We start from the raw sequence: 133,788 nt of genomic DNA, 5'->3' as shown, positions 1-133,788 counted from the left end.
CAGGGAAGCGTTTAGTGATTTATTATTAAGGACATTACAAAGGCTACAGATGAAGAGGATGAGGTAAGGGGGAAGGGGCCAGGAACTTCTGTGCCCTGTCCTGGCCTGCCACCTTCAGGAACCTCCATGTGTTCAGCTATCTGAAAGTTCCCCAACCTTCCCTTCCTTTGAATTTGATGGAAACTTCTTTGCATAGGCAAAGTGATTAAGTCACTGGGCACCAGTCATCAATTAACATCCAGTTCATCTTCCCTTCCTGGAGGTTGGGGAGTGGAGCTAAAAGTCCCAACCCTCTAATCATGCCTCGGGCTTTCTGCGGAAGCCATCTAGGGGCTGCCCACCATCAGCTGTCTCACTGAAGTAGGCAAAAAAGAAACTAATGCTTTGAATATTCCAAGGGCTTTAGGAGAAAATGGGGACAAAGACCAAATATGTATTTCACAGAATTACATTCTCTAGTTCAACCTCCAGATATAACACTATGAATCGTTTGACAAATATTTTCCTGGAAATTTCTATATAAAAGCAGAAATATATATATATATATAAGTTAAAAATAGGAACAAAACCATTTTGTAGTCTTATATGACTTGCTTCTGTTAAAATACATATATTTTTTTCATTACCTGGTTTCCTTTAACAGTATGTCTTAGAAGTCTTTCCCATTGACTTGCTCCCCTTAACAGTGTATTAGAGGTATTTCTATGTTGAAGTAGCCACGATATAAATGAAACATTTTTAAGTCGCATTAAAAATGCATGAAATTGAAATTTAAAACCATTGTATTAAAACAGGACCATAAGGCTTTGCATAGAATGAAGCAGGGGCCAGAAGCCTTACTGATTTTCTAGCCCAACTGAGCAGTTTTCAGTGGAGCTACAGGTACCAATCGACTCGAGTATTCTTTCTCTAAATTCCCTTTGAATAGGACTGAAGAACTTAATTATAGGCTATCAATAATTAATAGCCTTTCAAATAGACAGTTAAGCTGACATGGGGGTCTTCGTGGGTGTGGCAGAATTAGACTTTCTGGAAGATGTAGGCGATTCCTTTTCCTGGAACTCTAAGGCTGATGGAGGGGGAGCAGGGCAGCACAGTTGTGTTTCTCCGGCTCTTCAGGAAGCCTCTGACCAGCCAGCAGTGCTGACCAGGCTGGGTGCCCTAGAGAGTTAAAACACAACCACAAATAGACAGCAGAAACAGCTGGGCTCTACTTGGAAGTCCTGGCTTTACTAGCATAGAGGCCAGCACAGAGGCTGGCCTGGACACCAGCTCCCTCCCAATGCTCAAGGCCACTGAACTGAATGTTTGGATTGTGTTGGTGGCTCTCAGGAGCCAGCTCAGATGAGTAATAAGAGCTTCTGCTTAAGAGGAACCAGCTGAATTCATCAGCATGGCTGGTCAGGCCTTCCTGGATTCTGACACCCAACTGCCAGCTAAGACTGGCCTCCATGAGGAAGAGGTGTGGCTGGGAAAAGCGCTTTACTTACACTATTCCATTTAATCTTTGCAGTAGACCTTCCAGATAGAATATTTGCTGGTGCATATCAATGAACACTAAAACACAATGAGGTGATGGCAGTAGTGGATTTAAGTCTAAGTGGTTAGAATTATTCCAATTCTGCATGAAGCCACCTGTGGCTTGCTGATTTTGTTAAGAACTACATAATGTAAAAACTTACCTTGGCAGTGGTGTTATATTCTTCTCAACCACTAGGGGGCAGAATCAAAGACCGGTTTTGTTTTCAGGGCCCTTTTGCCTCTGCAAAGGCCGTTTGGGGATGTGTTGTAATAAATAGGTTGGCCAGCTGTCCCCATTTGCCCCACTGAGGAGTTTGCACAAATGCAAGGCTTTCAGTGCTAACACCTGAAAAAGTCCAAAGCAATCTAGAACAAGCTGACGACTCTAGTGTTATATGTTGAGACAAGAGTCAGGTACTACTGTAGGGCTGGGATTGTGGCTCAATGGCACAGCACTTGCCTAGCATGTACTAGGCACTGGGTTTGATCCTCAGCATCACATAAAAATAAACAAAATAAAGGTGTGCTGTCCATCTACAACTACCCAAAAAAAAATTTTTTTTTTAAGAGGTACTACTATGATTTCCACAGTATAGAAAAGGGAAGCATGATGGAGTCTCTAGTCTGAGGTGCCACATAGGCAGCAGAGGTGAGGACTCAAGCTGTGTCCTCTTAACTTGAAGGATCATATTCCTAAGCAGGATGTATGATATGTCTCTCTGAACCATTAGGGTCTGTTTGGTTACATGCAACAGAGACACCTAAATACAGTGGCTTAAACAAATAAAGCCTTTCATTTCCTCCCATGTCTCCATGACACCATCAGAAACCCAAATTTCCCAAGGACATCTCACAGCTCAGAATGGGGGTCCCTTGGCAAAGAAGTCTTGCGAAGTATTAACACTACTTATTAATGCTGTTCCAAATTAAATCAGCTCCACTTACTAAGGAAGAAAGGGAAAGCAAGTTCTGGGTAGAGAATTGGCAGTGAATGCCTCTCTTAAAAGCCACCCAGGACAGCTGGAGGTGTGGTAGATGCTGTCCCACCCAGACCCCCACTTCAGGACTTCTCGCCTCAGTTGCTGGCAGTGTGCAGCTGCCAGCCTTTCAGGAAATTGCCCTGGTGAAGAGAGCCATGGGCGGAAGGAGGCGTGCAGGGATTTAAAGGCCTGGAGACAACCTGAAGCCCTCCCAGCATCAGAGTTCTCTGGGGTGGGCTGAGGCTTCTGCCTCACGGTGCTTCCTCTACAGTGGTGGCTCCGAGCACTCCTGGTAAACTTCCTGCACACACACCTGGGAACTGACCTGCACGGAGGGTAAGCAAATCCTAGGAGACACACCTCTGCTCGCCTGGCAGGAAACTGGAGTATGGCAGGGAAAGGGCTAATGTACCTATTGATGACAAATTCCTCCTTTTCTCACTGCCTTTAAGAGGTCTACCATTTTATTGTCTAAGCTAAGTACAGCCGACCTCTACAGCCACAGATTCTGCCAACCTCAGCTTCCATCAGCTGTGGATCAAAACTATTGGGGGGAAAATGTCCTGAACATGTGTAGGATTTTTCTTGTCACTGTTCCTTAAACAATGCAGTATAACAACTGCTCACATTGTAGTAGATACTATAAATGATCCAGAGATAACTTACAGTGTGTTGGGGGATATGCATATTTTATATGCAAATGCTACACCATTTTATATGAGAGACTCAAGTACCTGCAGATTTCGTATCTGGGGGTGGAGGAGGTCCAATCCCCTGTGGATACTGAGAGGTGACCATCTGCACATGTGAAGCAGTAGGAGATATTTTGTTCTGGCCAGTTCTCAGCTAACGACAGAGGCTTTTATACCAAGACTTACCAATAATTGAACACACACCATGGACTGGACACTGGGCTAAGCCTTCAACTGATACAGCTTGCATCTCACAGTATGAGTGACCATTGGAAGTAGGCCTTTATTATCCTCATCTTACAACTGGAAACTGAGGCCCAGAGGTAGATGGGTACCCAGGATCACATAGTCAGTAGGAATTGGAAGACCCAGGGCCAGAACCCGATCATCCCAGACTATCAAGCTCTCCCAGGCCCCTCTAGCACACACTTCCTGTCTCCCATGACTCCATGGCCCCTGCCCCACAAGTGAATAAATGAAAATTGACACTGAGGCTACAGTCAAGGGTCCATTCCACTCTAGAGAAAGGTCCCTTTCCTGCAGCTTTTGTTATGGATGTTCATATTTATGGCTCCTCCATTACTTTTCCCACTTTTCCCCCTCTAATACAACATTTCCAAGAAAGTAGGATCATCTTAACGATGGATTATCTTAATCTGGGCTCCCCTAAAAGTAGAGTCTGAGGGAAAAAAAAAGCTTAAGTGTGGGTGATCCTCTAAGGAATATGATCCCAGAGAGCAGGAATGAAGGACGGGGTGAAGAAGAGTTGGAGGGAATGCCACTGAGTTGACCACCCCATGGGTGACTGGCTGCTTCAGCCCCAGGACCTCCTGAGGAGCTCCTGAAGTATGTCTCAGAACTATTCACTGGGGGAAGAAAGGGGAAAACATTTGCCTACTGGCTCTATCCACAGCATATCAGAGAAGCCTCTGGGCAGGAAGCAGGAGACTCCAGATTCTATCAGATTAAGGTCTGTGTGGAACTGGTCACCCATAGCAGTGGCTGGAAAGAGAGAGGACTGGAAGTGGAGCAGAGATATGTTTGACATGCAGGGTGAACCAGCATTTGCTGAGTTTTAATGTGCTGGCTCATGAGAGGGATTAAAAAGGCAGTTGGGGTGAGACCAACTGGACCCAGTGTGTGTGTGTGTGTGTGTGTGTGTGTGTGTGTGTGTGTCCTTGCTAAGCTTGAAGATCATGTACATGGGTGGAGATAAGAACTCACTCCTTCTGGCCACCAGAGGGAGCTTCAGTTTGCTGGGAAAGAAGCTGCTTTTTGAGTGGTAAACAAGAACAGAGAAAGTAGAGGGTATTTGGCGACAGCCTGAATGGAGCTAAGACAGATGGCAACCAAGAAAGGGACATTTTCATCTACTTCAAGTGAGGTTCTTAACCAGGGCCCCACAGATGGGCCTCAATTTTGCTTTCATTATAATGTGGCTTTAAAGATGATTGCTTGCCTAGGAAGAGTTAATAGCTTTCACTGGATTCTCAAAAAGAATCCAGCACACAAAAATGTGTTAAGAACAAATGCTCTGGGAAGAATCTCAGCAAACACATTCAGATAGGCAAAGCCTCATCTGGATTCAAGCCTCATTTCTCCATCCTTCCCATCAAGCCAGGGTGGCAGGAAGGTGGCTAAGAGAGAGAAAAGATTAAATGGCTGTTTTGTGTGTGAAATTTCTAGACAGGCCTAAGGAAATTAACCTAGGTTTTTCTTGCCTGGAAGCTGCACTTAGCCCAAGATGGCACAAAATCTCTAAGCTGAAATGGACTCATTTATCAGGACCTTTGTTTGGGGCAGGAAGTATGTGTATGTGATCACAAATAGCTATGTGGTTGTGTATATTCACACACCAGTGTGTTCACCAGGTGTCTTAGTCTGTTTCCCGCTGTTATTACAGAATGCAGAGACTGGGTGATTTACAAGAAAATTATTTGATTTGTGGTCCTGGAGGCTGAAAATCCAAGATCGAGGGACCACATCTGATGAGGGCTGTTCCTGCATCCTAGCATGGTGGCAGGCATCACATGGTGAGAAGGCATGTGCAAGTGAGCAAGAGGTCAAACTCACTTTTGTAACAAATCCACTGGAGATAACCTGCTTCACAGAAAACGACATTCATTCTAATCACCAGTGATTAGTCCCACTTCCCGAAAGCATTGCATTAGGGGTTAAATTTCCAACACACGAAATTTGGAGGACACAAGCAATAGCATAAGTGTAGGTATGTGAGCTGTGGGCTGTGAAGGAACGGCCTTTGTTTGGGTCAGTATGTGTGCACCTCAATGTTTTGTGAATGATCTGCACATGTGTGCTCACCCATGAGTCCTTCAGGTCTTTTAATGAATTGAGACAGACTATGAATAAGAATTTCACTGGATAAGAATATCCGCAGACATGCCGCTCACACCAGAAATCTGGGAATTCTCCACGCCTCTCTCTCCCTGATCCCTTATCATCCGCTCAGTCCATACCACCCCAGCATCACCTTTCCATCACTGCTCCCTGGACTACTGCTCAGTCCTAATGGCCTCCCCTCAACCCTTCTGGGAAGCCAAAGTGGTGGTCAAATGAAGTTTGGGTCACAAGCTGCCTTCCCGACACCAACAATGGCTTTCCTCGGCCTGGGGATACCGCGCATCTGCTCCTGCGACTCGCGGGCTCTTTCAAGGTCGCAGTGGTGCTCACTGAGGCCTGAGCCCTGCTCCTCGGGGCTCCCAAGGCCCCGGCCCTGGACGCGTCAGTCCCTCCGTCTGGTCCTATCCTACGCCTCAGGTTTGGCCTCAGAGGCCTCGCGCCCTCGGGGACCTACCGCCCTGCCCCTAAGTCCCCATCGCTGGGATTAGCACAGGATGCGGTAATGGCCACATCATGGGCAAAAACTGTCCGTCAAGTCCCACTCGGTAACCCCTTCCCACCCAACCAGGAGCCAGAGAGACCACGGTTCCGAGTCGGGCACGTCTCTCGCCCACGCAGCAAGGCCAGGGGAACGCGCCTGCGCGCGGGGAACAGTAGGAACTACGACTCCCAGGATCATCTTGAGCAGGACTCCATTTCCCAGAAGACTGCGCGGGGCGTCAGCCCCAGAACGGCCTGCGTTTTCGTAGACGGAAGGTGGAGCGAACCTGGCGGTTTCTGGAGGGTTGCAACCGTACGGGCTTCTGCGGAGTGTCTACCTCCAGGGGTCGCTCGTGAGTCAGAGAAACCCGGACTTTGGAAGGAAGGGACTGGCCGCTTCCGATCCTAGTTGCGAGGTGTCGCGGTGCCTTGTGGCGCACGAGGCTTGCCCCAGTGTCACCCCGCGGCGGGTGCATGCTCCCTGCGCACCCCTAGGCGTCTCCCGCGGGTAGAGGTCGATGGCCGGATGGCTTCGGGCCTCCCTAAGCCCCAACGCATTTCCTGTTGTCTTCCTAACTCAGGCGCCCACATCCCACGGCATTTTTTCCCACTTGTGGTGGCTGCAGGCAGAGGGGACTTGTGTGGAGAGTAACTGGGAGGAGGCAGATCTGGTTCCTGTCTCCAAGAACCCAGATTTCCTGTGTCCTCGGTCCACTCAGGTCATATTCTCAAATGCCCGGGTTCTAGAGGTTGTCAGCCTTTTTCCAAGACCTCCAGACCCAGTTTCACAGTCTCATTCCTCAGACTCCAGCCTATGTAGGCCCCTGGGCTATTTTCACTTTTCTCCTTGTTCAAAGCCTCTGGCAAGGAAGGAAGGAAGGAAGGGAGGGAGGGAGAAGAAAGGTACTGGATTGTGAAATAGGAAAGTTGAGGTACAGGGGTGAGAGAGTGAGAGGGAATGAGACCTGTCTTCTCCATCACTGTATCTCAAAAGGAAGAAATACATGTGTCACTAAGCAGGAGGGTGAAGACCATATTTTTCAGAACTATGTTTCTTTATGAGAAAGACAACCTATAGTATTTTAGTGTCTATCTAAATATTTTAAACTGTGCACTTACCCAATCCCTCCTAAAGAGTGACAACCACTAGCAAGATTGTACTCTATCAGACAGGTACATGAGGTACAGACTTTCCAGAGGTATCTATACTTCCTCTGTTAGCAACAACAACATGGCTTTTCCTCCAGTATACAGTGGACTTGCTTTATGAATATTTCCTCTTTTGTCACATAGAATATTAAAGGACATATAGTCAAGGATCAACATTGAGTAAAACAAATACTCTTCATTAAGGATGTTCTTAAGTGAAACTGACTTCCCCACCCCCCATCCTTGCAAATATACCATCCCTCCCTGAGTGGAGATCCCTAAGACTTTTCTAGGGCATCTATGATGTCAAAATCATTTCCACAATAATATTAGTTATTTGCATTTTTCACTGTATTGACATTCAAAGTGGTGGTAAAATTACAACTGCTGGCACCTTATCAGGAATCAATCAGTACAGTGGCACCTAACAATGATGTGACTGTATTTTTCACTGATATACTTTTAAGGGTGGGGAATAGGGAAGCCAGTTTCACTTAAGAACATCTTTAATGAAACTGTAAAGAGTATTCACTTTATTCAATTTTGAACCGAGTACATGTCTTTTTAATAATCTGTATGACAAGATGGGAAATATTCATAAAGCAATTTCATTGCATACCAAGGTCCTATGTCTTGAGGTAAAGTAATTCTGTTGTTTTGAGTTGCTAGCTAAACTGGACCCTTTGACTTAAAAAACTGGCAAGAGATGTCTTGGATGTGAGTATTTAGTAGAATTTTTCTAAAAAGTGAACAAAGTGAGGACATTGCTAGAAGGAAACCAACTGACATGATATAATGCCAAAGACAAAATTTGGACTTGCAAGAAAAAAATTAGAATTTTGAAAAGTATCTGCCACTATGACCTTGACAGCTTCTTAAAATTAAGACTTTTTGCAAATGAGTTTAGTGAGTTGAAAACTGAATAATGAAACATGCAAGTATTTAGAGGATCTGCATAATTCATTGTGTTAGATATCTTTTGTTGCATAACAAATTACCTTAAAACAATCAAGGTTTATTATCTGACAGTTTCTCTGGGTCAGGAATGTGTGAGCATTTACCTAGTAGTTTCTAACACAGTTAACAGTCAAGATGTCTGCTGGACTGTCATCCTCTGATGGCTTGACTGGTGCTTACCTGGCTATTGGTAGGAGGCCTCATTTCTTATTGGCTGTTGGTAGGAGGCTTTAGTTTCTCACCATATGGACCTTTGTATAAAGTTTTGAGAATCTTCACAACATGAAATCTGTTTACCCCAGAGCATGTGATCCAGAGAGAAGGAGCGAGATGGAACTCTCAGTGTCTTTTTATGATCTCAGAAGTCACACTCAGTAATTTCCACCACATAATCTTTTTATTAGAAGCATGTCACCGTGTGCAGCCCACTATCAAGGAGAGGGGGAATTGGGCTCCACCTCTTAAAGGGAGGAATATCAAAGGATCTCTGGACATATTTTAAAACACTACACTTAGGGAATCAGAATTTTCCAAATGATTTATGCATCATGTTACAAAACCATAATGCATGGGTAACAAAATCTATTCTAAAATCCAGTCCTGTGGATTTTTAATTCGCTGGAATACAAAAAGTTCATTGATGTAGTTCTAGATTTCACATTACCACTAACCTTTAAAAAGCTATCATTTGTTGAATTTTAGTGTAGTATCAAAAGAGAATGCCCACAATTACATTAAAAAGGCTATTAAAATACTCCTTCCTTTTCTTTTCTTTATGTATTTTAAAACATCAGAATGGACTGGAATCCAGCTGTCTTGTGTTAAGCTAAACAGTTAAAAGAGATTTACAAAAAACATCTGGTACCTTGGGCCTGCATGTGCATTGTTTGGCTCTGAATAATTTTGTGCACATTTCACACTTCTCTGAGTCTGTCTCTGTAATATATTTGCCTTGTAACCTGAGAGTCCCCAGACATCTAGCCACATATGCAGTCTCATCACATTGCAAATGCACTCAGTTGGAAGCACACAAAGTTCCTGTTGTGGTTTGGAAATGAGGTGCCCCCCCCACAAAAGCTCCTGTGTTGATGCAGGAATATTCAGAGGTGAAATGATTAGATTATGACAGTAGTGACCTAATCAGTCCATCTTAGTCTGAATGGACTAAACTGTAGGCAGGTGGGTTGTGGTTGGAGGAGGTAGGTCATGGGTTTTCTCTAAAAGCGTTCATCTTCCCTGTGGCTTCTTCCCTTCTATCTGTTTGCTTCCCAGCTACCATGAGGCAAGAAGCTTTTCTCTGCTGCTGCCCTTCTGCCGTGATGTTTTTCCTCACCTCAAGCCAAAGCAATGGAGTCTGCTAACCCTGGCCGGAACCTCTGAAACTGTGAACTTTTCTCTAAGCTGTTCTTCTTGGGTATTTTCGTCTCTGATGAAATGCTGAGTAATATAGTCACTCATGAAAAGACCTCTGCATCTGTCTTAGAATCAGGCAAGATGTCTATCTATGTCTTTGTCTACCAGATTCTCACCTAAATCCCTCATAAGAGTAGATGTCTAGTAGGGGTTGTCTACCAGTTCTGCAAAAGTCTTACTCGGAATCCACTTAAAACCATTTTTTGGGACCTCATACAAGCATTTTCTAAATGGCACCCCACAACAAGTGCAAAGGCAGCCCTCACACACCAGGCTGAGTGAGGGGACCCTCTCCCAGCGTGGTCACCCAGTGTGACTCCAAAGTCCCCCTCTCTGTGAAGGTCCTGGGCCTATAAGAGCAGGGTTGCCTGATTTCTCTTTCCTCTTCTCTTAGTGGAATTTTCTTTGAAAAGAACAAATGGAGTAGCCAAATTACAAAGGAGTCCAATGAACAGGCTTAAGAGGATATTTGAACAAAACCTAGTCTTTGACAACATGGAAGACGGGGGAATGATCATTGGGTAGTCATACACAAAAATATCTGCCTCAGTTGTCTCTCTAAATGTGTATTTAAAATTTTTCCATATAAATAAAACACTGTCAGTGTGATTAAAAAAGAAAAATAATGACTACAAGGGGGAAATTGACATATAAAACTAAGAAAGGTTGTCACACCTTGAGGTATTTTAGGCAGATATGCTGATAAAAGAAGCAGACCTATTTCCTCATCAACCCACCATATTCACATGTCTTGCATATTTATAAAGTTTATACCTTTGTTGCTGAATGCTTTTCTTTTAACAATTTTTAAAAATATTTCTGCAAAGTTTTAGTTGGCTAATATGTCTGCGTAATATTTTAAAGAATATTCAGTCTGTCTCAATATTCTGTCTCAACCCTTCTAATATTCAGTTAAGAGACAAGGGACACCTAGAAGAAAAATATTCACAATATTTATAAAAGATTAAAAGAGTCTTATTAATTAAATATGAACAAAGAACATCAAATCAAAATCAGAAATATAATTAACCAATAAGCATGCATGGAAAGATTTCCAGCATTACTAATAACTAAGAAAGTACAAAATAAAGCAACAGTAAGATGTTTATTTTTCACAAAGCATATTGTCTGATAGTGAAAAAGAGAAATAGTATTAGTGAACATGTATCTGAGATCAGCTATTTCGTAGAGTTTAAAGTCAGGGTGAATGTTAAGTTGGTACATTGTTTGTGACAGGCAGTTTGGCTGTATTTATCGACATTAAAATGCATTTGTCACCTCTGAGGTAGTTGGGAGCTGGGGAAAAGGGGGAAGGCCTGTGGGAATGGGAGGTACACTGGAATGTAAAGAGGAATCATGGGGTTGGGAAGGATTTGGAATTGATGGAGAGTGAGGGAGAGGAACCAAGAAGCAATTGGTAGGTTTGGGAGAAATGAGAACGAATGAGACAGATTAACAACAACTATAGAAACTTGACGAGACAACCAGGAAGGGATGGGTTGGGACTGGCAAAGACTACAAATGTAAAATGGAAGCAATTGGCTTTCAGTGAATGGACCTAGGGCCACTGGCACACAGGACCCATTAAGATTGAGCAAAGTAGGGGCTGGGAATGTGGCTCAAGCTGTAGCGCGCTCGCCTGGCATGCATGTGGCCCGGGTTCGATCCACAGCACCACATACAAACAAAGATGTTGTGTCCACTGAAGACTAAAAAATAAACATTTTAAAAAATTATTTCTCTCTCTCTCTCTCTCTCTTAAAAAAAAAAAAAAAAAAAAGATTGAGCAAAGTACCTGGAGAAGAATGAGGTTTGTTAGCAACAGGAAACACTGATTTTCAAAGTCATACTGACTGTGCCTTGCAGAGTTCTTTTACTTCCTCTCAAGGAGGCTCCGTTATTACATTGTATCTTACTTCTGAAAGGCAGTCCAAGAGCTTTGAAGGCTCCTTAGTTTCAAGCCTCATGGCCTACTGGTTTCACATTCCCCATGAATGATTTTTTTTCTCCTTTGATGCTGGGGATTGAACCCAGGACCTTGCACACGTGAGGCAAGCATTCTACCAACTGAGCTATAGCCCTAGCCCTTCCCATGGGATCTTAAGGTACAAATAAACCTTCAGCTGTCAACTTCCTTTCTCTCAAAACTCAGTAAGCCTTCCCACATTCTGGGAGGGTGGTAAAGGAGGCTGTCTGTGTAGCAGAGTGCAGATATGCTTAAGGCGTACAGGTCCTGAGACTCTTGGTTTCAAGTAGGTATTCCTTTAGAAGGCAGAGTACCCTCTAGTCCTCAGCTCTCTCTGCTTCATACAGTTTCCCACACAGTGAATCACAGGGCAACCAGAAAGCAGGAATATGCAGAGGGCATGCTATTATGCATTGAACTGTGTCTCCCCAAAATTCAAATGTTGAAGCCCTAACTGCCAGTGTTTCAGAACGTGAGTGTATTTGGAAGTAGAAACTTCAAAGAGGTGATTAAATTCAAATGAGGTCATTAGGGTAGGCCCTAATCCAATATGACTGGTCTCCTTAAAAGGAAAGTTGGGGTCTGGGGTTGTAGCTTACCAGTAGAGTGCTTGCCTAGCACGCGTGAGGCCCTGGGTTCTATCCTCAGCACCACATAAAAATAAATAAATAAACTTATTGTGAGGTATTCTGTCCAACTACAACTAAAAAATAAATATTAAAAAATAAAGGAAAGTTGGACACACATGAGATGTGCTAAGGATGTGGACACAAAGGAAAAGACCATATAAAGAGGCTGCAAGAAGATGGCCATCTTCGAGCCAAGAAGAGAGGTCTCAGAAGGAAGTGAACCCTGCCAACACCCTGATCTTGGATTCCAACCTCCGGAAATATAAGAAGATAAACTTTTGTTGTGTGAGCCACCCAGTGTGTGGTATTTTGTTTTGACAGCCCTAGAAAACTGATGCAAGCCCTCAAGTCTGAAGGCTGGGGCCTTGGGAAAATAGATATTAATTCACGTCTTCTGGTTAACTCTCACTAGGATTGTTTGGAAATATTCCCTTGTTGTGCGGGGGCTCTGACCCAGGAAACAGATTTGGGATCCTGGCAGGTGGAAGAAGATGCAAGATACAGTTATGCTTTATTCAGAAGTGGCATCAGCTTCCAGCTTCAGTGCTAGCCCCCAGCCAGTTCCATTTTGCCCCCCAACAGCATCAATTCCATATTTTCCCCTTTTTATATACTGTCCAAACAAAGAAACACTGCCAATAGACTATAGAGCCAGTTACCAGTAGTGAATTGGTTTATAAAGCACATGCTCACAAATGTTTATGGCCTCAAGTATGTGCACTGAATCAGAGTGTGTCTGAGCTTGACTACACACTAACCATAACATAGCCAATTCATGGCCTTGGCTACATACTGAAAACATAACATAGCCCGCCAGAAGCCTCTGTGAGGGAACCTAACTAGAGCCATTTGGACCTTCCCCAACACTCCATAAGTGTGGAAGAGTCTCTGTTACACCCCCATATTCATTTTTAATTGAGTATGAAATGGGAAGTTTCATTTTCTACCCCTCTAAAAAGTTCCTGGGTTGAGCCAGTTACCAGTAGTGAATTGGTTTATAAAGCGAATGATGCCCGGCTAATTAGGCTGGGTCCCTCAGTTACTGAGTCTTCTGTGTTCAAGGATTTGGTCCTTGGCTTTGTGAATTCAAAACTTTTTAAATTCAGATCCAAGCAAATAATTTCCACACTGATTCTAAGTAATTTGTTGAGATTCACTGGTTAACAATAAGAAGACTGAAATACTCACGGTAGACTAGTCCTCAACAAAGTTTTTCCATCAGGAAGAGCTAAGTGAAGACCAAAAAATAACGCTACCTTGGAAAGATTCTTGTTCTTTAGGACTCACTGAAAGGTTGCATTCCACGGAGCCCTTTCTTTTGCTTTTCTGGGAAGCCATGGATTTACTGTGCTCTAAGGTCCCAAGGAACCTTATATCAGAAACCCTGAACTGAAGTATTCTGATTAGTTGTTTATATACCTACATTTCCCATTAGACTAGGAGCTCCAAGAAGGAAGGGATGTGTCTTACCTATTGATTTACCTTCTGTAGTATCTAGGCTACATACAGCATGTGTTTAAAAACTAAACAAAACTAGGAAAACAAATGAATGAATGAAATTATGATGTCATATGTCTTTTCAAAGGGACATTAATTCTCATCACTAAACTATCTCCAAACCATAAGCCAGGAAGAATTATCCCTGGGAGAGTTTACTAGAAGCAACGTGTTTCCTATAGACCAAGATGCCTATCAACTAATCCTCCTGACCTGGGCTCCAGATAATCAACACACATTACTTTGGGGTTTGCTCACCTGTGTTCACAGACACTCTAAACAGACTATCTCAGCTGGCGGCCTGACCCAGTTCTCCGGAACAAGGTTGGGGATTTGAATGGGGTCATGTAGACTGATAGTAAATATCCAGCTGGATAATCCAGGGACATGAACCCAATATTTAGAGGCCAGAAGCCATGAAAAAAATTAAAAATTCAAGAAGCTGATTCCTAGGTAAGTCTAAACAGCAGAGGGTCTGTGCTCCTTGTGAGGGAAAAATGGGAGGAAGTACAGATGGCCTGAACCTCAAATGTAGATGCTTACATGGTCTTACAGACTAGGCAAAGGATGAAGGAGCAGGTGACAGCTTGTTGTCCCATTGGAAGTTTCTTTGGGCCCTTGTATTCTAAAGAAACTCGCCACATTCAGCAGACCCAAGCTTCACGATTGCGTCTTTCTTTGCAGAATCCCTGCCTACATTCCAGTTGGTTGTTCAACATGTCTCCTGCGTACTGCTGAATTCTAAGCTCCATGAAGGCAAGCTCACTGCTCTATCCCCAGTCCATCACCTAGGACAGTGGGACTCAGCAAGTATTTGGTGAATGGATCAGCAAATAAATGCATGAGCTGATGCATGTGTGGTTAGACAGGTGAATGAACAAATCTGTATTGATCCATTTTACAGCGGGCTTTCCTCGTTCCCTCAGCGTTTTGTCGTGCTCTTTGTGATAGGTTTCTTTGCCCAGCCACCTGCTCCTTGATAGCCCTGAAAGCCCTTAGTCATTTGCCTCAAATACCTTACCTTTGGAGACTAGCTTCTTATTAACTAAACCGTTGCACCATTCGCTCCTGTAGCCTTAAATTAATTTGGGTTAATTCTTAACTGTTTCCCTTCTGTACATGTGTCATTTAATGGTTTGCCTTTATCTGATTTTCCCCAATTTCCTGTGCATTGTGGTTTTCTAACAGGAGCTCTCTAGCCGAGGCCTCAGGCAGCCACGCCAGATGAGTGTGGGCACTTGAGCTTTCTAGGAGGCCTGTCCTGCTGCCCTGGGTCTCACCCAACTGGTGTCCATCAAACACTCCACCCAGGGTTGTTTATGTTGCAGAAGGAAGAATGACCTCCCCAGAACCAGTTTTTGAGGAAAAGAAGGACTATTGATATAGCCAGAGTCCCAGAAGAAGATCACTCTGCAACAGCTACAGGTGGGTGATAGATTTTTCCTCCAACTAGTAAAGCTGTCCACCTTAGCTTTCTTTTCCATGGATTCTATTAGTGTATTTTTATAAATGTCTTTTGGGACAGGCAAGAAGGAAAGAGTTTAAATCAATAGGCCAAGCTTCATGGAGACCAAGTTTATCTGTCACTGACTCCATAGCATATAACAGAGTGTCTTACTTGTTGATGCTCAATAAATGTTTGTTGTAGGAAGAAAAGAGGGAGGGAAGAAGGGTGGAAGAGAAAGAAAAAAGTATTTGCCATTGGGTGTGAATGGAAGGAGCATTGATGTATTATCCAGAAATAACATGATGATAACGGTCTTGTTTTCAAAGTTAATTAGGCACCTTATCGCTAACACCTAGATTCAGTATGCAATTTAAGGCACTTTGCAAAATGAAGAGTGTGTTTATAAAGATAAAATGATAGTAGACAAGCAGAATAACAACAACAACAAAATGTACTCTTTAGAACAGGAGTGGTTATATTTCAGGAAAAACTCAAACCTCTGTAACCTTACCAGTCATTTGTTCTGCATCTATGCTACTTGTCAAAAGCAAATTAAAACAACCAAAAAGAACTCAACTTTTAGTTGGCAAACAGATGTTTTACAGAAAAATGCAAGCTGATCACGGAGGTGATAGAATTGACTGCAACTGGTCCGTTTGGTAGGAAAGGTCAACTAATCAGAAATGGTGTGCTGAGGAAATTTACAAATATCTAAGCTTCCTGCTGTTGAGAGAGATTAACCGCACAGTAATTCAGCAAACGCTCAGAAATATTTAATCATGTGTCAAGGAAAAACATCTCAGTGCAGGAAGAAACGATTAAGGGAATTAGTGTGTTTTTTTAGCATCAGTTTTTCATTTATTTGAGGTGGTGCAGCTACACAATTCAGGTCCAGCAAGCTGACTTTGAAGAACACACACATTGCAAAAGAACATGCTACCACAGCGGAGGAAGAAGAAAGCAATCAAGATGTATAATTTTTACACAAACTCTTAAGACTAAGAGATTACTTCTTCAGCAACCCAGATAGCAACATATATTAAAGCCGTCAATGCTGGGAAAATTCACCATAAATTTATAGGACCTTAATTTGAGGAACATAAAATGTAGCCTAGGAGAAAATCTAAAAATATCTCCAAAGCAAATTCAGACAAACCTCCCCTTTGGCTCCAGCTTTGCAGAGATTACACTAAGGAAGCATGGGGCTCAGCGAGCTGAAGGTTTTGCCAGAGCAGTTCACACTGTCACCATCAGCACAACTGTGCTGGTGACACAGGTGGACCATGGCTGGCGACTAGTGTAACGGAACACGTGTGCTCTCTTAGCTGCTGTGGGTGTTGAAATCAGATGACTGAGGCTTCTCATGAGCTGTCAGTCTCACCTGGGAAATTGGTGCAGGCAAGCGGTTGGTTAATGGGTCCCAGATGTCACCAGCAAATGATCATTTTGGCCCTGTCTTTGACCACTTGGACTGCTTACTATTAGAAATGATTTTTATTTAAATCAAACGTTTTTAGACTTAAAATATTTAAAAGGAAATGGCGGGTAGCGATACCTAAAATCATCTTTAGTAGGCTTTTTAAATTTTGGGGGGAAAACACTTCAATAACCAAATAATAAGACTATTTTGAAACTGATTCTATGAGATAGAGACATTCTGGTAGAGAAGAAGTCAGGCTCCTTAGAGCTCATGGGAAAATGTTGGAGTAAATCATATGCTCAGAGGACAGTTTGCTCTTTGTGGCTTTGTTTAAGAAGCAAGTTAATGTTTATATGACATTAGGCTTCAAAGTCCAGGCAATAAGAAGGAAGAGAGAGTGAGAGAGAAAGCAGTCTGTGTGTTTTCTCCTTGCTCCTCCCAGGGAGAGGAGGGTGGCGACACAGCCACTGGAAGGAGGTGCTTATCTTATCAGGATACAATAATTTTTTATTAAATTATAAAAATTTATTATGCTAAGACACAAGTGCTATGTTTCCTAATTCATGGAGCAGTTATTCTTCCTGGAGTTCAGGCCTGTTTTTAAAGATAATCCTCTTTTCCACAATCTTGAGTGTGAAACTCAGGGCCACACTTTTTTAGGTAGCACTTAAAAACTTTCGAGTGTGTTGTGTGTTACAGTCACACTCTTTTGATTTATAGGCATGAGTGCTGTTTGGGAAACAAACTAGGACTTTATTTATCTATGTTAAACAACACAGCATTACTCTTTCAGATACTTTCTTTCTGATTCTTTCCTCTTGTGGGAGGCAAGGGTCACTTCTTCCTGACTTCATGGGTAAGCCGGTCTCATTTATAAAGTCAGTAAGGTAGATAAGGCATGAGGCTCTGCCAGATGAGCCCTGGACAAGGCATTCTTCCAGGTTTGTTTCAACCTGCATTTTAGTCTTAAGATGTTGTGTCTTGAGGTATTGCATATTTAGGGTAAATTTAAACATGTTGTATACCATGAAAGATAAGATCCCTTTAAAGTCAGGATCCATGGTTGACAGGCCTGTGTGTTCTTAAATAGTTCTCCTTCTGCTGGAAGTCTGCAGAAGGAGCTGGAGAGAAGCTTTATCCTGTGGAGGCAGGGCGAGACTCAAAATGCTCTGCCTCCCCTCAAGGAGGTCAAGCAGAACCCCCACTGCTTTGGTGTAGGCAGTGCATAGTGGCTGCCTTCCTAAGGGGACAGTGTGGACAAGGAGTGGGGGGAATAACTTTACTAGGAGAAACCTGACAAACACTACACCAGCCTGGTAGTCAAGGTCAATGTCAACAGATAACTCAGATTGACAGTCTGGACCCTGATAGGATGTGACAAGACGGCACCTCTGTGATCTCTCTTCCAAACCCATAACCCCTGTGTGACCTTGGGGAAAGCATCAAACCCCGATAAAAAAGCAATTCTGTAAAGACTTGATCATTACTCCTCAAAACTGTCTAGGTCATCAAGAATGAGGAAAATGTGAGAAACTGCCAAACCAGAGGAGGCTTAGGAGACATGACAGCTAAGTTCAACTCTAAGGTGATAACCAAGATGGTTTCCTAGAACAGACAAACTGGTTTAAGACCAAGGTTTAAGGCTGAAGCCCAGGCTTCAGCTAATAATAATGCATTGTATTGGTATTTGTTCATTAGTTATAACAAATGTCCCATGCTAATGTAAGACGTCATCATCGGGGAATGGGGGTCAAGTACAAGGGAATTCGTTATACTATCTTCTCAATTGTTTTTCTAAATCTAAAACTAGTCTAAAACAAAAACATTATTTCAAAAAAATAAAAACACTAACAGCTAAGGAAACCATGGATTAAAAAACTACCAAGACTCTGCCACTTTTAAGATTTCCTGAAAACCCTTGAGAAACTTCATAACCACTTCCAGAACTGGGTTGTGCCCCGAGTGGCCATCACCCAGAGTTAATGGGGACAATTCTAGTTGTGCAGCCTAGTTCTTGAAGCCACTTCAAGAAGGGAAAGCCAGAAAGAAGAGGAAGGTCATTAAGCTTTCAGTACATATATCTACCATTTGTTCACATACCTCTGCATCAAGACAGCAATCTCCTCTCACCCAGGTAACTGCCCCTGTCTCCTTCCTGGACTACTCTGTGTCTGTCCACCCTGAGGGGGTCTCTCACACACTTTCCGCACATCACACCTTACATTGTTCTGCCCTTGCCTTCCTCTATTGCTTGGTTGCCAACAGTTCTCTCATCTATAAGTAGAGCCACCTGACATGTCCACCGGGCTCTCCTGCATGCACAGCAAATCTGCAGAGGTGCTCAGTCCCCCTCCAACCTTGCTAAACCCACTGCTCTTTTTTGGGGAGGGAGTGAAAATTGAACCCAAGGCTTTAAGCATGTTTAACACATGGTTTTCCAGTAAACTACACATCCAGCCCCATACTCTTTTTTATTCAATTCCTCTCTCTCTCTCTCTCTCTCTCTCTCTCTCTCTCTCTCTCTCTCTCTCTCTCTTAATGGATTGAACCTACAGCACTGAGATACATCCTTGAATTTTTCTTTATTTTTTCACTTTAGGACAGGGTCTTGCTAATTTTTATATGGCCTCATTAAAATGCTGAAGCTGGCCTCAAACTTGCATCCTCCTGCCTCAGCCTCCCAAGTCAGTGGGATCACAGGTGTGCACCACCACACTGATCTCACCACTCCCTCATCTACTCAGATCAGGGACTTACCCTGGGCTAACTGTCCATTCCACAAAGCTTCTCAACCACCATACTATATAAATTCTAAGTCTTAAGTGTTTCTGGGCCTTGCCCTCCAACCTCAGTCCGTTAATCAGTGTCATGTGTTTCACCACAGAGACAGCCTCAGCCCCCTAGTGGGACCCCCTTGTTCCGCTCACGCTGCCCATACAGGGCTGTCTCTACAACACAGGCCTGACCAGGCTACTCCTGGGCTGGCAACCCCCAGACACCTCTGGGACAAATCTGGGCTTCTCAGCCTGGCACACTGAGTTACCCCTTCTTGTCATTCTTATCACTGACAAGAAGATGTCATTCCACACCTGCTGCCATGTTCCCAAACTCACTTCTGCTTCCTCCCAAGTACTGGGAATTCCCTGCCCAGTTTCTCACCCCTCATCCCACCCCAATACTGGGACTTGAACCCAAGAGGCTCTTTGCTACTGTGCCACATCCATAGCCCTTTTCAATTTATTTTCTTTTATTCTGAGACAGGGTCTCACTAAGTTGCTGAGGCTGACCTCGAACTTGCTATCCTCCTGCCTCAGCCTCCCGAGTGACTGGGATTACAGGTGTGCTTTTCCCAATTTCTTCCCACGTTCTCCTCCTCTTTGGTCTTCCACAGTCAACCCAAACTCTCTTTAGGGATTCTCTGAGGCAGTGCCCATTGAACTTCTCCTTAGTGTTTGTTCTTTGAGGGGCCACACCCAGCCTCTGCCCACCCTCCCTCCACCCTGTTCAGTGCTGGCTTTGCACTCATTCTTTCCTTCAGTTATAAGCTCATCTCAATGCCATAAATGCAATTGTGAGCAAAAGAGGGGAAAAAAATCCCTGCCTTTTGGGAGCATCCACTCTTCACACACCATCTGATCTTCTGGCCTCCTCCCTTGGAAGGCCAGAACGTTCTCATGAATCGTAAGTACTACCAAAGCGCTCGGTATTCAGTCGCTGCTCAGAAAATATGGCTAGACACAGGAAAGAAGGTCCTGGTTTTGTTCTCCTGTCCTTCATGCCACTCAGTCATGGGAATTAGAGAAATGCCTTCAAAATGCTGAGGAAAAGTGATTCATATGCACTACATCCCCTCAAGACCTCCTACCAATTTAAGCTTTTCTTTTGTTGTTTTGTTTTTGATTTTTGTTTTGGGGGGTTTTGTGTGTGTGCTGTGGGTGGAACTCAGTGGCTAGGCAAACACTGAAGGGGTGATGGCATGTTTACTTTGGAGAGAGGGGACACAGGCCCAGGAGAGGCTGTAAGAGTTCCATCCTCTGGTGAACGGATCCTGTGGATGGCAGCCAGTGGCCCCAGAGGGGATGTCTGGCCTTCCCATCAGAGCTGAGTCACTGGCTGCAACTGTGGCTGACAAGCACCGCTGACTGGCAGGCACCACAGGTCGCCCCTGCCTTGGCCCCAATGTTTCAGGGATGAACTCTGGGAAATTCTGAAGCAGGTCCTGGGAAGTCCAGCCCAGCCTTCCTCCACTGATGGGGACATGCAGTGGCTGTCCTCACCCCTATCCGTGCCCTTTTCTGATGATGTCTTTCTCACCTGCCCTGTGGAGTCATTGGGAAGAACAGTCTCTGGAACTCAAGGACCAGGGTGAGAGGGCCACGCTCCATCTTGTCCAGGGATCTTGTGCCTTTATACCCCTGTTCCTGCCACCACCACCCCTCCCCATGTCTTGGATTCCTATGAGGAAGGAAAGAGAGGACATGTGTGAAGTGCCCTGCTAGCTACAGCAGTCTCTTGGTGACTGCATCTCTTGAACTTTTGCTCATGATCCCTCCCATTCCAACCCCATGCATATGAGTGGCGTCAAACCTGACGTCTAATTTGCTTCTGTATTGGCGTGTACATCCAAGCAATGGCGACAGAGGGGAATGTGTGCCTTGCAGAACCAGATGGCTTACAGCCCGGCCTGCAGCTGAGAGGTGAGCAATTGGGCAAAGGCCTCAGTCGGGCACACCTGGAGAATCTAGTTCTCTCCAGGCCACCACTGGACAAAGTCAGGCCACTGATCATGTAAGACAAAGAAAGGAAACAGGGACAGAGCTGGGGAGCCCAAATGTGTCACCATGTGGTTGTGTCTGATGAGGGAGCCTGTCGTAGGCTATCTTTCCCCTGGAAGCTGGCAGCACGGGTGTCTCCCAGCAGGATGCTCACCAGCTGCCCTCACTTTCACAGGCCCAGCTCAGCCCAGCACCTCACAGCTGCTTCAGGAATGACTGTCTGCACATGTGCATGGGGGCTAGGAGGGGTTTGAAGGTCAATCCATCCCACTCTGGAGCCCTTGCGGGTGCGAGTGGCCCAGCAGGCCGAGCTGGGGAGAGCTCGAGGTGCCCTTCCTGGGTTTGGGCGGAAGGAGAAAGGCCCCAGAAGAAGCCCCCATCTGCTTGGGACGCTGCCCTCACTGGCCGCTGAGCCAGTGTCTGCTGATGGATCATGTGTCCCTGCTCGGAGAGGATTCTTCTGGGAAGGCCAGTGAGTCAGGGCCCCAGGGAGTCCTCAGCTGGGTGACTTCAGATGAGTCACGGACTTCTCGAGGCTCCCAGTAAATGGAAGATAATGCCGCTTGCCTTCACCAGCGGGAAAGCTCGTGACCGTCCTGGTGAGGGAGGGGCAGCCTGGAGCAGTGTGTCACCCACATCCACTCAGCCCGCCCCTCGCCTTTCCAGAAAGTCCACGTCACCAGCATATGTGAGCGGCGTGGTGTCTCGTTTTTGCTTTTGTTTTCCTTTCTCTTCCTGCTGGAATTTTTTTTCTCTCCCAAGTTGAATCATTCAGGGCTCTTGATGGTCTCTGAAATGTGCTCAATTTTCGTAGCCTGTCAATTCAGACTTTGGCTCTATCCCATTTTCTGATTTGAAATGCCGGGCAACTCCAACCAAACCTGGAGTGTTCCTGAGGACACTGGGACATTCCCACCCTTGCTGCAGTCTCTCTTCTTGTCTGGGTGCACCTACCTCTTCCACCCCTCAGATTTGACTTCCTCTTACTGTGAAGTCCTGCTCAAGTCCCCCCTCCTCAGTGGCCCTTCCTGAAGTACCAGGCCCAGGCCATTCCTCCTGTCTCTGCGCCCTGCAGCCCTGGCTGGCCCTTATGGCACCTTCCCAGCTGGCACAGGCTCTGGTTCATGCTTGTTTTCGTCTTATCTGGCCTGCCTGTTCTTTTATTGGGAAGTCTTTTATACTTTGCTGTATTTCCAGGGCTTGGGTCAGGCTGTAATCATGCGTGCTCTGTGATGTTTGCTCTTGTTAAGGATAAAAGATCTGCCGCCCTGAGCCGTGCCCTATATGCTTGTTCCAAGGGCCCCAGGCTTTTAGAGGGAGCAGGTGGCTCTAGGGAATGCAGAGAGAAAAAAGCCAGAGGTCCCCTCAGTCTGTCTCTTCTGTATCAAGGTTTTGAGAAATGCTAATTTAATTTCTTTTTTAAAAAAAGGATGCTGTGCCCAAAATTTGAAAACCACTGGACACCACTGTTGTTTCTATGTCCAACATAATAGCAGAGGAAATTCATACCCATCACTGACAAGTGCACCTTGTAGCACAGAGAAATCATCAGGAAAGGAAGAATTTGGACCAAGTGTGGGCATTTATGCAGAATACAAAAAAAAAAAAAAACACCTGTCGTGTGGAAAGAGTTTTCCCGCAATGAGCTTGCCCAGACCACTTGAATTCCCGCGGCGATATCTCACCCACAGAACCCCCTGGCTCTACAGCGAGCAGGGTTTTGCACCCACATCTGCGTGGCACCACGATGCTGCAGTGGATACGGTCACAGTTTCCACTGACAATTGTAAGGCTTTCGTTTCCTCCCAGAGCCACAGTTGAGAGTTTCTTCCCCACCGCGTGAATTTGCTGCATAGATTAGAGTCTGGTTGGCAGGCTTCTCGGCTTTGGCGAGAGGAAGCCAGGAAACATGAGGCCTCATGCACTGCACACTTGCATCTGCCATCAAGCATAGTCAGCACGTTCGGCGAGATGCGTGTAATCAAAATGTGTCCTGAAAACGCTCTAAATACTCACGGACACCCGTCTCTCTCAGTAAGGCTAACACAGCATTTTCTCAGCACCAGGACAGAACATATTTTGGTTGAAAACTAAGCGATGTGGTCGTTTTGTTCTCAGGAGCATGTTTTATGAAAACTAAGTATTAGGTCCCTTGTCGGCTACAGAGAGCCACATGCCACAAAGGCCCATGGTAACTGAGTGCCCTGGGAAAATGCGGGTGCCCTCTGACATCTCCTCAGGGAATGTGGGAAAGATGCCTACAACATTAAATCCCTGCCTCCCTCCCCTCCTCCGTTCCTTCTTTTCTCTCTTCCTTCCTTTCTGCCAATGATACAGGGTGAAATTGATGTTAGTTGTATGTGGAACTAGATGCCACAGTAAAAAGATGGCACCCCCATCTGTCCCCCTCCTTTTTAGTGCTTATACATCTTCCTCTATATGAGGATAAGATACTCTTTCAGGTAGGGACAATGTCTTGTGGTCTGCAGTGTCCCCAACCCAGCCACCACCATCCCAGCCCTTTGCATGCCCTGCATCCTGCTCCAATGAGTGGATTAGGTTCTGTGGCTGATCCTAACTCTGCCGAGCTTGCTTCCTCACCTGAAGCGGACTTTAACTGAGGAGGGGAAAGGGTGCGTATGGCTAGAACTCTCCCTCATCTTGTACAATAGCTAGGTAGAGAAGCCTAATCTTTCAGATTATCCCTCCAAACACGAAAAATGGACTAGCTCAAAGGTGTTCAAACACGACTGTCAGTGCTGGGCGCAATGGCACATTTCTGTAATTCCAGTGACTCTGGAGGATAAGGCAGGAGGATGGAAAGTTTGAGACCAGCCTTAGCAATTTAGTGAGACTCTGTCTCTAGATAAAAAAGTAGCTCAGTGGTTAAGTGCCCCTGGTTTTAACCTCCAGAATAAATAAATAAATACAAAATTTTTTAAAAAGACTGTCCATGAGAGGACTGTTTCTGATTCAGTAGCTCGAGTCAGGTCACAAGTCTGCATTTCTGTTGCTGCCAAGGCCACCATGGCTGTGTTCTCCTCACCTAGTGCTGACAGTGCCTGTAGGCCAGCACCATGCTGCAGACCACTGGGTCAGTGCTTTGGGAAGGCCTTGAAACAGCCCCAGCACCGTCGTGCACAAACTGAGGGTAATAGTGACGGCCATGTTGTGTGGATCTTTTGTGAGCAGTAAAGGACTTTATATTTATAGTGTTTCAAACTATGCCTGATACAAAGTAATCATAAGTGTTTTTAGTAACAAAAGTGTTAGAAACCCTAGGCCTGGTACCTTCTAATCTGCTACCTTGGAAACAAATGAAGCAACTTCCTCAGTAAAATGCTGGGCTGAGATGCAACTGAACACCTGGGCTAAGAGACAAAATAAGAAGTGCGGCTGTTACTTGTGATCATTTCTCCCTGCCCAGGAGCCCAGCCAGCCTACAGGATCTGGAGCACACATGCTGTTTCAGATGGCTGCCACCATTGCTCCCAGCTGCACATTCTCCTCCTCCAATGACCTCTCCAGGGGTCTCTGCCAAATGCTGTCACATGCTGGTGTCAGGCGTCTCTATCAATCATGTTACATCCGTTGTTTCATCATGGCAGTTATCACTATTTAAAATGATTCAATCTCTGTACATCTGTTCGAGATGTCTTTCCCCTAGAATGCCAGCATGTGTCTCCTTCCCTGTTATACCCCAGCTCCCGACACAGTGCCTGTCACAAAGTAGATGCTCAATAAATATTTGGTGACAGCATCAAACACCATGGGGTTGAACGGGAAAATAGGATTCATTCTTTCTGTTTTAACGATCAGTACCATTCTATCTCTCGCAGCTGGGAGCTGCCCCTAAGAGGTGCTGATCTTCAGGCAGACTGTGCTGTGTGGGACTCGATAACCATGGAAAAGGGACCCTCCCCACTTCCCATGAAGGCTCTCTGTCTTGCCTGACAGCTGGCCAGGGGGACATTTATCTTCATCCTGTGGAAAGCAGCAGGGCTAAGTACAGAGGTGTGGGGTTTGTGCCTGGATAAGCCTTATTCTCAGAAATAGCCATATATTCTAGGATATGTGATAACATAGGAGGCACCACACTCATGCCAATAGCTCTCTTCAAACTCAGGAACCCCCAGCAAGAGCAACTGGCAGAGTTTTCAGTTTATTTCTCTTGACCATCAATTCTAAAATTAACGATTTTTAATTTTATATGTTCAGATGGAACATAGGCTGGGTATCTCAAAGTTCAAACCTAGGACAGGAAAACAATTCTTATTTGTGAGCCAGAGATGAATTTATAAATTCAACCAACCTAAGCTGGGCATGATGGTGCATGCCTATAAGCTTAGGAACTCAAGGGGCCGAGGCAGGAGGATTGCAAGTTCAAGGCCAGCCTGGGCAACTTAGTAAGACCCTATCACAAAATTTTGAAAAGGAGGTGGGGTGCTGAGGATGTAGCTTAGTCATAGAGCACTTGCACAAAGCCCAGGGTTCAGTCCCCAGTACCTTAAAAAGACAAAGGATTTATGCAGTTTCCCAAAAGGGCCTTTGTTAGCATCTGGGCTAGGACACTGGGACGCTGTCTCGTAGTGTGGGACTTTGCCACAAGAAAGGACATTTAACCTTCCCTATTCCTGTGGGATTAAATGCCAGTAGCTCCCTGTCCCAACAGCAACAAAAAGCCCCCTGGCATTCTAAACACCTGAGGGATAAGATAATCATCTGAGAACCTCTAGCTGGGGAGGGAGGTAAATTGCTTCCCTTTACCTCAAATGTGGTATGTTCTAGCATCTCACTTGAGTAGTTGAAAAAATTAATTTAATTACATGAGTAATACATTCTTTTGCAAACAAATATTATAAGTAAATCTAAGTGTCCTTTGATGCCCATTTTCAGTTTCTATTGCTCCCCACATCAGAATATAATGATGCAGTTTCAAGCCCTCCCACCCCTTTTCTATATGTTTACACAGGGGGAAAATCCTGTCTGCAGGTATAATGGAGTACAGTGGATATGTGTATACTATGCATTTTATCTGCAACTTGAGTTTTTCACCCCCCAAATATGTGTCAAAGATTTTTCCATGTCAGAACACATAGATATGCCTCTTTCTCTGTAAAAAGTATATTTTAGGGCTGAGGCTGGCTCAGTGGTAGAGCACCCACCTTGCATGTGTGAAGCACAGGGTTCAATCCTCAGCACCACATAAAAATAAAATAAAGTTTAAAAAAAAGATTTACCACGTCAATGGGTATCTTAGTAGAGAACTACAAAGGAAACTACTACTCTAGACGAGGCGCTGCCTGTGGTCTGGTCACAGGACCAGATTAGAGAAACGCTGAGCTCATTTCTGAATCATCCCCTGTAGCCCTGCTGCTTTCCACAGGACAAAGCAGGGTCTGGGCTTGAGTTAAAATGCTGTGTCCCTAGGCCTGGGTATTCCAGCCGGTATATGAGCCCACTCTCTGGGTCTGCCACACTGCAGTGAATTCATTTCCTTCCGTAGCCTCTAGCATGGTGTTTTAAGTCAAGAACTGTAGTTCTAAGAGTAGATTTGATGCCTGTCTTAGTCTATTTTCTGCTGGCTGTAACAAAATACCTGAGACTGGGTGTGGTAGTCAATTTTCTGTTACTACCACCCATACATGAGATAATCAACTTATTTTAGAAAAAAGGTTTTATTTTGGTTCACATTTTGGAAGGTTCCAATCTATAACTGATTGACATGTCGCTTTGGGTCCTGTAGCAAGGCAACACATTCATGGCCGGGAGCACATGTTGGGGTGAAATCACTCCCCTCATGGCCTGCATGCAATAGGAGGAAAAGAAAGAGGCCGGCTACCAGGATCCCCATAGGGCATGCCCTTAAAGAGTTAAAGACCCCTGTTAGGTCCTACTTCTCAGAGGTCACCACCCCAAACAGCGCCTTTCAGGGGACCGAGCCTTTACCAGGTGGGCCATGGGGTACACATGCCCTGGGCGAATTGATTTTGCTAGTCTTGGTTCTGGAGGCTGGGAAGTCCAAGTGCATGGTGACAGCATCTGTCAAAAGCCTCAGTGCTGCCTCATGACAGTGTGGAAAGACAAGCCAGCACACGGGGGGACACAGAGAGTGCTCACTTTTATAATAAAACCACCCCTGTGATAACAGCTTTAATCCATTCATGACCTCATCACCTCTTGAAGGTTCCACCTCCCAATACTGTCATGGTGGCAATTAAATTTTAGGATAACTTTTGAAAGAGACACTCAAGCTATAGCAATGATCCCTTTTTTCCTTCAACTGAGTAAATCATAAAGGAAGATATTTTCTCTTACGTGGGATCCTAGGTCTATGAATTGAGCACCTAGGGTCAGGAGCCCTCATCCCTTATTTCCAAATCCTCCTGACTGTCATTGACAGTGGCTCTAGCTAGGATTTTTATAGGTGAGAAAACTGAGACCTGGAGAGATTACCCTGGGTAAGCCATACAAATCCAGGGCTTGCTCTCTGATGATAACCTGTGATGCCAGCAATTAATTTATTCACTCAACAGTATTCATGGAGTGTCTATAATGTTCTGGGAATGGCACCCAGCATTAGAAGTACAGCAGTAAACCAAGGTGAGATCTCTGCCTTTACAGAGCTGGCGTTTTAGTTGGGGAGACAGTTAAAAAGCAAACAAACAAATACTACAATTTAGGGGACATTAACTGAACAGAAACAATAGGTCAATGAGTAGCAGGAGGGGCTTTTGCTTGTCCCCCAAGTGTGACATTCAAGCAGACACCTGAATGAAGTAAGGGAGTAAGCCAGTGAAATCCCAGGTGAACCAATGTGGCAGAGATCAGAAAAGGCAAAGGCACCATGGAAGGTCATGCTGGTACCTTCAAGGAACATGGGAGGCCCGCAAGGCCAGAATGGAGTCATCCAGCAGAGAGCAAATTGCTAAGATCAGAGAGGCGCCAGACGCAGTCACTTGTGCTTTTCGAGCCCATGTTTAGGACTGTGTGCTGGTTCTGAGTGTGGTGGGAAGTATTTGGAGAGTTTGAACATGGAATGATATGACTTGCTTTAAGTTTTTAGAGAATCATCCTGACTTGTATGTGAAGAAAAAAATTGTAGGTGGGTAGAGGAGATTCAGGACCATCAGGCAGTAGGCAACTGTAGGAATCCAGGGAAGTGAATATAATGGCCTGGGACAGAATGATAAGCTGTGGATTAGAAGTGGTCAGATGTGGGTGTTTTGAAGCTAAAACTGTTGAGACTTTTTGATGAATTGGATAATCTTTAAAGAGCCCCAAAGAATGACTCCCAGATTTTCACCTGAGTGTCTGATTGGATGTGGGACCATTTAATAAAACTAGGAAGCCTGATGTGAGGCGGAAAGAGGGGGAGTGAGTTTACAGAGGGGCTGGGAATCAGAAGTTCTGTTTTTGACACATAATAATTGTGAAGCCTACTAGACTGTCAGATGGAAATATTGAATCAGCTAATGGATCTATTAGGAAGAGTCCAGGAGAGAGATACAAATTTGGGGGTCATTAACATCTTGATGATCTTTTCAGTGTGGCACTTAATAAGCTTAATGGGTATTTAGTTTATTAACTACTTTGTAAAGGTCACAGTGCTTTGTGCTGAAAATACAGCAGCAAGAAAGCAGACAGTGATTATTCTAAGTGGTTTGCTCTGAGCCCTTCGTGCCACCAGGAGTGGCCTTGACCTCTGTTATTATTAAGCTTCTTAAATGTTAGAGAAGAAGCAAGCTTAGAGATGATAGAGCACAAACTCCAAAACCTTTATCTAATTTATAGTTGAAGAAAATGAGGCCAGGAGAGATTAGGTAATTTGTTAAAGTCAATTATTTAAAAGTCACTTATACTTCAGAGTTTTAAATTGCTATAACTTGGATGTTAAATGTCCCCCAAAGGCCACCATGTAATGGTGCATGCTATATTCCCAGAGACTCAGGAGGTTGAGGCAAGAGATCACAAGTTCAAGGCCAGCCTTAGCAAGACCCTGTTTATAAAAAATAAAAAGGGCTGGGGATGTGGCTCAGTGGTTAAGCACCCTTGGGTTCAATCCCCAGTGCCAAAAATAAATGCCCCCAAAGGTCCAAGTGGTAAAGGCATGGTCCACAACACAGTGCTATTGGGGTGAGGTGTAAAGTTTAACAGGTGGGTCCTGGGGAGAGGTCTTCTAGTCATTAAGGGTGTACCCTTGACATTGAGGCCGTTCCTCTCTCTCTCACACTCTCTCTGCTTCCCACGGCCATGAGCAGCTTGCCCCATCCTTGTCTCTCTGCCTGGATGCACTGCCTCCCACAGGTCCCAAAACAAGGAAGCCAACCAAACATTAACCAGAATTCCAAAACTGTGAGGCAAAATAAACCTTTCCTCTTTATAATTTGATTATACCAGACATTTGTTACAGTAAAAGAAAATTGACTAACAAATAATGCATATATCCGATCCAAATTGTTCATATTCATCATTTTTATTTGTATTTCTCTTTTGTTGTAAGAGATAAAGCAGAAATTGTGTGGTGAGAAAAAGATGATTGAAGACTTTGTCTTAAAGACATGTGAAGAATTCAATTGAATTCAGTCAATATCGAATGCTTAAAACTATGCTGGAAACTATGCATATAAGAATGATTACAAATCATCCTAAAACAGCTCACTGAATAGAAAATATTAGAAAATCATACCTATTAAATGAAACTTGAATCTAGACAATTTTTAAAAACTCAGTCTTACAACTCAATAATAAAAAGACAATCCAAGTGAAAACTTGGCAAAGAATCCAAATAGACATTTCCCCCCAAAAAATATACAGATGATTTAAAGGCCTGTGAAAAGATATTCAAATTAGCTGGGAAATCCAAATCAAAACCACAGTGAGATACCACTTCGCACCCTCTAGGATGGTCAAAACCAAAAATACAGACATAATTAGCTTTGGTGAGGATGTAGTGAAATCGGGACCCTCATTCATTGCTGGTGGGATTGTAAACCAATACAATTGTATTGGCAGTTCCCTAGAACATTCCACATGACCCGGCAATCCCACTCCTCAGTATGTACTCAAGAGAAATTAAAACATAAAGAGCTTATAGACAAATACAAACGATTGTATGCCAATACTGTTCACTGCAACTTTAGCCAAAAAAATGGAAACCACCCTAATATCCATCAGCTGATGAATGGATACACAAGATGTGGCAGAGCCAGCAGGGGACGGTAGGGGCATGCAGTGGACTAGTGATGGGTAAATTGCTTAGGGAAGCAAGTTTTAGGTCAGAATGAAGAGCAGACTGAACCCTGTGTAGCACAAATACTGAAAAGATACAGAGCAAGAAAAGGTCTGTGAAAAAAATTAATGGCTGAGAGTGGACCACAAAGAGAGAGTGGATGTTATGGAACACGAGGGAGGCCTTCTAGAAGGATCTGCTTCACAGAGGCAAGTGTTGCAGTAAGGCCATGGTGGAGACCAAGACATCCCCCAACACAGTGAGCCCCTATAACTGCAGCCTGTCTGAACACTCCAGATGGAAATACACCTCAGGACAATTAAGAGGAACTAATACTATGGAATGCAAGTACAGGCTGATATCATGGAATTGTTGTTGATTTTGTTAGGTGTGATATGATACCATAAATATGTAGGAAAATGTCATTATTTTCCAGCAATGCATACCGAAATATTTCAGAGTATAATATCAGAATGTTTGCAATTTATTATAATAACACAACAAAAAATGGATTCAGATAATTATGGCAAAAGGCTAACAATGGTTAAATCCAGGTAGTGAATGTATGTCTTTTTTTTAATATTTTTTTTAGTTGTAGTTGGACTCAATATCTTTATTTATTTATTTTTATGTGGTGCTGAGGATCGAACTGAGGGCCTCGCATATGCTAGGCGAGCACTCTACAGCTGAGCCACAACCTCAGCCCTGTATGTCTTTATTATACAATTCTCTCTACTTTTGGGAAATCTAAAGTAATCCACAACCTGAAAAGAGGCCATAGATTAGGCAATGAGGAGATGCCTGGTAATCCTGGGGACAAAGTGGAGAAGAGGGCCCCACCCAGATCGCAGGGCATTTGATGGAGGAGAGAGTTCAGCCCTGAAGGAGAGCAAGAGAGAGAGGCAACAAGGGCAAAGGGAGATTTGTGCACAGGTAGTGGGAAGAGGCCAGGGAGCAGGTGGAGACTGAGGCTGTAAGAGAAACGACAATTCACTAAGGGATAGAAGGAAGATCTCAGGTAAGGCCTTTAGCTCAGGAAGAAAAAGAAACACAGGTGGGGGTGGGGTGGGGTGGTAGGGAATTATTTGATGGGAATAAAATTGAATGAAAGTGAAGAAGGCTGCATGTGTCCATGGAGCCATGTCCCATCTCCATGGGGAACAAACACACACCCATGGATTGTTTACCAGAGTGAATGTAAAGTCCGACACAGAGCCACCTTCCATTGTCTCCTGCACCTCAGGAATGACAAGCTGCAGTGTCAGGATCGGTTAAGAGAACACCAGGTGTGGGGTTTGCTGGGTTGGAGGAAGTTTAGGGCAAAGAAGTGAGCGGCTGACCACAGGGGAGCCAGGAAAGGTATAGTGGTAATGCTTTGCACTCAGGGACTTGGTGGGCCATTCCCAGCAACCAAGACCCAGGGTTGGGCCAAACTCCAGTTTAATCTTGTGACTACCTCAGAATCCCAGGGAGTTTCCATCCAAGGGAGCAGGATGGTGGCATCATTGGGGACTTCTGGGCTTGATGTTAGGTCTTGACAGTCACTATGGTAGGGAGCATCAAGGAGCAGACACACAAGTCCCTGGAGGTGAGGTGATGTAATGAGGCTAAACATGAGTCCTTTCTGGCTACTCCGCTATAGGGCTGGGCTCCTCCAGGAATGGGGGAGAGAGGATTGGGGTGATACTCTGAGGAAAGGAAACCGAGCAGGTGGAATGTTCTCCCTTGTAGTCAAGATTCCAGCATGGTACCTAATGCATAGACTTCTTGTCCACAGAGGAATTCTGTCTTCCTGTCTACACCAGCAGAGGAGCTATTCTCATCCCCTGTTGGTTGAATATTCCAGGCCAACTGGGACGGTCACAGAGAATGCACCAGTATCTTGAGCAACTTCAGTGGAGCTAGGACTGGGCAGAGATCAAAGCATAACCCTCTTTCTGGGTAAAGAAATATCCACAAAATCTCTGCTTTAAACATGGTATAATCTTGAGATGGTTACATGGCTCATATTAATGGAGTTGTCGCTCTTGTCTTCAGGCCCTAGTGACAAGTTCCATTGTGTAAATTACAAGAATGAGGCCACCACTCTCTTGTCAGTGATTCTCAATTTTTTCTACTCAGGGACTTCTAAGGGAAGAGGAGAGAAAACTGGGATCCTGAGAACCTTGAGGGTCTTGGATCTAAACAGCATGAACAATGCACAAAAGCTATCCCATGCTGCCTCCTTACCCCAGGAACCCAGGTGGACTTGGTGTTCCAGTAACAGCAGGAGGAGATCCTCCCTCTGTGGTCGGCCTCAGCTGTGGTTTAGTGAGCTACTGAATTAGTTTTCTGTCACTGCTATAAAGAATCACCACAAACCGTGTGGCTTAAAACACACATTTATTATCTGACAGTTCCATAGTTAGAAGCCCAACACAGGTCCCACAGTGCTAAAATCAAGGGCTCTGCAGAGCTGTGTTTCCTTTTGGAGGCTCTAGGGAGAAGCTGTTTCTAGTAGCGTTTCTAAAGCCCTCCTCAGCTTGTAGAAACTACCCCTGTTCCTTGGCTCATGACCCCCTTCCTCCTACTTGAAAGCCAGTCAAGTTGCATCTCTTGGATCCTTCTTCCCTTGCCATGTGGTCCTCTACTGAAAGGTTCTCTGCTTCCAAGGACTCATGTGACTACATTATACTCACCTAGATAACCCAAGCAACCTCTCAGTCTCAAGGTCTGTGATGTTAATCACATCTGCAAAGCTCCTTTGCCATGTAAGGTAACACACTCAGATTCTTGGGATTACAACATGGACATCTTTGCTGGTGAGCATTACTTTGTCTGTCACAGCTGCTATGGCAAGAAATCCTCCTATACATCCTAGGGAAGAAATAAAGTAATTCCCATCTTCCCAAGAGGATAGGCAGGCCTGTTGCATTTCTAGATACTTCTAGAAAGGATCTAGGTTTACTGTATATTGCTAAGAGTTATCAGCCTTACCCAGATTGATACTGAGAACCATTGCAAGGAAAGAAGCTGGATCAGACTTGGTATTCACGTGGGTTGAAAAGATAGGGCACCCATTCTGCAGGAGAGGAAACTGGTGGTTTCTGTGGGAAAGGAAGACCCAGTGTTCCTGGATGGCAGACTTTTTTTTTTTTTTTAACTAGTTTCAAGAGGGTTGATAAGGATCAGACCTGGGCATGCAGGTGTGTAATGCCACAGAGCTGCCTCTGGGAATGGATGCGTGACAGCTCATATTGGACTCCCAAGAGGGAATTGGTAAACTCAGGCCCTCAGGGATTCAAGGACATTGTATTAAAGAACACTGAGGTTCTGCCTGGCCCCCAGCTCATTCTTTCCTTTAATATGGAAAGCTAAGCAGACCCCATGCTGCGAGGATAGCCTTCTTTTCCCTTCTCCTCCATCTTCCTGTAAGATTCAGAGCGCTTCCGATGATTCACCTTTGACCCCATTTGTTGTGAACTAATTATCCTGGACTGATTATGCAGGGAGAGTACTCTCCATCTTCTCCCTGGACCCTATCTCTGAGCTTCCCTGTGGGAGCACATTACTTCTTCCTAAGCTCAAAAAGACTGCAAAGAGCATGGGGGATGTGTGGGGCAGGAGATGGGTGAGAGCTGGGAGCCCTTCACCTCTCTTAAGTGCCTGCTGAAACAATCTAACATGTAATAGGTTCCCACTGTCAGTTTCCTTCTCTGTCCCTCCCTGGCCTGTTCTAACAGCTCAGTTTCCTCCTGGGTCCTCAATCACCAGATCATTATAGCAACTAAAAACACCCCCACAGATTTCTCAAAGGCCCCCAGGGGTCAGAACCTCTGCTCAGAGGGGCATGAGCAGAAGGCCCAGTCTGCCCCCAGCAGGGGTACAGAGGCAGTTTCTGGTTTAGGGAGGCAGAAGAAATTTTCCTGCAAAAACCTCCATTTGGGCTTCGCTGCTCCAAATAGTGCCTGTGATTTCTTAGCAGTAAAAGACATTACCTCTCTCCAGAATTCCTACTGTCAACCTTTGGCACTGCTGTGCCCAGTGGGGGCTCACCTCGGAGACTCCCCACCCTGGCTGCACACAGAAATCACAGGGGCCCCTTAAAGAATACTGAGATCCAGGTCTCACCTCAAACAGTCTGTTCAATTGTCCTGGCCATCTGGCTATTTTAACACCCTAGGGATTAGGTCCGTGACTTACCTAGAAATTGGGCAGGGTAAGCTCAGGGGAGTGGGCAGATGAATGATCGGCGGGGAAGCTTCCTCATTAGTCCTTTCCCTTAATTTATCCTTTAATTTATTTTTCTCCTTCTCTCCCTTCTATTCAATCTTGTCATTATTTAGAATGAGTCATACATTTCTCTTCCCTTCATCCTAATTCTACACCATTGACGCAAAAGCCGAAGGTTGGGGGAGGCAACCCCATCTACGTGTTTTTATTTCCTTTTGGATTAAAGTCTTCTGAGCAAAGGGAGAGTTGTTCGGATGAGGGGAACTAGGTAGGAGATGAATCAGTGCCCAGCTGGGCCTGGCCTGGCCCACCCCACCCAGCCAGCATTAGACCTTCTAGAAAGCACAGGCCAAGGCGCCCTGCTGCCTCACACGCTCTCTGGGTTTCCTTTGTGGCTTGCTGCTCACATCTAAGAAGGCCAAGCCTCCAGCCTTCTCCACAGGACCTATGGATTCCAGAATCTCTCAAAGAAGGAGCTGTCTACCTCAAATGTTTCATTCTGCCATCCGCTAGGAGAAAATTAACGAGGACAGACAGCACTGGACCTCCATCATTAGCTTTTTTAAAGGCACAACCAAAGAATTGTTCTTAGATTTCAGAATGTTATTCTTTTATATTCGCATGAAAATTACTAAAGAATATGGAACTCAGATGCCATTATGAGTCGTATATGAGTGGCTTACAGGACACTTCATAGTTGTGGGAATGATGTACACCCCAGGGTTAAGACTAGAGACAAAAATAAGAAGGAAATGGTTTACACATCCAAAGGTGGCTGATTGATGTGATTCCTGGTTTAAAATGTTTTAAACATTATTTATTTGGTAGCCATATTAACAGTACTCATGGCTCATTTGACCTCAGTTCAAACAGTGCTACAGAGCTATGCACACGTATTTATATGTAGTCCCTTATGTATATTTAACATAAAGACGTCCATATTGTGTAGAATGCAATGTCTACATTGCATATATACAGTATTTGCTTCAGATCCATCCTTTACCCTTTGCCTGCTCTGCTCTTATCTCCTGGGACTGACCTCTGTGTACTGTTTTCCCAGGCTTCCAGGTCACGTAGGTTACAGCTGGGCTCAGCCAATGCCAAGGAGGAAAGGGAAGGCCTTGTCATGTGTCCTTTCCTAAGCATTCGGCTTTGAATGGTGCCTCTGATAGCAGCTGGGGCCTGGTTCCAGCCACCGCCAGAAAGGCCCGCCCCATTCCAGCTGCCAGGGTGACCCCAGTGATGATCTGATTGTTCCTTTAAGCCAGGATTGGGTGTGACTTCCTGCTGTCACTTCCCCGTGCATCTCCTATTCTCTGTCACCTGTGTGACCAATTCTCTATATTAAATTCCCTGTAGTGTACACATGTAGTGGTTTCTGCTGCTCTAATTAGAACTTGACTGACACATTGACATGGTTAAACTCATTTTCCTTTAATGCGGATTAGCTATTAGCAAATACCTTCATCAGGATTGTGGTTGCCAATCTCTTATTATTTCTAATTCTTTGTTTGAAGGGTAGTTCTTTTTTTTTAATTTAATTTTTTTTATTAGCTACACATGACATTATAATGATCTTGGCATTCATACATTTGAATCATTGGGGTATAATTTCTCATTTTTCTAATTGTACAGATTGCAGAATCACACTGGTCATAGAGTCACCTATATACATACAGCAATCATAATGTCTATTCTGTGAAGGGTTGTTCTTAATTTAATGAAGTATTTACTTGCCAGTTAACTTTCAAAATGCTTAAATGTCATAAATGCTTATGACTTCCACCAACATGAGCTCAAAGCAGTGGCTTAATTTTACACAATATGCTCACATGATAAATGTCATGGAAATAGTGAATCGTAAGCCAATAAATGATGGTTATTCATAATGAAACTTCCACTCTATTTTTAAGAAATAGCCCACATCCATTCTTGAAATCTCATACATACCAATTTCCAGCAATTGGTATTAGAAGGGAAGAAAGAAACTCCTAATTAGCATCTTAAGAGAAATTTATGTGTCATGGAGGAATGTATCTGGTAGTTGTTAGAGTAAAATAAACGCTTGTAATAACTTTGGAACTTGGAAGTAATCATCTCTCCCTCTTTAAGTAATTCATTTTTATCATTACTCATATAATGTCTTTCCTGAGCCTTCGCCTAAAATCATTTTCTCCTTCTGACTACAAATTTGAATCAACTATCAACTGTATCTGAAGTGAATGCATTAGCAGCCCATGTCCCAAGCGCTCTCAATGAAAGCAAGTCACTGTGACTACAAAGTCCCTTCTCCCCTCCCTTCCTCATCTTGCCCACACTTAAAAGACTGAAAACCAAGAGAAAAACTCATAGAAGAGCTAGGATTTCAAACACGCAACCCATCCCTATAGCCATGGGAGAGTATATGAGTGTTTGATTAAAGATGGCAGATAAAGTGTGCTTGGTCTGTCCCCACTAAAACCCCCATGGAAATCATAATGAAGGCCTTTGAAAAGTGATGAGCATCCAGCAGGGGTAAAGGAGCTCTTAGCAGGTGGTGACTTCTGGAAGGTTGGTGGTGGATGGAGGAGTGATAGTAAAAGAGGATAAAGGAAACCAAAACCTATACTTCATGAGTGAGGGCTAGAGAGGTCAGAAAGGGGAAAAAAAAGAGAAAAAAAACGAGAGGGGAAAGCTTTTACAACACAAAACTGAAATTCATAAACATCAGCTGGGTGAACGGTGAAGCTGATACTAAGGTGATTAATAAAATACCACACAGGAGCAGTTGGTTCCTTTCCTACTGGCAACAGATAAGCCCTCACTTGCTTCTCCCCACCTCACCCAAAAGAAAAATGAAAAAACAAAAGCCCTCAACAACATTGCACCCTCTCAGAGATAAGACCCATGATACACTGTGATACCTAGCTAAACAGCTGGGTCCCCACCAAGTTACTATAGTAAAAGTAATAGAAGCAGCAAATGATTATAGTGTACCATCATGAGTTCATTATGTTCTAATTCACTGAATGCACTCAAAAACTCTAGGAAGAAACTAAAGCATAGAGTGATTCATAACCAGCAGAGATACATCACCTCATGGTAAAGTCCCCAAGTAACAAGCCCCATTTAGGTACCATGTTGGTCAATTTTGTCTGGCTGTGACCAAAATAACTGACAAGAACAACTTAGAAGAGGAAAAATTTATTTTGACCTACAGTTTCAGAGATTTAGTTTGTGGCTGGTCAAGTCCATTGCTCTGGGCCCAAGGTAGACAGAACATTATGGTGTGGTGGAAGAAAGCAGCTCAGCTCATGGTGGCCAGGAAGCAGGGAAAGAAAAGGGAGAGAGTCACAGAGAAGATGCATCCTTCCAGGGCACAATCTCAGTGACCCATCTCCTCCAGCCATGCCCCACCTGCCTGCAGTTACCACCCAGTCAGTCCATTCAAACTAGGATGGAGTGATTAGGTTACAGCCCTCACAATCCAATCATTTCCACTCTAAACATTCCTGCATTAACATAGGAATTTTTCTGGGGGGACACCTCATATCCAAACCACAACAGATACCAAAAACAAAAGTTAGAATCTTATTGCCTCATTCTGAAGTAAAGACAACTGAAGATGACCAGGTATTTGAAGAAAGGCTAGAACATGAAATATAGGTTAAAAGTAAACACAGGAATACTCAAAGAAAGAGTAAGGCAGGAGACAGAAGAACAGAGGGAAGAAAGAAACTCCTAGTTAGCATCCTAAGAGAAGTTTAAGAAGATGTTGCATCATGAAAGAACAGGACTCAATGAAAACAAGAATACCAGAAAAACTATGGAGACCATGGATATTTAAAACACATTTGTAAACTGTGTGTGGGTGTGGGTGTGGGTGTGGGTGTGGGTGTGGGTGTGGGTGTGGGTGTAACAGAAGCTTTGAACTCACAGAGGGCTAATCCAGGATATTGGTACACAAAAAGAAAATAGATAATGAAAAAAAGAAGATACTTCTCACAGCTGAATGATATGAATCTCTTAGGCATAAAGTCAACCTTTTTATATATCAGAGATAAAGAAAAGATCCTCTATATATTCAAAATCTGTTCTGCAACCAAAACTAAGTCTTTTCTATTCTTTCTGTAATTTATCCTATGAGTTGAAAACAAGTAACAGGGTTTATATTATTGTGGCCATGAAAAAATGTTATTTAATGTAGAGTTAGTAATCATTCTGATTACATTTCTTTTCTATAAGCTTTTTGTTTTGCGGGTTTCTTTCCCTCCGGATTTTGAATTTGCTTTCCTGAGAATCTTTGCTATTATTTCATCCCTCAAGTTTATCTAATCTCTTTCTGTAGTCACAAATCCCTATCAAATCCTCTTCTGTGCTCCTGAAACCTCCCCTACTTGGACAGCTTGCTCTCTTGTAGCAGTATCTTTACTGGATCTGACTGCTTTCTGGAGCCTACATTTGTCCCTTCTGGTCTTACCCCCTTTATTTGCAGAAAGAGTGGCTAAGAAAGTGGGGGATGATGGTGCTCATGGGAGGGGGGAACTGGGAAAGGACTTAAAGCCAGAATGAATTCCAGCTTTCCTAATACATGGAAAAAGGAGTCGGCCAGAAGGCAGATGAAAGGGATGATCTTTACCACGAAGCAGTTCTCCAAGCAGGGAAGAGGGTGGAGCCCGTGTTTTCCTAGTTAGAAGAGTGGCCGTGCTGAACTAGGTCACTCCCTTCTGAAGCCATGAAAATCACATCCCTGGCCATGTCAAGCTCACAGGACAAAGAGCTCAGCTATCAAACATACACAGACAAAGCCGTCTGAGGAAACTTGACTGCAAAATTGAGCGTGACGCAGCACCCACAAATACTGAACCGTCTTCAGTATTAGTAATGGTTTGCACTAAAATTTGTGCTGTTACAATAGAATCCCACAGAACAGGTGATTTATAAAGAACAGAAAGGTCTTTCTGATAGTTCTGAGAGCTGAGAAGTCTAAGATCAAGGTGCTAGCATCTGGCAAGGGCTGCTCTCTGCCTCCAAAATGGTATCTTGAGCACTGTGTTCCCTTGGAGAGAAGAAAACTCTATACCCTCACATGGTGGAAGGCAGAAGGGCAAAAAAAGCCCATCTCCCTTCATCAAGCCATTAATCCATCCATATAGGCAGAGCCCGCCTAACTTCAACACCTCCCCAAAGGCCCGTCTCCCAACACTATTGCTTTGGGGATTAAATTTCCAAGCATGAACTTTAGGGGACATATTCCATAGCCCCTCTCCAATTCCCACACCAAAGCCTTGAGAAGTAGCAGCATGGCATTGGTAGAACTTCCTCCAGATAGGGAAGGGTCCCTCTCTCATCCCTTTGGTCTCCAAGGATGCTCAGACTCAGACCTTCTCTCTTCCTCTCCCCACCCATCTCTGTCTTTACCACTTTCTCTGTCCTTCTTTCTTTCTCTTCTCTCCCTCTTTTTCTTTCCCTCCAAGACAAGCCTTCAAGCCCCAACCCAACCCTAATCCTCTCCTTTCAGGGAAACTTAAACTCTTTCTCTTCGGGTTGATTCCCTTAGTCTCTTACTTTCCACTTTGCATCCCTAACCTCGGCTCAGCCAAATCAGAGAACTTCCTCCATGTCACTCCCCTTGGAAGGTAGGGAGAAGAGTTCTAGAAGCTTCTTGTTGAACATCTTCATTCTGGTCACTAACCACAAAGCAAGAGTTGACATTGGAGCTCGTGGAAGAAAAGCTGTGAATGCATCATCTACCAATACAACCGATATTTCGGTTTTCCAGAGGGAATGGGGTGTGGGGAGGGGAGAACAACGGCTGCGAAGTGCCATCGTCTGTGTGTGCGCCTACCTTTCCCCGCTGGCTTGTGGAGACCACATCACATGATGCTGAAGCCCACATCTTCCATGGAGTCTTAGGAAATATAAATGAAGACTATAAATATAAATGAAGAAATGAACATGGGAAATGAGGTGTCGAACTAATGGGGTTGCCCACAGGTGTCATGGGACTGTCCTGGCTCACTACTCACCACTGTCTGAGCTGCTTTCTTGGAAACTATCTTCAGTTTCTAGTTGTCCTCAGGGATGCTGTGAGTGTGGTCTTGGAGGACAACCTGATCCTCAGCCAACTTCTGCAGTGACTCATAACCACCTTATGAAGTCAACACTTGTGTGTCTTCTTCCAAATCTCTTCAACCCAGATCCTCCTGATTGGACTTGTTCATTTATAAATCAATAATCCCTTACTAATAGTGTGGATTAAGTCATATCAATGTATAAACCCCTTTAGAAGTTCTACATAAAATACATGCAATACCTCCAGATCAAAGTCAACTTTAAAAAAAAATACCATAAGCAGCATTACAAAGAAATCATTGCTAGCCCACAGAACCCCCAACACTGCTATCTCCACAGGAGATTCCTGCTAATCCTCCTTTAACCCTGTGGAATTCCCGTGCAGAAAACCCAGCTGCCTCGTGTCTAAACTCCTCTGCCCAGTGTTGAAAGCCCTCCTCTGGCTAGTCTTGCCCTTCAGGCCCAACTCTGTCTAATTCCCCATTCCTTCCAGTACCCCTGGGCTGCCTCGCAGTCAGGCAGTGACCATTCTCATCTGTGTCCCCTTGTCCAAGTCCCTTCCCCTTCTTTGGAGCAACCCCTCTTTGTCCCCCACCTGTCTCATCCACCTGACTGAAATCAAGAAGTTGGATGAGCAAAATCAGGCAGTGTCCCCCCCAGGGCCCTTCCTCCATGGAGACCTCCCAGCTTGCCCTGTCTTGTGACCATCTGGGCTCCCCATGCGTTAGCTTGTCAATGGTCAGCCCAGCCCCTTTGTGCATTTCATGGCCTATCAATATCTCTCTCCAAAGAGGCAATACCATCCTTCTGGAAGGACCCATATATTTTACTTCTGCCTTTGAATTACCTAACACATTGTTTTTTTCACAGTGGTATTACTTCCAAAGTCTAATTGAGTCAAAGTAACCCAATCCACAAGGCCTTCACTTCCCTGTTGCTTCTCAGATGATTCCTGAGGAGCACTGGGAGACTAACCAGCCTAATCAAGGCTTAGATCTAGGCCCAGTTCTAGTCCTCATCCATGGTTCTTCTTGCAGACCCCATTTCTATCATTTTTTTAGAATGTGGAGGAAGCATTTAGCAAGATCCTAAGGACTCGTGTTTCCCCTAAAGTAACATATGTATATTATAAGCTGACCTCTACATGCTGTATAGACAAGAGAGGCTTTCTAACCAGGGGAGTTAGAGAAGCTGCTCAAAATGCAGGAGCCCCTCTCTTGGGGAAATTTCACAAATGACATCACAGAGAGAGATGTGGTTAACAGGTAAGAATGGCTCCATCAGACCCAGGTGTGAGGAATGTCCCTTTTCTATATTTGTCTAAAATCGCATTCAGTTCAGCTTCAGTTTCCTCACTCTCCAAGACTGGGGAAGAATGCAGTGTCATGATTCCTGGCTCTCTTTGTCCCCTCCCTGGGAGTGTGCAGAGGCCCCAGGCCTCCATGGGCCCAGGGAAACGGGGTATCCTGATTCACAGATCACAGAGGTTGCCACGAGTGTGACTACTGCATGTGCTAGATTTTCAGCCAGGCAGGCTCGGGGGGCCAGCTTGGAGGGGCTTCTTTGTGCTGCACGCCCATCTCCACTGGCCACAGGTTGTCATTCATGGAGTCCCCTACCCAGTCCCCTACCCAGTCCAAGCCACAGTGTACCATGCCAGCCTCCATAGACAGCCACCTGTGTTCCTGTGGAGGTGGTAGGACACAGACCCTTGCCACCCTGGAACCCACTCCCCTCCACATGTCTGTGTGCACACACAGGCACGTTCTCCCCAGAGTTCACAGACTTCTCTGGCTCAGGGGTTCCACAAGTAGGGCTGGGCCACACTCTCTCCTTTAATCACAGTGACTGTCTCTACTATCCTGAAGAAGTCTTTTAAGGTCTGGGTTTCAAACAAAGATCTGAGTGGAGGGACTTTATCCTGGGAACCCAGGAACGTTTCTGTTTTAAAACCTTTGAAGTACAAAGGGCTATTTTTCCCCTGCTAAGGAAAGGGAGCCAGTCCAGAACTAAGGACTCAAGGGTATGGAAAAAAATGACCTTATCACTCTTTTTTTTTGCTGATAAAGCCAGAGCAGTAAAAAAGCCCACAACACCAATTAACTTCTCTGCCACTCTGTGCTTCATGGGTGAACACTCAGCTTGTGTGTGTGTGTGGGGGGGGGGGTGGTGTATGTGTGTGTGGCGGAGGTAGGGGTGGAGTGGCCAAAGGCATTAACAAAAAAGGTTTGGAACTGATGACATCACTGTAAAAGAGAAGCTGCTAGAAACCTGACTTGAGTATCCACAGCATTAACTGAAGTGGGTGTGGCTGAGCCTTGGAAAGGAGGAAATGGCGGTTCAGAAGGTTTCCTGTGCAGCAGGTAGATGGGGCTTGGGTGAGGAACAGCACTTCTAGACCCGTGGCACTGGGCGAGAGGCCTCAGGCTAGCCTGCATGAGGCTGTCCCTAAGGGGGACAGCCTAAGGGCTGTCTCACCTAAGGGCAACAGGGCTGAGGTGGCCCTGTTCAGGAAGGACAGTGGGATCAGGGACTAGGCCAGGTTTGAGGGAAGTCTGGGTATTTGGATGACCTTCCAGATTGGTGAACTCCTGTACCTACATCCAACCTTCCGTTCAAGTTCCACCAAGCAGCCAGCAGACAAAAAGCATTTACACGACTGGATGTGGGTCAAGGGAAGCCAAGGGAGGGTCAGATAATGACAATCCCCCATCTCTTGTCTTCCCATAGAGGTGGTGGGTCAGTCACTGCCACAGTGCAGAACTAGCCAAATATGGCTAACATCAGCTCAGGCAACTATGGGGAATTTTAAAAATAAATCCTCAAAGAATTGGAATAGGGCTTTTAATAACAAAAAAATTCAAAGTCCATTTGTATAAAGGTAGAAGATCTTTGCAGCCAAGACAAAAAACCTAACAGCCATAAAGGGAAGTGTTCAGCTTCACACCAACGTGAATATGTTATTTATTTAAACACACACGACAGGGGCTGAGATCGTGGCTCAGTGGTACAGCGCTTGCCTGGCACATGTGAGGTATGGGTTTGATCCTCAGCACCACATTAAAAAATAAAATAAATAAATTAAAGGTATTGTGTCCATCTACAACTAAAAATATTTTTTTATAAAAATGCACACTACATTTGAAGTCAAAAGACCAATGGTAAAGTGAAGAAAAGTGTATATTCACAGCACGTATATCACACAGACCTAAATATCCTAATACACAATGAGCTCCTGCAAATTGGTAACAGACGAATGAGTCCATAGAAAAGTAGGCAAATGACACATAGATGGTCAATAAGCCCACAGAAACTATTTGAACTCACCTGTAACACTAACCCTGATGTAAAGCTCACTATCATTCAGGTCTTTTTTTTAGACACATCAACTCACCCAGTTTTTGCAGCAGCTCTAAGGGGTGGACACCATTATGATGTCCATTAAAATCTTGATTTAGACGCTCAACCAAGAAAAAACAGCCATTAAGTGGCAGTGTTCGATTCAAATCAAAGGATTTGTGTTTCAGAGTAACTACTTTTAACTACTGGACTTAGTCAGAAAAAATGCAAATTAAAGGGAAAGTGAGATGCCAATTTTTACCCCATCAGATTGGTAAGACTTAAAAAGAATGATAACTCCAGTGACATCCAAGATGTGGGAGAATATTCCATTTCATATATTGCTCATTAGAGTATGACATTTCAACATTTTTGAAAATGATCTGGAAACAATCTATTAAAATTAAAAATACACAAGATAATTTGGTCTGGAAACCTCACTTTGGACAACGTATTCTATAGAAATCAAAGTATAAAAGTCAGGATATTCATTGCAACATTGTTCTAACAGCAAAGCAATTTTTTAAAACAACTCCTGGGTGAAAAAAACAAAAACCCTATTTATTTATCAATTGAGAATGATTGAATGACATATAATCAGCCATACCAAGAATGAGTCAGAGAACTCCTTCCAAACTCTAATTAATCTTGTACCATTAGAACACTTTTATTGGAGTTGTCTCTGGTTTTTATATAAATTTGTTATAAACTGAAATTGTACACCCCCACGCTCAGTAAAAAACCAACCTTGCCTTTGTATAATAGCAAGTATCTATAATCGTTGATACAAAGACAACAAAGCAATGTCATTAATTTCTAATGTTGGAAGATTCTAATCCTGAACCAAGCTCTTTATAAAAAGATGAGACCTCAAACATCAGAGAGGCACCAGAGACCACCACGTGACTCGGTTCCCTTTAATGATCATCATGGGTCATCTTGACTTCTTGGAGCCCACAGTTCTGAGCATCCCAAACATCTGGGAACATGCAGGAGATCATTATCTTCAATCTGAACAGATGTTCTACTAGTTGAACTTTTAAAAGTAAATTGTAATGTGTGTTGTTGAATCCCAGTGAGAAAAGTCAAAAGAATTCTCCTTGTCCGCGTTGACCCTGGTCTTCCTGGGTACCTGGAGTGAGAGATGAACATCTTAAGTATAGCCATGGGAAACTTCCAGATTTATAAGTCTAATGGTTTAAGTTGGAATTGGAGTACAGTTCAACCTCCTAAACACCAAGAATATTAACTCTTTTTTTCTTCGTGATATTGGGGATTGAACCCTGGGCCTCAGGCATGAGGGATAAATATTGTACCTCTGAGCGACATCCCTAGCCCAACACTGATTCTGGGAAGAGGTAAAGGAACAGAGAGTCCTTTCAAGTCTTTTATGACATTGCTTTTATTGATGAGCATGTATTACTTTTGAATTCTGAATAATTCTAATTTTAAAAGTTTGTAGAGGAATCAAAAAAAAGAGAAACCTCCGCATAAGCCGTGGAGGAGCCACCCATTCCCTGGGCTGTTCTCTCCCTTCTGTAGCCCAGGGTATCTCCACCTGGCTAGCACCGACAGCTTGGGCTGGATCATTCTAGATGAGGTGGGGCTGTCCCTGGTTTCTCCACACTCAGTAGCACTAACCCCCACACACCCTCATCCAACAACAAAAAATGTCTCCAAATGTTGCCAAAAATCCCCTGGGGGACAAAGTCTGTCCTTGTTGAGAACCCCTGTTCTTGTCTCAGGGGACACACAGAGCCAGCGCTCACCAAGCTTCTCTAACTGCGTCAACACAGGATCTGTCGATCTGTTTCCAGAGGCTATTTTCCTCCAGAGCCACTAGGGGGGACACTCTGCCACACAAAGGACAAAAGCAGACAACTTTGTTTTCCTCTGCTCCCTGGCTGATTTCTGCTTGTGATGACCCAGTCTTAACTAATAGTATTGGGAGTGACAGTGCCTGTTCCCAAGGCTTGGCCAACTATTTATCTTGTGTTTTGTGCCATAAAAATCAGTGTTTTTAGATCTGATGGGGGAGAGTAAAATGGTCTTTGCTTTTTAAACATTCTTCCTAAGGCAGTTCGATGAATCATACCTCTAAAAAAAGCAACGTGTTTCCGTGAGGAGAACCCGTGGGGCAGCTGGACTCGGGGGGTGAAAAATCCAGTTCTCCTCCTGGCCTTGCCAGTTTGCTCAAGCAATTTGCTTAAGGTCACTCAGTGAGTTAGGTAGTCAAGTGGGGATTTGGACCTGACCTAGGGACTTCATGGGAGAGTTGTGAGCATCAAGTAAGATGGAATTCGTGAGTCTTAAAAAATAGAAAATCCTGCACAGGTTCAGCATGTAGATTTGCAGACTTTGTGGGAATGAGAGGAGGGGATGGCTGAGAGGTGGCACATGGCCAAGAGCCCAGTCCTTCTCCAAGGGTTGCCAGGTTCAGGAAGAGACCTCAATGGACCCACATCCACTGATGGAACTTCATCCCTGGGACTCAGTTACCCTTCCCATCAGAATGCACAGATGGTTGCTGAGTGTTTCTTCACACCCTTACCGATTATTTAAACACCAGAATGAGGCTGGGTAGAGTGGTGCCCTCCTCTAATCTCAGCTCCTTGAAAAAAACGGAGGCAGGAGGGTCACAGGTTCAAGGACAGCTTCAGCAACTTAGTGAGACTCCACCTCAACATAAAATTTAAAAAATGGACTGGAAATGCAGCTCAGTGGTAGAGCGCTTGCCTAGAGTATGTAAGACCCTGGGTTCCAGTCCAAGTACTGAAAGGAAAAGAAACAAGAACAACAACAACAAACCTTAATAAAAGATCTACTTCAATTCTGTTTCCTAAACATTAAAAAAAAATAACCTTTCAGCCACTGTAGGAAATACATCTCTCAGAGACCCAGCTCACATACATATCATAAAGTTGAAACAAAACAAAAGTTCTACTTATAATGGACTTGGATATTTTCTATTTTGCTTTCTTTCACTCTGTCACTTGAAACCAAAGCTGGCCCACTAAATAATGGGTCCTGACCTGCAGATTATTTCCCTTCTTTCTTTCCTTTTGTGCTGGGGATGGAACCAGGGACCTGCTCTTACAAAGCAGGTGCTCCACCACCAAGCCACACCCCAGCCCCAGACTGGAGCTTCAAAATCACGGTACTAGAAGGTTTTGTGAGAAAAGAGGAGGGAACATGAGATTCTTATGCTCAGCTGGTGACAAAGCAAGAGATTCGGCCACCACACATTATTCAGGGAGCCTCAAGCATGAACTTTTCACAGTTTTCCAAGGGCTGATTCCCATGATTCAGGAAGAACAACAATTCTAAATTCAAACTCTCTAAATGTACTAAATAAGTGAGGTGGGCTATTGGGTAGCAGCCCCCAGGCTGGATTCTCATGGGGGTCATGGTCTAAACCCCACATCATTCAGATGAAGTTTAGATGGACATAATGCAACAACCACAGAATTTTTTTTTTTTTAAATCAACATATATTGAGTCCTTACTGTATATCAGATACTGTACCAAGCGCTTTATAGGAGTTAAGGGACCTAAGTTTGTTCCCTGATTTTTCCAGCTCAGTTTCTTCTCTTTCCCCATCAGCAGAAGAACTAGATAGGCGTAGAAAGACCAGGGTGCATTGGTTAGGACTGGGAAAAAAAGTTTTGTAGGAAGATTGGGGAGAAGAAGTGGAGTCAACGCTGTGGGATGCAATGGGGTTTGCATAGAAGATTTTAATAAGTATCACTGGGGTCTGCATAGTGTTTGAGAGGTGCAAGTATTGAATAAAAGCTAATTTAAAATTTCTTTTTGGTGACTGGATCACAACAACACCCTAAGACAGCACCGCAGGATTCAAGATCACAATAGTAGTACATACACATTGCCTTATTTAATCTGCCTAATAAACTAATGGGGTGGTATTATAATTTCCTGTTTTTTCAGATGCAGAAAAGACTGACATAGGCAGAGCAACCTTAGGGCATCCAGCTAATCAATAGTGGAGCCAGGCTGGGATTTATGTTTTTCAATAGCCAAAGGATAAGCTCTTAGCAGATCCACAAATGAAGATGATTTCCACTTTAAACCATATCAACCAAGAAAAAAAAGTATTTAGAAATAGATTTAACAGAAGTAGGTGCAAGATTGCTACACTGAAAATGGCAAAACATTGTCAAATAAATTAAAGATGTAAATAAATGGAAAAGCCTCTCAGGCTATAAGGTCAGAAGACAATATTATTAAGATAAGAAGAGACCCTATTTAATTGATCTATAGGTTCAACACAACATCTGAATCCAGCTGGACTTTTTGCAGAAACTGAGAAGCTCATCCTAAAAATCATATGGAACTGCAGGGGATTCAGACTAGTCAAATACTTTTTTTCCCCTGCAGGGTTGGAATCAAACCCAGGGCCTTCCACATGCTAAGCAAGTGTTTCTACCACTGAGCCCCATAGCAATCTTGAAGGATCCAAGATAGAATAGGATATAATAGGGATAGAATGCTTGCCTAGCATTCTCAAGGTCCTGGATTTGATCACCAGTGCCACATAAAAATAAAAATAAATCCTGAAAAAGAACAAAGTTGTTGGATTCACACTTTCAAATGTTGAAACTTATTATGAAGCTGCAGTAATCAAAAGAGTGTTACCAGCATGAGAATAGACATCTAGATCAATGGAATCAAATTGTGAGTCCAGAAATAGCTGGACTCTGTGGCACACACCTATAATCCCAGTGGCTCAGGAGGCTGAGGCAGGAGGATCTCTAGTTCAAAGCCAGTCTCAGTAACTTAGTGAGGTCCTAAGCAACTCAGCAAGACCCTTTCTCTAAATAAAATATTAAAAAGGGGTAGAGATGTGGCTCAGTGGTTAAACACCTCTGGGTTCAATCCCCAGTGCCAAAAAGAATCCAGAAATAAGTACTAATACTTATATTTATTGATTTTTTTACAAAAAGACCAGTATAATTCAATAGAGGAAAGAACAAATTGATTATTTATTTATTTATTTACTTACTTACTTATTTATTGTACCAGGGATTGAACCCAGGATGTTTAACCACTGAGCCACATCCCCCAACCCTTTTTATTTTTCATTTTGAGACAGGGTCTCACTAAGTTGCTTAGGGCCTCCATAAATTCCTGAGGCTGGCTTTAAACTTGTAGGAAGACTCTCCTGCCTCAGCCTCCTGAGCCACTGGGATTACATACCCAGCTAGATTATCTTTTAAATAAGCTTTATTTTAGATGTACAGAATCATCATGAGAATATTCTTTTCAACAAATGATTCTGGGGCAACCAGATATCCACATTGAAATATGAATTTGTATTTCTACCTCATACCAGAAACAAAATTACCTTCAAGTGAAACACGGGCCTAAATGTAAGAATGGAACCTATCAAACTCTTACAGGAAGACTCAGATGTAAATAACCTTGAGTCAGACAACTGTTTCTTAACTAAGCCCGAGTGATAGAAATGGAGACCAATAAGTAGAACTTTATCAAAATCAAAAACTCTTATACTTCAAATAACACCATCAAGAAAGTGAAAGCACAACCCACAGACAGGGAGATAATATTTGTTAAATAGTTGTATCCAGAATACACAAAAAACAAGAGGACAAAATGCCCGTTTAAAAGATGCACAAAAGATTTGAATTGGCAGTTCACCAAAGAAGGCACACAAATGGTCATTTGGCTCATGAGAAGACACTCAACTTCCTTAGTCATCAGGTAAATGCAATTCAAAACCGCAAGGAGTAGCACACCACACCCACTAGGCAGACTGGACCCGTGCTGGCTAGGATATGGGGAGAGCAGAACCTTCACGCATTGCTGGTGGGGTATAAATTACGTGGCACTTTGCAGAACAGTTTGACAGTTCCTCAAAATATTAAATATAGAGCTCCCATGTCACCCAGCAACACTACGTCTTGGTTTCTGCCCCAGAGACGTGAAAGCAAAAGTCCACCAAAAAACTGGTGTGTGAATGACCATGGTAACATTATTCATGGTAGCAAAAAGTAAACAAATGTTCAACTGATATAAAGGTAACATGCCATATATCCACCCAGTAGAATATTATTTGGGCATAAAAAGGCCAGGCACAGTGGTGCATGCTTATAATCCCAAGGGCTCAGGAGGCTGAGGCATGAGGATTGCAAGTTCAAAGCCAGCCTCAGCTGAGAGGGAAGGTTGTGGGGCAGCATTAATGAGGGTGCCAAAAGCGAGGCATTAAGCAACTCAGTGAGACCCTGTCTCTAACTAAAATACAAAATAAGACTGAGGATGTGGCTCAGTGGTCGAGTGCCCCTGAGTTCAATTCCCAGTACCCTGCCCCCACGAGAAAGGAACGAAGTACTAAAATATTCTAAAACATGGCAAACTTTGATAGATTAGGCTAAGTGAAAGTAACCAGATATAAAAAACTGTATATTATATAATTCTATTTGCACAAAATGTCCAGGAAAGGCAAATCTATTAAGCTGAAAAAGAGATTCACAGTTGCTTAGGGCTGGTGGTGGGGTGATGGCTAATAGGTACAAGGTTTTTGGGGGGATGACAAAAAATATTGCAGAATTAGATCTCTGCCGCAGTCCAGCTGCAGCAAAATAACCGGGGAGTGATGAGCAACTTGTGTAGATTGATACAGCAGGAGTAGGAGCCGTTTATTGTAGGACAGGAGCAGTATTTATACATTCCACACAGCTTATCTAATTAACATAAACTAGATACAGCAGTCAACCAATCAGGAATCTCCACACTTAATGGCTCGCTGGCGCCACCTCACAAACCACTCCCTCTGGCAAAATGCCAGGCGCCATACTGACTTGTTTATAGAGCTTAACAGATCAGAGGTCACTCAAGTCTGTAAATATATTAAAATCCATTGAATTATGCACTTATGTGGGAAAACCTTATGGTATATGAATTTTATCTTCACTTTTTTCTTTAAGACTGGATGAAATGATAACAGGTAGACGCAACAAGTTTAGACAAGTGTTCTGAGGAATTCCTTGAACTTTCAAAGGTTTTTAAGAAAATTTCCAGTACACAGCTGCATTTGTTGTAGGGAGACAAGGTTCCAGATGGGGTACGGGCGAGGAGGTGCTATGGTACCCTTCTCTATCCCCAAGTGCACGGTCTGCCTGACTCCTGGGGTTGACCCTCACTGTTCATGTCAACCCCAGTGTATATAATGCAAGGATCTGGGTCTCAAACTTATCTGCTCTTTTCCTGTTTGCATTACCCTGCTGCTACCAGGTAACATGAAAATTAATCAGTCTCTATTCATCCTCTCAGAGAAATAAATACCTGCTTATATGAAGCAAGCAAGGCCACCAGGCCTCTGGGGAAACAGAGCTTGGGAGGCAACCAGAGGCATTTTCTGCAGAGAGGGAAGAAAAGAATAAACAATCCTTCTGCCAAAAATGCCTGGAACTTAAAGCACTTTCCTCAGCCCAAGGTCAGGCTCTGTGTGGATGTTGATAGTGAACCTGATCCCTGATCGGTACCACTGCTCCCTGGATGAGAAGCTTGTGGCTTTCTCTCTTAGGAAATTCACCTCTGCTAATTCCACCTGCCAAGGGATTCAGACCCCGCAGAGCAATTTAATTCCCCAGAATGGCAACTGACAGAGCTCCTGGGAATGAGGTAACCGTGCAGTGTCCCCTGTCATTAGAGACATCGACTCCCCGAGCCAAGAAGGGGTCCCCATGGCCAGACACCCCACCCCAGAATGTTGAGGGAAGGTTGCGGGGCAGCATTAGTGAGGGTGCCAATATCTCCTGACCCCCCTCCCAGAGGGGCTGGAAGTCCCTGGCTTTTGTCTTCCTTTTTGGAAGGAGACATTTAACCCCAGGAGAATCACAGAAAAGTACCACCCACAGAATCAGACACCACAGTGGGAGAGGGTACCTCCAAGGTCACCCTTGTCCTGGGCCCAGACACCTCCCCCACGTGGACGGTCCCCGCTCACCATCCCCCTCCTGGCCATTGTCAGGACCCTCACTCAGACCAGGAAGCAGCTGTCTGTGGCAGGACAGTGAGAAAAGCCAGAGACTGCTCTAGATCTGCCAGGTCTACATCTGCCCATTGCTCCTAGCTTCTCTTCCTACCCGGAACCACACCTTCCTCCAATGCCTTCCCAGGTCTGCATGCCTTTGAGAAGGCTACCAGGTCTTCCTTCCCTTGGTCTTCTTGCTGTCCCCAGACTTACCCTTTCCTTTCACAGATCCTCCCACCCATGGCATCCATGAGCCCAGGGCAACAAAGTTAAGCCTGGGCCCCCTCCAAGGTCCTGTCCACTGCAGCTTGTGGACCCTGAATCCACCACACACAAGACCGTGTCCACTCGGTCTTTTTCTCCTGGCTCTAGTTTCTTTTCCCCTCTTAGACCCAAGGATAGACTTGCCCTCCAGTCCACCCTGAGTAGCCCCCTACTTGCCAAGTAGGCCAAGTGTTGGACCATCCAGAGGCCAAGAGGCCAGCTTCACCTAGATAGAACACCCTGATTTGCTTCCTGAGAGGATCTGATTTCAAGTCCTATCTTTGTTTTTATCTTCCTCTCCCATCATTCATTCCAGCTGCACAGCATAGTGGTTAAGAATGTGGATGGAGATCAAACAGTCCAGACTCTGACACTAACTATCTGTGAGGCTTTAGAGAAATGTCTTAACCTCTCTGAGCATCCATTTCCTTTTCTGTGGAATTAGGAATCATAGCTTTGTCGTGATAAACCAATAAATAATCTTCATAAAGCACTTAACATGGAGGCTTAAACATCCCACTGTAAGAATTCAATGTATGTACTCTATTGTTTTATTTTAAAATGATCATTTATTCGTTCTTTGTGTAGCTGAGTCTCCTGCCATACATGGGGACCCCCTTAAATCTAGGAAGAGCTGGCTGGTATTGGCACTCAGAGAGGGAGCTGGGGCCTATGGCTCTAGCACGCGGCAGAGAAGAGCGACCAAGCACGGATGCCGCCCAGGGATTGTGACAAGAATGGTGTCACCTTTCCACATCTCTAAACACCACTGGATTTCCTGGGTCAGGTGGGCACCACAAGGAGGAAGGCAGTGGACAGAGGGGAAAACCCTCTTCTTCCCTGCTTCTGTCTTTGACCGAGAGCAGCCATGGCTCTCTTGCCCAGGAAGGTGATGTCCTTTGGGGAGGCCTTGTGGAATCTGTCTGGACTGTTCTGGAAGTAGGAAGGGCAGTAGGGGGTGGGGAGGCAGCAGGAATGTTCTCCTGGCCCGGGAGAGTGTGCCGAGAGGAGGGCCTCTGGACATCAAAGGTTCCTTTTGTCCCCTTGCGAGTGGCAGGGCAGCCCGGCTGCTGGCGATGACTCAGGCCAGGCCCTGACGTCACCCAGGCTGGGCCACTGGCCTCCCTCGGCAGCCAGGAAACCGGCTGGGGAGTGGCACTCACAGCTGCAGCAAATCTCAAAATAAGGAGGCCGCTGCGTTCTCCTCTCCATCTCCCCACAGCACACCTTTCTTTTCTTCTTCTTTTTTTAAGACCTCATGGAAGGTTTTACTTGTAGATCAACTTTCCAAACCTAGGAAGTCAGAATGAGTGACATCATCAGAAAAATATGTGGAGCCGGTCTGGACCAGGAGTGAAGACCCACAGCAGGAACACGGTGGTACCTCCTGAGCCCAGGGAGTGGGCAGCGTCTGGGCTTCAAAGGAGCCAGCGCCTCTGAGTAAGTGAAGGCCCACCCTTGGCCCCCTCACTCCGCGCCCTTCATTGTGGGCGCCATCTTGTTCCCTGACACCCGAGGCCTGGCAGGCCCAGATTAGAGGGGGGAGCGGGGACTGCCTTTGGGAGACCTTCTCAATACAGGTCCAAAGGGAACTGATCTCTTTTTTTCCCCCACTGGACCAGACAAGAAAGTGGGGGGGAAAACACACACACACACACACACACACACACACACGCTGAAACCCTGGGAAAAATATAGCCCCCCATCAAACCTCTTGTTTTGTCTCCTCTTCTTTCTTCCCCACCCCACGCCTCTGTTTCAAACTGCCAGAATGTTTGTGCAGAGTTCTGGACTGTTTGCTTCCTGGATCTTATACCGACCCGTCAGACATAAAAATAAACCTTGTTCTAGGCAAATATGTGCCCTGTGCGACCAAATGGTATTTCCACACTTAACCTGGTAAAAGATGGCAGCCCTGGTGGGAAACTGTCTACAGCACTTATGTTTTACAGAGCATTTTCTGGTGGTCCTGGTATGTGCACCTTCATTATCGCATACCCTGTTTACAAAGGGCATTTTTGTCAGGGCAGGCGGTACTGAAGATTGAACCTAGGGCCTCACACATGATAGGCAAGCACTCTACCACTGAGCTACATCCCAAGCCCTTTTTATTTTATTTTGAGACAGATGTTACTAAGTTACCCAGGTGGGCCTCAAGCTTGCAATCCTCCTGCCTCAGCCTCCCAGGTAGCTGGGATTATAGGAGTGCACCACCACACCGGGCTCAGAGGGCTTATTTTCATTCCAACTTGTGTCATCGCATCTGGGATGATATTAAACTCAATGTTTGTTGTAATTTTGTGCAAAAACTCTTCCATCTTTGCATAGCCTATAATTTATGAGTTCTAGAAGTTCCTACTCAAGAAATTTAAGTTTCTGGAAAAAAAAAATAGTAAGGCACACATGAGAACTGCAAAGCACATAGGATGATTTTCCTGGCTTCTGAAGTCATCCCCTGAGTCAGCATCTAGTCTTGTATAGCTTACTTAGCACAGTGAATGTGTTCTGCATAAAATCTTCATTAAATTGATGTGGGGGTGGTTTAAAAATGAGTCTTATTTTATAGGCAATAGAGAAACTTGTCATTTACAAGAAAACAGTGGTGAATTCCTTCGTGAACTAGTGCTCTTTGAAATCAACTACCACATTCTAATATATGTTTTTCTTTTTTTTTTTTTTTTTTCTTTTTTAGTAGATCAGTTTGTCACAAAGTGAGGCCCTGCCATACTTCTGTTCTTCTGGCTGCGTGATCTGAATGCTGTGACCATTAATTTGGTGAGTGTTATTTGTCCCTAGTGGCTGCTTAAATTCAAGTCTACTATTTCTACTTTTTTGTTTTAGGGTAAGATTTAAAGAAAAGAGGAAAAGGCACAGAGATGTCTGCACTTGACAATTGCAGGTATATTAAAAAGGACTGGTATTAAGGAAAGACAAATTGCTATAATAGAATCCAAAATGTACAATGTCTCAAAAACAATAAATAGGAGATTATTTCCTGCTCATGAAACAGTACAGGTCAGTGGAGCAGCTCTCTTCAATGCATTCATTCCGATCAGGGCTGGGACTGCAGCTCAGTGGTAGAGCACGTGCCTGGCACGCACAGGCCCCTCAGATCCATCCCAGCACCACAGGTCAGGATGGGCATAAGGAATGGTCAACCAACCATACAACAAAAAAAAACATTTGAGATTCACAGATTGAGAGAAGTTCTACCTACTGCAACATGTGGTTTTCACAGTTACCTGGGGTGTCTTCACTCCTGGATGGAAGAAGAGAGTGTGAAAATGTGCACGTGGGCCACGCACGGTGGCCCATGCCTGTGATCCTAGAGACAAAGGAGGCTGAGGCTGGCGGATTGCAAGTTTGAGGCCAGCCTGAGCAATTTTTGAGACCTTGTCTCAGAATAAAAAATAAAGGACTAAGGGTGTAGCTCAGGGATAGAGCACCCCTGGGTTCAATCCCCAGTATGAAAAGCAGTGGGTGGGCAGATGGGAACATTACACAAGGGAAATTTTCATGGGCCAAGACTAGAAGTATAGCATTTCATATCTCCTTACATTTCATTGGCTAAAACTCAGTCATGTGATCATAACTAAGCACAAAGCTGTCTGGGAAATGTAGTCCCTTCGTCAGGCAACCGCTTCATAGTGACAACTATGGAGAGTTCTGGAGAAGAAGTTGTTTTATCTGGCATAGAATATGAGAGAACCTGGAGATGCTCTAGGATAAGGTTGCAGAATGGAGCAACAGGAAAAATGAAACTTTATCAGATATTTAGAATTTTCTAACTGACCCTCTTAGATAACATCTGGCCTATGGGCAAGGAGCAGTGAGGCTTCTCAAGGTGCATCTGTCCACTGCGGCCCTAAGACTGTAGGTGAGCACCTGCTGCTGGGAGGCCTCTGAAACAGGAAGAGCATTCTTCCCCTATTTTTCTTTCCAGGGCCTCTTGCTCTGGGATCCTTCTGGTGTGGTCTCCTTCGTGTTCTGGATCCAAGCATACCATCTGAAATTGTTCAGTGGAATCCTGCTCCCCAACTATAAGCCATAGTGATTTATTGGAAGTCTCCTTGTTTCCTTAACACATATCTCTGTCTGTTCCTGGGGACTTTGAGAGATTATTGTACCTCATCTGTTCCAGATCGTAAGGGGAAATTTTCCCTAAGGAGAAACCTTCAAACCAAATTATTAGAGAAACATTTTAAAGAAGGCTGAAAAGAGCCTAGGTCAAGATATTAATACGACACCCCAAAGGAGTTGATACATAACTCTAACTTTTTCTGTTCAGGAAGTTTCAAAATATTTACTGAAATAATGTGAGGTTATTAAGCCCTGTTTGGAGAACACTTGGCTCATTTTCTGTTTTCTGTAGACTCTTAACTGTTGTTGATCTGGGTTGAGTTTTCCGCTCACTGGTAAGTTTCAGTAACCACATGGTAGGTGCCTTATGATGCCCTTCATGTAAAGGCCTCCAATAACAACAAACTTGAGCCTTTGTCTGAGCTGCCAGGTACCTACTTCTCTCATTTTGTCCCCAATAGCTAGCTAAACAGTCTGGTTTCTGATTAAATGTTGCCACTGGACTTGACATTTCTGGCACCCACATCCACACCCTAAACAGCATGCATTGTCCATTGTATGAGAAGGTCGGTCATTGGCCAGTTTGACTCAGCCTCTCAGATAGAGACAGAGCCCAATGCCTGGTCTGCTCTCCGAGTCCTGCTGCCTAAACTCTGCTCAGGCCCCTGATACCAGGAGTGGGCTGAAGAGGAGTGGAATAGAATAACAAGTTGATTTTTGGCAAAAATACTGCCACCTCTGGAGATCCATTTTCCCAGGGGCTGAAAATATCTCCTGAGCTGGGAGCTGACTCTGCCGATAGAGAAAGTCAAAGATAAAGACAGGTTAATGGGGGACTGTGGTGCTTTCTAGAAGCAGAAAGCCAAAGAAGTAAATTGAGAACAAGTACCAGTTTTCAAAAGCTGGAGCCACGTGGGGATGATCTATTGCTGGAGTCCCAGCCTAACAGGGTCTCCCAGGAAGGGCAGAGCCCAAGGCCCCAGTGAAGGAGGAAAGATGTCAGTGTCTGTGCATTAGGCACACAGGCTAAGCACAGCTCGATAATTTCAGCTGTCATCTGACAGGACTCCTCAAAGCTCATAGTGCGTTGGAATTGACATATGAGTGGTGGCTGGGTGGGGGAGGGGTCAACATCCTGATTTCTAATTTTCGGCTGCATAGTACAGCAGGAAGAGGGGTGTGACCACGAATTCGCATAACCAGAATTTCACTGCTGTTGACACTTAGTGTTTGAAAGAAAGCCACAGATCTTCATGACCATTTGACAGGGTAAACTCACAGACAACACCATCCAGGCAGGGTTGTATATAAGTGCACATTTTATAAATATTTTAATATCTGACATTTTCCCCAATAAAACATCAAAGTAGGTCTCATGGAAGAAGCTAGACTCTCTTGAACTTACCTTAATTTGGGGTTTTATAATTTTTTTCAGTTCTGATTATACATGAGGTATATCATTCACATTTCAGAGACCATAGTCTTTGCAGAGAGACCTCTGAAGGTCTTAGTCTGGCTTCCTTGACCCATGCTGAGCAGATGTGGAGGAACACAGCAGTCTCATGTGGCTGCGCCTACATCACTTGCTTGTTCTAACCCAGAAGTTTTCTAATTGTCAGAGCGCAGAAGTGTTCCCTTCCCCTGGGTCAGCATTATAAAATTTCTCCTGTTCCTTTTAGAGGGTTTTGCAATAAGCCCGCGTCATATTCACCAAAGCTAAGAATTCACAGTAATGGGGCTTTGTAATTTCTCACGCTGAAATCCCCTAATTTCTTGTCAAGAACCAACTTGGAAAACACCACACTGGAGACTTCGAGTTTTGTTATTAACTCAAGCAGCCTCTGGTTTTCATCAGACTTTTAATGCTTCCTCCCTCCTCTAAAATGGTGTTTCTGAAAAACGTAATGTGGAGGCTCTGTTAGAAGAAGTAAGGTGGATGCCTGAAACGAACAGTCTGGGCAACTTAGCAAAATCCACATCCAGTCAATGAAAGTAATCACCTTCATTATGGTCAGTACTAGTGTTTGGGCTTTTGATGTTGCTATTAAGAATCATTGTTTTATCCCAGTGGCTTGGGAGGCTGAGGCAGGAGGATTGTGAGTTCAAAGCTAGCCTCAGCAAAAGCAAGGTGCTAGGCCACTCAGTGAGACCCTGTCTCTAAATAAATACAAAATAGGGCTGGGGATGTGGCTCAGTGGTGGAGGCCCCTGCATTCAATCCCCAGTACCCCGCCCCCACCCCCAAAAATCATTGTTTTTGGGGAAAAAAAATTTTTTTTTGTCTTTCTTAATTTTCTTTCATCTGGATTCTTAGCCCCACTCCTAACCAGCCAAAGCACATGGGGTAGGTTTCAGTGCCCACTTGGGGAACCTTGACTCTAGGCCAGACGCCTAACTGAGAGGCTGGCCACTAATCTCATTCAGTGAGATGTTTGACCTGGGATTTGCTGAAATCTTCCAGGGTGGATGGATGAGTCACCTTTCTACCAAAAGATGATTCCTGGAAACCTTTGGGGGCTCCTGGTAAGTTGGGAAAAGGAGATTTAGAAACCACTCATGGAAGCATTGACCTTGAGTGGGGCCTCCTCTCTTTGTCTGAGAGCCTCTGATCATGAGTGCAGCCCTCAAGGGTGATGGGGGAACTTCTCTCCACATTCCAGATCTGACAGGCATCATCCTAAAACTCAGCAAGGAGGTGGCAAGGTGGCAAGTTCTTTTTCTTTTCTTTGAAAAAATTATCTTTTTACTAGAATCATAACTATTCTCTGAATAAAACCTGGAAAATTAAACAAAATATCAAAAAGAAAATAAACTAACACCAAGCCACAATTCAATGTAAATATTTTGATGAAGAAGTGCTTTTTAATTTTTCTTGTATATATTCTTTTAAAAATTATTGAGATGAGCCGGGTGCAGTGATGCATGCCTATGATCTCAGAGATTGAGGCAAGAGGATTGCAAATTTAAGGCCAGCCTGAGCAACTTAGCTGTCTCAAAATTAAAAGCACCCCAGGTTCAATCTCCAGTAGCCAGGGCAGGTTTTGCTCCACTTTCTACTTAACATGTAGCAAATATTTTTCATTTGACAGGGTAAACTAAATGCTCTTTGAAAACAGGAGATTTTTAATGTCTACGTTTCCATCGTATGGATACATCTTAACTTATCTTTCCATGGACATTTTGAATACCGCCCATGTTGCACTGTTATAAATACATAAACATTCTTAAGATAAATCCTGTGGACATCTTAGGAAAAATCCTTAGAAATTGGAGCATATGGTTCAATGACCTGCTTTAGAGCTCCTGATGAGCACTGGTGAATAGGCTCCAGAAAGGTCTCAGTGTCTATTTCCAAACCTTGGTGCCCTTTAGTTTCTCATAGACAAATGCAGGCTCCCAGGCCATAGTGGCATCAGAACCTCTGAGAGGCATCCCAAGAATATGCATTTTAATTCATCCTCCCAATTCTTACGCACATTAAAGTCTGACAACCAGTAGCATGCAATATTCAACTAGTTCAATGTACATTCAATTTGACAAACATTTATGATATAAAATAAGTAAAGCAGGGCTGGGGTTGTAGCTTAGTGGTGGAGCACTTGCCCAGCATATGTGAAGCACTGGGTTCGATTCTCAGCACCACATATTAATAAATAAAGATCAAAATGGTACAAACTTTGGGCTGGGGTTGTGACTCAGTGGTAGAGTGCTTGCCTAGCATGTGCAAGGCACTGGGTTCGATTCTCAGCACCACGTATAAATAAATGAATAAAATAAAGTTCCATCAACATCTAAAAAAAAAGTACTTAAAAAATTGAAATCTTTAAAAAAAATGGTAAGACTTTAAAAATTTTTTAAAATCAAAAAATAAGATAAGTAAAGCAACCCCAAACTAGTATATTGTCCTAGCCTCTTTTGTGCTCCTATAACAAAGTACCTGAGGCTGAGAATTTCATAAAGAAAAAAGATTTATTTAGCTCACAGCACTGGGGGTTTGAGAGAATATCTGCTCAGCTCTGGCAAGGGCCTCATGATAAAAGGCAGAATCACATGCAAGTGTAGGAAGTGGCACACACAGAAGAGGGACTTAGAGCTGTGCCAGGCTGTCTCATCATGATCCTCCTCACAGGAAGGAATCCCATCCCATGGCCTATATTAACCCATTCTGAGGAATGTGCCCCATGACCTAATTTCCTTTCACTGAGCCAGGCTCCACCTCCTAAAGGTCCTGCCACCCTCAACACACCACACTGAGAACCAAGCCTCTGGTACATAAAGTCCTGGAGGACAAACCATACCCACGCTATAGCACATTTCTCAATCAGAGTTTACCTTGAAGCCTTTTTTTTTGATTCTGCATTTTGGGATTTCCTTTGGTATGGTATAATAAAAAGCTTATTCTTTGCTAGGGAACCAGGAAACTTATTGTAAATATGAGATCACAGAGGCCAACATGGTTCATTTACTTCCTGGGTGGTCACCCAGACATTCAGTGACGGAGGTTGAACTAGACAAAGACACACCAACCACTGGGTAGTAGACAAAAGGAATCAACGAGAAGACTCACTCCTGAAGCCATCCCCTCATCCCCAGGAGGGGCCCAGATATCCATCCTAGTCACCTAAGGAGGCCAGACCCTGCGCCCTGAGGTGGTAGTACTAAACTAGATGCAAGAGGACCCAGGGCAGCCATGCAGAGGGTGTCCAGGAGGTCCAACCACAAGAGCAGAGCACGGGGGTGAGTCCAGGGTCAGAAACCAAGAGAGCAGAGCGGGGTTAGGCAAGGGCCAGACTAAAACACCTGGGCAGATCTCCAGGCAAGGCAGCCTCGAGATGAGAAGAAGGAAAGCCAGGGCTGGAGGGGAGCTATAGCAGAACTTCGGACAGGAGGGCCTCCTCTCCAAAGCGGAAAGGTTCTGTGGCTGGCCCGCCTCGGACAACAGGGAGGGGACAGCAATGGACCTCAGGGCAGGGACTGAAAATGGAAATTTAGAAAACAATGGTCGAAACAACCATAGGTCCTCCTCACCTTCTAAGAGGAAGTGTGACGCTCCCTCCTGCCTGTGGAACAAGCGGAAACCAGCAGGCCACATCCACCAGTCATGCTTGGTATCTGAGGGCCCCAGTGCCTCCTCTCCTTCCATGACCTCAACTGCTGGAAGGCCCCCATTGCATCATTTGACCTTCAGGTTCTGCCTTCACAGACAGCTCAGCTCCCCAGAGTCCCCAATTGGTGTCTGGATTCTGTAACTCACCTGTCAGTTTCCTGCATGGCTCGCTCTGCCATGACAGCTGCAGAAGCATTAGAGCCAGACCCCCCGGCACGCCCCACCTGTGCCATCCTCCATGCTCAGGCACCAGGGAGTTGGCCTGTGATCACCAAGTTTTACTGATTCTGCGTGTGCCGCCATTAACTCATGGCTGTCCCCACTCAGGATGGCTCCTCTCCTGATTCATCCCAAACTCATCCACCTGGGGATCCAGGTTCACAATAAGTATAGATTCTGGCAATGTCAACAGTTTTCCTTAGATCTGAGGTACAACTGATAGAAGCCCGAGAATGACACGGGCAGTTCAAGTCCTATCGGTTTGCCTTGTGCAAAGCCCATGTCCATGTTGTCCTGAACAACGTCCTCGGCTGAGGCACCTCCTCATGATACTCAGAAGAAGTTCTGATTACTCACAGGACTTGGATCCCCAGCCAGGAAAGTCTATGTTGTGACAACGTGCCATCAGATCTAACCCTTTGAGGGCAGAAATTGGAGCTCCATGAAATGCAGACAAGGTGTCTGGACCCTGTTTGAAAATATTGGGTGGTCACAAAGCAGGAAGTTCAAAGGCAAAAACGTATTCAGTGGGTTCTATGATCTGGCAAGTGCCACTGGTGTTCCCACCCTTACTTGTTTATGTTGACTCCAAGTCCCACTTGCCCTCACACTAACTAACTAACTACTAACTAACCAACCTTGGGAATAAAAAGCATTTATAAAATCTTAGGTCAAAGGTACAGGAGGGTGCTGGCCCAGGCAAGCTCTACCCCTTCCCATAGGAGTAGCTGGGCCAAGGACCATTGCCTGCTGGGCCAAGGGCCATTACCTCTGAGAGGCCAGCATCCCCTGAAGGCGATGTGCCACCACAGCAGTCAGAAGCAACTGGGCAAAACTGAAAGCTCCCACCATATCCAAAGAGACCATTCCTGTTTCCCATCATCTAGATGTCAGCACAAAATGCTGTTAGACAGCTACCAGGAACAGTGGGAGATATCTGGGGCCAACTCCCCAGGATCTGAAGACCCCCAAACTGTACAAGCCAATCTTGACTGTGGACCATCAAAAGGAGCCCCTAAAAGAGAATGGCTCAAATTAAAAGTACTGATGTTATTAAATGCTGATGAGAAATGTAGGCAGGATGGATCTCTCATAACCTGTTGATGGTAATGGAAATGCACAGCCATTCTTTGAGACGGTTTGATGGTTTGTTATAAAGCTAAACATATACTTAACCTATTATCCAGCAGTTCCCCTCTTCAGTAGTTACACAAGAGAAGCGGAAGTGGATGTTCATGCAGTAACCTGTACATGAACGCGCATAGCAGCTTTGTTTTTAATAGCTACAAACTGGTGACAAGGCAAATGTCCTTTCACAAGTGTGTGGATAACCACCTGTGGTACATCCAGAACTTGGAACACCATTCATCCAAAAAAGTGCTCGCTGTTCACCTGCAACTTGAACGAATCCCAACAGCATTATGCTGGGGGGAAGGAGGCCAATCTCAAAGGGTTACATATGGTATAATTCCAAATTCCAAATACCAAATTACAGCAATAGGAACAGATAGGGCTCAGGGTTCAGGGCTGGGGCAAGCATGCAACTAGGGGGTGGCACAGGGATTTGTGATGATGGCATAGTTCTGTGACCCGACTACATGACCGATGTAGACACACAATAACATTTCACAGAACCACAGAGACACTCGCAGAGAGCACGTAAAATCTGGGAAATCAGGCAAGATCTCTGCCTGACCTAAGAGTATACCAGTATCCGTCGCTTGGTTTAGACAATGTTGAGGGGAACAATAAAGCATATACTTATTGTACTTATTTTTGTGTGTGGGACTTCTTTTGTATCTATTTTTAAAAGAGAGTTTCAAAAGCAACTTTTAAAAAATTTTTAAAAATAAGTCTTAAGAAAAAGAGGAGGGAGTTCCCCACCTCTGGGGATGGGACTCCTATTGTTTATTTTGCCGCCTTCTAATTTGTGGTTGGGCCTCCACAGGGTCCTGGTGGCTTGGGCCTGACCCTCTGCCTTTCAGAGCTAGCCCACCTCTGATGGAATCAAAGCTCCAGGATTCCAGCACGGAGTGTGAACACGCCCCCTTTCCCCTCCCAGAGACTGTAACTTCAAAGCTGGGTAAAGATCTAGAGATCTAAGAAAGGGTCTCCCAGTGAAAATCGAGGACAAATCATCCTTCAAGCCCCTGCGCAGTAATTTCGTTTCTGGAATGGCTCTTTGTCTGTTCTGCCCTTCACACAGATTATTCTCTTCACCTTCGTCAAACGGCCCCTCCTCTAATGGAGGGAGATTAACCCTTCTCTGCCCCTTTCATTCGCATTCAGTTGAGGGCTTTCTTGTAACAGCACCTCTCTCCAGGCTGGGTGCCCAATGCCACAAGCTGTATGCTACCCAGTGAGGTGGCTGCCTCCCCTTCAAAGCATTGATGCCTCTGTCCAACACCTTTTTGCCAGACTTGGCCCTGGAAAGAAGGTTTTGAAATTAAATTTATGAGGAGCTGCCTGTGTTGGCAGTTCAGCATTACACAAGGCCACGGGCATTTGGGTTAAGGGGCACTCTTGGTGCTCACTACCTTCAGAGCCCTTTCTTAATGAGATTTGAGCTTTATTTACTCCTCTGCTCTGCAGAAGGGCCTCCAGCATCACCTAAGACCAACACTGAGCATTTGGGCTGAGGCCTATGTGGCATCCTGTCCGGACGTGACAATCCACTAATGTACAAGCCACTGTTCCTCCATTACTGGCCTTATTTATTCGGGGGACTCATTTCAAGAGACCATGGTGAGAAGGACAGAGGTGTAAATTTCTTGGCAGGAGGTAAGTTGGCCATCAGGACAACATGCTAGAAAGGTGACAATTTGAATGGTTGACTTTCGTAGGTGTTGGTGAATCTCCTCGTTTTGCACCTTTTGGTTTCAAAACCAGACTGAACAATGTAAAACGAAACTTGCAACTTATTTTTAGCTGTTTATGCTAACTCATGAGATTTTTCTTTGCAAACCAAATAGAATAAAGGTAACTTCAGCTGGCTAAACTTAGTCTGATTGACTTAAAATAGTAGTCAAGTCTAGTTCTCCAATTCTTCTTAAGTAATACTTGGTTCCAGGTAATTTTTGACCAATATTTACTATTTTGGTCAAAACTACTTTGAGTTGTGCTTTTTAAAAAAATCAAGTATGCCATAACATTTTCTTCTAAGAGGAATTGAGAAACATCTTATAAACCCTCTCTACAGGCATCTATTCATTAACCATCTAATCAATAACTACTTATTAAATATCTAAGTGACAGGATTTTTTTTAAATTGAGCCAATGTATGTAAGAGTAGAATACTAAAAATTAAGGAATATAGCTTCTATCCTGGCTGCTAGGGTCTTCAGGTATGACATTGTCTTTGAACTCAATTTTCTTCTTCCTCAAAAAAAAAAAAAAAAGGTATAGCTGGGTACCTGTAATACTAACTACTCAGGAGGGTGAGGCGGGAGGATTGAATGTTTGAGGCCAGCCTGGGCAACTTAGTAAGACCCTGTCTCAAAGTAAAAAATAAAAAATAAAATGGGTGGCTAGGTGTGGTGGTGCACACCTGTAATCTCAGTGGCTTGGGAGACTGAGGCAGGAGGATTGCAAGTTCAAAGCCAGCCTCAGCATCTTAGCGAGGCCCTAAGCAACTTAGCAAGACCCTTACTCAAAATTTAAAAAAAAAAAGGGCTGGGGATGAGGCTAAGTGGTAGAGCACCCCTGGGTTCAATCCCCAGTACTGGAAAAAAAAAATTAAAAGAGCATAGATGGTGTTGTCCCCATCCTGTAATTCTAGGAAACACACTCTGCCACCAAGGGCCCGAGGAAATGTTGAGGCACGTTTTAGAGGCCCTGGTGGTATTGGAAGGCCACTCTCATTTCCAGCTCCCCATTCCCTGTTCCAGGAAGGATAGGTTTGCACATAGCACTGTGCTCTGCCTGCCAGTCAGTGTGGCTGCCCTTGGTAAACAAGCCACGAAGTCCTTGAAAGACTTCTATGGGGGTTTTCAGCCCCAGGGCCATTCCCTAACTCACCCAGCAAGTTCTCAGGTTTTAGGAAGTGGCTTCAAAACCCAAAGCCAAAGATGCCACTGGTTGAGGGAGGCAAGAGCTTCCCCTAGTGAGGCCTGCCATTGCTCGAGGCTTCAGTGCCATGGCACACATGAAGCTGTCCCAGGGGAAAGCAGAGACACGAGTAAAGGGAGATAATTCAATACAACAAAAACATATTGTGCTTTTATCTTGAGTCCAGAGGGAGTGAAGGGCTCACTGAGGTTTGTTAAGCGGCTCTGGCGGAGAAGATGAGCGTGCTTGTGGCTCTTGTGAGCTGCGAAGTCATTTATCTCAGAGGGGAGAAAACAAGTAAGTTTGTTCCTTACTTGTTTACATTGAGTCTGGGAATATTTGTTGCCCAAGGTGAAGGAGGACACAAGGAGAGGATTCTGCTCTCACATGAGGTGGATTTATGGATCTGTACAAATGCTTCCTTGAACCCCTTCATTTATATCCCTACCTTCCTTTTTCAATACAATTATCAGCCTCTCTGGAAAGAAAAATCTCAACTTTCTGCTGAATGTGTGTTTTGCTAATTCAGGATCTAGACAACCCTGTTTTTGAGTTGTTCTTCATTCCGTGAGTGGCCAGAGGTCAAGGCAGCTGGTGAGCACGTGGGTAGGGGCATAGAGAAGCTCTTGATCTCCGAGGGCACTCAAGGTCATATTTAGTGCCATGTTTCAAATGCACTGAGAAATGAAAGCAGGAACTCTTTCATTTCTATCTCAAGCTGAGGTAGTGGTGTCCATACTGGTGAGGACACCTGCTGCAGACAGCCCCACAGGAGGATCTGAATTAGGTTAAGGTAGCTGTCCACTACAGCCTCCCTTGAAGCTCTGTCATTTATCATGTTTTCTGTGTGGAAAACCACATAGTTCACATTTCCTTCTTCTTCCAGCTTTTTCCTGGAGAGTGAACCTCAGTTGGTCCCTAAGGCTTGCTGCCCAAACCTTGACACCCTTTCCCACATCTTTCACAGATGCTAATGGATGGAGGTGAGAAAGCCAATGTTGAAGAATGGGAGGTAGCTTCCTGGAGTCTGACATGTCCTGGAGTTTGACATGTCTACACCTCACAAGCACTGAGCAAGAGAATCCTCTCATATTCCCAGGCAGGGTGGAGCTGGTTGATTAGAAAACCCCCTTTGAGAGCCATCTGGCTGCCATATAAAATTACTGCCAATGAAGTGACACAGTCATCTGGTCACAAACACCAGGAGGCCGGAGACTTGGAGTCCAGCACTTGGCCTATCCAACCTGAGAAGGCAAGATGGGCTGGATGTTTTAGAATCACAAATGTACAGAACTGGAAGGGACCTTAGACAGGGAAAAATGAACAGATATTAACATATAGAATCATTTGTTAAAATGATGCATGGAAAACACTAAATTTGGCAGAGAAAAATCTGTTACCCCAAAGTTAGGCTTTTTAAAAGTCCATTTGGGGGTGGATCAGGAGTAGAATGCTTGTCTTACATGTGCAAGGACCTGAGTTTGATCCCCAGCACAGAAAAATATCAATTAATTAATTAGAAAATTAAAAGTCCATTTTAAAAACATATTGGGGAAGTAACGCATATTACCTCGTTAGGTTATTCATATAGGAGAAAAATACTGTTTGTGAATCAAAGCAGGTCAGTCTTGATTGTTGCACTGATTTTTCTTTAATTGTAATTTAGATTAGAATAGTCAAACAACTCAATTTTAAACATTTACAACTACTGAATATATTAGGTGTGAAAGGAAACCAGCCACAATTCTTAACACAGTGAATGGCTGCACTCACTCATGAAGGGTGTGATCTTGTACAAATCACCAGATCTCTCTCTCAGCCTTAATTTCCTCATCTTCGATATGGAAATCCTGGATTTCACTAGGTGAAATCTTGGCTTGTCTGGAAATTCAAACTTCTTCCACCTACTTTACCACATAAAACATTTCCAAATTATGACAATCTTCCTCCCAAATCATTAGCTCTCCACCCTTAACTTCTCCAAACTTGTTGATTCCTCCTTTTTTCTGCTGTCTCTTCTGCCTGCTAAGTCTGGCCTATCTTAAATTCTTCATTCAAAGAATTTAAATCAAAGTGTTTTATCTGGCAAATATTTAATTTTTAAATTTCTGGTTGGTGGCATCCTAGGTACTCAAAATTCCCAGAGCCTGGAAAGTAGACACAGGTTCATCTAAACTAGAGAACTTGTTAATTCCCAGAAGCTAAGGGCCCCTCCACCAGGTATCTGCAAATAAAAAAAAAATTAATGATATTAGGAGTGGAGTGTGGACATAGAAGGAAGTTTTATTCTCTATGATTGGTAGAAAGACAAACTCTGCAATCCATTAGACTTAGATTCGAATCCCAGTTCTGCTATTTACTATGTGACTAGTAAGCTTTATAAAAATTAATTAATACCCACTTTACAGGATTGTTGCATTAGATTTAAATAAAATAATTACAATATGAATAAAATAATTAAATAAGCTAAAATATTGAACAGGAAGTAGATTCCTCATAATTGATAGCTAGAACAGACTTTCAGCTCTGATCAACAGAAAGCAGAAGTTCCTGCCCAGATCTCTAGGCAAGACAGAGATGTTCAGAGTAGGATTGGACTTTCCCAAAAATTTCATCTAAAATATCACCCAAAGGTATTTTCAGTCATTGATAAATTAAGTCATCAAATTGTTTCCAGGGATGAATACAGCAATAGACAGATGTAATAACCAACCTCATAAAAAATAATCTAAGCCTTTTCATTGGAAGAATTTAAATCAAAGTGTTTTATCTGGCGAATATTTAATTTTTAAATTTCAGTTAGAATAGCCTAACCTGATAACAGATGCACCCACAAGTTGACCATCTATACTAGGTGTAAAAAGAAACCAGCTGTAAATTTTAATGTAGCGAATGGTGTAAAGAAATGTGCAAACCGATCCAAATGTTTATCAACCATGGATTCCTCTGGGACTCAGTGCCCTGACTTTATGTTTTTTTTAAAAAACGTAGAGAGTCAAGCTTTGTTCATACTTGAATTATGTACTTTGCATAAGCCATGTAATTTAACTTTAACCCATAGAACCGAAAATAAAATTAGCTCAGCATGCAGAACAAGGAGACGGAGAGCAAGTAAGAACGTTAATCAAAGTGAAAGACTCAACCCTCGCTGCTGGCTAGCTCTGTCCTCCAGCTTGCTCTTGCCAGATTATTTTGGATACCTTGTGCTTGACTCGTCAGAGTGGCAGAAGCAGGCTCAAATGTTCACTGGGGAAAAGGGATTTGTCTTTTAAGTTAATGTCTGTGCTTACGCCCCGAGGAGGTTAATGAGGTGCACGCAATTTTTAAAAATCATAAGCGAATGCATATCTTTGCCACTTGTAATCATGACAAAGCTGAAGTAATTTAGGTAGGTGTGAGCATTTTTTTTAAGTACAAAACAGGATTTACTAGTCGAGAATATCTGCCTAAGCAAGCTCGTCCCTCTGAATATTTTCAGCCATAGTACGTGTTTGTTTAACCCTAGCAGGTTTGGCAAACATACCAGATGTGCTGGCTGAGTGTTTTGGAACATCACAAAATAAACCAATGTATGGCTTTTCAGCTCGTTTTGACCAAGGAGAGATAGGGAACCCCACGGGAGGTTTGGAAATGGCTTGCCCTGGCACCTACTTTATAAGTGCCAGTAGGAGACCAGACCACCCTTCCCTATAAAAGGACATAACACCATACACCTCTCCAGGGAGCTTGATATGGATTACTGTCATTGTCACTGTCATTTATTATCCCAGACAGAGGAAGCAGCGACTTAGTTCAATGTGGTCAGATTCCATAATTGTGAATATTTAGCCTACATAATAATAATAATCTGTGAATGTTTAACATGAAGGTCTAGCTTTCAAATGTCCTTAATGGAGACGTTCTCAACGGATACTGAGTGGCAAATACCTAGGTGTTTGCCAACCTCCTCCTCAAAGGACCCTGCTTTATAGATGGCCTTCTATGAAACCCGTGGCTTGTAACTCAGTGTGATAGTCTCTCTGAATTCTTGGCCCCCATGGTAAAGGAGGAACTGGCCTAAGGACACTCCATCCTAATTTTCTGTCGCTGTCACTGTTAGCCAGAGCTCATAGAGCTATGATGTGGGGGTGGGGAAGATGGCTCCACCATTGGTGTTAGATCAGGAGCTACTGTGTTCATTAGAGCCACATTTATTTCTGGAGTAGTTGTGAGAGAGATGTGCTCCAAGGAGAAGAGGACTTGCTGTAGCTCAGGTATGACCTACCACGGGAACAACCGAACTCAGAGACTAAAGTGCAAGGGCTAGAGGTGGGCAGGGTACTTTCCACTCATTCAGCTAAAAATCACTTCTGTTCTGGGGAAGGAGATAGGAAGTGAGCTAGAAACAAAAGATCCAGTTGTGAAACCTAGTACCTATGTTGAGATGTCCAAATGCCCTCTCTCCTTTAAGAAATTCTGGGGAACTTGAATGTTTGGTTCACCTGATTATTTTCAGCCATTTCTTACAGAAGAGAGAGGCGCTGGAAAACGAGCAACCTCAGAAAATACCAATTCATTTTTTGCACGTGTTAAAATTAATTAACATTAGCATATGCAGTGATGCAATAGGCAATTAATGACTTTGGGGGAGATAAGAAGACAAAAAATGTAAATATTCCATATTCAAAATCCATTTCATAGCATTTTATAAAAATGTTGGCTTATATCCAGGTTCTAAGGGTGGGGGTGGGTATGGCTTCTTTGTAACTAAAGAAACAGAGTGGAAAAGAACATGTTCTGTTTTCTTAAAATAAATGACTGCTTGTTTTACATAGCATGGTAAATGAAATGCTTTTTCTGTTTTGTTTTGTTTTTTACCTGCCGGCACAATCTGGAGAAAATTCTTCTAGCAAGCTACGCTGTTTTCCTCTTTGGGGACATGGTGACACTGGTTTTGTAGCAAAATAGTATTTGCTTATTAGGCATTTCTTAAAAATCCTGAATAAGCAGCTCTTTCAATAGTTTTTGTTCCACATGTTAAACATTTCATTGCAATTTGAGCTTCAATTTTGTGTGTGTGTGTGTGTGTGTGTGTGTTGATAGGAAGCAATGAAAGGGGATGTGCATAAGAATTCTCGAAGGTTTTTTTTTATTAAAAAAATTAATTCTTCACAATTCTGTATTGGTGTCTCTGCAGAAAGTGATGCCAATTTATTACATACAGCCAAACTAGGTCCCATCAATCTTGAGCAGTGGGGGTAGGGAGGTGTATTGAAGAAGACATGAAATTTGGTGTTTGAGTAGATGAGATTTAATTTTCGGGAAACATTTCACTCATAAAACGGATAGCAACCCAGCGTCGGCCCTGACCTGATGTCAATGTCATCGTACAAGCGTAGCTAAAATAAGCTTCAAAGTAAAACAAAGAACATTGCCTCTCAGCACAACACGATTTCTTCTCCTACAGTATGTACCGTCTAAAGCCTTTCGGTATTCCTATAAATGGCTTGTTACTTTTAAATTTAGCTTTCGAAGGGGGAGGGAGGAGAAAATCATTTTGCATTTTCTATGTTCTGAACACGTACAGTATGCAGCTGTAAGTCTTAGTATTATTTAGGTCAGTATCCTAAATATAGCTTTTATTGTTCACGATGGTCAGCTATACATCCCAAGAAACTCAGCATCAATTTATTTTTCTGTACTGATTTTTTTTTCTGCTGCTCATTTTAAGAAAATTCATTCCCATCTCAATACAATTCGGTCTGAAGCGGTATCTGCCGTTCTGTACTGCAGATACGTTCAGCAGGATACATTTACGCTGCTTGTGGTTAAAGGTTATAGAACGGATACAGACAGCTGATCATGCATTCTTCTGCAAGCCTGCCGGCACCGTTTAGGATTTTGAAAAATAATCTAGAAATGCTATACCCTTTATCAGAATCATCCTGTTCTTTGCAATAGCTTAACAGTTTTGGTTTTTGTTGTTAGCAATTCTATGAAATTAACAGCCTATAAAATGCATCCCGGACCAGATACATACTGTATTGAAAGCTTTCTTCAAGAAGAGGATATGACTGTATTCGTTCCAGCTTATTTTCTTCCTTAGCAAAAGGATTGGTTCTCAGAGGCAGAAGGACACATGCAGTGTGCAGCAGCTCTGCTTAAGTGTGTGAAATGCCTTCTACTGTCTGGTTGCAGAATTTGGAGTTTGCTAAACAGTGTTTAGTGATTGGGCTCATCTTGCATCAGCAGTTGATGACATTTTTCTTTGTTCCCTCCTACTCAGTTGAACCAAGACTCTGAGGCTGATATGCAATGTCACTTACAACATTAATCAGATACTGCATTTAAGGTGAGCTGTCCCTTGCCTCCTCCTTCCCCGGTGCTCGTGTGCTGCATGCATTGCGTATCTTGCTCCTGCGAGCCTAAGATGGCAGGCAGGATTAGCCGGGCTTGTGCTGTGTGCATGCTGTGTACAGAATTCATTACACGTTGCCTAGTATTTCGGATGTGAGTATGTAAATGCTCTGTGTGCCATATCATCTGGTAGCAAAGACTTTTTTTTTTTCCCTCTTACAGCCTTAGGTATTTTGACATCACCTTTCATTTCCGATTCATTTGGATGTTTTCATTACATTCAAAATACAATTTTACCTTCCTTTTTAAACAAAGCTAAAGAAACCCCACAAAACCCTAAAACCAAAAACAACAACAACAAAACTCTGCTACCAGATGGTGTCTCCCCTTTCTTCTTGCATTTGCTGTCTTTTAAATAATGTATGTTGTATTGTTAATTAATGTGAGTATCAAATTAAACACTTGAAACTTACATGTTTATTATGCAGGTAGGAGGCAAGGTGGAAGCTATTTTTAACTCTTATGCACTCCGTCCTGTGCAAGCAACTTGGGTTCTCAAATTTGTATTTTCAGTACTGGTATCAGTGGTTTGATTTTCAGCAAATGTGACAGTGGCCTTTGCAGTGGTCAGCTCCGAGCTTTGAACTCTCAGAGGAGCAAGGGGAAAAAAAAAATTCAACACATCACCTCCTTGGTTGCAGCCTCAGAGAAACCCTGGATGAGAAACTTCTCTTTTCAGTCCTGTTTTCCTGTTGATAAATTCAGTTCCCGTGATCACAGCACATTCAAGCTGTTCTGCGTATGATTTTTTGGTGTGTGTGGCAGTTGCATCTAAAACTTGTGAGCAAGAAGACGGAGAAATCAGTTGGTCTCCATCGCCTTCCATAAAAATGGCTGAGTGTCTTGTCATGCTAGGACTGCATTAAGTGACACATACAGGTAGGTTGAAATTTGCATGTTTTATAGATTTTTCTGAGCCATGCAGCAAGATCATTAGATGCATTAAAATATGACTTTTAAAATAAAAAATAAGATAGCTGTAGTCTTTTGGGGGAAGGGTATTAAACTGGATAGCCTGTCTATTCAGATACTATATAAATGTAGAGCTTATCAAATGATTCTGCTACAAAAGTGAGATGATTCTTTTTTTAAAAAAAAAATCAGCTATATGATAGGTGTGGCGCCTCTAGACAACAAAAGAATTTTTTGAAAAGTCTGATGATTCAGCTTCATTTTTGCTTGAAACTAAAAGTAAAAGGGTTTTTAGAGATAATTTCAAAGAGCGCAAATAAGCTTAATAAGAAACATTAAAAATATTAAAATTTTAAGAAGCGGTCTTAAAACGTGTTATATGAAAGATGAAAATAAAAACTTATATGCTTCCAAAACCAATTTGGGATAGTATATAAGGTCACATACACTATTTAGATATGTACATATCATTTAGGGGGATGAGGGGTTACAGTCTTTAATGGGGGAAATATTAAATATAGATGGCCCTCTTAGAAGAAATAGAGCTTCACTAAGTGAAATGGAGCCCCTACAATGGCTCATTACAGACCATGGAGTTGTGGTTCTGTAAGAACCAAATTTTGTCATTTAAAAAAAATAATTTCATGAGCTCTTTCCTTTCAGCTTAACTTCTCAAATATATTTTAGTTTCAAATTAACACTGGGCCGGAACCTGTTTCCTTGGTAACCAAAGCGTATTTAAAAATGCAATAACAGATATGCAAAAGAATGTGTTTTTAAAGGAAACAAATATTTAATGAACCTTGTGCAGTTGTTTCCTCTCATATAGAACCTGATCTGATTTTAGACGTTTTAAAAATGCGGTCTTCAAGCCTTAGAGATTAAACCATATTTCTAAATATATAGAGAAGGCTTGCACAGTGACAAGCTTTCTTCTTCCTCCTTTGTGCTCAGTACTTTCAAAATTAAGGTTTCCTTTGTACTGTGCTCCAGAGTGCAGGTCAAGGTTGGTGCACAGAGGTGTAGTTTCATTATCACGAGTTCACCAGCGCCTCTGAAACAAAAGATATTTCAGAAATTCTGAGAATCAGAAAATGCTCGTGCTCCTGTTTTTCCCCATCCCTCCACTGGTGACCCCTGAGCTCTGAATAGTGAAGGACTCAAAGCCAAACCTACCCCCCCCCCCAACGGCAAGTGCATGTTGAGCTTCTATAAAGCGTCTTAGTAGGTGGTTAGGAGGAAGACTAGCAGCCTGAACCTCCTGGAGGTTTGCTCCCAGTGAAGAACGTGGAGACTCAGGGGCATTTGTGTAAATAGGTGCTTTATTCTAGCAGTTTGCCTACGTTATCTGTACAATCAAGCCTCTTGTGGGCTCCAGAGTGGTGGTAGTTGTTGTTGTTGTGTTGTTTTGAGGCCAACTAAAGTAGTTTGCTTGGAATCTGTCTCTGGCTCAATTACATTAGAACATGATTCATCTCAGAGTGATTTCGTGCTCTAGGCTTCCCACGAAATATCCTTCCTGCAACACCTTTTTTTTTTAAAGCTGTTTGGAAGCCATTTTCCTTCTTGCCTGTGACTTAAAATGACTAAGTACATTTCGAATATAGTATCCATCAGATCGTGAACTGAAGGGAAATGTCAGAAACCTGATTCAGTATTGCCATTTATTTTAGTAGCAGTAGCATTAACAGTTGCAGCAGGATCCGGCTAATTGTCATTTGCTCTTGAGCAAATAGCGAGCCAGGCATTTGTAATTAAAACACCATTGCTATTCAGGAAGATTACAACTACAAAGTCTTCTATTTTGATAGGCCAGTACAAATTAATCATTTTGAACCCATTTGAATCTTAATTACAAGATTAGATGGATGCGATGTAATTGTTTTTACCATAAAATGAATGCCTGAGAGATTCAACATTTATAGATGTCGATCCTTTTGTTTTTAACTCAGGGATGGTTGCATCATCTTGTAGATTTTCATACCTAATGATTTATTTTTTAATGGCATTATTCATTTTGGTTGCTCTTGGTCGTGCCTAAAAGAATTTTAAATACAATTTGAGGAGCCAGAAAGCCAAATAAAGCCTGTTGGGAAGTATATTGTACCATTCTAATAAACAGACTATTCTAATAAATAGACCAGTGAATAGAAGCGTAATTATTATTTATTACTTTGTTGTGTTTCGCCTAATACTCTGCCTTCATATTTCACAGAAATATTTACAAGGCACAAAGCTTTTCTAAACTTACCCATTTACAATTATTATTGGATTTCCTAGATTAGCAGAAAATAATTCTTGCTGATTGAAGATGGCACTTACCCCTTTAAACCTCGCTGTTTGAAAGACTATGCTAACCCCATTCACACTTCTTGGCTAAGGTGTTTATACTGGGCAGGCCAGAGCAGGTGGGACAGGAAGAATGTGCAAACAACCGCTTTGTTGTCACCAAAATGAAATGGGCAAACGGGTGGTTTTCTGCCTGGATGCTTTGTAGTGTAAAATTCTCAACTCTCCCCCCTCACCCCATTTGGAGAATGGGAAACGTTTCTTTCCAAGCTTTGATTCAGTGGGAGTACAGGATTTCAGCTCTTGCTACTACAGTGAGGTTGAGCTATTTCAGCCACTTTTACCAATCTCCCGTATACAGGCTGGTAGTCAGACCGTGACTTAGTATCTTTACTGCTTTGATACGTGAGAAAGATCTAGGAAAAGATCCAGCATCTTTCTCTTTGGTACTAAATCATGCTAACCTCTGGGTTTCTGGTAGCGTGTGGCTCATTCCAACTGCTTCCTTCTAAGAGAAGTGCTATTCTAAACAGCCTTCTTGGTAATTAAACAATTAACACATTTACTGAGCACCTACTATATATCAGACATATTCCACAAGCCAGAGAGAGATAACAACGGGCAAGACAGACCAGAGCCTGCTTCTCCTGGGCCTGTCTGTACTATGGCAGGACAGGAGGTGGGAGAAGTAGGCAAAAATAAAGACGCCAATGAATAATTAAAGAAGAAAAGTGCAAAAACGAAAAATAAAATAAGAAATTAAAAAATGAACACAATCCATTCCAGAAAGGATGGCCACTGGAGAATGGCGGGTCAGAGAAAGTCTCCCTGGGGCGGGAGCACTTGAGCAGAGAGCTGCCTGGTGCGAGGAGCCCACCTGGTGGAGGTTTGATGGGGCCTCACCAGCAGAGGAGGACTGAAGCTCAAAGCCTCAGACTCTTCTTTCTTTGTGTACCTGCGGCTCTCTCAGAGCCAGGTCTGACCACTGCACGACTGAGCCTTACTTAGGTAAGCTCTCCCTCAGTGGGAGAGTGGCCCAGGCGCTGGTTTTTGACAAACTCCTAGAGGTTGGTGCCAGTGAGGTCATTGCCTCTGACCCAGTTGCTACCCTGAAAATGCCTATGAAGGTGAAGGTACCATGAAACTCAGGACCTTGCAGGCCTGGGTAGTGATGAAATCCTGGCACAGATTCTATGCCAACCCAAGAAAGGCCTTTCGGAACAAGAAAAATTCTGGGAAACTTCTTGCTTTGTTTTTTACAAGAGCTCCAGAATTTCAATTCACAACAAAGCACATAGATAGCCATTGAATTTTCTTAAAAGGCAAAATAGTGGAAGGGTCTGTCCCATCTTATCGAGAAGCTCTCTCTATCCTAGAGTGCCCCCCACCAGAGAGATTTATTTCAGGTTTCACCAAAATTCTCTAGCTCAGCAGACCTCTTTGCCTGTGGGTGTTTTGTTTTAAGACCTTACTGCTTAGCAGTGATTTTTCTCTATTCCACACAGCAAACAATGCTGAGAACATTCCTTTTTTTTTTTTTTTAATATTTTTTAGTTGTCAATGGATCTTTTTTTAAAAAAAAAAAAAAAAGAAAAGAAACATTTGAAATACCACAGTTTTAATCGTGAAAGTCTCTAAAGACTTATGTGTTAAAAGCTTGGTCCCAGCTTGTGATGTCATTGGGAGGTGATGAAGCCTTTAGAAGGTGAGACCTTTTATTTATTTATGTGCAGTGCCAGGGATCGAACCCAGGGCCTCCCACATGCCAGGCAAGAGCTCCACCACTGATCCACAACTCCAGCCCCTGGTAAGAACATTCTTAAGAACCAATACTCTTTCATGCCTTTTAAGCTGGTCAGCTAACATAGGTCAGAGAACAAGGGATGGGTTTGTTCTACCAGTTACAAACCATAAGGTGTCTTCAGAGCCTTCTGGATATTCCAGAAGCACTTCCAGAATTGTTTTATAATTTAGCAGACTTTGCTTAGCATGGTGGAGATGGCCTGCCTGTCTCCTTGTACTTCATTTGGTTTTGAGAATCATCCCACTACATACAGATAAGCTTCTTCTAGTCCTTTGTAGTAGAACCTTGCTGCTTATCAACAGGGGAGAGGACTTCAACCATTTGGTTCATTTCTTGGGGTATTTGTTGAACATCTACTATGTGACAGACACTACTATAATCTAAGTAGAATGGAATATTGACATGTTGCCTATGGGAGTCCATCCAGGTTCCCACATAAGGCTAGGGCATGATGTGGACAGTCACAATTGTGTGTCCTCCCTGTTGCAGAAAGAAATGAATAGGATGCAGTTTTCTTGGTGGTCTTTGTTACTATTCCCTGAAGTCTAGTCTTCAATTGGGGGCAGATCAGCCCATGACAAGGACAGTTCTTCACTTGGACCTGTGTTTTGTTCTCACCACTTTCTCAAGATGCCTTGGCTCCTAATAAGCCACCGTATGTCTGGCTGCCCTTCTCCAAGCTGGTCTGCCTGCATTGCCAGGTGACCTCAATAACGGCTGCCACTTTTGCATTCATGAGCAGATGTTAAGTTGAGAAGCCCCTGAATGCAGAAATTTGAATTTGTGATGCAGGCAAGATGCTTTTGCTTTTTACCTTCCCCAGCTGACAAGCAGGGTGGGAGTGGGGTTCTCCCAGCTGACCGTCCTGCAGAAGGAAGTAGGCTTTCTGGGGAGCAGGTAACTCAGGGACCAGTTGCCAAATCCCTTGTCTTTTTTAGGTGATCCCAGGGTGCCACTGCCATGGCCCGAACAGCTCCTTGAGCGGAAAATGACTCTTTCGATCTTGCAACTGATTTTGCATTCTTTCCTTTAACGGCTTCCTTGCTCCTGCAGCTATTTCTGCTCAGAGTTCGAGACCAGCTCTTGAGTGCAGACTCAGTACGTTTGGTCATCAGAGGGAGTTTGTTTTCTGGTCCTGTTTTGTTTATTAAAACACCACCACTATAAATATTCATTCTGTGTTTGAGAGAAAGGTGATGGAGGCTTTCATTGCTTTCATAATAAACCACCTTCTTCTTTACCCCGGGGCTGCCAAATAGATATTTTGAAATTTTTTTTCCCTTTTGCATACTGAAGTCTCCTTCCCGGTCTGAGGCCTTGCTCTAATTAAGGCCTCACAGTGCTGCCCATCTTCCCCAGTGCTGAGCATGACGCACGGTGCCTGCCCCGAGGGCCTTACAAGCCAGTGAGACGAGAAAACAAAAGCCACCAGCTGAGAATGTGGTTAAATCCCAGAAGGGCAGTGCCCTTGTAATCCGCCCCCCCCCAAATTTTTTTTTTCTTTGTGTCTTGAGCTAAGGAAGGAAAAAGGAGGACGTTTAGTAGGGAAAGATTCTCTAACGCACACATGGTGTTGGGGAAACCATGTGGAAGAGAATGGGGTGCTCCCCTGGGAAGCAAAATGGGGAACCAGCACAGGCTGGAGAGGGCAGCAAGGGGGCAGGTGGGGGCGCAGGAGCTAAGAAAGAAGGAACAAAGGGATAGTCAGGAGGCAGCAAAAAGGAGTGGCTGCTTTGCCGCACCCTGAAGCTGGTGATGCAGGGTGAGCGGGAGAAAGCAGAGGACAGGAAAAGAAGGTTTGGAAGAGCCCCGAGTGCAGGCTGCCAGGCTGTGTAGAGACCGGGTACTGTGATGTTCTGTCTGGTTTCGTCATAATGTTGACCTTGTTGCTGAAGTGTCCCATGCTGCCTGTGTGCAGAGCTTGCCGATTGATGCCCCTAAAGGTGATTTATCCTGGAGTCTAAGTTTCCAGGCCTATGCCCAGGTTCCTGTTCTGCCTGCTGAGAATACCAGTGCCCCCACCCCCTGTTGCTCGGCTAGATCTGAATTGAACTTGAATTGAGCAGCCCTTTTACGCACGCTTTTGGTCTTCTACAAAGCACTGATCGAAGATCTACCCAACCAACCTGCCATAAGCTACAGATTTGAGGAATTCTTTTTCTCAAAGTCACGTTGCCCACGGCAGGCACAATGAGGTGCTTTGGGAGCCCCCAAAGCTGCCTTCTTGCTTGCTTGCTCAGCAGGAGCCTATGCAAATCCTGGTCCTGGTGTCCATGGGGACTCTGGTCTCCAGGGAGGTCAGGCCTGGTGGCATAGTAGCACTTAGTGTTGCCATTGTCCCTGTACTCCTTGCCCAGCTCTTTGGGGAATTCAAACCACGAATTTCAGTTAGACCCCTTTTGTTCTCTCACTGAGAAGACTGTGGCCAGAGAAGTTCTTTCCCGAGGTCCTCTGGAGAGTTAAGGGCTTCACTCCCAGTTCTGTGCTCTTTCCGCTAAACCAAGCTGCTCTTGGGTCACAGGGGAAGCCCAGTCCCTTACCAGGGACTGTCAGACTTGCTCTGTTAAGGGTTAGATAGTGAATATTTTAGGCCTTGCGGTGTCAAGAGGCTCAATTTCAACAAATTGAGTTAAAAGATTGGATTGACTTTTATTAGCAACTCGTGAACCAGGCAGCACCCCATCTATAAAAAAGAGAAAGGCACACTGTCAGGCCTGGCAGAAAAATCGGGGTTTATAAGTAGCTTGAGCAGGAACAAGGAAACAGCATACAACAAAAAGCGGATTGGTTCACGCAGGGTTACTTCAGGTTATTTTCCTTATAAGGATTAAAGCAGAGGGGACTTCCTTATCATGCCGCTAAAACTGGCCTGTTTGGGGATTTGTCTTCTGATTTCTCAGAAGGTCAGATAAACAGCTTAATACCAATTAAGTGATGTGAAGCTTTAGCATGAGTGACTCCATTAGAGTTTTGGTCTGTTGGGGTTCAGAGTAATAGTAGTTCATTCTAAATCAATGGCCTCCCATAAATTTTATTTAAGGTGATACGGCAAAACTGAGGACACTGAATGTGTATTTATATAAGAGAAAGTAAATGTCCACAAAGTTTGTATTGATGAGTTTCAAAATGTAATAATATATAATATTAATAAAATAATAGGACTGTGGCTGTGTCTCCATAATAACTTACTTGTGGAAGTTGAAATTTGAATTTTATAAAATACAAATTTTATGTAATATAATATAAACTTTATGTAATATAATAGTCTTCCTTTGATTTTTTTTTCTCATTATTTAACAATGTAAAAACCATTAGTAGCTTGTGGACCATACAAAAATAAGTGGCAGGCTGGATTTGACCTGAGGGCTGTAGTTTGCAGACCCATTTTTTTTTTAATATTTTAATACTTATTTTTCAGTTTTCGGTGGACACAACATCTTTATTTTTATTTTATGTGGTGCTAAGGATTGAACCCAGCGCGCACGCGCATGCCAGGCAACCGCGTTACCACTTAAGCCACATCCCCAGCCCCTTGCAGACCCATTTTTAAAATCAAAATTTGCTGCTCTGGGAATCCATTGGCCAGATACAGCCTGCATATGTGTTTTGTTTGACTTGTAAAAATATTTTTAATTTAATTAGTTTCCAGGATTTTTTGTTTTCTAAATTTTTAGTTTTATCCTTTTTTTCTTATTTTTTAAAAATTTTTTCCATATATACCTGTTTTCCTTATTATAAAAATAACATCCACCTACTGTCAATAAGCTGGGACATTCACATTTTGGCAGTCTTTTATCTGGGCAACGTGACTTTTTTGTTTGTTGAGACAATGTTTTGTAGACAAATTTCTATCCTCTTAATATCATAGTGTCGGTCCTTTCATATCATTAAGTCTTTCATGAATATAAACTTTCAAAACTTCACTATGAAAATCTTAAACATACATAGAAGCAGAAAACTAGTTTAATGAACCACCCCCAACAAATCCCAGACCTCATCTCATTCTATCTCTAAACAATTCAGTATGATTCAGTAAAAGATACAGGTTCTGAGAGAAAACTTCTTTTCTTAGGAAAGATACTTTGGGGGTAAAAGGGAATGATGTCTGCAACTTTCAAAGGGAAGGAAGGAAAGAAAAGATCTAGGTTGAAGGTACACAGGAGATTTTTGCACTATTCTTGCAATTCTTCTTTGAGTTAAAAAATTTTTTAACTACATTTTTTAATATGTAGACTACTAAAAATACATTTAAAAATATGAATTACTCAAAAAGAACAACAACAGGGATAAAGTTGTAGCTTAGTGGTAGAGCACTTGCCTAGCATGTATGAGGCACTGGGTTTGATCCTCAGCACCACATATAAATAAATAAAATAAAGGTCCATCGATAACTAGAAAAAATATTTTTTTAAAAAAGAAAAATAACACTATCATATCATACCAACAAGAAACAATAATTCCTTAATAACATTACCTGTCATAGTCAGCATTTGAACTTGTCTAATTAGGTCATTTAAAAAGAAAAAAAAAAAAAAAAAAAGGCCAGGCATGATTGTGCACACCTGTAATCTCAGTAGCTCAGGAGGCTGAGGCAGGAGGACTGCGAGTACAAAGCCAACCTTAGCAATTTCACAAGGCCCTGAGCAATTTAGCGAGACCCTGTCTCAAAATAAAAAATAAAACAGTCTAGGGATGTGGCTAAGTGGTTGAGTACCGCTGAGTTTGATCTCTGGTACCAAAACAAAACAATTTGTTAGTTCAAGGCACAATTCCAAATAAGGTCCATACGGTGCAACTGATATTCTCTCAAATTCCATTTAATCCACAGGTTTCCCTCTCTTCCTTTTATTCTTACTATTGCTATTTTCAAAGGAAAAAAAAAATGTTGCGAAAATGCTCTGACCTTAGAGTTTCCCCCAACCAGAAATTAGATGAATGCATCCCTTAGTGCAGTTTCAGTCTTAGAGATTACCTGTAAACTGGTAGCTACACCTGGAGGCTTGATCAGATTGAGGCTTCTTCCTTTTTTTAGTAGTTGACATTTCATAGAACTTACATAAAAATCCTAATTTTTTGCTTCCTTGAATATGTTGCCGATCTGGCATTCCCACCTGCAATGATTATCCCAAGGCTGGACAGTGAGCACCCCCACTCCCCATTTCCCACTGCTAGTTAGGTGGGATGGGAATTCTGTAGGGCCCAGTTCACACCACTTAGGTTATCTGCCAGGCTCCCACAGGCAGCCACATTAGTTGACACCCCAGTTCTAAACAATGCCTCTTCAGAGGCTGTGGTGGACGTCAACAGGACCTCACACACAAGAGGCCTTTCAGGAATGTGGCGGAGATGAGAGAAAATGATATGGAAGAGACTTCCTTAAAATGCTTAAAGGGAAAGGGATAAGCAGCCACAGGAGGGGAGTCCTCCTGATAGAATTTGGTGAGAGCCCCGGATGGGGAAAAGAAAACCATCAATTAACAGAGCTGTAAGCACAGGAGGTAGGAGTTATGAATTCCTAATCTGGGTGGGAAACAAAGAAAGCAAGTGGGCTTAAGAGACAATGCTTTGGTCTTTTTATATGATATTATGAGGATCCTAAAGCCCCATAGAAAGAGGAGGCGGCCATCAATGTAGAACTGTCCAGTAGTGTTAGTCAGAAAGCAAAAGCAGGCAGTACCAGGAAAACAGAAATTGCATAGGCAGTAAATGACATGAGGTAGAAAACAAGGGCAGCTTCTTAAAAAAAGGCCTCTGGAAAAGGCTCAGGAGCCACACTGCCGAGATGGTGGAGATTTAAGAGAGGAGATGCTTGAAAGTGCTCTTGGAATTTTTTTTTCTTCATAAAGGTATTGAAATGAAATTATATAGAAAATATATCACGTTTAGTTATCTTAAAAATAACAAATCTTTACAGAAAAGAATATAAATATGACAAGGTAGGATGTTCCTGGAAATTTCCAGATTATTCCCCATACTCAGAAGAATGATTAAGAGAAACTCTGCGCGACTGGTTATGAGGAAGGATGGAAAATTTTGAAGGCCTGGCAGATTATGTAAGTTTTAGGCTTCAGTGTTTAACACTGTTGCTGTTATAGTTCAGTTATTAATAACAATTTGGGGAAATCTAGTCACTTCTGGAGAAACATTTGGCTCCAATGAGAAAGAAATGCCACTGTTTGTGAATTTCCAAGTGTTTGTAAGGAGCTATTTACTTGCTAAGCCTCTTAGGAAAGCCAGAGCCGATTTCACCAGTAACAAGCTGTTGACAGCGTCTGATCAAGGTACCACCTGGAACAGTTAGCAAAGCAAGAAAGTGGACTGTGGAGTCAGACCTGTGCTTAAATCCCCTATGTCACTCATCATGTGACCCTAGCAGATTACCCATGGAACATTTCTAGAGTATAAAGGTTGTTTCACACACACAGTGGCTGATTCTCACTGCTTGGATGGGAGGAATTTAGAACTCTGACTACTTGGATTGGGGGGGTATAGCTCAGTGGTAAAGCCTATGTGCAGGGTCCTGGGTTCAAACCCCAGCAACAAATAAATACATGAATAACTCTGAATATTAACTTTCAATATTAGCAACAGCCACAACAGCTTGCAACTAGCACTTGCTATGTTTCAGATACTGTTGTAAATGCTTCACGTGTATTATCTCATTTAATTCTCAGCTTCTATAATATGCACAAATAATAAAAGTAGCCCCATTTTACAGATAAGGAAGCTGAGGTCCAGAGAGGTGAAATAACTTGCCTAAAGTGGTCTTGTAAGCAACAAGACTGGGATTTATACCCAGGCAGACAAAACGTGAAAGCCGAATAGCCTTGTTCTCCCACCTCCCACCTTCCAGTTGCAGAGAAGACCAGAGCGTGATATGGCATCCTGGCATTTCCCAGCCCCTCTTCTAATCTGTGAGCCTCAGTTCTCTTGGAGGTCTTTGGATAATTTCAGTTTCCAAAGGCCTTAACGAAAACATGTGAACATGCAATTAGACTATGAGTTTTTTAGGTTGGAATCCACCATTACCAACAGGTTAGCTCAGGTTTCATGAAAGCTCTGATTGGCAGTTATATGTACAAAAACATTGCAGTTTTTTTTTTTTAAGTGGGAAGATGAATCATTACTTAATAAATGCTGTTTAGTGGAGTAGGATCTTTCTGAACACGTGACCTGTGGAGAGAGTATAAAGGGTGTTTGGTATTGAAGAGGCTGGGAACTGCTGGGGTACATGTGTATGCATGTTACCCAACCTGTCAGCCTTCAAAACTCTGCCTTTATTTTTAAATGACGTGATTCTTTAATTTGACACGGAGTCAATATATTTTTCCTGTATCATTTAAAATGCTTTACTGGCTTTGAGTTAATATCAGAATCTACTTAAATCATCAAAATGATCACATTATTAAAACTCGGCTGGGAACGGGGATGCAGAGATGCAAGCCAGTATTCCTAGTTAAAAAGCAGCTGCAGGCCATGCAAAGAACAGACTCTTCTTAATCCAAGTTGTAGCCTGGGAGTGAATCTTTTCTGAAGAAATTTTAAGACTCAGTACCATCAGAACACAAGGAACACGAAGGATTTTTTCTTTTAACAAGTAAACACCTGCACAAACGCACGCAGGCACGTTAGCCTGTTAGCTCCACAAGGCAGTTTGCCGCAGGCCCTCAGTAAACACTCAAATGCGCAGCCCTTGGAAGGAGGATTCCAGCAGGCAGCCAGTGCCCTTTATTTTAGGAAGCAGACTGGGTCTTAGGCGTGAAGTACTTTTTATACCACGTTGGGAAAATCAATCTAGGCCTCCCCTGACAGGCCTGGGAAAACACAGGTGACACCCTGTTCCTGAGAACTTGACGCAATTAAAACTGCACAGTACTTTTTCTGAGTCTTGCGTCTGTTAAGTGTGCAGGGTTTGGATCCCGTGCCCAGGACCCTCCTGCAGACCCAGGCCTCGCTCTGACGGTGACGAGGCTCTGTGGCCCTAAAGCCCTAACTGCGCTGCCCTTCTGGCGAGTTCCAAATCGCGTCCTCCTCGAGGAAGCTGAGGCCGCTGCCCTCGGTGGCGCCCGGGGCCTTGAGGGCTCCCCCCACCGCTCCCGGAGCCCCGCGGGCGGGTGCAGGGTCCGGCCGCGCCCTCCCGAGGCCTCGTCCCGCGCGTGGCGGTCCCCTGGCTTCGGCGCGCCGGGCTGAGGGTCGGGCCGACCTCTCCGGGCGGCTGTGTCCTCTGCCCCACGCCGGGGGCGGGCCGGGCCGGCGGAGCCGAGCCGCCGGCGTCCATTTTCTGGGCGGTGCTGTGCGGCGCCGCGGCCGGACTCGCGGGTCCGGAAGCGCCATGGACCCCCGGGGGAAGCGCGCCGGCGGCCGAGGAGCCGAGCCCCGTAAGTGCCCTTGGCAGGGTGTTGTGCCGGGCCGGGTGGGCGAGGCGCGGCCTGCGGGTCCCGGGCGCGGCCGGCCGGACAGCTCCTCTTCCCAGAGAGAGCCTTCAACCCGGCCGGGAGCCTCCTGCAGGGCTGCGAGCTCCGTGGACGCCGGGAAGCTGCGCAGCCGCGGGGGGCGAGCGAGCGCCTGCAGGTGCAGGGTCCCGCGCCCCGAGCCCCGGAGGGTGGCCTGCAGCCCGAGTCGGGCCCTGGCGACGCATCTCGTGGCCCTGCTGCGCGGCGGGCCAGAGGGCAGCCGGAGGGAGAAATGCACACCGGGGACACAGTGGGCTCAGGTCCAGCGGGCTCGGGCGCTGCGCTGACTGTCGCGCCTCCCCTCCCCGGGGTCGGAACGGGACCCCAGTCCTGGTCCTCCGGGAATGTGATTTCCAGTGCAACGCTGAGCCCCTGCAATTGAACGGAACGTGCAAAGGCAGGGCCCTGCCCCCAGGGGTTTGCAATCTCAGCCTCCTGCTCCTGCTGCAGTTAGGTGGGCTCTGTCGCTACACCACCGCCGCCTGCTCTTAGACACTTATTTGCAGAGTATCCAGTAAATCACCTGAGATTTTAGTTTGTTCGCGAATCCGCTTTAAAACTTCTGCTTTGCTGTAGGTAAGTGCCTAATACATTCTGGACTTCGGCCCTAAATGAACGTACACTCCAAGGATTCATTATAGATGGCATGTGTTATGGTGCCTTATGTATATTTTAAAGGTTAAACCCTTTTCTTCTAATTGTGAAGCTGAACTACCCATGGTTGAAAAGAATGGGGGCGGGGGTTGTCGTGGTTTCAAAGAAACTTCTGGTGAGGTGCACAGTGATTTTCTGAGAGAGAACCCATTAGAAGATTGTGGAATCCGTTTAGTGGGTTGCTACTGAGGGAAAAAATGAGGGGGAGGGGGTTGTTTAGAATATGTAGTGCAATAGAAAAGAATAGAATAGAAAATAGTGCGCATTGCACATTGTAAGGGTAATCATTGTTTGTGAAACTTTTGGTTTTCAGTTTATATAATGTAATTAAAAATTTTCAAAAAGCTGGTCATTGTCAGAACAGCCGTTGAAACCCTGACTTACTGGTTAATAGTCCAGGCTTTGCAATCATTTGAACCTGGGGTTGAGTCCCAACTCTCAAATCAGCTGTGTGAATTTGAACTGATTCCATGATCTCGCTGGAGCCTGCATGTTTACGTCTGTAAAATGGGTGCATGCTCTGTATACCTGAGAAATATTATGACAATTACTGGATGCCTCATGTGTCAATCATTTGTGCAGTCCTTGACTTACAGTAGGTGTTCAATATATGCTAATTGCAATTCCTGTTGTCGCTGAAGCATCAAATCCTGGCAGCAACTCATGGGACATTGCACTTTTTTCTTTTCTTTTTTTTTAGATCTTGATGTGGAGGAGATGGAGGACTCAGTACCAAGAATTTCCAAGTGATTTCTTCCAAAGCACGGGAAGCTAACTCTGTTAAGGCTGGTCCGTTCTAACTGAGGTAACAAAGCTTATATCTCTCCTTAGTCTACTTGAAATAGAAAATGGTTGTTCTCGAGGAACTAGGGAACCCCTAAGGGTTGTATGATTTATGACACAGCTATATCCCAAGTTTGGGGATTACAAAATGTCCATGACTCTCAAACAGCAGTTATTAAGGAGACATGACTTGTGAGGCCTCTGTGATGAAGGGGAATGAGGGAATGGGGCTTTAGGACAACCAGTTTCTCATTCCAGTTCTGCCATGGGAGCTTTTATTCATCTTTTCATAGATAGTGGCTTCTCTGACCTAGGGGGACCCAGAGACATCATTGAGACCTGAGAAGTTGAAGTGACTCTTGAGGGTTAGTTACCTAGTAGACTGGGGTCAAAGCAAGACTGGAATGTGGATCCCTGATGCTCAGTCCTACAACCAGCTTCCTGGCCTGCTGTAGGTGAGCATGGTGCCAGGCATCCAGTATACAAGCGTGAAGAACCCTTCCCGAGACACTTGGGGTTCTTGTAACCAGGAACTGGCAGCCCTGCCTTGGAGGCGTGTACAAAGCCCCAGATGGTGACAGTAACAACTTCCATTTGTCAAGCACTTGTTTATGTTTGTGTGCCAGGCAGTGTACTGAGGACATTCAGAGTGGTATTTTTATTCCCTCCTTACAATACCCCTGGGAGGTAAAACAGAAAAGGTGTTAAAGGGCAGAACTGTGAAAACACAGACAGGTCATGGAGGGCTTTGCATCTCATGCTTCATTTATGGAGTTTATTCTATATGCAAAGTGCTATGTGAGGAACACAAAGTTCAAAGCAAAGTGCCTGCCCTCCAGGAGCTTGCAACCCACATTCCACCGAACTCCAGAGAGGCGGAGTCAGAGGGGCACCGCCTGCCCGGCTGGCTCTCCTTTACCCAGCTCTCAGCAGTCTTGAGTGGCATCTGTCACCGGAACAGACCAGAGTAATGGACATATCCAAGTTCTTGCCTTTCAATTCAGTTTTCATTTTTCCCCCCACCTTAACATATTTTTCCATCCACTAAATTTATGCTGTTTATAAACAATAGTAAGGCCTTTTCTGAGTTCCTTTATTTTTCACTCAACAAATTATTTCTTGAGCTCCTACAAGGCCCTTGGGTTTACAAACCGATTTATTATGTTTTTATAATTGTTGTGTCCAGTTTCTTAGCAGGGAATTATTCAACTCTTAGCAATTTTCTATTGTTACTATGGTGGACTAGTAGCTGTAAGGACGCTGGAGATTGACTCACGTAGGAGAGCTATTTTTTATTTACTTATTTTTATGTGGTGCTGAGAATTGAACCCAGTGCCTCACACGTGCTAGGCAGGCGTTCTACCACTGAGCTACTGCCCCAGCCCCTAGGAGAGCTATTTTTAAAATCTCAAAATCTTTAGAAAGGAATTTGTCATTTTTCTTTTATAAAAATTTTTATTTTTCCACAACTGTTGCCTGCTCATGGGGGCCTTTTTATTTGTATTATTTATTCACAGACAGAAGAAAAGGCAATTAGGCAAGGGGGCTTTCTTTGGTTCAAAATGCTCTCCTCTTTTAGCTTCATAAGCCAGAGGACTAGAGGTGGTCAAAAATAAAGCAATTGAAGAAATACCTTTGTTTGATTTATAAGAAAGTAAGTTAGAAATCTGTGCAAGAATTGTGTTCAGCAATAGCAATCAGATTGCAAGGCTTGAATGCTACTTGTAATAACTTGAGTCCCAAATAAAAACAAATGAGATGTTGAATGTGAAATGCTTTGTAAACTTTAGGAGTTCTGTAAATGTTATATAGCAAATATTTGGGTGCCTCCTGTAAGTATGACACTGTGCTAACGGGGATGGATAGCTCAGCGGTGAAACAACCTAGAATCTTTCCCATCAGACCCTTATGCAGCTGAAAACAAAATATACAGAAATGCTATATGGTGAATGTTAAAAGAAGATATTCTGGTAACTTGAGGAGACATTTGACATAGGAGGGATGGAGGGAGATGGAGAAAGCATGGAGCATATTCAGGGAAAAATGTCAAGTGCAGCTAGCTGAGTTAGAACTGGTCTGTACAGGCATCCAGTAGGAAGGAAAGCTGGAGAACATTTGGTGCCGAACAATAATGGCCTCAGATGCCAACTAGGAAATTTGAATGTATTAACCCGTGCTTTGCATTAGGAGCAAGTGCTTGTGTGTGGTTTGGGGGACATTGGGAGGAGAAGAAGGGAAATAGACTGTTGTAATCAACAAAGGGAAAGCGGGGGAGAAGGAAGGCCCAGAGTGGATGATCATCCGTTGAGGATGAGGGTAGTGAAATGGAATGGAGCAGAGGAAAATGGAAGAACTGACAGAATCAGATGGTCAGGGGAGAAGGAGCAGCTCGTGCTAACCCTGAGCTTCCCAGAGCCGCAGTGCCATGGAGGAAGCCTGGGAGGAGGCAAGATGCTGTATTTCAGAGGCGCTGAGTCAGAAGTGGTGAAGCATGCTGTCCTCCCAGGCTGATGCAGCTTTGGGCTCCACAGGAAGGTCAGGGCTAGTTTTGGAGTCATTAGTATATAAGAAAAGGTCAAGAGGTGGAAGAGAGATTTTCCAGCAGAGAGTGTATATAGAGAAAAAGATTGAGGATGGAGCTTTTAAGCAAAGAAAGGACCTAGGGAGGAAGAGAGAATTCTGGCGGGAGAGCAAAGAAGAACCCCAGAAGAACATGATTCCAAAAGCCCATGGATGGGGTTTCCCAGTGGAAGGAGCCAGCATGTCAGGTCCAGAGGAGGAGGGGTGGGCTAGGGAGCACCATCAGAAGGACAGGTGGTAGATGTAAATGTGTTGGTCTTTCCCTTTGTACGGTAGTGTGAGGTACAGAGCGAATTGAAGTGATTTCATTTTGTACTAGTTTATAGCTTGCACAAATTAAGAGTCACTGTTAAATTTGACTCTAACATGTCCCCAAACATACTTCTGATTACTAAAATTCACTGTTCAACATGGTGTGATAGTGGTCAGACACTGTATTCCACTGTCAGCAAACAGACCAAAGAATGCCTCTTAATAGAATGAGTGCATTAAAAGCTACATTTCTGTTGATGCGAAAAGTTTCTAAAAGTAATTTAATTGCATTGACTCCTACCCTATGCTGTGGTATGACGCGCGTCTTTGTGTTCTCATGTATGTGTGAGCTTAGTACAATGGAATGAGGAGGCTGGGGTCAGATAAATCCAGTTTCACAACCTAACTGGGCCATTTTCCAGGCCGTGAGTGTAGAACAGTTCCTCTAAGCTTAACTTTTTCCATCCATAGCTCACATAGGTTTATTTTGAAGAGGGAGTGATAAGACAGTTTGTTAAAAACTAAACTATAATGGGCTCCCTCACAACCCTGTGTAGATATGAGAATCTATAGGAGGAGGGTGCATTTACACGCACAGCTTGATCTGTACCAGTTTGATCTGTACCAATTCATTTGAATGCACAAATTTTGTCATGGAAAGTGCGCACATACCTCCCATTAAGGCTATTCTAACCTGTGTCAGTTCAGGTGAGCAGCAATTTAGTATGGATAAAAATGCACCTGGGGAATTTATCACAATGTAGATTCCCAGGCCCTGATTCTGATTTAGTGGATTGGGAGCGGGGCCTGGAAATCTGCATTTTGAATGAGTATTGCCCTGACTGCTGATGAAGATGCACAAATAGCACTTTGTTAAAATGCAGAGCAAAAGGGAGGGTCAACCTGAGACTTGGCATGCTGATTTCAAATTCTGTTTCCATTAGATGTCTGTGCTCAAAAGCTTTCAATTTGTATCATTCGTGTGTGTGGATTTTACTTGTAATCATATATCATCTATTGGATTCCAGATAGTCAATGGCTGGTGGTGTGATTGTACCTTCCCATAGCTGTCTTTAGCATAACCACAGCAGGGCAGGGTGACATAGCCCTCAAACCAGTTTCTTTTGCTGTGGAGTGAGTGATGACACCTGTCCCCATGCTCGGAGTTTGCAAAACCAGTATAACTTTAGTTGTTAGCAACAGTATATTCACTGTCATGCAGTTGAAGTACGTTGATACATTTATCTGTCTAACTCTCTGTCTTCTGATGGATAAACATGCTGTTATATTATTTCTCTCGTCCTCTGTATCTTAGAGTCATAGAATTTTTAGGCTGAAGTTCAAGTTTTTCATCTATCCCAACCTCATTAGATGAAAAATAATTTATCCTTTTTTTTTCTGCCTCGTGCTAGCTCTCTGCTTGTTCACAACAAAAAATGCACACATATATATGTGTTTGGTGTGTAAGCTGTGTATGGAGAATATAAAACATTTGGTTTGTGCATCTTGAATTATGCTTTATGTTACCTGCATATGCTTTCCAAATCTAATGGCACAATGGAAATATGTCTATTAAAATCATATTGAGGGGCTGGAGTTGTGGCTAAGTGTTGGAGTACTTGCCTTGCAGGTATGAGGCACAGGGTTCGATCCTCAGCACCACATAAAAATAAACAAACAAAATAAAGGTGTTATGACCATCTACAACTAAAAAAAAAAAAAAAAACTATATTGCAGGGTTGGGGTTGTGGCTCAGAGGTAGAGCAATCGCCTAGCATGGGTGAGGCGCTTATTTGATCTTCAGCACTACATAAAAATAAGATATTGTGTCTACCTATAACTAAAAAATAAATAAATAAAACCCAAACTATATTGAGTCTGCATGTCAGCATCTCGCTGATGGTTCACTTCTTTTGGAGGAGAGTGCTGATGGCCTAGAAACTTTCCTAGAAATGGGGTTTCCCTATTTATGCACACAGCCCCTGAAGAAGAGAGTGGATTGGGCATTTCTGATGTGCATCACCTCAGCCACTTTATTAGAACCTCAGGCCACCTGGTCACAAGGGAATGCTCAACAGTGCAGCCACCATGGTTGCAGAGATGAGTTTCACGGCCTGTTCTGTGGGACTCCAGAGGCCATCCTCTTCTGTCTAGGCCCCAGGCTGGCCCCTGGCTACATAGTGAGGGTATGAAATAACTATGTTCCTGATTTTAGGCCAGAGATTTAGAGACCCTCATCCCTGTTGTTATCGTAACCGCAGAATTCTTGACAAGAAAGTGGAGCAGAGATAAGTACAATAAGTTGAATTTGTTCAAAAATATTTGCTACATATCAAACCAGATATCAAATCAGGGTCCCCCTTCATGAGGCTTCCCTCTCTTACTAACCTGTTCTTATTTACTTTTAATGTGCTGTTATAAGCTTTTCTTTTAGAGTAAAAACACCAATGGATTTCTGCACTGATAAGATCAATCATTTGGTGTCTTGGATAACTGTCATGATTGCTGTGCTGGGCTAAATATTCCCGGAGTCACTGTGCCAGTTGAAAGTTTAAAACAGCTCCTAGGGCACTCGTCCAGAGGTGCTCAGTAAATACTTGTTGGTTACGCGCTGAGGTCTGATGATCTTTACAGAGCACTGGGGAAGAGCTCAGAGCCTCCATAGAGATGAGTTTATGGAGAGATTAAAAGCCTGGGGCTCTTTCCTAGCAACACTGAGAAAGAGAGTGATGATTTTGCTGGTTTGGTTTCCTCACCTGTAACCAGAGAAGATTCAGCTGAATAGTGGCTTAGTTTTCTTCCTGCTCTAAGGTGCAGTAATTCCAATCCCTCTCCAGAAGAAAAGCAGAGGTGCTGGAATAAGCATATAGAAACGGGGACAGTGGTTCTGCCTGAGACCTTCCAGGGGTCCCAATTTCATGACTCTCACCAACTGTCCTCATAGATATATAAATAATAGCTAGGCAGAGCCGTAGCCTACCCTATATACATGTCCGCTTGGAGGAAATGAAGATTTTTATAGAAAGATTGGGACTGGCTGGGAGTCAATCAAAAGATAACAAAGGGGAAGGGGAAATACATTTATTTTTTTAATTTTTTTAGTACTAGGGACTAATTTTTTTAGAACCTAGGGCCTTGCATGTGCTATATAAGTGCTGTATCACTGAGTTACACCCCAGCCATTTTAAAAAAGAAAAGGTTTGTTTTTTTGTTTTGTTTTGTTTTAGTTTTTTTTTTTTTTTTTTTTTTGTGAGAGGGTCTTGCTGAGTTACTGAGACTGACCTTGAACTTATGATCCCATTGTCTGTCTCCTGAGTAACTGGGATTACAGGAGTGTGCCAACATGCCTGGCACAGTGTTCAAATTTTATGGCTAAAAAGAACCTCAGAAATAAACAAGCCCAACCTCTTCACATTCCAGATAAGGAAACAGGAGTCCAATGAAGTCATAGGACTTGCTTAAGTTCACACAATTGATGAAAGTGTCCCATGCCCAGTCTGCCATGCAGGCAGGAGATGGCAACCAGCAGCAAAATCTGACAGGGTTGGCACTATTTTGTGGAGAAAGCTGACTGTAATATCTGCTGGGCTTCCATTAGGGCAACAGGACACAGAATTTCTAGCTAAAGCACTTAGATTCTTGCCAGTTAAGGTAGGTTTTAAAAAATGAAATAAAAAAATTCCTCTCTTATGTTATGAAAATTACCAAGCGGTGCTACAATAACTTCATTTGGAGAGGAACTAAACATTTTCACAAGGATTGTGAAGAGGAGGACCCAGCACACACACCCCACCACTTTGCTGGCCACAACTCAAGCAGAGCGTGCATCCTAGGGTGCATTTCCATGAAAGATGCAGTGGCCATTTTAAACTGTGGAAGGGCATCCTGGGATTATCTTAGCAGCCCAAGAAGGCAGGCTTTGTGCAAGGTGAGACCGACTTTGTTCAGCTGTCACTTCCTGCTTTGTGAGTTAGATACTGTTTCTGGGCCCTGTTTTATTTGTTTTGATGTTTTTGTTTTTTTTTCCCCCTGTCCGAGCGTTAGAACAAGTTCTGTTTGTACAGTTGATTGCAGTTAGATGATAAGTCCACCAGTTCAGCAAAACCAGAGCTGAATTCATTATCTTGTCAGGCAAGGCAGGCCTGTATCAGAATCGGTCTCCCCAAACGTATAAAAAACATTTTTGTATGAGTGAGAAGATATCTGGTTAGTTCTCATAGGATGGCAATTGGCTCCTAGATACATGTGAAGATTTTCTTTTTTAAAGAGCAGGTGCGGTGTTCTGGTCTGTTCCTGCATAAGTGCGTTGGTTCTGGTGTGAACTCAGCAAGCAGGGTGGCTGGGCTGTGTCTGTGGTGCTTTTTGGTGGAAGGGATTTTAATGTCACCATCACATCCATCCCTGAGCACCCTTGCTGAACCACCCCTCCTGTGGTATGTTTAGCCCTTTCGTTAGATCAGTGTGAATTCCACCTTTGCTTTAATGGGAGGAGGACAGGAGGACTACCTTGAGAAAGCAGAGTCACCAAGATAGACTGTAAAAGTGACTGCGTGGCATAGAATGAAGCCCTCAATGGGGTTTACTGGGACATTAAGCAACCTAGCAGACTCCGAATGCTGCGGTGCTCATTAGGGTGTAAAACTCGAAAACCCTGACCTTTAAAATTTTTTCCTGTCAAGGTCTAGCAATCCTGGAGTGTCACTAGCCCTGCCACACTCTAAGTTGACTTTCTGCACAGAGCACCGTCAACGACCTGGGACAGACATTTTTTCCTAAATGGAAATATGCTGCTTATTGAATTTCTTACCCTGTTTGTTGTGCTTTTAACTTCCCAATATTTGTTTTTATTTTTGGCATTTTCAAGAAACCAATTAAAAGCCTTTTTTGTCACATTTGAATGATCTATTTTTAAGACTCTGTGTATAATGAGTTGCTGATGATTTTTTTGTTTTTTGTTTTTTTTTGCTTCTCTATTTTAAGAAATAATTGTTGAGGTCCTTTTTTTTTTTTTCCTTTTATGAAATTTAAATAGGAATCTCACCTCCAATCGTAGCAACCACCTTACTTTAAAAATGACCTGTTTTCCCCATGAGGTTCCCTTGCTCTCCATGAGGAAGATAAAAGTTCTGGCGATTAGTCATTGTGGTATTCAACAAACAAATTACTTTGGAGGCCTGATTCATGTTAGTGGTCGAAAAGAACGGCTCTGGGCATGCCGATCATGGTGGGTGCGCAAGGTAAGTGCCCATCTTCCCAGCAGATCCCTGGAAGCCCAGTTCGTCCTGTGGAAGGTTCCTTACTGGGTGGCCATTTTCTGTGTGCTGGGTCCCCGTGGGGAGCTCCTCCCCCTGCAGCCCGTGAGCATTTGTTCTCTAAAATGAAAGCAGAAACAGAAACTCGCTGTCCCACGGCACAGCCTGCTCTTCAGTTGTTTTTTTTAAGATGAGTATATTTAAAGCATAATATTTCTGAGCAGCATATTGTGGGTTTTTATCTTGCAGTGGGTTTGGGGGTTTGTTTTAGGAGTTTTACTTTTTTTTTTTTTTTTAATGCAGACAACTTCTGTGTTGACATCATTCATCCTGCTCCCAGATGAGTCCACTCTAGCTCAGGTGGTCAGGGGAGCTCTGTGCATAACTGCCTCCTGACGGAAGACTGTGTTCTGTTTTAACTCAATTATTTCCTGGTGAACTTGTGCAAAAGCTACCTGGAACTTAGTTTTTTAATATTCTTCTTCTGCCCTGCAGCTATTTGCCCCAGTCCACCTCTTCTATCTAAACCATCGTGCATCCATTTGCAAGACTGGCTGGTTTTTGTAGCCTTTTCATGATAGGAAAGCCTTACTGCCACTCCCTGGACCTCAGACCTGTCTATGGGCTTTCTTGGCACCTTTGCCCATCAGCTGCCACTCCTGAACCCTAGGAGGGAGTAGCTTTCACCTCTGAGGGCTGAGCTGCCATGCCAGGTCTCCATCCAGAGATGGCAGTATTACCAGTGGTGGCTTCAGACTAGAAACATGGAGGAGGAATTGTGAGAAATGGGACTGCATTCCCCGTGCACTCAGGGAAGGTGTGGACACAGATTTAAATAAACGTCCCGGGGCCCTGGCCCATACAAACAGTCTGTTGGCATTTTGTGTCTGAAGCCAGGAAGGAAGCAACTTCTAACGTGAGGCTGTTGATGGTAGACGGGAGGCAAGGGCAGAGCATAGGAAAGGCACCAGCAGCTTTCCTGCAGGGAGTCCTGCACCACCAAAGTTAAAAGGCGAAAGATTTATACGATCTGAAGAGAAACCAGAGTATACCACCAAAGTTAAGACTGACCGGTAGATGGGGGTTCCACTCTGTGTCCATTTGAGGTCTCTAGAGCAGAAAGTGTACTTCCTGGGGTTGACCACCATTAGTCCCCAGGGCAGTTTTGAGAATTTCTTGAGGGTGCATGTGTCTTGGTGGCTATGCATTATTTTGTTGACCTGGTTGTTTTGAAGCCCCAATAGCCAGGTAGTCCAGGTTCCATTCCTCTGATCTTTGTTGGGTCCTCATGTTTGCATGACACTGTGGTGGAGTGTGATATCCTCTCAGAACACTCTGACCCAATAAGGAGCTACTGAATAAGGCAGTACATAGCTCCTCAATGATTGCTTCCCCATTATACAACACCTGCTAATGATGAATATGGGGCTCATTTTTAAAGGAGGGGCTGGGTGATGGTTTCATGAATTGCCAACTAGGAGCTGACTATCACCTTCTTGAAGGATGACTGGAGCAAAGGGAAGAATTCGCTTTCTGCACTGTACCCCCTAGGAGTCATGTCTTGAGAAATTTTCCCCATGAGAATGAACAAACTGAAGAGACCCTGAGGGAAAAGTGTGTCACCCAAATATATTCCATGAGAAGGCTTCTCACCACCTGTCCCTCATTGATATGGAGCACTTGAGTAGTTTTGAGAGCTTGAATCATTAACTTTAAAAAATGAATCACTGAACAGAGATTGAAACTTATAGGCAGAACAAACTCTAAAAGTTATTTATGATTACTTTCTATGGATTAGAGTCTAAAACTCATATATATACAGGTGCAAGAAGGTAATATGAGTGTTAAATGTGTGCTAAGGTATAAGGAGAGAAAATGGCTAGGTTGTGGAAATCTGGGGGACATTCAAATTTTCTAAGAGACCGTGGGAACCTAACGAGACTGCATGCAGCTTGGGCCACTTCACCATCTGACTCATCCCACCAGGCAGGAGTCCACGGTGGCAACCTGCACAGTCTTCTACAGAACATCAGTCTGGAGGCTCTCCAAGCAAGCCCAAGACCAAACCCAAGCCCAAGGAAAAGTAATGGCAGTTGAACCTTCTCCATGTTTCTCCATAGAACATAAATCATAAATCTCCTTCTCCATAGAACATAAATCAACTACTTCAGATACAAACTGCATCCATCTGACATGGGCAGAGGGATTATGTCAATCGGGTCAGCCCCTGTACACAGCATGTGTGTCTGAGGACTTCTGGAGAGGCATCAGACATAGTAGCCTCCATTGGGCTGTTCAGTGCTTGGTGCACTGGTCCCAGGATGAAACAGGAAGAACCCATCAAAAGAATCTCCGCCTTTTCTGAGCATGTCATTCCTGAGGCAGCAGAATGGAACCCAGCCTGCTGAAGCCAACCTGGATGGCATCAGGAGATGGGTGACAGCAGAGGATAGCAGGCATGTCCTGATGGAGCTGCTCTGTGGTATTGACCTACTCCGTCTAAGGATGTTTTTTGAAATATCAAATAGTTAGCAATGTCCTGAGTGTGAGAATTGCCCTATCCCTGCCAATTGACATTTACTTGACCTTCTGCACACCCAGGAATCTACAGTGCTTTCCCTTTCTCCTAACTATCTTTTAACTACTTCTACTGCACTCTTGGGACTAAGTTATAAAAAAAAAAAAAGTCTGTGTGGCTCCTAGCCCAGGGCCTAGCATGTAGAAAGTGCTCAGTAAATGTTAGCTTTTGCTATCAAAGACATCTCCATTGCCACTGTTATCATTTCACCAGAGGCAAGGAAACTTGGCTCCCTTAAACTGGGTTTAAGCCATTTGGTTAGCTGGACCTCAACATCTCTACTTGATATAGGTGAAGATGGACCACATACACAGAGATCCTTTCTAGAATCTGTCCAATTCACCCACTTTTATTATAGGAGTTGGGCTTCTCTTGGAACTCTGGCAGTAAATAAAGATAAGATTCTGCATTACAGGTGAGGTTGTGGAGTTTATGCCATGTGGAGTGGCCGGAAGGGGAGCCAGGATGTAGAGTCATTCTAGGAGTCTGTTCCAGGACTAGATGACCAGCAGAAAGCCATCAGCCTGCAGTGTGGTTCTAGGACTGGAGGCAGGGCTTAACTTGGGAGCCCAACATAAGTGCTGAGCCATCTGTCCTGGAAGATGCACCTGAGATCCCCTTACACACATTAGTGTATGTAGAATGCTGCTGTAGGCACCATGGAGAAGCACAGACCGGCCTCTGCAGACGTTGGCCTAAACAAAAATGCCAGCTTGCCCGCTAGAAGGTGTTTGGGGACAGGTTTAAGGGATGTTTGGCTGGGAGTTGCGTCTTTGAATTCTGCCCTAGAAATGTAAGTTAGGGTGACTTAGATCACAAGTAAGAATCTGATTCTGAAGACTGTTGCGACAGGATTTCCAAGAAGGGAAATTCCTATCTTAGGGGACAGAACACCTTTGTGTGTCAGGGCACTATCACACATAGTTATAATGTAGGAATTTAGTGGTGGAACAGGTATTGGTGTGAAAATGTGGGTGATTCACTCTCAGTGCAGATGTATGGCACCCCGGTAGGTGACGAGGTATAGTGAAACTTCTTCAGTATTAGTGACCAACAGTAGTGCCTGCTTCTCAGGAAATTTTTTTTCCTTCTTGGTACTAGAGATTGAAGTCAGGGCTGTTTTACCACTGTGCTAACCTCACCCCCAGGCCTTTTTTTTTTTTTTTAGACAGACAGGGTCCTGCTACGTTGCCCAGGCTGGCATTGAACTTGCAATCCTCTTGCCTCAGCCTCCTGAGTCACTGGAATTACAGGTGTGTACCAACACTCCTGGCCAGCCTAAGAAAACATTTTGAAGGACAGAAATAATCCATTCTGCCAAGGTGACTTCTTGTCTGGACTGAACAGTACTGGTGGCAAGGGGGAAAGGGCTGCGATGTCTTAGGAAATTCTGGATTCATTTCAAATTAACCCAGTTTAGAAAATGAACTAAAAGTCCTTTCCGCCATTCAAAGTTCTTGCCCAGATCTTATAGATAACAAAGTCTGGCTAGTTTTTTTGTTCATTTATGATTTTTTTTCCATTCCACATTCCACTTTCAGGTGGTCATTTCCCTGGATTCTTAGTGGCCTGGGGCCCCTTGGACAGAGCAAGGCTTGAGAGGAAGTACAACATGTGTCTGTGCAATCCCTGAAGTGGTTCTGTCTTCCTCTTTTCCTTCTCCTTTTCTTGCCCCTGTCAGGGAATTTAGCTTGGAGTTCCGGATCCACACCCCCTCTCCATTCATCCAATGAGTTATTGCCGTGATACCTGTAGTGGATGGGTGGCGGATACCAAAAGATATGTCCTAGAACTTAGTACTCGTGAATATGACCTTATTTGGGAAAAAAGATAGGTCTTTGCAGATGTAATTAAGAATCTTGAGATGAGATCATCCTGGATTAGCAGGCAAAAACCTAAATCCAATGACAAGCATCCTTAGGACAGACACAGAGGAGAGACCCACACAGAGGAGGTAGCCATGTGAAGACAAAGGCAGAGATCAGAGTGACACTGCTATAAGCCAAGGAAAAACGAACCATCAGAAGCTGGAAGAAGCAAGAAAGGATCCCCCCACTCCCACCTTCAGAGAAAGCACAGCCCCGCTGACACCTTGAATTGGGACTTCCGGCCTCTGGTATGATGACATAATAAATTACTGTTGTTTTAAGTCACCACGTTTGTGGGAATTTGTCACAGCACTTACAGGAAACAAGCACCATGTCCAAGCCTTGCCTCGATCCACAAGCACCTGAAAGCTTATGAAGACTCAGATTCTGGGGCCTTACCCCTGTGTGCCGATTCAGACAGTCTAGAGAGGCATCAAGAAATGAAAGTCATAATAATTCCATGATGCTGGTGTGTCCACCCCCAACCCTCGAAGCTCCGTCTTTGACCCCATTTCTTTTCATGTCGTTCACTTTCCCTGGGCAAGACCCACACTCGAGTGTGCAGCCACCGCCTCTGGTCAGTGCACTGTATAGCTTCCTTTCAGCCCTGTGCTCCACTCTGGGGAGCACAGACTTCTTTACCCTCCTCCCAAACCAGCTCTTTGATCTGGGTTCCCTCCCTGTTAATGGCACGTCTCGGCCACAGACCTGGCAAGTCAGCTGCCCATCGTCCCCCACTCCCCTTCAATTTCCAGTTGGTTGACTCTGCCATCCAAATGCTTTCAAATCATCGTCTTCTCTTCCTACCTGTCGTCTTGCCTTCCTTCCAGAACCCTCACAGACATCCTTCTCACCAAACTGCTCCCAGAATGACCTGTCTGCAACTTTGTTGCAAGATTTTTTTTTGTCGCACAAAGATTTTTCAGGTCGTTCAAGCTTCTTATAGTTGTCCACGTTATGCATCATAGTCACCTGGAGGTTTAAAAAAATCTCAATACCCAGATCCCACCTAAGAGCACGTAAATCAGCAGCTTGAGCTGGGGCCTTCAGCACCAGTGCCTTCTCAAGTTCCCATAGGTGATTCCAGATGCGGCGAGGGGCTGAGCACCATGGGGCCCGGGGTAGAGTCCAGTTTGCCTGAGGTTGAAACTTCCTGATCAGGGCCCTGCTGATCTCCTTCCTCATCTCCAGGCAGCTCCTGCACCCACCCTGAGTAGCAGCTATCCCCCACCCTTGGCCTTCCTTGGGTGTTCCATTCCCTTTCAGGTTTCCTTTCCTTAGCGTTGACCTCTGCCTAGAACAGATGCCCTTTCCCTCCAGGATTCCAAGGACATGCTCCCTTTCCCCAAATTTTCTTACCCCAATTGGGTTTTAGGCTGTCCCCTCCACAGCCCTAGAGGCTCCCAGTGCCTCTAGGAAGTGCCTCCTCCATTGGACTGGGGGCTCCAGAAGGTGGCAGAAATGGGGAGGAAGCAGTTGGCTTCTCTGATTCTGCCAACAATGCAATCTGGCTTTAATGAACATATTCAAAATGTATTACTGGTAGTCACATGTGATCCCATTAATTGAAAAGTTACTGGCTGAGGTCTCTCTGGTCATTGCTTGGTTTATCACAGTAAACCTCTTGGCTATTATTCCCATTTTACAGGATAAATTAAACAAAATGCTCTACGATCAGATAATGCAAGGTGACAGGAACACGAGGCAGAATGCATAAGCCATCATTTGGTCAGCAGCGTGGTAATAAAGCATGTGCTGACCGGAAAAATCTGCTTTATTAGTAAATATAGGTAGTTCTTTCAGTGGCCAATACACATTTCACTCAGAATTTGGCATAAAACAAGCACAGACATTAAATATGCCAGTCAACAGATGAGACGGTAGTTTATATTTATTAACCTTGAGATGACACAAACATAGTCTTTCTTTTAAGAATGTTAATGAAGGGCTGGGGTTGTGGCTCAGTGGTAGAGTGCTTGCCTAGCATGCTTGAGCTGTTGAGTTCGATCCTTAGTACCGCATAAATGCAAAATAATGATATTGTGTCCACTTAAAACTAAAATAAATATTTATTTATTTACTTAAGAATGTTAATGATTGATTAGAAGCCCAAAGTCACAAGATCAGGATAACAAAACTCAGCTTTGCCAGTTGCTGGCTATATGGTCCTGGGACTTCAGCTTAATTTTTCTGAGACTCAATGTCTCGTCTTTGGAATGAAAATATAATCTCATAGCCCTTAAGTGTGTCGTGAGAAGGAGAGTGAGAAGGAGAGTGAGGTGGTGCTGCGAATACAGGTAATTTGTCAGGGGTACAGAACTAAACAAGAATAAGGCCGAGTGCTCTTATCTTTGTTCTGTGTCTGGGTCCAGAAAGTTGGCCTTTGGGAGGATCCAGGATGGGAAGGTGGTGTTCTGCTGGGTAAGCGGATGTGGGCCAGAAACAATGGTAGGCTGTCTGAATTCCATGGCAGGGTGGGGCACAGGGATGCTGGGACGTGAGCCCGAGAAAAACAAATGGGCCCAGCTACTTAGGAGGAAGAGGGAAGGGTACAGAATGGTTAGAAAAGTTAATCTGTGTTTATTGAAACAACCGAGCAGAGACAGTGTAACTGTTTGGGGTTTTGTATTGAGTCACCTGCAAATGCTCAGAGACCAGAGGCTATGGATCAGCACCAGGAAGCTTGGCTTCTTGTTCTTTTGCTCTTAGGTTGTCCCCAACAACTGTTCCCAGCAGCTCTGAAGCTTTCTGGTCTGACCTCAAAGTCATTTACCTGTGGTCTCAGCATCTCCACTGTAAATGTATCTAAACATATTGGTGTGTTACCACGGCCAAAGCTGCACCTCCCGGTCATGTTCTGACACGGTTCCTTGTGTTCAGTCTTCTTTAAGGAAGACGCCAAGACTTTATCTCTCTTATTCTAGCATATTGAAGAGTATTTCCTAAGTAGGCATCAGTACAGAAGTACTGATCTTGAAGCATGATTCGACTGGGTGAGAAGAACCATCACATTCAGCTACAGTCCAGCCGTTTGGTCACTGACACCACTGTCCTAATCTGGAGCAGGGATCAGTGCTTGGGTCTCCCCCAGGAGGCCTTTGTACCAATGCATCCCTAGTAAACAGCCCCTGTAGGCTGCACAGCTCCTGGAAGTCCTGGCTCTTAAGCAATCAGTAGATGTATTTTATGATAGAACTGACATTCTGAAATATTTCAGCAGGTAGGGAAAGAATGGACCCAATGAACACGGTTAAATTTAATGAGAATAAATAAGTGAACTTTTGAGTTTCACTTAAAAATTTATTCCTGGAAGTTTGGAAGCCAAAAACGGGAGGCAGAAAAGAAGGAAGGAAGTGAAAAGACCATGTTCTCCACCCCTGCAAAAAGTTTGTATATTAAAAATAAAATGAATAATGGAGCACCTACTATCCACTGTGCATTTACCAAATGCTCATCTGCCCTCATTTAATCCTCCCAACGATTAGCTTCCTTTTATAGAGGAGACTGAGGCTTAGTGAGGTCAGGTACTTCTCAAGGTCACATTCAGTAAGTGGGGGCCCAGCATCTGCCATTGGAGGAGCATGGTTGGTAAGGCTCAGAGAAGTCTGGATGCCTGTTTGGGTTACCTCATGTGATCTTCAGCTTCTCTGTAAAATTTGCAGGGGAATAGCTGAAGGAGTTAGAGGCCAGGAAAAGGACATGGTGAACCCTCCAAGGGCTGTGGATGGCAGAGGGCCCTCAATCACTCCTTGGTAAAGACCTGTAAGGAGGACAGTCCCACTCTGGGGGGTGGTCCCATCCCTGATCTGAACAGTCTCTGAAATCCACGTGTGGCATATTCTGAATGATTTGCATGTTCACTCCGCCATAGCCCAAGCACTCTTTGCTGCTTGTATCTAAAACGCCCCAAGGTTGGTCCATATTAAAGCAGCGCTTGCTCATCTACTCCACTGTTTTGGGAACAGTTTGGGTAGTGAATTTGCCGGCTCCTAAGGACCCAAGAACTGTGCGTGTGTGTGTGTGTGTGTGTGTGTGTGTGTATCTGTGTGTCTGTGTCTGTGTGTGTATTCAGCACCATCTTGTGGACACAGAACTGGGAATGGGCTGTGGTCACCAACTGTGAAAAAGCTCTAAAACGTACCCTGAAAAAGCTGCCACCAGGGCAGGGATCGTGTTTGTTTATTTATTTTCTTAAATTTTTAAAAATTTATTTTTTAGTTGTAGTTGGAAACAATATATTTTTATTTTATTTTTATGTGGTGCTGAGGATTGAACCCAGGGCCTCGCACGTGCTAGGGAGCGCTCTACCGCTGAGCCACAATCCCAGCCCCAGGGATCATGTTTTTAAGAGAGATTGCCTACTCTCCAAGCCAGGGAAGCTGACATTAATGACTCTAACCCTATTGTTAAGCCCAAGATGCCTAGAAGAGCAGAAGGGACAGTTGGCAACTGTCCAGGAGCCAGGACTTTCAGGAGCTGTGCAGCCTACAGGGGCTGTTTACTAGGGATTCATTGGCACAAAGGCCTCCTGGGGGAGACCCAAGCCCCTTCCATCTTGCCCTCCCCCTGCATCCCACGTCCAGCCCCCCTCTCAAGCCTCACCTCTCCAGCCTCAGACCTCCCTCTGCCCTGCCTTCTCTCCTTGCTGGTACTGATGTCCCTCAGCGTCACTCACCTTATTGTGCATAAAGGTCTCCTCCCCGCCAGGTGAGGATGGAAAGGAATGAGGTGTGAAGAGCACTACTCCCAGCCCAAGTTCCTAAGCATTCTGATGGAAACTGGCTGCCTTGGTGTTTCTGTGTGTAAAGAAATCAGATGAAACTCCAACCTAGGTCTCAGGGCAGTCTGACTCTGTCCCTTCGCCCCGGTAGGAAGGGCCAACATGGGGCCTTCTCTCCGCAAGGCGGAGAGGCTCCTCTCTGGCTGCTCAAATCCCATCCTCTGAATAGTCTTCTCAGGAGGAACACAGGCGTGATATCCTCAGTGGGCACTCAGGGCTCTCTGGAGCAGAAGAGTCACTAATTTTGTATCATTAATACATAGCTATTGACTATATTTATCATAATATTACATTGCGGTGCATGTACCTATTCTTTGAAAGTGTTCTAAGTATATCACTGTACTGAAAAATATTCACATATTCTCCCAAGGCCTTAAAATAGGAATTCTTACTGTATTACTTATAGTCTCCTATTTTCTAAATGTTTGTTCTTCCTCTTACCTTTCCTACTTAAAAAAAAAAATATATATATATATATATATTAGTTGTAAATGGACACAATGCCTTTATTTTATTGATTTTATTTTTCTGTGGTGCTGTGGATCAAACCCAGTGCCTCACACGTGCAAGGTAAGTAAGCACTCCACCACTGAACTATAACCCCAGACCTCCTGAGTACTTTTTAGCTTTTTTCCCTTCTTTTGGGGCCAGCCTGACCTGAGCCCCCAGGTCCATCATAGTTCATCATGCCTGGACTTCCTGGGGCTCTGCAGGCCCCTCATCACTTCAGCTTCAGGGAAGGCCCCACTTACAGACCAACCCTACTTCTAGTACCCCTTCAACCATCAAGCGTTAGACTAGTTGCTAGTATCACCGTAAGATGAGCTAGAGGAAGGAGTTGTAGGTATTGCTCTGTGTTATCTTCTAGAATTTTCATGCAAATTGATCAGGTTGAAAAAGGGCAATAGACTGATATTCTATTTTTTATGTATTATCTCACTCAATCCTCATTAAGATTGAGGTTGCACTGTCGTATCTACTTTATAGATTTTGAAAAATAACAGGTCTAGAATGTTAATGAACTTGTCCAAGTTCTTACAGCTAGTACATTAGCAGAACTGGAATTTGAGCCCAGGCACTGTAAGCAAAGGCCCTGCTTTACTCTTAGAGAATAAAGGTTACCAGCTGCATAGGGAGAGAAAAGGTGGCCTGGGAGGGCAGGGGAAAGGAAAGCTTGAACCTGTTGACCACACCTGAGCCTCGCCTATCATGTTAATCAAGGACTTTGGTGGAAGTTTGAATCAGGGTCTAGAATAAACCGCATGAATATGCTGCACCCAAAACTGAACACAAAGGTTGTTTTTTTTTTTTTTTTTCTTACTGAACAAAAAAAACTCATGAATTCATGGAGACTTAAAGAATTCTGAAATCAAAAAACCAAAACCATAAAAATTCTCCCTAAAATAAATTGTAACCAAATGGATATGTTCTTAGGTTCCTACTTTTAGAGTAAGAGTTAGGATGACCAAAGACTTTGCATGCCAAAGATCCCTTTGCATGCAGAGAGAGGAGCAGGTGTGGTGGTGTGGTCTAAACAGACTAGAGAAGTGACAGCAGAGTGCAGGGGAAGGGAAGAGAATGTCACCATCCACAACAGGCACATGGCCCAGTAAACAGATGACACCCCCGCTTTGTTTATACTTGTCAATTTATAGCCACATGCGAGTGACCTTCTGACTTAAGAGGAAAAGCACACATAATGGAAATTTATTGATGATCCAAGTTTATATTTTAAATGGATTATTTTGGCCCCCTTCTTACCAGGCTTTTTACCCGAACAGCTAATAAGGAGTCACCTTTAAAGATTTTTATTTAGATTGTTCATGCCTCTTTCACAGGCTTAGGACAAATGCCAACAGTGCCCCTAATGAAAGAAAACCCTTTAGATGATATTTATGAGTAGGTGCCACGTGTGCTGTGGGTCAGTCTTGGGTGGAAGAATGGTCAGCTTGTGAGTGCCTCAGGGCTATCAAGCAACGTGAAGGGTCTTGGGGGACTCTGAGCACACGTGAGAGGTAACCTTTATCCCCACCATTGGGAATTTCACATTCCCTGATTTGGGGAGCCAAGACTTAGCTAGTACTTGCTCCTACTGATGTTTGTGACTAATAATAATCATGTATTGGTCATAATAGTAATAGTACAGCTAATGCTTATGGAGCCTGATTTTATACCATCTACTGCTGAGCGCTGTATGAGTCTTATCATTTCATCCTCATGTACCCTAGTAGCTTCTGTTAGGAGCTCCGTTTGGCAGATGAGGTGCAAAGAGTTTAAGAAAGTTGCCCTGATCACGATGGAATCAGGGCCGCTGACACTGAGATCCGGGCTCTTGCCACCTTTCCAGACTGGACACTGTCTGCCTTCTCCTAAGTTCTCCTTAGCTACAGCCCTGTTTTAGGAAAGGACCAGTACAGTGTTTTGGGGTCTCTTCCTTCTCCTGGTTGATAACTTTAATCTTACTCCCTTTCTGTGCCCCTTCCAACGGCCACCCTGTTACCATTAACATATGACACTCGATAAATCGTAGGGCAAGGCCTTCAGTAAACATTATCTTGAAACAAAAAGTAGACAAAATTAAATTGATTAATACTTACGAATGGCAGACATTACATTATATTGAAGTTTATTAAGAAAATGAATTAAAACGAGAATTTTGTGGAAAATACTGAACTGCCCTTAATGTACCTGGCGGTACATGTGGCATTTAGGAACATTTTGGGGAAATGATCCCTGTCTGGCAGGGGTTGTAGGTCAGCGGTGGAAACACTAAGTTCTTTGTGCTGTCCTGGGGCTCCTGAACTTGAAAGAGAGTGGTTTTTGAGTCATCCTGCATCCCAGCACCGCCCCTCACTAGCTAAATGATCTTGACCAAGCTCCACAGCCTCTCTGCATCTGCTTTATCATCTGAAAAATAAGATTGCTGTGAGGCCTAAATGGGCCACTGGATGTGGTGTGCCCAGCAGTGCCAGGTACATGGACGTCCCCATTAAGTGCCAGGGTACAGCGCATAGCTGACATGTCTACATGACCTTCCTCCTGCCAAAGAATAAGTTGACATGGACTTTGACACATTTGTGGAGGGATGTGGATGTCATTTAAAGTAACTTTTGGAAGAGCTGCCCAGAGGGCTCCAACACAGCAGGAGCCAGAGTAACCCATTTCTTTTCTTTTTTTAAACATTTATTTTTTAATTATAGGTTGACACAATACCTTTATTTATTTATTTATTTATTTATTTATTTTTTAACTGTGGTACTGAGGATCGAACCACTGCCTCACACATGCTAGTTAAGAGCTCTACCTCTGAGCCCCAACCTCAGCCCCAGTGTACTGAGTACAGTGTACTCAGAAGTCACAGGCAGCTAGCACACTGCATAGCTCAGGAACTGTCAGCAGAACACAGAGAGTAAAGCACACAGCAGAATGCAAAAAGCACCCCTGCCCAGACCCATCTCCCAAAACAGATTCAGTGTCTGCTGTCACCCTGTTTCAAATCCTTCCTGAGAACCACTGGGGAAGCGCCCATTACCACGCTCTTTCCCTCTTGCTCTGGGTTGCCTGAAAGGAGAAGGGAGATTATGTGTGTTTCTGGAGTGGGTGTTTTACTGGAGCACAGGGATACTCAAGCACCCATAGTTCTATGACCCAGAAGCAAATCCCAGGCCCAGCACCATCTCCAGATCTGCCTCTCAGGAGAGGAGGCCGTGTGAGGGAGGCAACGCAGCCGGAAGGAATTTAGAAGTGGTTACAGGGAGTGTGAAGCCATGGGAGTGCCAGAAGGGAGGATGTCACGTGGACCCAAAGTCCTTCCCAAGCCATCAAGGCCTGACCCTGCACCAGTGTGCTGCCAACTTTTCATTTTTAGTATTTGAGATAAAAGTTGGTTGCCAATTCAGTCTAAGTCCCCAAGACAAAGACCCAATTCCTGGATTTTGAGCACAGTGTATCAGGAGAATGTGAAGGACTGTTCCTTGCCTTATTTGATCCCAAGCAGTGACAGTGAGTGACATTCCTGTGTTTTGAAGCTGTGTCAATGCTGTCACTCGTTTGGGCAGTAAGATCCTTTGCAGCTCAGCTCTGAGCCACCAGAGCTTGTTGATTTGTGATTTGCGTGATGTTCTCGGTGTTCTTGTTTTCTCCTTTTCCATGTCAGGATGGCTTTCTTGATTGTATTGATAGCTTGGTTGGGAATTAGCAGGGCAGTTCACATTGACCTAATGCTGGGTCCTAAAAGCTTGCCAACACGCCAGGTGTGGTGCTCCTATAAAGCTCAGCGGTTGTGGGGTGCTTTTTGGTTCTGCATTCATCTTGGGAGTGTTTATGAGCACCTCTTACGTAGCATCGCAGAGCTGATTGCTAGGGAAATTGGGAAGCACTGTCAGCCCTCACAGAAGTTTTACTCTGTGGTAAGGCACATGTTTGTCAAGTGACTTTTAACAGCAGTTATAATAAATACTGGAAAGAAAAATGCAGTGTGAGTACATAGCCGAGGACCTAAGGGGTCAGGTGGAGGCCAGGGTGGGCGGCTGCCTGGGCCAGAGGGCACTCCAGGCTGCAGAAGCAGCATGTGAGCAGGGCCTGGGCACATCCAAGGAACAAACAGAGGCCCAGTGTGGGCTAGAGTGGCAGGAAGTGAGGTCAAATCACAGGGGATTTTATAAACCTTTGTAAGGACACTGGGATGTGGGTGTAGGGTTCTGATGAGCCTCGCCAACCATGTCCCTGCTCCTTACTGGTCAGGAGAGCCTCCTCCCCAGGTGCTCCTCCAGCGCTTCACACCCAGTGCTCTCAAGCTGCACCCTGACTGGCTGGTCCCCAGCACAAGCCTCATAATCCTGAGCCTGTACCGTGGCCCTAAATGAGAGGGTGGATCTACATACTGGCCATGGTAGGGGGTACCACACCACTCACCTTCCTGGTGTGTTCCCTTCAGACCAGCCAACCTGGCTGTATGGATGTTTTCTGAGTTATGGGACAGATGCCGTGACCGTCTGTATGCCAGGCAGTACCTGGAGGACACCTGCTGCATGGCTGTTGTGTATCTGGCCAGCCATGAAGGATTCCAGGCGCAAAGTGCAGCATCCAGCAGGGTTCAGATTGTCCTGGGAACTGCCGCTGGGATCAGGGGCTGCCTGCCTTAACTCTGCATCTCAGCTTCCCTTCTCGGGGTCCTCTCTGGCACATTCTTCAGTATCTTTCAGTGATTCAGCATGTGACTCAGGCTGGCTGTCCCTGAGGACCTACCTCTTCAGTACCAGCATACGTCTATTCCTGCTTCAGGCTTCCTCAGGAGCAATCCTGCATAATAAGCCTGCAGTTTGGACTCTATGCGGGCCTTTTTGTTCTGCCCGCTCTGCCTCGGTCCCTGCTGTGTGTGCAGGTGCACTTGAGGCTGCAGAGTGCAATCCTGGTCCACCAGCAGGAATTCCATGCCCTGCTGGGAGCCAGTCACCTCTTTGGGCTCAGTTTCTACATCTGTACTCCAGACACATTAATACCATCAGCTTCCATATATTGAGCATTGAATCTGTTAATTGATTTAATTCCTCAGTATATAGTGATATTTCCATTTTGCATGTGGGTATAGGGTTCTGAGCCATGACCTGTGAGATGTAGCTGTGAGCAGTGAACAGGATAAATAAGGTCCTGTCCCCTCTGGAACTTACTTTCTGGCAGGCAGAGTGGACAGGAAACAAGCAGACAGATACAGTAGTCTCCCTTTATCCAAAGTTTCACTGTCCACCCCTCTCAGTGACCCGAGGTCAGCTGTAGTCTGAAAATAATACACAGAAAATTTCAGAAATAGTTCCTAAGTTTTAAATGACTTTTATATTATGGTTTATTATTTAATTATTATTATTATTCATCTCTGACTATTCCTAATTGGTAAATTCAATTTTATCATAGGAAATTTTATCTTGGAAAAAACACAAGGATTTGGTTCTATCCTTGGCTTCAGGCATCCACCGAGGGTTGGGGAGCATTTCTCCTTTAGAGAAGTGGGGATTGTGGTAACTGCAATTTGAGGTAAGCAATAGGAAGGAAATAAACATGATGACTGGAGGGCAGGTAAAGGAGGGAGCAGGTAGCAGGAATGGTTGTCCCCAAGTGACATTGGAGCATGCGTGCAGTATCATAGGGAGCCAGCCATGGCAGTACTGGAACCAGTGTGTTTCAGAGGCCCCAGGCCCAGAAGGGACTCTCGGCAGGTGCAGTAGGCAAAGTGGGCACAAAGAGTAGGTTGGAAAGGAACAAATGAATCTGAAGATGGTGAGGGGACCTGTGGTTGGCAAAGGGCCTTAGGCCACGGTGGAGTCTGGATTTTATCTAAGGCTCGGGGAAGGACACCAAGGACACCTGAAGGGCTTTCAGCAGCACCTGAGTGGATCTCATTTGTCAGAATTACCCTGCATACTGCTTAGAGGTGGGACTACATGAGCAGTTCCCTCCCAGCCCCCTGTTGGGCAGGATACAGGTGAAGCTCAAGCTACTTGCAGCTGATACTCATCAAACTACTGCTGTGCGCCAGGCACTGCACTCGGTGCCTTTTGTGTACATTACCCCATTCACTCTTTTCTCTCCAGTTTCTGGCTCATCCAGGAAGAACCCATGTGAAGTGTGATGCACTTCTTGCAGGAGTCCACAGAATCCAGTGCGCAGGGCCTTGGATGGGGTTGGGGGCAGTGGGGAGGTGGATTTAGATTGTTTAACACTGCAGTGACAACTGGTGCACTGTCCATTTGAGAGGAACCTGTCCTTATTATTCTTGTTCAGAAGCCAGAATGCACAAAGGCTTCCTCCGCCCTTCCCGGGGGATAGCAGTCAACTGGGGAAAGTAGGGTTAACTCAGCCAGCCCTTGAGGTTCCCAAGAAAATGATATTTGGTCTCTGAAACCAATCTGTTAATGATAAGTTGTTCCTACAGTGAGAAGTTTCCAGGGACAGGAATCCTGTCCTCAGTCCCCAAGATGTCCCAGTGAAAACTGCCTCCTACATTCGGAACTCCTGTTGGTGGAATTTGGTTGAACCAAGGACACAGCACACGAGGTCTTCAGAGACAGGTTCTCCAAGCCTGTTTGCCAGGTTTTTTGAGAAAGCAGGTGTCCAGACAAGCTTGATCATGAGATGAACCCAAGGTCCTCAGGCTACCCTTAAACGCTGCTGTGTTTCAAAATGAAAAAAAATGTAATAAGAAGAAACCAAGGACCTTCTCCCCCTTACATCTTTCCAAATAAGTTACCTAAAATATTTAAGTGGCCCGTTGCATCATTCATGAGTTTCACCATACCCATTCTCACAGCCTGTGTGCACGCAAGCACAAGCCTGGAGACCAAGTGTTTACCTTTTCCAGGTAATGGGTAAAGTTGACCCAGCCAGCTCTTTCTCTGTGGCACGCTCTGCAGCCTTCTGATGTCGCCCTTTAGAGCCACCCAAGTTTCAGTTAAAAAAAAAAAAAAAAAAACCCACACACCTCCCCTGGCACGCCATGCCTTCTTGAATCTGACAGCTTACGTGCATTAAACCCTGATACATGCTATTCTGTGCCCTTTCAGGCCCCATTTAGAAGACAAAAGCAAGAGGATTTTCCTTTTCCTAGACGCAGCTCAACTCTATAAAGGGCTTCTGTTTTGTAATCTGTTTTTGAGATCTGATGCATGTGTTTCTAACACCCTGTCACGTGAGTTCTGACGTAGGCACCCAACATGACCGTGAGCAAATGTACTGCAGAAATGCGTGTGGGACGCTGCAGCTGGCTCCCCGAAGCAAAATGTCCTCTGTGAGAAAACTCCCCGCAGGACTAGCAGACCCATGCAGTAGAGTCCACTGCGACACAGGGCCCACTCTGGCCCCATATGGACTGTGAGTTTGACTTTTGCAGGACTGCAGGTCAGTATCCTAATACAGCGCGTTCTTTTTTTAGTTAGGGTTTATTTCTAAGTTTCTTTTTATAGAGGACGGCTCACAGTAGAGAGAGGAGGAAGTTGTTCTGTTGATTCCGTTTTATTATTTATCTTAGGAATTGAGCAGCCAGGGGACTGGCGAGAGGGCTCTTGGCCTTGTCCTCTGATCAGAAGATTTAGAAAAAAATGGGGTTCAGTCTAGCCCTGGAGAGGAGCCAAGTGTAAGTGACTTCCAGTTCTCACAAGGGAAGTACACTGGAAAGTTACTTCACTCTCCTCTCTGTTGTGTCTTAATGATATGCTAATAAAGATATGCTGATTTTTATTAATAAGCCTTTAAAGGGCTACGTAATAGGTATGTAAAGTTTATGTGGTAACTATCATTTTAATTTTTTTTTTACTTCCATATAGTTTAGTAAAATTGCCTGAACTAATTGGAAAGAAGGTTTAATTATGCTGGAAGTACTGGGAAGTAGCTGGTCAGATCATTGCCAAGAACTGCTTCCTTTGTTTTCAAATTCAGCCTCAGAATGAGTGAACCAAGGCCTAAAAGCAGCATTCTGGACACAGCAGCGGGGCTGATTTGAGTAGAGGAGTGGATAGACTCATTTGGGTAAACAAGCACTATGAACAAGCTTGTTCTTGAGACTTGGAGGGCAAGGACGCAAGCCATGACAGATTGTGCCAACAGAATCATGGGCAGCCACCCTGCAGATCAAAGAACAATCTTCACCTCAGTATAGTATGGACAGGCCCGTGGTCACTGGCTTTGAATTTGGCCATGCTCAAATTCAAGAGCTAGTTAGTAATCACCTTAACTTGGCAAAGCAATGACAGGTACAGAGTGTGTGTTTGTGTGTACAGTGGGTGGGTGTGTCTGTGTTTCCCCTGTCCCTTGGTCTCCCCATCTGTCTCCTGGGAATTTCTGCTTTGTGTTTTACTGTACTTTCATTCACTTTCTCTTTAGTCTTTTTAGGCTTATAGACAACTTATTGAGCAAAATAATTCGCTGGAGGCAGAAACTATATAAAAATTATCGTAAACATTTTCTTACTGGCTAGCACAGCAGTTCTCAAATTAATTGGTCCCAAGGCCCCCTTATAGAAACCATTGATGACCCAAAGAGCATTTGTTCATCTACTTTTTATCTATCAGTGTTTATCGTATTCAGAATTTTAAATGAAAGTAAAAAAACTTAACTAGTGAAGAATGACAACGGTAAAACAAATTGCAAGATAAAATAACATTTTATTAAAATGACTATCCTCTAAGATGAAAAAAAAATAGTGAAAAGAATGGTATTACTTTAAATTTTTATAAATATATTTAAATTTGGCTTAATAGAAAGACAGCTGGGTTCTTATGTGCTCCTACACTCAGTTGCAAATTCAGCATGTCAGTTAGTTGAAGTACGTAAAAAAAATTCAGCCTCATTCCAGTAGGCATTTGGAAAAGGAGGAGTTTTTAAATAGGCTCTTCTCTGAGTTGTAGATACTTTTTGATACTACACCAAAACTTGACAAGTGGTTGTTTCTTAAGTAAGTTGCAACATGGAATCTGAAACCATACCAATGAACTTTTAATGTTCTGTTACATTTAAATCTACTAGTTTCTTTGCATGGTTTAGCCTAGGCATGATTTTTTTTTTTTTTTTTGGTTGCAATATGCATTGGTCATTGGAAAATATTGGTTGACTGAGTTAGGCAGATTTGATCTTTCAACTTTATCACACAGTAACCAAAATTCACATTTGTTAACATTACCCTCTGCCTCATCAAAAAAGTCACTTGTGTTGGAAAGTATTGCTTGTGGTGGATAACGGTGTTTCCAAATTTTAAATTTTCCCTTTAAAACCAAATCTTCTTACTGGTGACAAAATAACTGTATCCTTGAGGTGACAAGTGGTCTTAGTCCATTTAAGAAAATGTTTGAGCAAATTCATGTCTCAATTAACATAGTTTTTCTATCAGTCCTTCTTTCAAGTAGAGTTGGTGTTCCATGAAAACAATTAGCTAATTCAGCTCACAATTCAAAGAACCCCCAATTCGCCGGATGCAGAGCCATGGTGGTGTTTCAATGTGTGCGAGAAGTGTTTCACATGCCCCTCCCACTTTACCTCCCTGAATATTAAAATGCATAGATCAAGACTTAGTAAAGTGAATAATTTTTACTCTTTCAATTGGGTGTGACTGACATGATACCTGCCAAGTTGCCAGGGTTTTACCCGTCATTGCTCTCATACATCCCTGCACACCTCAACATCCTTTTTATTAAAGGCAAATAATATCTTAGTATCATGTGAAAATAGTTTTGATCTCACAAACGCAGGGAAGGGTCTTGGGAGAGAGGTCCATGAAACCCTGTAAGAACTGTCAGATTAGAAGAATGCTAGGGAGAAAAAAAGCTCAACAAGAATTTTTATTTTCCTAGTCATTTCTCTGTGTCTGTAGTAGAATCTGGGTTCATTTAGGTCTGATTTTTAAGGCTGTAAATCAGGGCGTGCTGTAAGCACATTATGTAATTTAAGCCACTTGCTGTCCTGGGTCTGAGAAGCCAGCTCCTCTTCACTATCAGTGTCACCAAGGATGTACCATGCCTGTAGGTGGAGAGAGGACAAAGAGGTAAGACTGTCCCTGCATTCAAGGAGCTCATAGGGAAAGATACATGTGAACAAATGAATGCTACCACGTGCTGGGATGATCGTGTGGACCAAGAAGTATAAATGCCCCAGGAGGAAGGCTGTCCTGATGAGCTGTCAGCTGGAGGACATCTCAGGATTGCCAAGCAGGGGTACTCGGGATCAAGAGAGAAGGATACTGTCAAGAGGAGAGGCGGTTTTTCTCTGGAAGCTTGATCCAGATGGAATGTAGAGGTCTTCTGAAGTCCTGAGAGAAGGAGCCCAGGATGAAAAGAATGTGTACCAGGTGCTGTGCCTCACGGGCTCCCGTTGGGGAACAGGGAGGCCAGGCTGGAGCAGGGGCTGCTCCCTGCCTTCGCGCACATCTGTACTGTTTGGATGTCTCACCATGAACAGAGATTTATATTCTTTTTTTATTTAGCGCAGGAGATTCTAAAAAACAGATGGGGCACAGTCATTTTAATCATCAAAAGTATGTGACAGTGCCCGTGCTTGCATTGCATGTGTGGGTATTTTTCATTAAGGCAGGAGTATGCAGGAGACGGCAGCAGGAGATTCCAAACGTGCTGATTCACTGGAATTTCCCATGGCGTTTTTGTGAAATATAATTATAAAGGATGCTTATCGTGTGTTTCTAAAATTCTTTAAAGCACTTTATATGCTTACAAGGTATATTTTATGTTAATACACACAGACATACATCAAATTTTTTTATATTATTTTTTAGTTGTAGTTGGACACAATACCTTTATTCCATTCATATATATATATATATTTATGTGGTGCTGAGGATCGAACCCAGGGCCCCGTGCATGCTAGGCGAGCACTCTACCGCTGAGCCATAATCCCAGCCCCATATATCAAATTTTTATATTAAAATATATATATATATATATATTACAATACAGAATGACCATTCATTCTGACTTCCTGGGATACTGTCCCAATGTTTACCTATTTTCCTGGCATTCATTGTATCTTTTTTCCCAAGTTTCCTGTTTTGGGTGTTGAATTATGTGTTCCCCCTATTTATATGTCAGTGTTTATTATAAAATATATTTGAGTGTGGCATATGTTCATATATATTTATAAATTCAACATGCATTATACATACATTTGGCTAAATACATATGTATGTGTGTATTTTTAAAGTATATTTTAAAAGCTGTTCTGGCTAAAGTAACTAACTCAGGATGATAGTGACATAAGGCAGATGACCATGTTATCTAACTATAAATCAGTAGTTTTTTTATAACGGCTCACCCAAATTTTTTTTATCTAGGACATTTTTTGTTAGCCTTTCTCATGCATATCTATTCCATTTCAGTAATAGCCTTAATAATAGTGAATTAGGGTCTGGGATTGTGGCTCAGCGGTAGAGTGCTTGCCTAGCACAGGTGGGACCCGGGTTCGATCCTCAGCCCCACATAAAAATAAAGGCATTGTGTTGTGTCCCTCTGCACCTAAAAAATAAATATTAAAAAAAGAATAGTGAATTAAGTATACAGAACTTGCCTTGTAGTAAAAATTAAAGTAAGCTACATGGAAATTACTTTTTTAAACTTCTTTTTAAAAAATATTTATTTATTTATGTATCTTTTTAGTTTTAGGTGGATACATTAGTTTGTTTTTATGTGGTGCTCATGGATCGAACCCAGTGCCTCATGCATGCTAGGCGAGCACTCTACCACTGAGCCACCACTCCAGCCCCTGGAAATTACTTTTAATCTTGCTGGACATGGTGGCACACGCTTGTAATCCCAGCAGTTCAGAAGGCTGAGACATGAAGATTGTAAGTTCAAAGTCAGCCTCAGCAACTTAGTTGAGACTCTGTCTCAAAATAAAAACATAAAAAGGGCTAGGGATGTGGCTCAGTGGTTAAGCACCCCTGGGTTCAATCCCTGGTACCAAAAATATGTATATGTATATAGTCCTTTTCTGAAATCTGTCCTGGGCTTTCCCCAGGCTCCTAAGGCTTCTGTTTTGAGTTACTCTGTGTGAAGAAATACAGTGGAGCAGGTTGCTTTAACTTAAGTGCTAGTTCCGGTGAAAGTGACCGTGGTCCTTCCCCAGGAGCTCCATTTGGGTATAACCCTGAGGTACCTCTGCCGAGACCTGCGGGTCCAGTGTTATTTTACTTCCTGTTCTTATCAGTCGTGCAAACTGAACCTGCTGAAGAGGCCAGGCTGGCTGTGTTCCCTAGAGATGCCACTTGCGATAAGCGCTCTGGCAGGTGGTGTGTGCATAGGGGCACAGCTTCTGGGCGCCAGTCTGTGCCATGCAGGCAACAACCCCAGTATCACCCATCTTGCTGTTTTTCAAGAAGGGACATTTTAGTTTTTATGTCAGACCTTAGAGATTTCAACATTCCTTAGCTAAATTTTTCAAAAACTTGGGAGGCTGGGGATGAGGCTCGGTGGTAGAGCACTTGTCCAGCATGTGCAATACCCTGGGTTCAATCCCTAGTGTGGGGGTGTGGAGGGGACAAAAAAACAGAAAACATGGGGGTAAAACAGAACCTTTGGAGAGCAGATTTGCCCACTGCTTGCACCCGCTGGCCCACAGACTTCAAACTCATTTCTTCATTCTACTTGGGATGCACAGAATATGGCTTTCAGCTACAGCGCCTTCTGAGATCACCTAGTGAGCTGGACAGCTGTGCACTGATGGCATTTGTGACAAAATTTGGTGGTTTAGGCAGAGTGGAGGAGTTAGAGCTTTAAACTGCATCCTCAGCAAGTTAGGCTGCCTTTCCAACTTGCATTTGCAGATTTGGGCTCTTTGTTTTAAGCTGTTAGATGGGCTTCTAGGTTGTACACTTGTTGATGGCATGAAATTCTGACTCTTTTCTTTTCTCCCTTTGTCCTTATCTACATACTTATGAGGATCCTGCAGAGGTTGATGTGCCTCTCTGCCTGCCTGCCTCACACCCCTTCCCCAGCCAGGCTCCTCTGAAGGCCCATAACTTTCTCCCTGCCCGCCGGATCCTGCATTCCCTGGGTATCTTTGTTTTGCAGTGTTTCATGGACACATCTTATTTCCCTTGCTACCTCACAAGCCCTTGAGGGCAGAGTTTTTGTTTTTCTTATGGCTCTGGGTTTTAGTATCAGCTCTTAGGCCTGATTCTGGATGGTTGATTCATTACCACGGAGAAGGTGAGAAGGAGGCTCTTCATGTTCACCCTATCTATACCTTTTCAGTTTGGGATCACGTGAATGTGTTACTCACAAAATAAAGTCATAAAATTATATATGGATTCCAGGATCTCTTCCCACCTGTGCTAGTATCTCTGCAGGGAGAGATGGGCCCTAATCTGTAAATTTGCATTGTGTTAAAGCAGCCAGGTGATTTCGATTACATAGCCGGGTTTGGGAACCACTGTCTAAGAGCATGTGGTAGGAATTCAGAATTCAGTGAGCATTTTTTCAAGGAGGAATGCCTTCTACTTAGCAGTTGTTCAGCAAATATTTTTTGAAAGAATTAAGGTAAATTTTGAGTTTAGATACTACCATCGCCTCCTCCAACCACTTTCTCAGCAGAGCCATCTCCTGTTGCCCAGGCTCTTCCTGCGACTGGGGAGGAGGGACCACTAGGACGGACCACCCCCAGGTTGCCTCCCTCTGAGCCTTAGAGCATGCTACAGCCAGTCTGATTTTTTTCCTTTTTTTTTTTTTTTTAATTCAAATTGATTATGATTTTCAATGGTTTCCTACAACCTGCAGTGTAGACTTTATTGTAGGGGTCCTCTGGAGTCCTTTAGGATCTGGTCTGGTCCGACTCTCCCTTTCCTAGCCTGCCTCAGTCAATAGGCGCCGTGTACCTGGCTGCTGCAGACACAGGATGGGCAGCCCGCACCCTTCCTGCCACCACCCAGGCCATGCTCACTCCCTGAGTGCAGTCAACCCTTGTATCGCTTTTTTTTTTGGGGGGGGGGGTTGTTTTTTTCCACAGAGTTCCTTCTGCTCAGAACATCCTTCCCACACCCTTGTTTGTTTACTCATTGAAGCCAGCAATCCAAGGTCCCATAAATAAGTTGTCACTTGGCCTTTTTTTTTTTTTTTTTTTTTGTACTAGGGATTGAACCCAGGGTCACTTAACCAGTGAGCTATATCCCCAGCCCTCCTTAATTTTATTTACTTATTTTTAAAATTTTGAGACAGGGTCTTGCTCAGTGGCTGAGGTTCTGCATAAGTCTCCTGAGTCACTGGGGTTATTTTATATTTACCACCTGTTAAGGCCTACCGTCATGGTTCCCAGTTATTAATTGACAGTTCTCTTTCAGCCCATCTCTGAGCTCCTTGAGAACAGACATTTGCTTCTTTCCTCTCCATCGCTCCAGTCTCCAAGCACCACGTGACTATGTTCAGTGTTAACATGTTTGTTGGATAAAATTGATGTAAAAATGAAAGTTGTTTTTTTTCTTTTGCATGTGTCAAGAAGGCGAATCAAGGCTCTACTTCTTTTTTTTTTTTTTAGTTGTAGTTGGACACAATACCTTTATTTATTTACTTACTTATATGTGGTGCTGAGTATTGAACCAGTGCCTTGGATGTGTTAGGCAAACACTCTACCTCTGAGCTACAACCCCAGCCCCCAACTTTCCTTATAAGGAGACCAGACACACCTGTGTACACGTGTGCGCACTCAGAGTGAGGTAGGGTGGGGATGGGTCTTGTTATTCTTTCTTTCTTTTCTTTTTTGTGTGTATGTGTGGTGCTGGGGATTGAACCTATGGCCTTGTGCATATGAGGCAAGCACTCTGCCAATGGAGCTATAGCCGCAGCCCCTTGTTGTTCTTTATATAGATCCTACACTGTGAGCCTGAGATGGCCAGAGCCTACTAAGTGACATTACAGTGAGGGATGACCGAAGTGGCAGGGTTCACATTTACCCAAGAAACACACAGTACACAGTGACCTGAGATCCAAATGAAAGAAATACCCTATGTGTGGTACTTTGTTCTAGTACCTTTCATTTAAAAAACGTGCTAACAACAACTCAGTATTTTCACTATCCAATGTTAGATCATCTCTGCAATTAAAAATAAAACAAAAGCCTCTGTCAGTGGGACACAGTGACCAGCCACCCCTCCACAGAGTCCTGTCAGAGCCACATGTTAGAACTGCTCCTTCATTTCTTGCTGGTTCTCTGGGCAGACAGCACCCTCACATACAGATAGGGACCACTTGCTTAGGGAAAATTCTTTTTATATTGTAATTTTCCTGCTTCACAATTTATGAATGGATCAGATCATCAGGATTGCCTTTGGGAACAAATGGGAGGCTTGTGGCAGGAACGGGACATTGCCCAGCTCGAGGGGGTCAGTGCAACATGCTAGAGTGGTTATGAGACCCTTGGCATTTGGAAAAACAAACACTATCCTCTCCCCCCACCACCACAAATTTGGACACGTATACACAGTTACAGCTTGGGAGGGGGAAGGGGAAACAGAGCATTCTGGGAGGATTTCCAACCACGATAACTATTAGCAATGGTATGAGAACAGGCTGGAGCGAGAGAAAGATTTAGCTCTAATATTGACTCCAAGTCTTGATTTCAATTCAAAATGAGAATTTTTTTTTAAAAAATGAATTTTCATACTAAAAAAAAATTTTTTTCTCAGAAGTTGTGAAGCATCTAGAAATAAGCCACTCGTGGAAGGGGCTCTGACCATTTTTCTCCTCTTGTTTCAGATGACAGTCATGTCCCTTTCCAGGGACTTCAAGGATGACTTTCACAGTGACACAGTGCTCTCCATCTTAAATGAGCAGCGCATCCGGGGCATTTTATGTGATGTCACCATCATTGTGGAAGATACCAAGTTCAAAGCCCACAGCAATGTCCTGGCCGCTTCGAGCCTTTATTTCAAAAACATCTTTTGGAGCCACACAATCTGTATTTCCAGCCACGTCCTGGAGCTGGATGATCTCAAAGCTGAAGTGTTCACAGAAATACTTAATTATATCTACAGCTCCACAGTTGTTGTCAAGAGACAGGAAACGGTCACCGATCTTGCAGCTGCCGGGAAAAAGCTGGGGATATCGTTCCTGGAAGATCTCACCGACCGCAACTTCTCAAATTCCCCAGGTCCTTATGTGTTCTGTATTACTGAAAAGGGAGTGGTCAAAGAAGAAAAAAATGAGAAAAGGCACGAAGAACCAGCCATCACCAACGGGCCCAGGATCACCAATGCATTTTCCATCATCGAGACAGAAAACAGCAATAACATGTTTTCTCCTCTGGACTTGAGGGCCAGTTTCAAAAAAGTCTCTGACTCCATGAGAACAGCCAGCCTTGGCCTGGAGAGGACCGATGTCTGCCAGGAGGCCGAGCCGGTGCGCACGCTGGCCGAACACTCGTACGCCGTCTCCTCCATCACTGAGGCCTACCGAAGCCAGCCTGCGCGGGAGCCCGAGAGCAGCTCACCTGCCAAGGCAGGTAAAGACAATTGTGAGGCTCCTGCCGCAAAACCGAAAACATGCCGAAAGCCAAAGACGTTCTCCATACCCCAGGATTCTGATTCAACCACAGAGAATATACCACCTCCTCCAGTGACCACCCCGGAGGTTCATCAGGAACGAAGTCCCCAGCCAGCTGCCGTTCTCCCCCATTCCAAATCTCCCAGCAAGGAGGGTGACATCCATTTTTCCAAGGAAGATGAAAATCAGTCTTCTGATGTTCCTGGGCCACCAGCAGCAGAGGTCCCCCCGCTCGTTTACAACTGTAGCTGTTGTTCCAAATCCTTTGACAGCAGTGCTCTGCTCAGCGCCCACATGCAGCTGCACAAGCCAACCCAGGAGCCTTTGGTATGCAAGTATTGCAACAAACAGTTCACCACCCTGAACCGACTGGATCGGCATGAACAGATCTGTATGAGGTCAAGCCACGTGCCCATCCCTGGAGAAAACCAACGCTTTTTAGAAAACTATCCCACCATCGGACAGAACGGAGGTTCCTTCACAGGTCCAGAACCGTTACTCTCTGAAAATAGGGTTGGTGAATTTTCCAGTCCTGGAAGTACCTTGCCAGACACGGACCACATGGTTAAATTTGTTAACGGGCAAATGCTCTACAGTTGCGTTGTGTGTAAACGTAGTTATGTGACTTTATCCAGCCTCCGAAGACACGCAAATGTCCACTCATGGAGAAGAACATACCCTTGCCATTACTGCAACAAAGTGTTTGCGTTGGCTGAGTACAGGACAAGGCACGAAATTTGGCACACAGGCGAAAGGCGGTATCAGTGCATTTTCTGTCTTGAAACTTTTATGACTTACTATATCCTAAAAAACCACCAGAAGTCTTTCCATGCTATAGATCACAGACTTTCCATCAGCAAAAAAACAGCCAATGGAGGCTTGAAGCCTACTGTCTATCCATATAAGCTTTATAGGCTCCTGCCTATGAAGTGCAAGAGAGCTCCTTACAAGAGCTACCGCAATTCTTCCTATGAAAATGCTCGAGAAAACAATCAATTGAATGAGTCTGCGCCTGGCACCTACATCGTTCAGAATCCACACAGCTCTGACCTACCTACGTTGAATTTCCAAGAGAATGCGAACGCCTTGACCAACAGTCCCGCGGTCCCTTTGGAAACGTCTGCGTGTAAGGACACACCCACTTCTGCCAATGCACAAAACGCAGAGGGCACCAAGTGGGGAGAGGAGACTTTGAAAATTGATCTTGACAACAACTTTTATTCAACTGAGGTGTCGGTTTCTTCCACTGAGAATGCCGTCAGTTCTGACCCCCAGGGAGGGGAAGCGCCTGTTTCGTCTCTGAACAATGGCAGTGAGAACTCAGCCTCTGTGATCAGCTACAGTGGCTCGGCACCCTCCGTCATCGTGCACAGTAGCCAGTTTTCATCAGTGATAATGCACAGCAATTCCATCGCTGCCACGGCCAGCAGCAACCAGAGAGTCCCCGGAGAGCCGGCTGTCAGTCAGCCCCTGAAAGATGACAGCAAGCCTGAGATAGATAAAATGGGCAGATCTGCAAGCAGACCCAAAAGCATTAAGGAGAAAAAGAAAGCTATTCCGCCTAACAGGGGAGAGGTACCAGAGGAACCCAAATATGCTGCTGACCCCGGAGGGTCGTTGAGCAAAACCACCAACATCGTTGAAGAAACCAGTAAAATTGAAACCTACATTGCAAAACCTGCTCTGCCTGGAACCTCCACAAATAGCAATGTTGCCCCCCTTTGCCAAATAACAGTGAAAATTGGGAACGAAGCCATTGTGAAAAGGCACATCCTAGGATCTAAATTATTTTACAAAAGAGGGAGAAGATCTAAGTATCAGATGCAGGAGGAGGCGTTGCCGCAGGAGAATGACCCAGAGACCCACAGAGACAGCCCACTGGGGCTTTGCCCATCCGAGTGCGTGGAGATGAATGAAGTGTTCGATGACGCCAGCGACCAGGACTCCACTGACAAGCCGTGGCGCCCTTACTACAACTATAAGCCCAAAAAGAAATCCAGACAGTTGAGAAAGATGAGGAAGGTCAACTGGAAGAAAGAACGTGGCAGCAGAAGCCCAAGCAGCCGGTGTAGGTTCCCAGCAGAACTGGACTGTGCCGTGGGGAAGTCACCTCCAGACAAGGCCTTTGAGGAAGAAGAAAACAAAGAGATGCCCAAGCTGCAGTGTGAACTCTGTGACGGAGACAAAGCCTCCGGGGCGGGAAGCAACGGAAGGCCCCACCGGCATCTCACTTCCAAGCCTTACGTCTGCGAGCTGTGTGCCAAGCAGTTCCAGAGCCCCTCCACGCTCAAGATGCACATGAGATGCCACACTGGGGAGAAGCCGTACCAGTGCAAGACCTGTGGACGGTGCTTTTCGGTGCAAGGGAACTTACAGAAACACGAACGCATCCACCTGGGGGTGAAGGAGTTCATCTGCCAGTATTGCAACAAGGCATTCACTCTGAACGAGACCCTCAAAATCCACGAGAGAATCCACACTGGGGAGAAGCGGTACCGCTGTCAGTTCTGCTTCCAGAGTTTTCTGTATCTCTCCACGAAAAGGAATCATGAGCAGAGGCATATCCGGGAGCATAATGGGAAAGGCTTTGCTTGCTTCCAGTGCCCCAAAATTTGCAAAACAGCTGCAGCTCTCGGGATGCACCAGAAGAAACACTTATTCAAAAACCCAAGTCAGCAGGAGAAAATGGGGGACGGGAGCCAGGAAAACTCAGACCCCTCGGAGAATCAACATCTCATGGATTCAGAAGATGGTGATCAAAAAGATAATGCACAGACCATTGTTGAAAATGTCCTTTGAGTGGCAATAGTTCGAAAAATCTTCGGAAAGATAAGTTGGTGGGGATTTTTTTTTTTTAAGTTTTTTGTTGTTTTTTTTTTGTTGTTGTTTTTAAGTTTAGAATTTTGTTTTTGTTCACATAATAGCAGTCATGAAGGAGTGAAATGTATTTAAAAAAAAAAAATCTCATTTGTGAAAACTCCAGAAAAAAGGATCCTAATATCTTTCTTCTATGAGTTTTAGCATTAACTTCATAAAGTGCACAAAAAATAAATAGCTGAATCCTCCAACATCCCAAGTATCTTGTGAAAGTTCATGAAGTTCTTAGCTGTGGTATTTCTACCAGTGAAAGAGGAGTTTAATTTTAGCCTAATTTAAAACTTAATAGTAAATGCTGATAAGAGCTGGCTGCTGAACTGTCTTTAATCACTGGAGAAAATAAGGGTCAGATATGAAGATGGCATCTTCAAAATATGTGAAATGGTAAATGAGCGATGACAGTATTTATTCCCATCTGGCTTCTACACTCTTAAAATGTGTTTAAATTAATGGGTACACAGGAAACACTTCACAATATAACTGAAAAATACGTGTGTCATGAGGAACCTAAAGTAGGACATTCATACAGTATCTAGAACGACTTCTGCAAATAAACCTTGTAAAATACACATATGAATCCCAAGAACTTTGAACTGTCCATATCCCCCGTAGAAAATTCTGACAAGCAATAGATCTGCCAATGATGGGGACTGGTGTACAAAGGAGTAGACTTGACTGAAGAGCATGCGTTTGCTTTTAGACGGAATGTTGTGCTGTTCCCTTGAATTATGGCTTAGCTGTTACTAGAACTAGTCTAATCAAGTCACAGAAAACATAGGTCATGCCTTATCTGTGGGGGAAAGCCTTCCCAGAATTTACCTGTGATTTTACCTGTGCCGTACCTTACTTTGCAATGGCCTCACCTCAGAGAATGAGAGAGGGTCACATTCTTCTGAAACTCTCTGCAGTCTTCCAGCCGTCTTAAGGCCACGGCCATGGATGTGGGGATCTGTTCCAGACAGACTTAAGGGTGCAAGGAAACCTGACATTTCCCATTCCACTAAAGGAGTGTCCAGGAGATGTAGCCAGGCATACACGTGCTGGTGAGAGTGACAGCGAATCCCTCTGATTACTAGCCTTCTTGGAGATCAATAAGCCCACACATCCATACTAGTATAAAATGGAAGGACAGCAGGACACCCCCAGGCCCATGAATGACTTGAGCAGGCAAGGGGAAAGGATAGGCTTCCTCACCTCAAACAGTAGTTTTGTTTTTGAGGGTTGGGGAGGTGGAGTATAGAGTTCTGCCCCTTAATTATATGACTCAGAAATCTATCCCCCAATTCAGAAGCTTTGTGTTCATTTCTGCAGACACCTAGGCCCCTTGCTAAAAGCCCACGTGATTCTTTAACGTTCTTTTACACTGACCTGTCCCATCAACATTGCCCTCAGAAATCCAGTTGCGCTACAAGATATTCTGTCATGTGGACTAGGTTTTGGAAAGCTGGGACTTAACGATTCTTATTTTCACAACTGCCAGAATAGAGGGAGAGAGAATACATTCCTACCCTTTGATCACCAGTGTGAGCAGAATCAGAATCGAGTTCAAAGGTGACCAGCAGCCATCCATGTTCATTGGATTGACAGATGGAAACCCAAGGTCATCCGAGGTTGGAAGGTTATCATCATGAAGAAGTCGCTCAGAGGACTCGGTTTTCTCTTGACAAGTGTGATGTGTCCATGAAGAAGACTTAGTATGGATTTGGGTGGGCGAGAAGACATTTCAACACCCAGAAAAGGACATGATTGAAGTTGACCTTTTTATACCGTAGTAGTTTGCTGTTAAGTAACCCCAATATTGTATCTGCATTTATCTTTTGTTCATCTACTTTCACTTACATGCAGTATTATATAATAGAGGAAAATGGGAAATTGCAAGCAAACTCAACTTTATTTTATATGTTGTATATATGTATACCTGCACCATCCGTTTGGGTTTTGTTAAGGAGATAGTCACAAAGGGCTTATGAAAATCACTTTCAGATTGATAATTAGAATACTGAAAAAGCAACCCTGTGATCCACTGATTTGTCTCTCATCTGAGTTAGGATTATGAGTCAATAAATTATGTATTTTAGTTATTTTGATTTAAAGCTATAAATATAAAATTATTACATGTAGTGAAGTCTCCCAACCCTCACATGTGGATATTTTTTAAGTGGACTCGTATGCTGATAATTCTAGACCAAAGTAAATATGGCAGAATATTTATACATGAAAAAATAATTTTGCAAATATTTTCTATAATTGTATTATTCGTTAAAAATGTTGATAGCTTGTGTTAGTTTCAGGGAGGGGTGTATATTTTGATAAAAAAAATACTTGACTTTGTAATTCTGTATATTCTATACAATTTATAGCAGAGCCGTTTTAAGACAACCTTGTCACCTTTTTTTTGTTAATTGTGAAAATTTTATTATGAGTGATGTTTAAGTATGCATCGAGTACATAAAGACCAACTAGAATTAAAGTTAAGTGTAAACAGTGAACATACTGTATGCTGTACAAGATATATTGTAATTTGCTGTTTTAGCATCTGTATTTTGGTTAGAAGATATTATTAAATGCAGGTGTTAAGGGTTGGAAAAGTCTAATTTTATTTTTAGAAATAATGAATATAAATTTGTTTTTGCTTGATTAAAATAGCTTATTCCTACATTAAGTCTCTTTTCAAATGTTTCAGTGTTAATCCTTTTGTGCAGCTGTTTCACCTGTGTGAATCACAGCTCTGTCTCACATATTGTTCTTTCAGTATATTTCTGTGGCCGAACTTGTTTATGCCTCTTGATGTCCCGATTTACATCCTTAGGAAACAAATGGATTATGACATTTAAAGGAAAAGCAGAATAAGAGACAGTGAGGTCTTCCGATAATGGAGGGTTTTGAATAGGCCTGATCTTGTAATGATGCCTCAGAGAGTGGAATGCTGTCTTGGAGGTCTTCTGCTCACCCGCAGGAGACAAATTACATTGATTGAGTGCCAGCTGCTTGGCATATGTCTTTACCTGGGCTCTTTCATGAACAACCCCGCCCTGAAGTAGTCCTCCTCCTCCTTCCTATAGTGATATTGAGAAGGTCCCACAGTCAGCCAGAGCGAGCCAGGACTCCAACTCGGGGTCTGCCTGTATTTGTTACCTCTCCACATCTTAGAGAAAAATGCTGAATGGAGAGTGACAAAGCAGTGCAGCCTTAGGGGTGGTTGTTGGCATGGCCTCTCTGCAGCAGGCTGAAGGAGGCAGCCATAAGCTCAGCATCACCTGATTCTCTATAGGGGTGTTACCTGGTTTTATAAAACCGGTTTTTAAGAGTTTTTACATTTTTTTAAGACTATGGAGTAAAATTATAATGCAATTATAAGCTAGCAATTTTTCACATGAAGAAAAAAACTTCCATTGTCACAGACCATGTTCTTGACCTTAGCTCATCATCTTGCAAATGCATACAATTAGTCACAAATGTATAATGGCCAGTGTCAGTGGCTCAGGCAGCACTATCCGTTACCAACACAGGGAAAATAATTCACATTTCTGGCTTACTGATGACTGGCCTAGCATCAATTTTGTATCTAAAGGGCAATTCAAACCAGACTCACCAAAACTTTGATAACTGTTGTCTACTAAAACTAACTTCATTATCTACTGAAATAACAGAATTAATATTGAAAGAACTTGTAACAGTTGAGAAAAGTACCAGAATTAAAAGCATAAAAATAAATCATGCAAGGCAATGCTGTTTGTACCTATTTTTTTAAAATTTATTTTTTAGTTGTACACAATACCTTTATTTTGTTTGTTTATGTGGTGGTGAGGATTGAACCCAGGGCCTCGCGCATGCTCAGTGAGCGCTCTACCGCTGAGCCACAACTCCAGCCCTGTACCTATTTTTTAATTAGTTCAGGTCTCTTCCTATTGCTGTCCTTTGCTGTCCCCTGATTGACTGATCCATCTCTGCTTCCTGTCCCCATGTTTCTCTGCAGAGGCAACAGTTCTTCTATTTCAACTTCATCCATATCTAAAAAGTCTTCACCGTTCCCCTCCTCAGATCTTGTCCATCTATTAATTGATCTTCCAGAGACAGACGCAACCCTTTTTAGTTTGCACCCTCTGACCCTGGTTCTTCAAACAAGATGGTCAGTCAGCAAATGTCTTGGTGTGCAATTTTTTAAAACTGTACACTCAAAATTTGGACAACAGATGGGAGGACTGATTATAACAGAAATATTGTCATATTTATTATCTCATCAGTGACACTTAAGACATTTATTTGTTTCAATGTTTTCCTGGGAAATCAAAATGACTTTTTTCTTTTTTTTTTTTTAATATTTATTTAGTTTTCGGCAGACACAACATCTTTGTTTGTATGTGGTGCTGAGGATCGAACCCGGGCCGCACGCATGCCAGGCTAGTGTGCTACCGTTTGAGCCACATCCCCAGCCCTGACTTTTTTCAATAAATATAAAATTTATGATTTCTGAGTAATTATAGAAGTAAATGTTTTCCTCCTGTTATAAGAAGCTTTTGTACACAAATTCTAACAATATAACAATGCTCATTTGTGTAGAATTTAGACCCATTTATTCAGAATGTTCTTAATTTTGAGTGTTGAGCATTTTATCGAGGCTGTGGCTACAGAGGTAGCCTGAGTGTTCAAGGAACTTAAGTCTAGTGAAGGATTGAGGAAGCAATAGATATTTATGAAGCCCTGAGCTAGAGAAGTGGGATTGAGTGGGACTTCACCAGAGGGGACAGGTCCAAGTTGGAGTGGTTAAAACAAAGGAGCCACGGTGGATTGTAGGCTATCCCAAAAGCCTTGGGGTTGGGTTGGGGACCTTGGAAAGGCAGGCAGAGGTCACATCATTGGAGCCTCACAGGTCACACAGGAGAGTTGCTGAGGCAGGCCTTGAACTTGCAACCCTCCCTGACTCAGCTTCCCGAGCTGCTGGCATTACAGGTGTGCGCCCTGCACTTGGCCAGAAGGAAGCATTTTAAACCTAACTATACGATAATCACACTTTAAAAATTAGTCATTCTTTGATATCAAATCCTATAAGTAAAAACTTACCGTTTTTGGAGGGTGTGTACGGGGGATTGAACTCGGTGGCACTCGGCCACTGAGACACATCCCCAGCCCTCTTTTGTATTTTATTTATAGAGACAGGGCCTCACTAAGTTGCTTAGCAACTCGTTTTTTTGCTGAGGTTGCCTTTGAACTTGCGATCCTTCTGTCTCAGCCTCCTGAGCCACTGGGATTATAGGTGTGTACCACCAAGCCTGGCAAAATTTCTCTTTTTTTTAATATTTATTTTTTAGTTTTAGGTGGACACAATAACTTTATTTTACATTTATGTGGTGCTGAGGATCTAACCCAATGCCTCATGCATGCTAGGTGAGCGCTGTACCACTGAGCCACAACCCCAGACCCTGGCAAAACTTCTTAATAACTTGAATTAGAATCCAACATAGGTCTCACACTGCAATTAGATGGCATGTCTCCCTTCTAATCTGTAGCTTCTCCTCTATGTCTATTTTTCTCCCTTTACAAATTAGTTTTAAAGAAATTAGGTTGTTCACAGTGTCTGTAGTAGCAAGTCAACTTTCTAGTTGTTATATTCTTCCACTAGGAAGCACAGAATATCTTGCTAAGACACTGAAGGGGTTTTGAAGATAGATTTGATGGGCTTCGCTGGTAACTTAGGTTCCAGGGAGTTAAAAAAAAAAATGAGAGGGGGAGGAATGAAGGATGACTCCAGGTTTGGGTGTGAGCAATAGGAAGGATAGACAGCAGACAAATAGACACATGGTGCTGAAGTTCAGAAGAGGAGGTTGACTTGAGATGTGGATTTGAAAGTTGTGTTTTATTCATTCAAAACATACTTTAATTAAGCACTGGGAATACAACAGGAGAGCAAAACAGATAGTCCCTAGAGCTTGTGACCTGGAGGAGAACACAGAAAGCTAAGTGATCATACTCACCACAGTGCTATGAAGAAGAGCCACTCGGTGCTAGGAAGACTTCTGATGGGGTATGACCTGGTCTGGAAGCTCAAGGAAAACCTTCCTCAAGGGACTTTTGAGCTGAGATCTGAAAGACGAATAAGAGTTGGAGAGGGACAGGGTTTGGTTTCTAGGTAGAGGGAATGGCATACACCAAGGTCTACCCTGGAGAGAACACAGGGCATCGGAGGCCAGTCAAGGCCAGAACACAAGAGACATGAGTTTAAGATCCAACTGGAGGGCAGGAGCCACAGCACACAGGGCCTTCCACGTCATGCTGAGGATCTGGACTGTCCGCTAACAGCAAGGGAGAGCCACGGAGGCTGGAGATGTAGCTCAGTGGTACAGCACTTGAACAGCATGCAGGCCTGGGTTCCTTTCCCAGCACAGAAAGGAAGGAAGGAAGGAGGGGAGGGAGGGAGGGAGGGAAGGAGGGAGGTGGGGGAAGGAAAAGGGCGAGGGAGGGAAGGAACTTCAAGCCATTAGAAAGCTGTCACAGTGGTCAGGGCTGGATAGGATAGTGGCTTGAATTATGTGGTGGTAGTAAAGATGGAGAGAAAAGAGAGGACTTGAGAGAGATGTAGGAGATTTAATCAGCAGGACTTGATGTTGGATTGGATGTGGGAAGTGAAGGCTAGGAAGGGATCAAGGGTCACATTTTGGTTTTAGAATTATTGAAACTATGGGAATGTGAGGCAGTCCCCATGCAGCTTATCTGAGGAAGAAGCCAGAATCCCAGATAATACCAATATGTGAAAGCCGAGTGACCCAGAAACCTATACATGAGAGTGAAGCCAGAGGAGGAGGAAGAAAGTTGGGGGAGCAGCAGCTAAGAAGCCAGAGGTGGAGATCCACTCAGAGTGACAAGTGCCTCAAGGGGAGATGAAGCCAGGTCAGGAAATCTGGAAAGTGCCCTTTGCACCCAGCAACTACAAGGCTGTTGGCAGTACTGTTCTGGTAAGTGTTTAACAACCAGCTCTTAGGTGAGAAGGGAAGCCCTGGTTTGTAGTATTGGCCAATTTCAACACTCAAAACACTGGATGGTTTTAAGGCACCTACATGATGGCACTGCACTTGGCGATGGGAAGAGGGGCCTCCAATTGGCTTATGAGAGCTGGTGCGAGCCTGCTCCAGTGACTCAGTGGTGATCTTGGCAAGGGTGCTCCAATATGGTGGTGCAGGAGGAAACAGATGGAGGAGTGAGGGTGGAGACAGCGAGTGAGAACTCCTGCTTCAAGAAGCTCAGCTACGAAGGGAGAAGAAATACAGAGAAAGGCACCTGTGAGTGGAACCTGTGGTCTAAGGAACACCAGGGATGGAGCAAAGGAGGAGGAGGAGGCAACGGAGTTGAGGACATTGAGAGATTGGTTGCAACAAGGACCGTGGAAGTTGGATTTAACTTTAAGAGGCACAGTTAGTTAGTTTGTTTTTGTTTCTTGTTTTTCTAGTACTGAGAATTGAACTCAGGGGCATTTAACCACTGAGCCACATCCCCAGCCCTTTTTTAATATTTTATTTTGAGACAGGGTCTCACTGAGTTGCTTAGGGCCTCACTAAGTTGCTAAGGCTGGCTTTGAACTCTCGATCCTCCTGCCTCAGCCTCTCAGGCTCTTGGGATTACAGATGTGCACCATCGCACCCAGCAGAAGCACAGATTAATGTCTAACAGAACAAAACATAAATGGAGGGGTCAGGATGAGGTGTCTCAGTAAGACTGAAGAGCTCCCCACGACTACTTTCCCAAGTGTCCTTCCTGTCCATCTGTCACAGTGGCAATGATTATTGTCTCTGTTTGGAAGCTGTGGACACTAAAGGAGTTAGGGGCTTGCCCAGGCTCATATAGCGGGACCAACTCTGAGCCTGTTGGTCTCCAGGACTCTATTTTCACTTTCATCAACTGATCTACGTTGACTAAGGTATCTTTTGGAAGACCCAGAACAGAGTGACCAAGACGGTTCTTTCCTCAGAATAAGTGTTTATTAGCTTGAGAGTCTAATGCCCTCGGAGCCCGAGGTCACTCATTTCTTCATTCGACATATTCTATATGGCAGTTGGCATTCGTTATAGTTTGGACCTGAAGTCCCCCAGCCAAACTCATGTGTCGAAAGCATGGTCCCCAATGCGGCAAGGTTCGGAGGTGGAGCTTTTAGGAAATGAGGGGCTGTAACCTCACCAGTGGATTAATCCATTTGGTAAGTTAATAATTTGAATGGACAATTGAGTAGTAACTGTAGGCAGGTGGGGCGTGGCTAGAGGAAGTAGGTCACTGAGCATAGCCTTGGAGACTGTCTGTCCCTGACCCTTTCCTGTCTTTTTCTTTCTCTGCTTGCCAGCTGCCACGAGTTGAGCAACTTTCTTCCACCACAGCCTTCTGCCATGATGTTTTCGCCCTGGCGCCTCTGACCATGACCTGAACCTCTAAAACTGTGATCCATGGTAAACCCTTCCTCGATGGGCTTGGTGGCTCACGCCTGGAATCCCAGCTATCAGGAGGCTGAGGAAGGAGCATTGTGAGTTTGAAGCCGATCTGAGCAATTTATCAAGACCTTGTCTCAAAATAAAATATATAAATAGCTGGGGGTGTAGCTCAGTGGTGAAGCAGCCCTGGGTTCAATCACCAGTGCTGCAAAATAAACCTTCCTCTTCTAAATGGTTCTTCTCAGGTTATTTTGGTGGCGGTGATGAAAATCTGACTAACTCAGCATTGCCAGGCACTATCCTCAGTATCTAGTGACTATGAACTCATTTAATCCCCACATCAAGCTTGTGAGGAAGGCTGTCTGTGTTTATTACAGGTGTATTTTGCGGTAAAGTGCCCTAAAACTTAGTGACTTAAAACACCCATGTATCACATGTATCACCCATCTCACATGGTTCTGTGGTTAGGCTAGGATCAGCCTCATGTGTAGTTCTAGTCACATGGTGGTAGGGCTGCAGTTGCCTAAAGGCTTGGCCAGGCTGGCATCAAAGAGGTCAGAGTTCATCCCAGATTCAAGGGAGTAGAGGGGTGGACTGTCCTTCTCAATGGAGGAGTGGCAGGTGCATTCAGGGAGGGAAGGAACTGATGGCAGCATCTTTCCAGATGAGCTACTGCAAAGGATAATCCTTAATGAGAGAGTCAAGGCACAGAGAAGTTAAATAACTTACCCAAGGTAGCACAGCTGGTAAGTAGAGAGACAAAGGTAATCCCAGAGAGCTGAGCTCCAGAGCCTGCTAGGAAAACAAAAGGTCCTGGGGCCCACAGCACAGCTCCTCATGGCAGAGTTACAGTGGCTAGGGGCACAGTAGTAAAGCCAGAGAGCTCTGGAGTTACCTGTCAGGTATTTGAGAGAGAAGAAATGTTAAAAATATTATGAATGGAAAAAGATCCCAATGACTATCTAAACAAGGCTTTTTCTTAGGTGGGGGGTGAAAATATGGTCTCATGTGGCCCAAAGCAAATGGA

At 44.0% G+C, this 133,788-nt stretch overlaps 1 protein-coding gene and 1 long non-coding RNA gene across 2 annotated transcripts; one reads left to right on the top strand and one right to left on the bottom strand.

Annotated features, from left to right (window-relative positions):
• Window positions 1-44,439: 44,439 nt before the first annotated feature.
• LOC124084513 (uncharacterized) lies at window positions 44,440-72,287 on the bottom strand. Its single transcript, XR_006849121.1, has 2 exons — window positions 71,871-72,287; window positions 44,440-45,256 (listed from the first exon to the last, which is right to left on the bottom strand). It is a non-coding gene; the product is annotated as an uncharacterized LOC124084513 (long non-coding RNA).
• On the top strand, window positions 53,601-128,077 carry Zbtb38 (zinc finger and BTB domain containing 38). Its single transcript, XM_046431811.2, has 6 exons — window positions 53,601-53,839; window positions 55,092-55,174; window positions 72,117-72,182; window positions 72,676-73,126; window positions 87,060-87,164; window positions 120,688-128,077. The coding sequence occupies exon 6, from the start codon at window positions 120,688-120,690 to the stop codon at window positions 124,270-124,272; it is 3,585 nt and encodes a 1,194-aa protein (XP_046287767.1). The 5' UTR covers window positions 53,601-53,839; window positions 55,092-55,174; window positions 72,117-72,182; window positions 72,676-73,126; window positions 87,060-87,164; the 3' UTR covers window positions 124,273-128,077.
• The last annotated feature ends 5,711 nt before the right edge of the window (window positions 128,078-133,788 follow it).

Source organism: Marmota monax, unplaced genomic scaffold (assembly GCF_021218885.2).
Source record: "Marmota monax isolate L192 unplaced genomic scaffold, Marmota_monax_Labrador192_F-V1.1 WCK01_AAM20220418_F8-fsc00022, whole genome shotgun sequence".
Lineage (NCBI taxonomy): Eukaryota > Metazoa > Chordata > Mammalia > Rodentia > Sciuridae > Marmota > Marmota monax.
This window is presented reverse-complemented; position numbering and strand designations above follow the sequence as displayed.

What these genes read in the sequence shown, in the direction of transcription:
- Zbtb38 (XM_046431811.2), top strand. Translation starts at nt 120,688, where the DNA reads ATGACAGTCATGTCCCTTTCCAGGGACTTCAAGGATGACTTTCACAGT.